This window comes from Aquila chrysaetos, chromosome 3 (genome assembly GCF_900496995.4).
Source record: "Aquila chrysaetos chrysaetos chromosome 3, bAquChr1.4, whole genome shotgun sequence".
Taxonomy (NCBI): domain Eukaryota; kingdom Metazoa; phylum Chordata; class Aves; order Accipitriformes; family Accipitridae; genus Aquila; species Aquila chrysaetos.
In genome coordinates, this window is record NC_044006.1 from 3,345,189 (window position 1) to 3,466,393 (window position 121,205).

The 121,205-nt window shown below is 43.1% G+C and overlaps 4 protein-coding genes across 13 annotated transcripts; 1 reads left to right on the top strand and 3 right to left on the bottom strand.

Annotated features, from left to right (window-relative positions):
• Positions 1 to 2,310: 2,310 nt before the first annotated feature.
• Positions 2,311 to 8,515, top strand: TCFL5 (transcription factor like 5). 3 transcript variants are annotated; one of them, XM_030008320.2, is made up of 6 exons: positions 2,311 to 3,632; positions 4,338 to 4,524; positions 5,158 to 5,326; positions 5,929 to 6,175; positions 6,608 to 6,749; positions 7,476 to 8,515. In XM_030008320.2, exons 1-6 carry the CDS (start codon positions 2,899 to 2,901, stop codon positions 7,593 to 7,595), a joined length of 1,599 nt encoding a protein of 532 aa, XP_029864180.2. In that variant the 5' UTR covers positions 2,311 to 2,898; the 3' UTR covers positions 7,596 to 8,515. The 3 variants fall into 3 exon arrangements, with proteins under 3 accessions (XP_029864180.2, XP_040978170.1, XP_040978171.1); XM_041122236.1 differs by having other exon boundaries at positions 5,932 to 6,175; XM_041122237.1 differs by having other exon boundaries at positions 5,167 to 5,326.
• A 121-nt stretch (positions 8,516 to 8,636) lies between these two features.
• COL9A3 (collagen type IX alpha 3 chain) lies at positions 8,637 to 50,030 on the bottom strand. The gene is made up of 33 exons (XM_030008318.2): positions 48,629 to 50,030; positions 48,006 to 48,507; positions 46,657 to 46,725; positions 42,066 to 42,101; positions 41,547 to 41,618; positions 40,692 to 40,745; positions 36,160 to 36,195; positions 35,536 to 35,559; positions 34,990 to 35,043; positions 34,260 to 34,313; positions 33,464 to 33,505; positions 32,038 to 32,094; positions 30,286 to 30,339; positions 29,752 to 29,805; positions 29,184 to 29,237; positions 28,383 to 28,436; positions 27,185 to 27,238; positions 26,681 to 26,734; positions 26,321 to 26,374; positions 25,636 to 25,689; positions 24,832 to 24,876; positions 23,794 to 23,847; positions 23,306 to 23,359; positions 20,374 to 20,427; positions 19,864 to 19,935; positions 16,278 to 16,313; positions 14,824 to 14,868; positions 14,237 to 14,269; positions 13,703 to 13,849; positions 12,993 to 13,047; positions 11,961 to 12,143; positions 11,611 to 11,688; positions 8,637 to 9,666 (listed from the first exon to the last, which is right to left on the bottom strand). The coding sequence occupies exons 2-33, from the start codon at positions 48,069 to 48,071 to the stop codon at positions 9,491 to 9,493; spliced, it is 2,028 nt and encodes a 675-aa protein (XP_029864178.1). The 5' UTR covers positions 48,072 to 48,507; positions 48,629 to 50,030; the 3' UTR covers positions 8,637 to 9,490.
• Positions 50,031 to 50,135: 105 nt separating this feature from the next.
• OGFR (opioid growth factor receptor) lies at positions 50,136 to 62,319 on the bottom strand. 8 transcript variants are annotated; one of them, XM_041122231.1, is made up of 10 exons: positions 62,039 to 62,319; positions 60,228 to 60,299; positions 59,874 to 59,927; positions 57,346 to 57,390; positions 56,547 to 56,609; positions 56,144 to 56,228; positions 55,674 to 55,752; positions 55,119 to 55,185; positions 54,662 to 54,810; positions 50,136 to 53,553 (listed from the first exon to the last, which is right to left on the bottom strand). In XM_041122231.1, the coding sequence occupies exons 1-10, from the start codon at positions 62,264 to 62,266 to the stop codon at positions 52,167 to 52,169; spliced, it is 2,229 nt and encodes a 742-aa protein (XP_040978165.1). In that variant the 5' UTR covers positions 62,267 to 62,319; the 3' UTR covers positions 50,136 to 52,166. The 8 variants fall into 8 exon arrangements, with proteins under 8 accessions (XP_040978165.1, XP_040978166.1, XP_040978169.1 ...); XM_041122232.1 differs by having other exon boundaries at positions 60,228 to 60,275; positions 62,039 to 62,313; XM_041122235.1 differs by lacking the exon at positions 62,039 to 62,319 and adding an exon at positions 61,556 to 61,994 and having other exon boundaries at positions 60,228 to 60,280.
• Positions 62,320 to 64,022: 1,703 nt separating this feature from the next.
• LOC115339827 (MRG domain binding protein) lies at positions 64,023 to 70,192 on the bottom strand. Its single transcript, XM_030010336.2, has 5 exons — positions 69,963 to 70,192; positions 69,223 to 69,344; positions 68,587 to 68,668; positions 66,548 to 66,622; positions 64,023 to 65,472 (listed from the first exon to the last, which is right to left on the bottom strand). Exons 1-5 carry the CDS (start codon positions 70,183 to 70,185, stop codon positions 65,282 to 65,284), a joined length of 693 nt encoding a protein of 230 aa, XP_029866196.1. The 5' UTR covers positions 70,186 to 70,192; the 3' UTR covers positions 64,023 to 65,281.
• Positions 70,193 to 121,205: the final 51,013 nt, after the last annotated feature.

Consider the following 121,205-nt stretch of genomic DNA (forward strand, 5'->3'; position numbering starts at 1 on the left):
TTATTCTGAACGTTTTTTTTTATTTGAATTAGGAAGTTTGTAGATTTTACACCAAAAAAAATCTAAAGACAAGAGAAAATATTAATTAATTTAGGTCACCTTTGAACTTAAGAAAAACTCAGTTCACACCACTTATGAATTCCTTGACTTCACATTGTTACGAAATAGATGTGCAGCTTTTCATCTTCTAGGAAACGCTCCTTTATCACAGATCAGTTTGGGGAATCTGGTCATGATTTAGGAGCAGTAAATGCATCCTCCCACAGAGGTTGTGGCAAAAAAAACCAACAGCAAACAGACAGACGCTAATGACTTACTTATTTTTTTAAACCACAGCTTTATATAGTTTATTATGACCTGGACTTGGATTTTGTAGCAAGGTTCCTGTGTTCTACACTGCAGCAGACAGTAAAAGCTAAGCTGAAAAGATCATAACAATTTAAATCCATTTAGAGACTAAAAACGGTACTGAATTGTTATCATGCATTGCAAGAAAGAGAAAAATAAACAATTCTCTGGCTTTGTTCAAACTTCTGATTAACATGAAACAACCTACTATTTTGAGCATTTATCTATGTTTGTACTAAGCTAAATTAACTTTCTAATTTTTTTATGTAAAAGCCTCTGAAAGGTCTAGAACAATATAAGCAGAAAGAATATTACATCTATAAAAGACTGTAATGTTCCTTTTTGCATTCCGAAGGAGAGCATGCAGAAGGATTAGAGGAGGAGGGAAGTGTGTATTGAGTCCAGTGTGCACAAACCCGCTTTTAAAATTTCTGCTTTTGTTTCTACAGGAAAGTCACCAGCGTAACTTCCAGCCTTTGGCTACACCTCTTATAATATGGCACACTTCGACACGGAAAATGCCTGTGCATGCTACCTTGAGTGAACATGCACGTCATTAAAGAATGCAGTAAACAGATTTTATTTTTTTAACCTCCTGAAGGGAATGAAGATTTCATAAAGTATTGATTTTTTTTTTTTTATTGTATTCTGTTTATGAGCTAGAGTAGCATTTTTGGGCCTTTCGCGCTCTGGCTTGTTTCTAGAATGCATCTTCGTAATAGGCATCTGTTTTTAATACTAAAATGCATAACCAGTAGCAGATACGTAATAGAGACCTACAAACAAACTGCTCATGATCGTGAGATGCCTGTTTGTGGAGAGAGTGATTCTGTGTGGATGCATTCAGATGGTCTCTGAGCGGAAGACCTAGCATCCAAGCTCATTTTCATGAAAATGTGATAATACCACTTTACAAGTCCAGAAAAACTGAACTTTTTTAAGGGGCTTTGGATTAACTTTCTATCAAAGTACAGGTTTGAAACACTGGCAAACTACTAAAGTGTTTATAATTTAGTAGCTTAATCTTACAATAGGAAACCCAGGGCTACAGACTCCACTGTAGCTGTGTGTTGGATGTACCCTCCTGCCTCCAGTGCTTCACATCAGCATTCTTGGTGGGGAAAAAAAAAAACCAAAAAGGGAGAAGCCTTTATCCTGCAACACTGAAACAAAACAGAGGTGTTAATTTCAAACCATTGTGGCTTTTTTTTTCTGTCTTACAATTTTCCTTTGTACTATCTGTGCTATTGGTGGCTGGTAACAACTAGTAGGTGAAAGTACCAAACGGTACCTGGATCACAGCAAAACCGGGACGGGCATGAGGTGTCATCTGTCGGGACTTGAGAGTCCTGTCCGAAGTGGTTTTGGGGAGGATTTTCAAAATACTAGGAGTGATTTAGACCACACGCCCGCTGCCATTCACCAGGCTCTGTGCTCCTGAACGGCTGAGCTCTACTGCCCTGCTGTTGAGGTAACTCGTAGTAAAGACAAGACGACAACTTGTAGTAAAGACAGCCTGGGGGGGGACCTGTTCCTAAGCCTTGTGTTGGCGAAAAGAATTCCTGTCGTGTTCGCTTTCATCGAGCCGCGTTCCTCTTTAACGGCTGGGCGTGAAAAAAACCTCGCTGCGTTCACATTTAACGGGGAGGCTTCGCCCGAGGATGGGAGATGGCGAGTTTCCCCGCTCTTGGCAGTTCCCCCCGGACGTTTCCTCACGGACCGGGCTCCGCCACCCCACCTCGCCGGTCTTCCACAGCCCCAACGGGACACAATACAAAAACCCTCAACGGAAGGAGGGCTGGGTACCTATCACGACATGACGGCGATCTCTTTCCCCGGGGGACTCGCCGCCGCCGCCGCCGCCTCAGGGGAAGGGCGGGGCGGGGAAGGGCGCAGGCGCGCGGCCGTTGGGCGGGCGGCGGTTGCGCGCGGCGGTTGGCGGAGGCGCGCGGGGAGCCGAGCGGGTCCGGTCGGGCCGGGGGAAGGTTTGGCCGCTGTGCCCCAGCGTTAGGGCGGCCTGAGGGGGGGTCGTGGTGGTGGGTTCCCCTCCTCTTCCTCGTCCTCCTTCGCCTCCCCTTGGCGGCCGAGGGCATCCTCTGCCCGCGGGCTCGCTGTGGGCAGGGGTGGGCTGGTCGTGTCCGTGTCCCCCCCCCCCCCCCCCCTCCATTCTCTTCAGCCGGGGCTCGTCCCTCCGCCTTCGGCCCATGGGGGCTCCTCTGAGGGAGTCTTAGGCAGCAGAGTACCTAGAGCTTCCCTCCCGAGGCCGGGTGTTGGCAGGTGAAACCCCTTTTTTGTGAGCAGCTGCGTCGGAGTGGGAGGGAGGGTGTTACTGGGGCTCGGAGCGGGGGGAGACATGGTTAGACTGTCTGGTACCTCGCTATCAGGAGCTTGCTCCTTGCTTTGTTACCTCACGGTGGTACAGAGTCAGTATTAAGTGCCATTTTTTGCCTTTTTTTTTTTTTTTTTAATTGGGTAGTACCGATAATTCTTGAAGGTGTTGCGGTTTACTGTTGAAAGAGACATTGGTAACTGATTAGGTTTACTGTAGTCATGTCAGGATCAGCCCCAGAGGAGCCTCAGACCTCCATTCCTCAAAGCACAGCTAGTGTTCCTGATCCTGCTCCGGTTGCTGTTGGACCTGGAGGCTCAAGTGAAGTTTCCTTTGGTGAGCAAAATCTTAGCTTCACCACCACGGACGTCAGCCTGGTGGAGATGATGGAAATTGAGTATACCCAGCTGCAGCACATACTTTACTCACATACGGAGGCACAAGCTAGTGAAGGTGAAGTGGAAGCTAGGCTCAATTCTTTCTCCTCGCCTGGTAATTCTGCAGACCCCCCTCTGCACCAAACCTCACTGTACACCAGTCAGGAGGGGTGTTCATCAAACTGCTCTAGGAACCAGTCGGTTTACCCAGTTACCTGTCAGTCAGGGTTACCTTCTGACAGCAGTTCGCTAAGTTCAAACCCACATTTGGGCTACGCTGACTTTCAGGAGCTCAGAATGATGTTACTTAGCGAGTCTAACCTCCCTTTGAACCAAACAGATAAAACGCCTAACAGTAGCTCTGTAGAAGTCCCAGGATGCAGTTTAGTAAAAGTTAAATATGGTGAAAATTTTGCTGGGATGAATAAAGAAAACATACTTGTTGAAAATTCGGCACTGGCACCAGAGCCTAGATCTAAATCTGCAGTCAGAGTTCGGTTGGAAGACAGATTCAACAGCATCCAGACAGAAAACCCCAGATGTCAAGAACCCCAAGAATCTGGAGTAACTCTTAACAAGTGTGTTGCAATTAATTTTAGTTTATATTGTTAAATTATGTATCATCTTATAGTTCAAAACTGATTTTCTAAAGGAAGGGTCAGAACAGTACTTTTTTTTAATAGATGAGAATGAGGGGTTGGGATTTTTTTTGAACGTGGCTGCAACTCCACTGACCTCAGATTAGGCCCCTCTGTATAGTGCATAAATGGTACAGCATGTAGTTAAAAAATTAATTACTTTACAACTTTATTCTTGATAACGTGATGTAAATAAAGGTGAGAAGAACATTACCTAGTTTTAACATGCAACTTGCTAAAAGCAAAGTAGACTTTTGATTGATCATAATAAAATACTAAGAGCAATTGATTAGTGTTATAATGTGGAGGCCTGACTATGGGGAAAACTTTGGGCAAAAATACTGTTTTACAGTCCAGCCCTGTAACTATTAGTGTGCTGATAAAACATTTTATTGAGGCGTAAAGCTGAACTGTTACTGCACAGAATAAAATGCCTTCTCAGCTGATCTTTTTTTTTGTCCCTGAAGTAGGCGATATGGCAATAACAATGATTTCCATTTACAGTAAATGAAAGTGGTTTCTTGGTGATAGTTACTAGAAGTATGTGTAGCTGTAAATTTTTCTGCACTCATTTTCAAGTAGTCAGTCTGGTATGTTTTCTGTGCTGTTTTTTTGTTGTTTTTGTTTGTTTGTTTGTTTTTTAAGTTTAGTAACGTTGATTCGACAGCCGTCAGAACTGATAGGTGTTCCTCTTCATCAGCAAGAAAACAAGTGTGCTGCATTAGGGAAAAATAAGCCTGCACCTGCCCCGCCTTCTTTACAGTTCACATACCCGTTATTTACTATGAATGCATGTTCTACTGCTGGAAGTGCTAATCCTTCACAAGCACAGGTAGGTAATGTATTCACCGCTAGTTGTACTCGGCTAATTTCAAATGCTAATAATGTTCACCTCTTAGGTGTAGTATAATTTTAAGGGCTTGCATTAAAGCATGACTTGGTTTGGATGGGGATGATCAGAATGATCTGTAATGCAATTTATTCTTAATCTTTAAGACCATCAAAAATACTCAAATCAGTTGTGTGGCATTTGTAATAATGTGCAGGTAATAATCCAGGTAATGATCAGTAGGCCATTGGATTTCTTACTAGAAAGATTTTTTTTCCTTGAGATTTTCAGTGTATCATCAGCTTCATCTATGCAAGACAAGAAGGAGACACTTAGTACCATTTTCTATGGTTCCTTTTTTCCTAATTCATTTTGATGAAGAAGATTCCCCCCCCACCCCCAACTTGCAGTAACCTCTGAAGCAAGAGTGATAGCATGGCACTTGGAAATGTTAGAGGTATCCCCAAAAGATTCATCAGTCTGTCAAAATCCCATGGTTGTGTGCAGAAGTAATTGGGATTTATTGTGATACAGCACATTGAATCACAGGGCTAAAACTTAGGAAGTTAACGTGAAGATACCAAAATAGTCTATTTTTTTTTTATGTATATAGTCCTCTAAGTGTTTCCTTTTTAGTTTTCACAGACCTCCGGAACGTCTTGCACTGTTTTGGAAGCTGCCAAACATCAAGACCTTGGGATACCCAAGACGTTGTCTTTCTGTTATCAGGAAATTGAATCCACAAAACAGACAGTAGGTACTATGAATAAAGCTTTGCCTGAGGAAGTTTGGATTAAAGTTGGAGGTAAACCTTTTATCTTCTTTTTACTTAGCTTTCTCTTGGCCTTCAAATCCTGCAATTTTTTTCTGAATGTGTGTGTTTTCTAGAATGAATGTAATTTTAGTGAATCACATGAGGTGTGTTTTTTATGTCTGAGATATGGGACTAGATTTCTTCAAAAAAATTCAACACCTATGAGTTTAGCTGTACTTTCAAAATTGTTTAGCACTTCTAGCTTGAAATGAGAAAACCTGAGGTTGCAAAGTATCTTTGAAAATGTGGGCTTAGAGTAAGAACTGGTTTCTCTACTTTTTGACCCCAAAGTTGATATAGCAGATCCAGTCAGTATCAAACTGAAGAATATTTTAAAGGGCTCCCTCAAATGCTTATCAAAAGGCAGGCATGATCTCAATGGGTTCTCTGAGAAAATAGAAGCTAGGTGGATTTTGTAACAGTCAACAGTGCCTTAGGGCTTCCAAAGGACATGCATTGCTATGGTTGGCAATAAAGCTTCAAAGATTATTCCACATAAAGAAAGCAACAAAAAAAATTTTCCATGATCAGTATTTGCAGTGATTAGTGGGAGGTTATAAAAAGGTTCTTCTTTTCTTCTTTGTTTTTCCAAGAAGATACCTTATGCAAGCAAGCGATAAACAGAAGAAGTTGCAGCCGAGTAAGCCCACTGGATCCAAACACAGATCGCAAGCCTCTTGGTGAAATTCAAAATATGCGTGATGATAGCCAGTGTACTGCATCTGCTCAGGGTCGCTGGCAGTCAGCACAGTCAAATTCAAGTATGCAGGTGCAAAGTGGTACACAGGATGGAATTGCTCAGCGAAGAGAAAGACATAACCGCATGGAGAGAGACAGAAGGTAATTTCTATGAAGAGGGGCAATAGAAAGCTTTTGAAGCCTAAAATACTGATACTGTAATGCTCCTGTCATTATCCAGAGTAAAAAGTAAATTTGACATATTTTGTTTTACCTACAAGAAAAAGGTAGTGAGGGTGGTGAGGGTTTGGTGTTTGTTAGAGGCAAAAAATATGTATGTTTCATTGTGGTCATCTTTGTTGTTTTTTTACTCTATAAACAAACAAAAAGAGATTTCAAAACGTGTAACTAATTCTATAAAGATAAGGTAACTTGTGTATAACATGAACAATATACAAATACAAAGCTTGTAGCAAACAAAAAGAAGTCCCCAAAGTCCATGGCTTGTAGCGCATGTGAGTAGGCTTCCTTTTTAAATTTTTTTTCCTTCCTTCTTGCCCACCGGTTGAGATAACCTTTTGTATTTGCCTCTAGGCGCAGAATCCGGATTTGTTGTGATGAGCTGAATCTTCTGGTTCCATTCTGTACTGTTGATACTGATAAGGCAACAACTTTACAATGGACAACTGCGTTTCTGAAGTACATTCGGGAAAGGCATGGTGATTCTCTGAAACAGGTTTTAAATCTAATTTCATTTTTGTTCTTGATAAAAATGTGAAATGTTTTAAAGCTATCATAACATAGCTAAAAGTATAAGGAATGCTTCTGCGTGATGCTGTTTGTGAAGGACTGCTGCACCATTGGAACTTCCTTTAAACTTATTTATTTTTTTTTAATAGCTGGTTCAGTTCAGTAATATGAAATTATAGGCTGTCCTCAGTCAAGGTTTTCAAATCAGATTTTAATCTTTTTTTTTTTTTTTTTTTAAGTTAGTATCATGGTCAGGAATTGGGCTATGTGGACAATGTAGAATTGCCGCCGCCTTCAATCATTCCTCCCTTTAGCCTTAATTTTCTCTATTTCCCACCTGTTTCACAGAGTTGTCTGCTAGTTAGTTTTCACAAACTAGTAGTTAAGTGATGGGATTGACAGCTACCTGCCCACACTATCTCAAAGTGCATGAGAGTAGTAAAGGGTTGTGTGCCCTATGAGCAGCTCCTGTGCTACCACACCAGTAGTTGCAGCCCCAGAGTAATTCTGGCTGTGCTAAGTATTTTAAGATAGTAGATGGAATGTGTATAGGAAAACCTGCTTGTCTAGATACTGGTATGGCCCCTCAGCACTTCTGTTAAAGGTTTGGGTTTTTTTCCCCCCAAGACACTAGTGAAACAAAAACATACATCTTGAGTGAATATCTACGTTAAACATAATTGTTATTTGTTTTTTGTATTTTGATTTTTAGGAGTTTGAGAGTGTGTTCTGTGGTAAAACAGGCAGGAGACTAAAAATAGCAAGATCAGACTCATTTGTAACATGCCCAGTGCAGGAAAACACGCATGGCTATGGAGACCAAGTAGTCTGAACTGACCGCCTTGAATTGTATGACAAGTGTGGCTAACAATGGCCCAAACTATTTTATTTTCTCCATTTATATGCTGAATATGAATTGCAAAATATAACTTGTAGAAATATATAAATAGAGCTTTAAAGAAAACATTCTTTATTCAAAATGGAAATGAAAGTTAACTACCAGCAATAGAAATCAGTGCTCTGTTGAAGTGGCTTTGGGACCAGAAGCTACAAGAAAATGTCATGACAGCTAAGTAATTTTTCCCCTTTAGTTATAAAAAATCTGTTCTTTTTCTGTTTGTTGTTCTGCTTTGGGGTTTTTTTTTTTGTTGTGCTGTTTTGGGGGTTTTGGTTTTTTTTCTTTTTGTTTTTAAAGATGATCCAGTACAGTTAGGAATAGTTGTAGAACATCAGTCTGTCCTGTTACTTTAATGACTAGATGCAAATGTACTCTTTAAGTGTAAAAAGAAATTACAGTTACCATATTATAATGCCCATTTTTTCCATTAAAAATTTAAAGGTTATATTGGTTAATTGAGTAAGTGCATAGTTTCTAAACTGTGCTGATATTATGTTTACATTTGCCATACATATTTTAACATACTTGGCCCCAAAGAGGAATACTGTGGTGTTAGCACTTTTTTTTAAATACAGTACTATTGTTAATGCCTAGCACACAACTGTCCAACAGGTTCTTGTATTGTTACTCCAGTCTAAGACTGGCATATTGTAAACAGATTATTTAAATGCATAAACTATTTTCCTATTTAAAGATAAATATGATTCCTTTGTTCATAGGCTTTAGCATATAGGGCAGAAATCGAATAGTGTGTGAGCTGAGAATGGTTTTAATAATTTTTTAAAATAGATGATGCTAGCAGGTTTTAAAGTATAAAAAGGTCTCCCAAAATAAATACTGTTTTAAATCACGGATATGGACAATTTTGCAGCAATTTATTTCCAAACAATCCTGGTACAACCAGTTCTGGAAAATGGAGTTCAGCTGAGTTAATTTGATGTGTGTAATGACACTTATGACATCACAAAGAAAAGGTTAAAAAAAAATCTCCTTTTATTTTTACAACAGTTCATACAGGTGTTTTTGGCTGGACTTTAGAAGAGCATCCTTTCTTATTTGGGGTTTCATTCACAATTACTGTGCAAATAGCTTAAGTAGAGGTCGTGAAAATGCTGTTACTTAATTTCCTTTATTATCATATGGAAATATACAAAAATTCTCCCCTGTATATTAAAATATATACATTACACCTTTTGCAGAATTTGATTGCAAGAGGATTACTATTTACTAGTCTTGGCAAATATTTGAGGTGCAATCTGAAAATTGGTAACTGACAGCATTGTACATACGCTATGGTCTTTTCTTAGGCCAGAATCTTAAGATATTAAAGTACAGGATATTTAAATGCCTAATTTCCACTGATGGAAGTAGCAGTTAGGTGCCTGAATATCTTAACAACATATATCTTAGTGCACAAACCTGCATAACTGAAGTCAGTGGGAGCAGCACCAAGGAATTCAACTGGCAAGGCTCAAATGTTTATACAGAAAAGTTGTGATCTTTAGTACACGGTTGGGGTGGGGAGGTGATGGTAAAAAGGAACAATGCTTCCTCTTGCAGGTCTCTTGAACAAAGGGAGATAGAGAAGGTGAGGTTGTTTAGTAGTAAAAATTCTGGAAAATAATTGGGGGGAGGAGAAAATACTCATAAAGCATCTTTTAATTAAAGTTTTCATCTGATGCTTTCTTTTTCATAGAACTGTGTCAAAGTCTCCACTTAATACAATAGAAGGAACATCTGTCCATTTATCACTAGGAGGATTCTGTCTGTTCTCTTACAATGCACTGTTTATTTAAATATTCAGTCACTTCTCCACTTCTTGTACTGTTTTATGATTTTTTGGAAATTGATGCTCCAACAGCTCCCATGCAAGCCGACGTGTCACATATTCCTGGAGTTCCCTGAGCCCCAATAGCACCAGGAGTACCAGGATCCCCTGGAAGACCAGGTTCACCCTGAGCACCATCACGACCATTTTTAGTAATTCCAGGTACACCAGGTAGTCCTAAACAAGAAGGGGAAAAAGATTACATGAATTATTTCCTTCCCTTTTTTTTTTTTCATATATGTATATATATATGTGTTACTTTTAGAGTTCTTAAAATACTTTGAGTTGTCTGTACATCAGACTTGTTGTGGCCTGTTGAGTACAAGGTGTTGAATAAATTTAGCCTGAATCTGGAATATGTGCATTGGATTTTTTAGAGTACCTTTGCCTTTACTGGAATTACCTCGGTATAGTCGAAGGAGGATGTTTAGTATTGTGCTTTTGTTACCGCATGTGTCTGGTTTGACTTTTGCTGACCGCTGTAGAACTGGATTCCATCTCAGTACTGCCTCAGTTAGTGTATGACTCCATGAATAACAACAAGTAATTTGTAACCAGAAATATTTTATGTCATCCCTGAATAGTTTGCTCAAGGCATGTCCTGGATGTGTGAGCTCACAGCTTACTTATTGTGACAATAGGAGTGCTTACAACTGTCCCGCCTTAGTGGGAGGCTGTGGCCTTCAGCTGCTTCAATTCATTGCACCTCCGTAAGTCTAGTTGTAATTGAGATTCTGAGTAAGGGGAGTAGTGAGAATGATGATACAGAACATCTCCCTGACATTACAGATAAGGAGTTTCCTTTATACCTGTGTCCAATTTCAAAAATTTGCTCACGATGAAATACATATTTTGTTTATTGGCAAAAATAATTTCTGCTATTATGTTTCTTTTTTCCTTCAGATGCCAAAAATAACCACAAAACACTAATTTCTGTAACAGCAAGCTGCTGAAGCTTTCTGAAATACTGTACAATATGATTCTGTCTCCCTGAGGGACAGCTATATCAGGTGGTCTATAAGCCTGCATTTTTGTCTTAATTATGATAGAGAGAGAGATGGTGCCTGATCCTTTTTATTCATGTAACTAAGTGATGAAGTGCATCTACTGTTGATCTCCTCACATTTCATGAGTAGGACAAATGCTCTCAATATCTAGTATGTGAAACATAGCCTCTTTTTACGTGCTTTGGAAAAGATGACATTTATGGATTAATGCAATTAGATTCTTCCATAAAATAAGACAACTGGGTATAAATATTCTTGGTTTATGAAATTACATGGATGCAGAGCCTGCTTTTGATGCCTGTAGCTTATACATTGTACACACGTAATCACTATGAGAAAAGCTGCTTTAACAGGTGAGAAAATAAAAGAATATTCTTCCAAGTTTCTAATAGATATTCATTAATTTGCATAAATTAATGTTTGAATCTTTTGATAAAGGATTCATGACTTCAGAAACTGGGATTATAGCCAGGTACAGAGCAATAACACCACTATCTTTCAAAATCATTACACTAGGACGTTATGTTTGTTTCTGGTAAAATTAAATATTGTCCCCGATTTCCCGTGTTTGATCCAGAAACATGAACTGAATGTTGGAGGACTACAGCTGGTCATCCAGGCTGTAGCTTTCACTGAGGGCATTCCTTAAGCAGAGCACCAAAAAGACAGTACCACTACAAGTAGGTACACTACTTGTTAATTAACTAGTTACTGCATATGAAGTCCCACTGAAAAGAACAACTTTCTGACACTGGCAACCCCGTGGGAGTAGCCACGAAGAGTTCTAACTTCCCCATCTAGAAAAGCTCCCGACCTCTCACAGCCATTAGTGGAAGAAACCAAGAACAAATGAAGAGCCTGGCTGTCCCAGCAGGCTTTTCCCAGAAACATTCTCCAAACCGTTCAGGACTAGACAGGAGTGCTGTGAAGAGGGGACGTGCTGAGTTCTGCTGTTCAAACTGTCTGCACCTGCTGTACCCACAGGAAGACAACCCTACTGTAACGATTACAGCGACAAAGTGATTATAACATACTGCCAACATTATGCTGAGCTGTCCCTCTTAAACCTTTACTTTTTTAGTCATGGTTTATTAAATTATTTGCACAGCCTTACCTTGAAGTCCTTGATCACCATCAGGCCCATCGATACCTTGACCAACAGGTCCTTTATCTCCCTTTTCGCCAGTGTCACCTTAAATCATAAACAGACAATTTCAACAATGAGTTGTGCACTGCAGCTGGATCCAAGGACAGGAAGGAGAAAGACCAAGAGAAGCTCAACATCCTCAGGACATTCCTAGGATCTTTGCTTACACTGCATCCCTAAAGATGCAAAACTGCCCTCCAGAACTCCACCTGCTGCCCAAGGCCTGATCTTGTCTCCTCCACCGCTGAAATTAGTACAAGTTTGCGATTTATTTCGGTGGGAACAAAAGAGGAGCAGGTTGGATTAGTCTTACGTACCTCTGGGACCAGGATCACCAAGTTCTCCTGTTGGCCCTCTGTATCCAGGGGGACCACGAGGACCAGGATGCCCAACACTTCCCATAGCTCCAGGAGGACCTGGGGGACCAGCTGGGCCAGGACGACCCGTCATTCCAGGAGACAAGGGCTTTCTCAGATTAGCAGCTAACTGTGCAATTTGATCTGAAAAGAACAATTAAAAACAGCACATCCACCATTTTCACTCTTTGCTTGGCTGTTTGTTGTCTGCCACCAAGCGTGGAGTGGTTGAAAACTCTGACAGTAAAGCAGAGCTGCATGCTTGGGCAGATCCTGCTCCCTGCTGCTCCTACACACAACTGCTTCTGGCATAGGAAACATTGTCCTCTCAGCTCATCTGTGGAGATTTTTTTTTTTTTTTTTTAACATCTCCACAGAGGGAGATTTTGGTCAGAAATCTGCAGGTTTTTAAGCCGTTGATATCTCCTGTTTCCCAAACCACTTTAAAAGATGTCAAGTATTCTAGAAAATGATACTTAGATAATCAAAACAAGTTTTCTGAAATAAGCTTTCAGAGTTTAACTTCATCCCAAATGGTGAAGATAACCTCTAAATACAGAGCAGTAGCCTCAAAGAAAGAAGAACACTCCTTGGGAGCGGGTGCCTGCCCCGAGCCCTGCTCCAGGGCGATGGGGTGTGCTGTGGAGAGGAGAGAAGGTGGGAGCTGAAGTTCAAAATGACACAGGTCAGGGCAGACACTTCTACCAGCCAGCTCTTGCCAGCGTGCGCGCATGACACTTGGGTCAAAGCTGCTTTCAGCACACTTTGTATGTTGCCATGATGAATCATTTAAAAATACTAGTTTTAGAAAAATGAAAGACATCTCAGACAATGAGGTGACCTCCCGAATAATTTCCTTACATTAAAGGTCAATTTATTTTTTCTTATTAAGACAGAAAAATAAGAAATCTCAGGAGCCATCTTATGTTCAGGATCTACTCATCTTCAGCTAAATATGGTAATTAAAGTCAGTTTTCTCTCAGTAATACTCACCATTTATCATTTCCCCACAGAGTTCTCTTATATGTTGTTCACTGGCCTCTTTGCCCTGCAATTAACAGAAGAATCTGTCCTTATACAAAGCACATTATCGATAATCATCCCTGACAGAAGCTTCAGGACACGAAACATTTCCAGCAGCTCAGTAAGCAGTGTAGGATCCCACATGAAGAGGGAGTGGAGAGGAGTGGCTTTTTTTCCCCTCTTCAAAAGATGATGGCTTCAGTTCAGAAGCTCTTTCATACTAATGGCAGAGAGCAATTTTAATGTTAAGCGAGATATTTAATCTGGAGTTTATTTGGCCTTCCCTGAATGATGAAACATCAGCTCTGGACCAAGACAGAGGTCTAACATTTGAAGTGGTGAATAGGAGCTATACTTTCAAATGAGCAACTTCTAACTTGCTTTTGTAATGAGAACAGGGACTTACACCCCCTTCCAATAGATGCAGATCATCTGTTCCTGTATCATTGTGAGAGAAGATTAATTCTCCCAGGGATGCATTCTGGGGGACTTTAATTCTGAAGCTTGCAAACTGTTAAAACTTTTTGCACTGGTAAACTCTTGATGCAAGACTGTTAGCTTACATACACTGTTACCTACTTTTGCCTGCTCAAACGCACGACCTTATTTTCTGACTACACATCCGAAATCCACGATTCATTTAGTCACTTGACTGTGCCCCAGAAGCAGATAATACTTACAGGTGGCCCAGGTTTTCCCGTGATGCCAGGAATGCCTTGCTCTCCCTGATGGCCCATGGGCCCTGGATGTCCTGGGATCCCTGGTGCTCCCGCTGTCCCATTAGGTCCTTGGACACCCTTTGGACCAAGTTCTCCTCTTTTTCCTGGCTGTAACGAAGCAAAAAACCCCAACAAAACCCACTTAAAACAGAAGACACGGGCCATTCTTTTCTTACGGGGATTAGTTAAGCCTTTCTTCAGGTTTCCCTCACTGGTCTGGCTGACCATACACATTTCTTATATCGTATGGGTGATTTTACATATATAGGTCATGATAATAGGAGTCCTTGCTGCAGCAAAATTATCACATTTGAATGTTTTGAATGCCACAAAAAATTGTCATTGTCATAGATTTTATAGCATGACCATGAAGGAAACATGCTTCTAGGAAACGATGCCAGAACATAGTTTACAGACATACGTCATCAAAAGATGTGATAAGCATGTTTACTCCCAAACTTTTCGGGGCACGAGCCCACAATATCTAACACGTACCTCTCCTTTTTGGCCGGGGGGACCAAAGGGACCCTGTTAGAAAGAAAAGAGAAATAAGAAAGCATGATCCATTCAGAAAATGCAGATCTCAAGTCAAATCTCCTAAGCTCCGGGAAGCCGCGATGACACGTACGTGGGCTTTTCTAGCAAAGGGGCCAGGAATGATTAAGAGGATGCTGGAGACCAGATTCAGCCCTGGCACAACAGGGAGAGGACTCTGACGCCGAGACTTGCCCCGGGTACCAATGCTGAACACAGGTCCAGGCAACCTGGCTGCTTCTTGAGATGGACCAAATCCCCCAGACAGAGCAATGTCGACCGCTCTGAGGAGCAAAATGACAAATAAGGGCTGATACACCACAGTTCTGCCAAGGCCACGCCGGCTATCCGGCGCTTCCTGAAGACGAGAGCTGATGCACACCGTGAATTCGGTGGCGGAAAGGCTTGCGTTGCCTTCTTTTCGCAGCTAGCAGGGTTGGAGCTCTTGGATGGTTAATTCTGACTGACCACATTAGTTCTTGATACGTGGTTCTCTAGACCCATCTGTTATCTGAGGAGTCAAGTCTACTGAATTTAAGGACACCTACCAGTTCTCCTTTGTCGCCTGGGAGGCCGTCCGCTCCAGCAATGCCCTGAAATTGAGATACCAGAATTAACACTGCACCTATTGGTACACAAAGATTATTGACAATAAGGCTCACTGACACTTGGACAACCTCAGCTCCTAAGGGAGACGGGGCCACTTAGCAGCTTACAGAGCTGCTCCAGCAAGAGGAACTTCTCTCTTCCCAAAGCTGGACTCTACAGTAGCTGTTCCCCTGCTGACAATGGCACTCGTGGTGCAAGGCAGCTTGCACGAGGACTAGGTGCCCTTTGCAACAAGCTGGTACTTGGATGGAAGGCTGAATTCATACAGATGAGAACCCTGATGAGGTGGCCATGAAAGACATCCACAGGCTGGCACGGGCATTCCTCGTACAGGGAATCTAGATTTCAGGTTCCCCGGCTCTGGGTCTCATAGAAAACGTGGGTTTGCAATGACAGCTAAACGTTCAGTGTCTGGTGTAACTGTGTCCTCTAGGCTTCCTCAGTAGAGTCATCTGCGGAACAGCTTCATCCCACGCTTAAACAGAAGCGATCCATCACTTGGTGAGGACCATCCCTCTCCACTCTGTCTGGGGACCGTAAGAGTGGCTAAAGCTCTGGTGACATTAATTTTACTAGCCACGACAAGGAGCATCAATTTGCTGATCACCTCCATTAAGCCAACAGCAGTGTCTGCAATTCCAGCATCGCTGCAATGTGCCGTCACCGGCTGCACGGGCAGCGCTTCCCGTGCCGAACGCTCTGCAGCAGATCTGGCTTATTGCACGGCAATTAGAGCAGATAATGAACATCGTTATGGTGACTCTATGGCTTTAGAGAGGAAGTTATTTCAAGACAAACGGAGATTAGGTTGATCTTTCCCTTAGCAACAAAACAGAGACCACGCAGACACTGACATTGGTAAACAAAATAAGCAACGCTTGCTGGAAAAGCACTCGTTTTCTGCAAAAACACAGTCATGTATTAATCAAAGTCATATTTGATGAAAACTGGCTCAAAAGCTCGTTGCTGAGATTAATCCAACTATGGAAGTTAAGCAGCAAAAAGTAAAAGATTAAATTAGTCTATTAGTGTGCTAAGCTTTGAGGCTAGGACAAATCCTCTTCATCAGGCATATCAAGTTCAGTGAAAAGCTGTGATTCTAAACTTAACTCGGGAGGAATATGATGTGAGGAGCTCATATATGGCACGCCTCGTGGTTACAAAATACACAGCAAGAGTAGCATTTTTATCACAGCATTTTCATGTGTCTCCATTAAAACAGACTACATCTCTTTTACCAACATATTAAAAACAGGACCAAAGAGGGTTTTGTCGGTGCCTGCTCCGGAATATTTTCATTTGATGGAGGAAAAGCAGTTTGTGCTGTCAAAGGCTGCACCTATGGTACAGTTTAAATGCCTCTGCTGACTATAGCATGAAAGTTTTCACTTACCTGGTTACCTTTGGGACCAGGAACACCAGTAGGACCCTGAAAATATGTAAAAGAAAGAAGGAAAATGAGCTCAAACTGTTATTTTCCTGTGAATTCCTGGTGCGGTCAGACATCCACTCACTCAGCAAGGGGTTGGGAATTAAGTCTCCCAACTGCCAAGTAGGAGGGTCCAAATCTCATTCATACTTCTTAGAAATAAGAAGAGATTTTAAGCATCCTTGCTAGCTTTGTAGCACTCTGTACAGTCACCGGTTTGTGTTGTAGGACAGTTTCTCAAACCTCTTGCCATGCCAGCGACAGCAGAGAGCAGCTGCCAGACCAGGCAGGACCTCCCAGTTCAAGCCTGGTCATCTTCTGCCCACCAAGTCCGCATCCAACAGGACCAGAGAGACTTTCTTGACATGGCTCAGTGACGTGCTGCTCCCCACCTGCCTGGCACGGTTATCTACACTGGCCTTCTTCATACCATCCTCCTCAATTTCCTAAATAAAACTAAAATGAATTCTGTGCTTTTAATCCTCGTCTTTTAAAACTGTTTCACAAAAGTCATCTTTCACATCCATCCCAGGGGCAGGAACTCTGTTTTGCTTCTGCCCCTCTGCTTTTCATTATTGTCATCTCACTATCGTGACCGAAACAGCGATTTTACAAATTCACAAATTAAAGGAAAAGGTCTGGGATGAAACTGGTGGGCGATTGATCTCTGCCTTTCACAGCTGAAGATGTGAGAAGGAGACTGAATTTACTCATGGTGTAAAATGGACAAGAACATTATTGTACCGCAAGGGCAAAAAGTCAGGATGGTTTTTCAAGGCTTTATTAGACTGTCAGTTTTTCTGGGGATTTAGAGTTAGGTGCTCCTGACTTTGAGATTCACAGAAAAACATGGCCACAGGAATAAAATACATTTAGACAATAAACTGATTGTCACCCTAGGAATAAGTCAGGCAACTTGAGAAATCCTTCCAACTTTATCTACCTGGCATTCACAGAGAGGACATGAGACATTTTCAGCCCTATTTGTGACTTTGGGTCCATATAGCAGAGCCAACAAGGAGTTCAGGAGAACCCCAGATTTTTTTCTCTACTGCAAAATCTACATGGGAAATTCAGCCATTATACCCTTCAAACAGGACTTCTACAGCACATTCATCAGTCTTGCATCTGCAAACTGATCTTTGTTTAATAACCAGATCTGGAGATGGCTCAGCGGAACAAATCTTCAAGGAGGACAAACACATGTCATTTCACTCAAGTCAAACACTGAATAAGTTAAAAAAAGGGGGGGATTTCTATTAAAGAAAAAATAATTCTCAGTAAAACAGACAATGGAATGTGGAAATGCAAGAATGGCTACAGCTATTTATAACTCCCATTTTATGTTTGCCAATGGCAAAGGCAATATATTCTTTTCTGAACATTATTATCTAGATTTATACCTCTGACTTCACGGAGTCCCAAAGCTCCATAAAAGTTTATGGCAATAAAACACAGCTTAGTCAACAAAGACTCTGTCCTGCGAGGAATGCTCCCTTAAAGAAAAGCTTAGCCAAAAAGACTTTGATTCAAAACTGTAATTTCCAGCAGTAGTAATTCCCAGCATGCAGCAGGAACAAGTGACAGGACTTTAGGGCCACCAGCTCGATATCCACCAGCCATCCTCACGTTGTATCACCCTATCAGTTAAACACAACCAACATTTTTGGCTAAGCATCTGGTGATGCCAGTACGGAGCTGAGAGAGACATTGCCCCAGACGGCTGCCGGCATCCAGAATCCTCAGGAATTTGATCATAATAAATATGCTTCGGAAAAATATTTGCCTATTGCTACCTCAGTCAAATCCTTCCCCTCCCCAATATCCCACTCCAACAAGATGGTTTATATATCATCTCAATGCTATTTTATATCTTACAGTCAAATGCACTAAACCTCTTGTATTTTTCATGCCAGCAAATACACTTACTGATATGCTGGTTTATTTTCCTGGCCACAGTCAGTCCAAGGACTGTGAAAAAGCATATCAGTACCTGTTAACTCAGGCTTGCAGGAATTTTTTTTTTTTTTCCAAAAAAAACCCCAAAAGCCACAATTGATTTCAGAAGAGCGTGATGGGTTAGCTGCAGCTGGGACGGTGTAATTGGGTTGATCCTGTACTTGCATTTCTTCTCTTTATACACATCAGGACCAGCAGGCTGGGTTGGCAGTAAAGCAAACCCAGGGCAGTATCTGCTGTGCTCTTCGTCCGCCGCCCGGCAGATGCCATCACCCGCAGCAGCAAAGGCTGTTTGTTTAAGCTATAAGGACACGGTCTGAAGTTTTAGGGTCTTCCCAGCCCTAATCTTGTGCCTAGTAACAAGTGTGGAAATTCGCAGGGCTGATTGCTGGCGCAGCCCTCGCTGCTGCCCGCGCGGAGGACTGTGGGCACACGTGGCTGTCACCGACACCAGTGGGACTGGGTGGGCAGATGGAAGTTCCTCTGAGTACCAGTTGCATATGTGGAGGTGGAAAGTCTCCAGCACTACCCAAACCTGCTACAGCATGCTTTCCTGGGGAAAGCTGTTAACGAGCTGTGGTGCTAAGAAACAATCAACAATTACATCTTAGAGTAACTACACTTAACTTCAGAGCCAGAAATAAAATCTAGATTTTTTTTTTTTTTTTAAGTATAACATTTTCCCTCCCTCTGCTTGGAGCAGCTCTCTGGATACCAGGCTGCTCTGTGCAGGGGCCTCTTCCCCTCTGAACATACATTTTTCACCGCAGCAAAGCCCTGACTGCAGTCAGAACCCCACAGCTCCACAATAACCCTCCTGTTTCACACTTCCAGGCTCACAGTCCCTCCAAGAGGCTTTTTTAAACCTGCCTGGAACCAGCACAGAAGGGCCATTGTGAAACCCCCGTGGTGCCGCTGCGATTGCTTACACAGAAACTTCACCTTAAAGCTGGAGCCGAGGGACCCGGCGAACACATGGCTACTGTTCTCCTGCAAGCCCTGAGCAAATGTCGTTCACTTTGCCCTGCTGGCTTCTTTTAAATGAGAATGAATTCATTTAAATAAAAAGTCACATTTATTCTGAGGTGTGGGGCCCAGGTGTGTTGCTGTTCAAAAAGAAAATCACTGAGCAAACTGTAATTTAAAAAAATCCAGAGAACCTAATCAAGCATCTGAGTATCAAAAATGCATGAATCAGCTCTCCTGTGCGCACGGGAAGCAAGGGTTTGGTGAAATCAGCATACAGAGCAGGGAAAAAACCCAAACCAATCATCTATTCTGGCCAGGACAGGATCCCAAAGTCTCTTTTAAACACTCCACCCTGTCTAAAAATAGTGGGAGTTCCCGAACTGAAACAGAAACAAGGACAGGAACAGAAGAGACAGGATGCACGAATCCTGCTACCTGCCGTAGGGTCCGTCTTGAGCACGCAGCAGCCTCAGAGGGCGGACTGGGACCCAATGTACCCACCTTCTACCAAGGCTGCCTGTGTTTGCTGCGCTGACATCAGCCACACCGTGTTCAGGGGCCCCGTTCCACTCTGATTTCACATCTCCCAAACAGGAATTAGTTACAGATGTCTTCTCCTTACCCTGTCACCTAACTCTCCACGAATTCCAGTCGGACCAGGAAGGCCAGGTTCACCACTGGCACCTTTGGGACCCTGTTAGGAGAACAAAAAAGAAAAAACAAGCTACAGCTTACAGTGCCAGGAAACCCTGCCTGTCTTGACACCCCCGAAGTTCACCAGTCTCCATAACATGTTCAAAAAGGTCATTTGTCTTAGATCTCCTCTCTCCTTTTTTCCCCCAGGACCATACAGGCTGAGGGCGTCCAGGTCGAGGAGAAATTAAGGTGTCTTTATGTAGGTCAAACTCAAACCCTTCTTTTGCAAACAAATACTAAATATAAATTGTTCCAGCAGGCAGCTTATCTGGCCTTGCGCTCTTTCTACTGTACTGTGTTAATAAAGGTGTCAAACGGAAAGATGCTTCTTCCTATCACTTGTTGCCATCATGCAATTGTCTTGCCAGCGGTTTGCAGAAAGCAGTGGCCTGCCAAAACACGATGCACATTAAATTACCCTTGTCGGCATACCAACCTGGAAACCTCTGACACCAGGGACTCCCATCGGGCCTTGAAGACCAAGCGGTCCCTGAAAAGAGAAAGATAAGCTTTGGTAAGGAGAAAATTCAGGGCCAGGTAAGGCGCTTGTTCACACAAATTGAAATTGGCTCACTTCTAACAGAGAGAGATCACACAGTTCTGTACCGCAGCACACTTTGCCCGGTGGCATTGCTGATGAACCTGACGAGCCACTGTAAAGTGGCGCTTGGTGATTACTGAGCTTTGTTAATATTATTAACAGAAATGCTTATTTCTATATATTGATGCTTAAGAACATACCATACTCATGAGCAGTAAAGATCAATGACAGCAAAAAGTGGTAGCATGATAGCGCATAGACAATACACATTAAAGGGGATCTGCTTTCCCTGTATTATGCTTTTAATTGATCCAATTCTGCAAGAAACTACTGTAAAACATGCTGCACGCACTTGAAAATGAGAAATGGCAATTGCATCCACTTGATTGGACGTACGCGGTGCCAGCAATATAGAAAAAGGCAGTGTCTGACGCTGTTAGTGCGGGTGCTTTTAAGAGCCTGGCTCACTAGACAGGACAGGAACATTACCGTTAGGAGTCTCTATTGCTTTCTATTGAGCAAAATGCGATAAAGATCTCGAGTGAAAAAACCCCTACGTAATTTAGGCATCTAAATCCCATTTTGTAAAGCGCTTTCTTGAAACAGATGCCTTAGGCAAACTTCTGTCACAAGGTGGGACTTCAGCTTTGTCTCCTTTCACAGCCGTCTCTGCTGGGTGTAGCGTTAAGGGACACAAATAAAGTTCAAACTGGCTGCCCCAGACAAAGGATCAGTCAGCACGGACTGTCCAAAGTACCAAGACACCAGCTGTCTACTGGACTGCAGTGCAGGTGTGCCCTGTGTTAAAATGGCACCTGTATTTTTTCTTGAAGTATTTTTTCCCTAATTGTTAGCCCTACAAATTCTCCCTGGTATCTGAACACCCACTGTCTCCTGTAATTTTTTCTGGTTGTTAGGAAAAGGAAATCCTCGTGTGATGTGTGACTCAATGTATGATCTAAACCAGTTGCCCTTATCCCTGCCTGGCTCTGAAGATCAGCACGGCCGTAACCTTGTGCAGAAACCAGCGTCTGCCCAAAGAAAGGAGCCAATCCGCTGAAATAAAGCAGCATCGCCTTCAAAAGGCTCAGGTATTTTTGTGGTTACTGTTTCCACTCCTGTTTTCTGCTTGTAATTCAGTAAGGAACTTTGAGAGTTATAAATACAGAGGTCTAGGAAAGTTACATTAAATTGCATCAAAAATGACTCGGCTGTGCTGGTGCCTCTAAAAGTGCTGGGACCTGATAGAACCTGACAGCGTGGCAATGGGAAGAAACGCTTGATATGCTATGCTAAATAAAGGCAGATTGTTTTGAGCCAAACAGCCTTAACACTAGACAAATCCTGCAACTCTCTTAGAATAGCCCAGGCTTAACTATAATTCATATAAATTAGGACTCTAATAACACAAATCAGAAATTAGAAACCTAGGTTAGAAAAAAATATGGGTTCAGCTGCTATTGCACCCACATCAGAAGTCAGCACCAATGCAATTAGCTCGACTGCATTTGATTTTTGGCTATAATAATATGATAACTTCTGTGGGGCCAGCTATTTTGATGAAAAATTGCGAACATAAAAGCAAACATTATTCATTTAGTTTATTTCTAAGGGTGATTTCCCTCTCCTTGGAAGTTTAAAGAGCAGCTGCTCACGAACAATAAATCATCATACAGTTCAATTTTTTCCAAGTGGCACATACCAGAAATCACGTTAGACTTGCTGTAGGATTCTAGATTTCAAAATGAGATTAAGAGGGGAAAAAAAGAAAAGAAAAAAAGCCCAGCAAAAACACTGGAAGGTCAGGTCCAACCACAATGGCAGCACTAGTTGGGGAATGACAAAATAAAAGGCATCCTAGCATTTTTAGTAGTGTGAACAAAATCAGGTTTTTATCACCCTGATATCATTTATTATTATCTCGGCTATTCAGCAGGGACATAATAGGTCCATGCAGTTATTTTCAGGTTTGCATTGCAACTCCAATTTATTTCTCAGGCTCTGCGATGATGCAGGGAACGCAATGAAAGCAGGAACAAGATGCTCTACTGATGACCTCAGCGGCTTCTAACCCAGAAGTTTCATAAAGTTGTCAATTCGCAGAGTAAAAGTGAGAACTGCTAGAGCTGTGTATGGGGTTTTGTTCCCTAGGGGCTCATACCTACAAGCTCCCAGCAGGATAATGCTGCTGCAGTACTGGGTGGGAGAAGGAATCTGTTTCAAGCAGCTGGGAAAAGCATGCAACCATGTGTGAGAAAGGCAAGTGATTCCCAACAGGTCTACCAACTTTTTAACACTTTTCAAGCCCCTGTCATTCACCATGACAATGTGCAGGCTTTCCAGTTTTGTTGCTTGTACGGCTTCAGGTTTTGCAGTGAACCTCTACTGCTCCAGGGAGAGCGATACAGGAATGGGAAGGATTTCGTGTTTCATGTGCTGGTGGCAATGTACCTTCCAATGCCTTAACAGGAGTTTTGCTTCATTAATGTCTCACATGTGGCGGAAGCTGAACCTTATTATTACTGTGTAATGAGGGAATTGCTGACTGTCCAGTCTCTCCTGTCTGACTGTAGCAGCTCTACAAACCTCTTTGGCAAAGAAAGCTGTAGTTGTGCAACGAAATGGGAGGAATCACTTTGCATTTGCACGGAGCTGTCGGTGAGAGCAGGATCTGACCCACTTATGGGGGAGTAATTCCTCTGCTGCCAAAACTCCCCAGAGACAGTATCAAGAGAGAATGAGGCCTTTTACTTTAGCCAGAGAGTAATCCCCATGTACTGAACTCCGGTTTGGTATCTATTTGATTTACAGGCAGCGCTGTACTTACAGTTGCTCCTCTGGGTCCCGGCAGACCTCTCTCACCAGGAATACCAACTTCACCCTGGCAATAACACCAAAGTCAGCCGTGCCATTTAGGAGCCGCGAATCCACCCTTCCCGACCCACTGCAGAGCCAGAACGTATTCCCGAATCCCAGACTATTTCAATCCCAAACTCCCTGCCCTGTTGGTCCATCCACTAGGTCGCACCGTCTGCCTCGGTGGGCTTTGACCTGCGCTGCAGTACAATATCCGTGCACGGAGGTGCCCACCCGGCCGGCTCGCATCGCGCTTGCTCGGTAGTTCCACGCAAGCGTGGGGCTGCCTGGGAGCGCTCGTCACTGCGCGCTTGCATGCCTTGCAGGCAGCACAGCACCTATCGCGTTACTGAAAGGTTTATTTGTGCAGGGAAGCAGCACGCGAGCTCCAGCTTCGCGGTTTGGTTTAAAACACACTCAGCAGAGCTCATGGTAAGTGTAAATGATGGGGATACCTACAGGGATGCCTGGCTCTCCAGAGGGACCTGCCTCTCCCATCTCTCCAGGACTGCCCTGCGGAGGAGAAAGCAAACACTCAGTTAGGGCGTAACTTCACAGAGTCATTTCTCTCCTACGTAGAGCAACAAACAGAGGAGGGAGTTAAAACCCGGATCAGGAAATAAAAACGGCTTTAAGCTTTTACAGTTTTAAGACCAAGGTGACAAAACTCTCAACAACAGACATTTAAAGAACAGGTGAGGTGTACATCCCGTCCTGGGAGCAGTGACTAGGGAGGGCTGCCAGCCCCAGGGCAGTGCCACCACATCCCATCTCGGACAGTGGACCAGTGAGACCGGGATGCTCTTTTGGAGGCATGCTCAGGACACCCCATTTCATTCATTCCGCATCACCTTTCTGCAGGGAGAAATGCCTTCCTGCAGCGTGCTCTCACGCATGAGGATTAGCAAGAATAATGATGCAGGTGAAGAGGGGGAAATTCAGAAAGGAAGGGGAGGGACAGGAAAAAAAAAAGACGCTTTCCAGAACAGCTATGTGCTGGACTGCTTTGGTCTGTCTGAGATTTTCTTTTATCTCACAGGTTGGTGCCAATCTAAAGCTCTGCGGAAGCTTTTCTCCTGAGGTAGAGGGAAAGTCTTCCAAAGGCAAGATGAGATAATCTTGCTCCTGCTTGCAGATGCTCAGCCTTTTGATTCCCAAAGATGAAGCCTGCTCTTGGGACTTTGACAAAAGGGTGACTGCTCCCTTCTGAGGTTTACTGAACAACTGACGGCTCTCCCGTGCATCTGCTGTGTCTTCACTGAACGAGGCGCAAGAGCTGTCTCAGCAAGAGCAGGGCCAGCTCAGTCATTCTACCTAATGCCTGCTCCTCACTGCCAGGGGAACCCAGCCCGGGCAGGAACGCTGACACCATCACTTCGGGGTAAGTGTTCCCAGGGTCTACTTGTGGGCACACCAGTCCCCAAAAGCCGAAAAGCCTTGCCGTGACAAGTTTAGCAGCTTCTGCACCAGAACCCATCATTAGAGAGACTCACTTACTGGTTCACCCTTTGAGCCTTTAACACCTGCTCTTCCAGGCAGTCCCTGAAAAAAAAATAAAATTAAAGCAATGTCAGAAGCAGAGTTATTAAATTTGTTATTCTGGTCTGATTGGATTTACAAGGAGCAACATTGCTTGAAGAAATGGAGGATTTGCATTTCTGCAGCTTTCACCATGAAAATTATGGCTTCAGTTTCCCTCTTGCTCACCGCACTAGCAGCTCTATATACACTAATCCTTGACAATTACAGCAAAGAGGAGGAACATACAAATAGAGCAGCAGCAGCAACATTTTGCACAGCAGAAACCTCTCTCTAGGGGTGTTCAAAATATTCTGTAAGACAGGAAGAAAGGAACACTTTACCTCTATTTAAACAGTTGGAAGACTGGAAAGAGGGAACATTTTGCCAATGAACACCAGTAAGCAAGGGACAGAGCTCAGGCTACTGCTGAATTATCACCATTTGTATCCCAGATCTTACCTCCTTGCATAAGGGATGCATGTCACTGGGATGCGAATGAGAAAATCCCTCTCACATTTAAATTTTAAACAGAGCCAGAGTGGCCAAAAGCCAGGGTATTACTGTACTAGTATTTGGTGCTACTCCAGATGTTTTCCGTTCCATCTTGTACACTGCTCCCCTGTTTGTATGGTGGGAAAAGTGCATTTCCTCTTGGCTTAAATGGGGCCCCTTGTGAGACAATGCACAAAACGAACCTCCCCTCTCCCCAGGAAGGATCTCTGTACGCAGGCCAAGCTGCTGTAGCACCCCGAAGGTGACTGGTCCTGTTGCCATACTCACAGGCAGTCCGTTTGGTCCTTTCTCTCCAGGAGCACCCACGCGAGCTGCATCACCCTGTGGATATCGAGAGGTTAGGAGGGACCCTCTGGTACTGGAAAATGGTCTGACACAGGTAGGGGACCCATTCCCAAACAGGCATTTGTAATCTTCTCCCTCCCCATATGAGCAGGACCAAGAACCTGTTGTGTCTACAGGGGATGGGTACCCCCTGGACACTGGGTGCCCAGAGCTCCCAGGTGTTTCCCTACTCCCCTTGCAGCTCCCAGCCTTTCCTGGCAGCACACGGTCCCTGTTCCTGCGGGATCACCGTTCAAAAACCAGGCAACTAGCACCTGACAGCACTTTGTCTACAGGCAATTAAAATAAACAGATGTCTCTGTCGACAGCTCTGAAAAGGCATCTCTGAGGGCCTAGAGTCAGCCAATAGGAACCACTAAGTATAAGGACACAGTTGAGTTTAGATCCTATGTGCGTGGCCCGTATGTGCATCTTCTTTCTTTAGAGAATTTCCTTGGGATTAATTAATAGAAGGAGCTTCACCCTTCCTCACTTGTTATACTATTGGAAAACTTTTCAGAAGCAAAAGCTTTCCAGCCATGCTCTTGACAAGCATCAGTAGCTTTACAAAACTCAAGGGACAATAACAGAAATCTTTCCTGCAGTGTTTAAGTAGGACTTTACAAACCTTCTCACCATCGAGTCCAGGAGCTCCATCCCGTCCATCCTTGCCAGGCATGCCCTGCAACCATGCACAATGCAGGTTAAGGTTATGAGACAGATACCGGAGTTTGCAAAATACATTCACATCAAAGAACCTTTTGGCAACGGGTCCAACTCCAGTTGTACTGGGAGACGGGGAGATTTTTCATCAACAGCAGTACAACTGGGTTTGGTCCAACCAGGATTACACTGAAGGCTACACAGACCCACAGAGCAGAAGTTTGATGGCAAAGACCGTAAGGTGCAAGTTTTCTCCTATCGTGTTTTATCTCATCATCTGCAAGCAAGAGAACAGCGAGACGTGCATCCTACTTAATTGACTTACAGGTTCTCCTATGAGTCCACGAGCCCCTGGGTTTCCTTTTGGTCCAGGTCTACCCTAGAAATGAACAATAAATCCTGTGTTATCCAGGACACAACCCTTAAGAACAACCAGTCAGCAAAGAGAATATTCAAACTCTGTAGGGACATTTCATTCAGTTTGTGCTGGCTCCCACCCTGTTCATGTAGGTATAGCGGTTCTCTTTGGACACACCAGAAAACCGGCCCAATGCTGGCGGCAGCATCTGGGAAAATTCTTGATTGTTTCAAGGGATGGAGATGTAACATCTGATCCCTGTGCTCTGGACTGTAAGCAGCACTTAGGCACCTTATTACTCAGGCATCTTTAATAAGACTCAAACATCTCATTTTTGAGAGGAATACTTTCATCCCTTTCACCTCCCTTTCAAATAAACCGAGGGGGGACAAGCCATAATAAACGTGTGAAACAGACTCCTTTGAATGTCACGTCCAAAATTTGAGCAGACGGGTGTTTTACTGCACTTACAGTATCGCCTTTGGGCCCCCTGAATCCTTGAGGTCCTTTGTTTCCTTGATCTCCCTATGACAGAGGAAGAAAAACCCATTAAGCATCTTCATCACACAATGACAAAGACTAATGGTTCGAGGGTGCAAATGATGAAGGGTTTTTTTGTGCTGTTTTCTGGCATTAGCAGAGGTGTGAGCGTACACATTCCCCTAGGAACTCGGCTGTACTTTCTCAGTTACGCTCTGTAATTCCTGACATACAGATGAATTGCAGCAGGGACTCTGCCAACAATCTCTCGGGGCAGAGACCACCTTCCCCTTCATTTAATGAAGCATTTTCTTTAACCAGAAATAGAGTGGGAGAAAAACTTTAATATTTACTGTCTAGATCCTGCTTGGGGTAATTAAATGTTTGGTGGACAATAAGCACCTCCTTTTATTTTATTTCGGATGAATTTCTTCTATAATTGCAAAGACTAGGGAGGGGTCCCCAGAGGGGGGTACTGCCTCGGGGTCAATGCAGGCTGCAGTGTGTTGGCTGGTGCAGGCGGGTGCCTGCTATAAAGCAGATGTCATATTATCCACACTGAGAAGAGACTAGGTGGAAAATGCTTTTATAGAGAGGCCATAATGCTGCAGACGCAGCTCAGGTCTCACATTTGGGCACAGTAAGGAGGGTACGGGAGTCTGTCCACAGGTAAGCGTGCAGGTTCCGTGTTCTACATTTCACCCCAGAGCTCTGCAAAAGGATGAGGACTGCATCTTTAATACACAACCATTTCTGCTCGTAGCAAAAGTTCATGCGAGCTGTGGGCACTTGGGAATAGACCAGGTTCAAAGGATGAAAGCTCAGGATAGTGCTTGCTGATTCCTTCTCAAAACTCTCCTTCCCAAGAATGCCACCACAGATGCCCCTCTCAAGTGCTTGCCCACAGCTGCTGATGCTCAGGGAAGAGCAGCGAAGAACAGAGCAATGGAAATGTGGTGAACATATTCTGGCATGGGGCACGACCGAGGGAAAGGCATCATGAGGTCTGGGTCGGGTGAAATAACGTTGCTCTAACTGGAGTGAAAAAGGCAAAGGGAATAATCCGATGGAGGTGGTCAGCACACCCCTCCTGTTTACTGGCAGCAAAGAGTTTAGCGCAGGAGGAATAAACTTTAGGCTTTGGTTGTGGAAGGCAGGGCCATAGAGATGCTGAGAAGTAGGTACATACAGCTTTCCCTGGAGGTCCTGGGATTCCAGGTGGCCCTCTGAAACCAATGTCACCCTGCAAAGAATAATACATCATTGTAGTGCTGTGGTTGGCAGAGGGTCAAGTAACAGTATCCCTACCTTATATCACAACCTACGAAAACACAAAGGCCCTGGAAAGACACCCCATATTTCTTGCTAGTTTGCAATAGAGTCTTGCAAAAGATCCCCCTCTGAACAAGCAGGTTTTTACTCTGGATCTCCCCATCACTATCTCTGTGATACACTGATATCATTCGTGGCCTTGCTATCTTGGTAACACACTTGTTCCTAAATAAATGCATGACTTCATCAAATTCAAAACTATTCAGCCTCTAGGCTGATGGTCAGGGGACCTTGGCAAAAGTCCAAAGCCACGATGAGCTAAAGATTGACCCTGTTCTCACTGAGGAGACTTTTCACGTCCTGAAAATCTTTGTCCACCAGAAATTCTTTGGCTTTTTCTTGTAAAAAGAGACAGAACAGAAAGTGAAATGTTCATGAAACGTTTCCCAGTTTTTTGCAAGATTCTTTAGCATTGTCAGTCCTGCAGGGACAGCACTTTGCTTAGAGCAGGCTGGGCCTGATCCTGTCAATCCCTCAGGTTTGCAGGCTCCTGCTGCCTTTGGAAGATTGTTCTGCTAGGGGCGTGCGGGAAAGAGCCTGCACTTTATATCTCTACAAGTTCTCCAGTGGTCTTCAGTAAGGACAAGTGCCACCTGGACCTCGCATGAGACAAACTGGGGGGTCCGGGGGAAAAAAATTAAAAGAAGGTGTTTCTTACTCTGTCACCAGCCGGACCCATTGGTCCAGGGAGGCCTCTTAGTCCTCTTGGGCCCTAATTAAGAAAACAAATCAGTTAAAACCCAATCACTGTTAAACATAAAATGGCAGAACAGCACGACGTAGCAACTCAACACAGAAAACATTAAGAAACCGTGAAAAGCGGCAAAAAGCTCAGCCTTCTGATGCACAAACGAGACATTTTCCCCTTCGGTGATGACCTCTGAGCAAGCGACACTGTGAAGACACCCCACGCAGACATGCGTTCAGAGCGCTGCCCTCTCCAGCCCGCCTGTCAAGCCAGCCCAGAGCTCAGCCTCAGATCCACCCAAAAGGTGTCCAGGGCTCTACTATTGCTTGGATGTCTCATCCAAGGTGAGGTGCCAAAAGCAGGACCTGAATTAAAGCTCAGCGAAACCAGCACGATTTGGGTTTTTTCACCAGCACCAGCTTTCACATTTATTATTCTGCAGAGGCGAGAGCTGTTTGTGTGATGCAAGATGACTGATGGCACCATTGAGTTGCACAGTAAAAGGGTCGCGGGAACCGCTCTGAAGAGTAGGTGTTACCTGCAGGCCAACACCGCCGGGGATTCCTGGAGGACCGGGAGGGCCAGGGTTACCCTGAGAGAGAAAAATTAATTAGACAAGAGGCGAGACAGCATGAGCCTGCCAACACAAAACCAGGGACCTTCCCATCTTATTTCTCCGCGAGTGAGCTCCCACCCAGATCTCCGCTTCAGAATTTGCTTCTACGTTACAGGCAATTTATTCTATGTGCCAGAACACTTGATCAGTCAGGAATTTACCCAAGTGATTAATGCAGGGCTTTTTCCTGAGCTGACATCCCTGCATGTGAGACAACAGGCGTTAACTTATCAAACTGATCTTAACGTTGCGATCATTGGGAAGATGAATTTTCTTGAAGTATTAGCACACGGTCATACATGCAGAGCAATGGAAGCCAATGCACTTCAGTCATAGTAACTTCTCCTTGTTGTTCAGCCAATTGCCTCATTTCTCCCTGTCTTCTTGAAGAAATCATTTGTTATGGTGCTTTTAAAGAGAAAAATCCTCCCCTACCCCCTTTACATTGAAGTTTACCTTCTCTCCTTCTTTTCCTATTTCACCAGGTTCTCCTTTGTGACCAGTGTGTCCCTAGAAACAAGAGCTCCAATTATTCACATTCCAGTACAGTCTTGTTTCAAAATTTACATTTTGTGAGATAGCTGTAAGACCTAAACCCACACAACACAAACAACTTACTGGGAAAATAATGTACACATGTGCTGTAACCGTGTGAATGGAGGTCACTTCTGGGGTTAATTAGCCATGCACCGTTCCTGTGTTCGGTATCCCTGTGTCAGAATTGATCTAGTTTCAGGAAACGCCCAGATTTGGTTTTCAAGAGTGACTTGCGGTGAGACTAGGCTACAGGTCTCCGGACGCAATTCTCAATTACAGGTCAGGGACCAGAACTCAGTTCCCATCACTTTTGAAAATGGGGCCGAGAGCTCCTGAAAACCCCTTTCTGCATCTTTAACCTCCCCTTTTGTTTAAGTCATCTTTAATGTCTGCATCATCAAGCTTGCAAAGAAATCCATGTCCCACTGAAATCTTTTCTATAAACTCAGATTCAGTTTGCTTCTTGGCTCCCTTCCTAGTACTGTGGGAGAGACCCAGACTAATTTCAGCCATGGCAGATGTTATTCCTCACCATGCAAAAGGTCCTGTGCATCATTTGCATCATAATTGGAGACCTTCATAGGTTTTTCCATTTCATAAGCTATGAATTTTGAATAGTTATACCCCAAATATTGTGTATTTCTAATGATATTTATGACTCAGCTCAGAGACCAAAGAGACCTGCAAAAGGTCAGTTCATGAGGAATTGAGAGCATTTCCCAGGAGATGTTCCCCCCATTGCCAACTTCTGTTAAATCCTGCTAAAAAAAACTTGAGTCACTTATTACTTCAGCTTACTGCTGGAGTGTAACCCACTGCACACAATTCATGTGAATCATAGAGGGGACAGAGAAGGAGATGTTTAACTGCTGAGGGAGGTTTCCTGAGGGTTGCAACCTAGAATTTATGCACCAGAATCAAACAACATCAACAGAAAGCTGCCTGGTGCTACACTGGGTATAAAATGACAATTAAATCGTATTTAATCACGTAAGTTATGCCTTGCTACAGTAAAATGTGTACCTCTGTGTTTACAGGGTCTGTGAGCACAATTTAAGAACTGGTGAGATTTTTACAGCTCTCTGAAGTCTGAAAAGGCAGCACATCATTCTTGAGGCAGCCCTGAACCGCTGCTCTCTGCTTGCTCCTGTTCATCAGTTGTGTCCTACAAGGCTTGCATGATGTTTTAATCTTTGTGCTCGCCCTATGAAAAGGGTTCAATTTCATTTGTAAGAATAAACGGCTGGAGTTAAATCTTCCATCTAACAAAGGTTGCAATCCTGCAAAGGATGGAGCCACAAAGCTACGTGCCCGCGAGCGCAGGCAGGTACTCGCAGGATGGATGCAGAGCCTCTGGCTGAAGGTGAAGGGAGAGCGCTCACACTTTGCAGGATTGAGCTCAGTGGCAGAGCAGCTATTGCTACGAGTGGGCGAACAGCCTGCAAAGAGGGCAGGATCAGGTCCTTCATCCTCCTCTTGTCTCATAATTTGGCTGCTTTAGGGGTTTTCTGTTTCGACAGCATAAACCCAGGCAAATGCATGGCTGGTTTGGAGAGCTGTGGAGCCCACAGGAGATGTGTACTGTATACAAAACAGTTTAATCCCAGGGGTTCATAGTGGTATTTATTTTGGGAGACAGACCCTTGTATCTGTAGCTTGTATTTTTCTTACCTTGAACCCCGGCATTCCTGGGGGACCTGGAGGACCCGGTGGGCACAGAGCTGGGCACTGCAAGGAACAGAAACACTCTTTGGTTTATCAAGCTCGCACAGCGCATCCAGGGAAGCTGGGTTCATTACTAGGGAGAGGCGAAAAGGTCATGTGGGGTTTGGCTCTAAATCCACTAAATCTAATTCATTCATAGCATCATGTACTCACTGGCATTTCCCTACGTCAGAGGGTCCTAAACAGGTCCTCAGGCCCCCAGTAACCCACAAAATAATGATTTATGAATGGTTTGCTTCACTTTGAACATGGGCTGTGAGAAATTCTGAAGGCTGACAGTGGTCCACAGTCCAAAATGCTGGAGAACCACAGCTCCCCAGTGAAGCTGGATGGGTATCTTGTAAATCATTAGGAACGTATTTAAATCTATGCATTCGTTGACCCCTACTGATTTCCATTAGGTGACTCACCTAACTGAAACAAGGACAAACATTAGAGTTTATCAGAAGGGGACCTATTAAAAACTCATCCAAATACCAATAAGCTGGTATCTGCAGACGTCTAGGGGTGGGTGAGTTTGGGAACAAATCAGAACGTGCATGGATATTTAATGGGGACTTAAAAGGCCATACTCTAAAAACTATAAATAGGGAACAAGATTTTCTTCTGCAGCTTTTCTTTTATTTGTTTGTTTTTTCTCTCAATAAAACCTCAGGCAACACCTCTGTAGCAGAAATTTAATTTTCTAGTATATTCCACGGGGTAACTTAAATTAAACTTGCAGAAATAGTATCATTTTCTATTAACTTCCACATGACTTGCCATAAGGCAATCTAAACTGACTCTGAGCTTTTTTGGGGCACGCCAATTAGAAAACCAAAGATGCTGTCACAACAACAGCTGTGAAATCTGGAAATGTCACTTCCATCGTTCATGGACTTAACACTCCTTTCATTCCCTTGAAAGAAAGGAGTCAAGACTTTCTCATAAAGAAGGAAGTCTAAACAAAGCATATGCCCATAGGAACCCAGTGCCACCATCCATGGAAATAAACAGTGCAACACACATGACCTTTTCTCTTGCAAAGCAGGACTGGAAACAGATGCATGAAAAGCTGTTGTCATTTACCAAATGCTAAAGTTGTTTTGTAAATGAAGAATGTATGCAAAACCTGCATTTTGGAAAGCAAACTGGAAAGCAAAGATCAAGGAAAAAATTAGCACTAGCACATCTACCTCCTTGAAAGAACATTTCAGTCTTGTAAATACACACACAACACTTATGCATTCAGTGATAAGGCAGTTTAGACCCATGTCTGCAAATCCAGACAGTGCATGTTAAATGGTCTGACAGACACCCAAGTATGCCAATGAAAAGCCACATCAGGGATTAAACCAAAAAATATTTTCATGCTACGTGAAGAAAAACCTACCTGAAGGTCCCCAACGCCATCAGGAAAGGAGCCTGGAAGACCCTGCAATTCATGACACGTGGTCTTTTTAAATATATCAAGACAAACACCGGGAGAAAATACAATTTCTGGAAAACACGCTTTACAGACCCAGCTCAGTTGGATCAGCATGAGGCAGATACCCAGCCCCACAGCATAAAATGCAGCTCCTGAGCCCAGAGCATTATGAGCAGCACCAGTCCTCAAAACAGACATGTCAGGGGTGTAATTAGCTTCTGGAGATGCACAGCTGAACTTGGGGAAGAGCCTTGAGCCTTAGGTGATGAAGGCAGCAGTTTGAGAAGAGCAGCTGTGCCTGGCTCTCCTTCGGGCCAGGGAAGTTCCTTGGGAAACACGTCCCTACCCCTCCAACCCTTCAGAGATACCGCAGCAAACCCAAAACAGAGACTTGCTGGTTTCAAGCCCCCTTTGCTGGCCCCTACAAGAACACATCGTGATCCAAGCAATCACACGAACCTGGAGAGAACAGAAAGCCCATCCTGCGATCTGCCTATGCCATAAAGCCTGGATGTCATTGGGTTCCTCAACCCCCACAGCACAGACGATAAACAGGAGATAATCAACACACCAAAGTGCAGCCAGTGAAAAGTCACTGCTCTCCTTGGGGCACGGTGTTTACGGCCTGCTGAAACCTAGCCCGGAAAGGCAGCGCTCAAAGCAATGGCAGCAAATAAAACGCGTACGTTCTGGCAGCAAGAAGAAAATTCTGGACTCCCCACGGGAATTTTCTCACATTTATTTGCAAGTCTCAACTTACGGGAGGTCCGGGTGGTCCAGGTGGCCCTGGGAATCCTGGCAGACCAAAGGGACCCTAAAAAGAGTGAAAAATAATAAAAATTCCCCTTCTTAACCATTTAAATGAAAATGCGAAAGGAAAGGAAGGGTGGCTACCAAATACCATTGCGTATTTGTGAATATGGGGCAAGATATCTCTAATGGGACTAAACTGCACCTTTCCTTCTGCAGAGGCTTCTATGACTGCAAAGAGAAGAGCAGATGCATATGCAAGCATAGGGATTAGGACAGAAGAACATATCCCTGCACCTACATCCCTGTTCCACTGGCTCTGTACCTCTCCCTCCGGTGGAGCTGTGGGCACCCAAAAATGATGGTATGCTTCTGCAGAATGGGCTTGCTCAGATCAGACCCATCCTGTTCAGTAGCTTCTTTTGAGGATGCTGAAAGTACACGTCAGCTGGTAACTGACCCCTGTTCTTGTGACATCGGCTGCTCTTTTGTCCTTACCCATAGTCGGTAAAGGAAGATACGGCTGCAAGCAGTTGCACACCTTTGGCATTGCACTGGTTGACTGGGGTGATCCTACACAAGCTGATACAAGGAATAGCATTGCCCACAGGCGTTTGTAGAGCTTGCAGTGTCTTACGCATCACGCTTCCAGAATGGGGTAAGAGACCAGAAATGAACCTCATTCTTCTGTGGTTGTGGCACAATCAGTAAATGAGGATCAAATTGTAGGAGAAACTCACAGGAGGACCCCGAAATCCATTTCCACCTGGGAGCCCACTGGGTCCTGGAGGCCCCTGTTGAACAGAGAGAAGATCCTTACACCCGTGGCGACCTCCCATAGCTGCCAAAGCCCAGGGGCAAACAAACAGTCTGGCTGTCTTCAGTTGTCTAACCCCCCCCGAGGAGCTCAATGCTGCACCCAGACAATCACTTTACCAACACACATCTTTCTTTTTGCTCCACCTTCCCACAGAGCACGCTCTCGTCAATGTTTTGTGTTGCCAAAATCTGTCCCATCTGACACAGGGCAGCTCTGAGATACCCCAGGAACCCACCAAACAAAAGCTGCCCCAGAACTGGTGGTTTCCAGCAATTACAAGGCTGCTGTGCCTTGAATTTACACCAGCGCCAGCTTCCCTGGGGTCACGGTAAGCATAAAAATGCACAAAGCTGCCGACGCAGGAGAGGGACCCAAGGCCTGGGGTGGGTTTGTAACACTCAGAATATCCAATAAAGCTAGTATACTAATTTAAACCTCTTTTTCAAAAAAGAGCCTCATTACTTACTGGAGGTCCTGGTAGTCCTTTGCCCTGGAAACAACATTTGAAACAGTAAAAGATCACTTTGAAACTGAACATACAGGAAGAAAGCAAACCTCAGAAACTGCTGCTTAATTTTTTTTAAGTTACCTTAGCACTCCCCTGTCCCCAATTATTGTAATTTGCAATCAGAGCAGTGCTGGAGTCTTAATGAATCCTTTTGTTGCCTCTAATAATTTGTATTCCCTTTACATCGCTGTTACCTACGAGACATCTCTAAGTAAAGCCACATACGGTGATGTGACAATGGGGCACAGACATTTATGAAGACAACATTCTAGTTTATCTACTTTTCCTTTTTTTTTTCCTTTTATTAGACATTATCTAAATGTCTAATAATCTTGATAGCATTTGATATATGCTAGTCTTTATCCCAAGCTGGCTTGCTTTTAACAACTCAGAGACTAAGAACAGGCCCTGTGTTACCAGAACAGGTCATACATACATATTTAAACACTTCAAACAATATTTTCACTCATTCAGGCTTTGATCCCTTTGTTTGGGATACAAGGCTTCCCGTCTTCTCTTGGTGATTGTTTTAGCATAATATTACAAACCATCTTTACATATGCCCTTCTAGGGGTTACTTACAGCTGGTCCAGGTGGCCCGGCAGGTCCTAATGCACCCTGCAGGAAAAAAACAGAGTGCAAATTAGCAGGGATAAACCAGAAACTCCCACATGGGTAGACACCAATGCTTGCTCTTCTTGACACCAGTCTTTGTTTGAAAACTCCAGCAGTGTCTTACAGTAACAGCACACAGCTGGAGATGCTCAGCTGAATTCACAAATATAAGGACAAAAGCTTATGGATAATGACTCTGTCATTCCTGATTAATTACTTGATTAAAGAGCATTTTAAGATAGTAGGGATGGATGTTCAGAACTGGCCCCAGTAACTTTCTTCACCATTTGCTGGTCAAGAGAGGAGAGACTAAAACATGAGCTGTCCTAAAAGACAAATAGATACTTCTGCAAGTCACAGCTGGCCTCAGATTAGTCTCCATGAATATCTAAAGGTTCATAAATTGAATTTCATCCATTTGAAATATTCTCATTCATAATACATTCATATTGTAGATCCAATGACTAAATTATCTGAAGCTATTTACAAGATTTGGACTCATTCTAGCGAATTTATTAATTCATACATTTTCCCTTCAAGCAAAGACAAAGATTTGGCAGCTTCTGCCTCTTCACTAGCTTCCTTGGCAAATACCCAATCTCCTTTTCCCAGTTTGCGTTCTTACTCTTAAGCTTAACTAGAGTTTGGTGAGCTCTTATGTCTTAGAATAGAATTAAGTTATTCTTGAAGTTGTTACATTCCTGCTTAACTGAAGACAGTAAGACAGACAGACCTTCTTAATCCCTTTGCTGCATTGCAAAGATGCCACCATTGGCTGGTAGACTGTAAAATTAATTATAGGTAGTAATTCTGAAACAGAAAGTAAATGCAAATATAAAAATGAACAAAAAACCCCAGTGTGGTGGGTTGACCTTGGCCAGCAGCCATTAAGATATCTCCAAGAGATACCGGGTGTGCGTTGCTGCCTGATGCTCTCGGGTCTGAGAGCCTCCTCAGAAAACAGCTGTTGCTGCGACAGGGAAAGAAAAGCAGAGGCAGGCAGCTGATCAGAGTAGACCGATTTTGTCACTCCTTTTAAAAAGCCAAAAGAAAAAAGAAAAGGGGAAAAAAAAAAAAGTGCAGAATTGCCAGTGTAATTTGCGATGGATGATAAATAAAATAATAGTTTGCTCAACAGCACTGATGCAGCTGTCACGGTGAGTTTCTCTAAGCTGTGCTGACACTCAGGCGCTGCAGAAGAGCCGTGTTGTTCTCAAGGCCCTGCCGCAGACAGCTCTTTGCTTGCATTTGGGTTGTTTTCAGCTGATGTTGCTCTCTGATAAAGGCAGAACTTAAAATAGTAAGTGAGAAGGTGACAGATTTAAACACAGAACAAACCATGTTGTTACTCATGGACTGCATTAAACTAGTGCCAGCAAAATCCTCATCTCTTTGTGCAGGGGACAAAGAGCAATTACAGCATGAGGCTTCCCCAGCCTCTCACCAGCCAGATTGCCCAAACCTTTTTTCCAAACATTCTCAAAACACTGCACAGAAACATCTCGAGAATGATGTCCGGAGCTGGAATTAAATGGTATCTACCCCTAGGACCACGAGAACAAGGCAGATGGATAGACCTAGGAAATATCCCAATACACTGCTGTTTAACGTGACCCCAGGGATGACGCCAGCCCTTTCCTAATGTTCTGCGTACCAAATGAGATTAGAAATATTTTCACTTGTTAAGCTTAAGGAGAAACATACAGTGGACCCAAGGCCTCATTAAGAGCAGCCTTGTGAGGAGAGGACTATAATCCAATAAAAATCAACTCTGCGGCAAATGTCAGCTCATTCATTTCTCTTGCTGCAGGTTACTCTGCTTTTCTGATGCCAAACTACTGACGGTTGTAAGGGACAAGCTGGGATCTCCTCCTGCAAAGAAAACATTGAATTCCTGGCACCTACTGACTTATACCCTAATCCTGACCCCACCGAAACCAGCCGCATAGCCCCTTTCTGCTTTAGCCAGCATGCCAAAAGGTTAGCAGAGTACCCAAAGTGTCCAGCGTTGGCACTTTACTCTCTTTAATTTTGGTATCTTTGAGGGTTTAAGGTGCAGCACGCAGCAGTGAACATTCCTGGTACAGTAAAAGATCACTGAGTCCCTGAGCAAGCTGACGTGACTCCATTAAGTTCAAAGGAGAGACTCTAATTTACACCTCGATTTTAATAACATTGTCTGACTCAACTCATTCTCCTGGTAACAATGTTCTTTCTCTTTTGATTAGAAAAGAATCTCACCATAATTTTTCACTTTAAAGTAATATACTTTATGAATATACAACTATGGAGCAAATACTTGATTAATATGACATTCATAAATAAATATGAATAATTATGTTTTCCTCATTGCTTATTGAGTAAAGCACCAAACTTCAAAATGGCCTTTGAAAACTTTCCAGTGAAGGACACCAGTATCTAGCACTGAGTTCAGAACCCAGCTCATTCCTGGCTAAAAATAAAGGATTTTTTTTTTAATTGGAAAAACAAGTAGGCTTGATCTAATCAGTTTGTAAGCAGGACCATGAGAAGAGCTAATGGATGCTGACAGCAACAGGAGATATTTAAGATAAAAACCATTTTGGTATGCTGCCTTCACAGTACTGGTCAGACATGAATCACTGTTGGACTGATGAAGCATGGCATATAGAGGAAAAGAAACGTTTAGCAATAATGTATTACTAAAAACTGTCTTCCATGAGCCCACTTCCATATGCTAAACACCTTCGCTTTCAGACACTCCAGAAAAATATGCTTATTTAGAAGAAGTCATAGTGTTAAGCATGAATTCAATCCCACAACAGTAAGTAGACACCTGTTTATTTCAGTGATTCCTGGGAGACTGAAATATGTTCTACGAGTTGGGGAGAAGAAAGAAAGCTGGGATAACAATGCTGTCTTTTCAGAGTGCTAAAACTTTTAGAGGTTTTCCTTTTCTGGGCTTTTATTAGACCAATTAAAACAATTATCCAGATGGACCACTGACCTTGAAAAGCTCCCATAAATGACAACAGGTCCCAAGTTTGCCCCATGCTGACAGATTGAGTTACAAGACATGGGAAAGCACATCAAATCAGAGCATGTAGTTACAGTAACTGTGTTTGTGTGCTTCTACTAAACAGCTGAAGAGGAAGTTCTTGTGCCCAGAAATTATCTGCTCAATTACCCTGCAAACTAGGAGCTTGTGTGCTAAAGTGGGCATGGGCAAATACTACCACTGAACATAAAAAAGGGGCACAAAACGGCTCACAGTCTTCTGCGTGTGGTCCTGAACTTTTCTATTTTAAAAACCAGGGCTCAGTTCCCAGAAGGTGCTGGACTCTTGCCACAGACTGTCTGAGAGTGGTCAGGATTTTACAGCCCTGGATCTCTGGGGAGAAAGATGGGCACGAGGAAAAGCAAAGGAGATGGTTTTTAGTGCAGTGCCGATGGACGGAGGCTTGGAGCTGTGAACAAGACGCTTGGGTCCTGCCACTCAAATTCCCCAGTGGCCAAGCGAACTTTGCCTTGCACATGGGAAAGGAAGAAGAGCGTATCAAAGATACATGGCTCTATCACTCAACCCTTTAACTAAATGAGACAACTCACAGAGTTTTGAGCTCTGGGTAACTAGTTGAGGCAACAAATGGATTATTGGGATATACCGAACATGTTAGAAAAGTCCACCTTTTTTAACCTCTGCCCGCTGTGATGTGTGTTCAGCCCATCACTGCAGCCTCGAGTTCAAGAGACCAGTAAATCAGCTCTGGATACAAGCCTTATCTTCCCATGCTGGGAGACAGGAAAATAGTCATGCTGGATAAACATCTGTGCTGAATGGCTCACTAATGTTTAGTTCTTAATGTCACAAGGAGGCCCAAGTGCCTTTCTGGCCCCGTTGTAGATGATCTGAAGGACATCTGTAACATCTCAGGGAATCATTTCTCTGTCCCTGTGGTGCCCCTTAGCAGAGCTGTAATATGCAAGAAGCAAGAAAAACCCTCTTATTTCTTGCTATGCTGGCAGGAGAAGTTTATGCCAAAGCAACTAATAATGTCAACCATATGGACAGCCCCAGAATTTACAAAAGGCAAAAGTTTAAACAGTTAACACACAGTAGCAGTAATCATAAACATAACAGAGCTGGGTACTCAGACTGCACATAAAAGCCAAAATAGCTTCACTTTGATAAACTTCGTAATTAAGTCTATCGACTGCTTCAAGGAACTTCTTAGATACTCAAAATATCACCAGAGCTGTTCTGCACTGGCACTCCCACCACTGAGGCTATCCAAGCCCATTCAAAGCCATGTGAAAGAAAGATGGATCTCACACCCTGCCTAACGAAAAGCCATCTGGGGCTTCATTTCAAGGGTCCAAGTATTCTGCAAGGGTGTATGGATAAATACGCCATAGTAATCAACGCTTGAATGTCACCAATTTACAAAGGAATGAGAAATCATCAATCAATCAGTGACAAAGCTCATTTAAAGGGACTTAGAATCTAATGTGGTACTCACACGGTCTCCTGGAGGCCCATTTGGGCCAGGTGGGCCATCAGTTCCTGTTAAACCCTGTAAAAAACAAAAAACCAAAAAAACCTAAGTGTGAAAACAGAGAAATACAGTAAGAAGAGCTACAGCAAGTCCCTGTCACTGTCATCAGCACAAATCATCTGGATGCCAAGCTCTCAGGAAAGCCTAACTATTTTATTTCTCTCTGTAATTAATCACAAAGGAAAGGACCAGAAACAAATTATCAGTACTGTGCCCTGTGCATTTAAGTGTGGATGAACAGCACCAAGTAGTCTTGTTACTGGTGTTTACTGAGTTGCAGCTTAGCTGTGGAAGCTGACTGAACGCTTCCTCTCGGCTGGTGCAGAAGAAAATGTGCTGGCTAAAACTTTACCCCTGCTCAGCTACCGTGGCAGTAAGTTGGTAAGCTGGGAAAACTTGACCGTGGGCAGTCACTTGTCCAGGGCTGTAGGGCAAATCCCAGGCCAGCGACCAGCAAGCCTCAGCTAGTAAGTGCGGCTGGATTTCTGAATTGACGCTCAATGGGTTTGCTCCAGAAATGTCAGCTGCTGCCTGTATTTCTGCAGACTTGCCCAGCGCACCTCTGAAGAACTGCCATGTTTCATTGTAAGAGTGCTGTCCTATCAGTTACGCATCTCAAAATTGTTCTTATAGTCCTTAGTTCAATCAAGGGATGCTTTCAACTCTAAATTTCTCCTGAAACGCAAAACATACATGTAGATCCAGGACCTAGTTTGCTTCTCCAGTAGACATAGAGAAAGTTGATGAGAGACTTCAGGAAAACACCCACACCTATGTGAAATATTTAAAAGATCTAAGAGAAGATGACAAAATACTCACATCCACTCCAGGAAGGCCAGGCAACCCGGCTTCACCAGCTGCTCCAGGCTTCCCTGGTGCACCTTTTGGCCCCTAAATCAGATAAACAGGCAATTATTTTTAACATACTAACAAGAGAAACGTGGCGTGTGCTGCTACAGGCTACAAGATGGAAGTTAATTTGTTTATGCGTTAATCTTACACCGTGCAACACGGAAGAATTCCTGCAGAGAGATGAAACTTGCCATGAATCCATATCCAAATCCTAATTAATTAATTTCAGTGCTTTGGCTCAGTTCCACACACAGTTACTCATAAGCTGTTCCTAGTAGAGGGGTAGAAAGGGATGGGGTAAGTAGCCCAAACCAAATTGCTGTACCACCTGGTACAATTTTGAGCACCCCTTGGCAGACTGAGGAGCTGAAGCAGACTCAGACCAATGCTGCAAATCAAGAGGAAAGTGAGCCAGTAAGTCTTAGCTCTTACAACGTGACCTTCTCAAAAGGATGAGCAAGTCAACGTCAACGAGAAAATACTCACTGGTGGGCCTGGCAAACCAGGAGGGCCCGGCTCTCCCTAAATGAAAGAGAAAAGACATCAGTGTTAGTGCTGAACCTCTTTCTGTTGACTTTTTGCAACAACAGTGTTCCCAACTGTCATAGCACTCAAGTCTCCCTTCATGCCCACTCCAAGCTTTACCACCCTCAGTCTTATGAAGCTGATGCTCTAGATCCTGCTACCCCCTAAAGCAGGATGAACTTGGGTGGCCTTTTCCACCTCTACAATAGCAGATTTGGTGAAACCCACATCCTCAGCCTCCCAAAGAGAACCAGTGCTTCTCAGTGGTGCCCAGCACCTCCAACTTTTTCCAGGTATACTTAGAAATTATTTTCACTTGGGCTTGTCTGCAAGTGGGGCAGAGAGGAAGCTGGATGGCCATCGAGGCTTTCAAACATCTTCCTGATGAAACAGAGGGACACAATGATAAGCTTCCAGGTATCCAGGACACAGTATGAAACTGTGCTACTACCAGGAGTTGGGGACCATCAGAAAGTGAAGAATGAACAAACTGCCTACAATGATTTCCTTCATATGACTAAACTTTGACAGGAAAAGCAAATGAACAAAGCCCCCAGCTGATTTCCACCCAACTCAATTGCACAATCTGGATTTAACCCAATTTTTATAAAATATTTCAAAAGTGCTCATTTTTTCCTATCCTAATGGAAAGCAACTTTTAAGAACAGCATTAAAGGTGTTTGGAAGACAATATGTAAGAAGTCTTTGAATCACTCCTTCTAGCTCAGCCAGCTGTAACATCATTCAGGAGCTTGCATGGACCCCAGACAACAAGATATTTGTGTTTTATTGTTAGCCCCCAAAAGAAGCAATCATCTGTGACTAGCAGGAGCTTGACTGGAGCTTGGTTTCCCATCTCATCCCACAGAAAATCACTTTGTGTCCCAGTTTCAGATGTCTGCATGGTACCCTCCTCTCCTGGCTTTAGGATAAGTACACTAAATATTGTGAGAGGTTCAGGTATTGTGGGCGAGCAGAGGGGAAGGGGCATGTTGATACCCTGGAAGAAAAAACATCCATATGGAAAAAGGGTGGTTATTAACAGAGCAAGGCTAGAAATAACACCATCCCCACCGTGGGCCTCATAATTAGGCGTTAGAAGGCAGTAAGAAAAGTTGTGGAATTTATAGCACGTTTCTATATTTACTGCGTCGGCAACTGTGAAGTCTGTGGGCAAAACTCTCGCGACTGGCTGCCTTGATTTGCTCAGGCAAGGATTTATGTACTGCACTGGTGACCGATCAATGCACAGACCAGAGGGTCATTGAACAGAGGGATCTTTATGCTCTGTCTTGCTGAAGCTGTCCTTTGCCCACAGATTTTCCATAAATAGTTATCATTATCATAGGTGGGGAAGGTCCCCTGCCAAGGAAATGAAAGGAGCAGTTCTTTTGCAATGAATGGTTTGAAAAGGCAGCTAGAAATGGCAGTAGAAGTGGTTTACTCTCTTCTCCATTGCTGGAGATTGCCAGCCCCTTGCATTTTTTCTTGCCTGTGTGGCGGTAATCCATACAGCAAGGTCACGGCGTCAGCAAAGGCTGTTTGGGACCATCTGAAACCTTGATCCTGCCATCGTGGACCCCTGCAGGACTCTGCAGGAGCACCAGAACTTCAGTCAGCTGAATCAAAAGCCTAATCAGTGTTTATACCCCTAATGCCAGATCACTGGGAATTAGAGGCAAAAGCTGTCAGCAAAAGGAAATGCTCTCCTGGTGCTACGCGAGAGGGAAGGAAGTTTACTCTTTCTTAGCAAGTCAAGCCAGGAGACGGAAAGTGGGGGGAAAAAAAAAAAGCTTGATTTTTGAGAAGTGACAATTGCTTATTAGCAATTTGGGGAATTACATCCCCAGAAATAATTCACAGGAACTTGTCACTAATTCTTTTGATCATAACATGCTGTTTCTATTCTTGGGAGGGAGAGATTTTGCTTGTTACCGAGTATAAAACGTGAAGCATGTAAAAGGCTATAATTATAAAATATTTCAGAGGGACTTAATGTTGCAGCTCCCACCGAAAGGCAGGAACAAAAGCAGGAGCTTCTAGAAATTGTGCTTATGGGGTTCATCCAAGGTTTGTTCAGAGATATCCTGAATAATTCAGCTGTATGTTATGCATCGCTCACTGCTCACAGCCAACGGTAAGGGACTGCTGAACACCTCGGCAGCACTCATCCAGCTCAAAAAGCGTTCAGCGACTCTTCCCACACAGCCTTCATCCAATGCCGTCTGTGAAGACGACCCAGCTGGAGTGGCTTACAGAGTTCAGGGAACTTGCATAGGTACGGTCCAGAAAAGTTCTGATTGTGCTTTAAAAAGAAGTCTCATCACTAAAGAAAAAAAAAAAATAGAATAATGGTTTCATTCTTTGCAGTGGTAGAATTGACACTACCACTCAGGCTCCACACCATCCTCTCCATGCAGCACTATGAAAATGTAGAGCAGTGTTGGATTTTATATGCCATAATTTTTTAGAAGGTACTGCCAGAAAAACAGTAGCCCTTAAACCGGGAAGCTGTATGACCATGCCTAACACAAGCCACAGCTCTGAATCTCTTCTCCTATGCAATTCCTTAAAGGACTAAATGTCCTGTTGAATAGCAGAAACCATCCTGGAGCCTGTCCCTGAACGGCTGGACCACCTCGTATGAACCGGGCACCCGACAACCTATATCCATAGAAGGGATGTAGATAAAGTCTGTTCAAATGAGAGACTATTTCTGCATAGCCAAAACTCCAGCCTCAAGCTGGGACTGCAAGACTCGACACCTTAAATACTTTACTCAGCTGTTTGATTTATTAGGACTAAGTTCTTCATATTAATTAGATGTTGCTATTTGGTCCTGTCCCACAGGGAGCCTTCCGAAGTTTTTAGCAGTGGATTAAAGGGCGCAGGTTCACGTGACCAACATCTCCCCGGGCTCCTGTTTCCAAGAGCAATCAGAAGTGATGCTGGTACTGTTCCAGAATTAAGGGGTGAAATATCCTGTAGAAAGCAGGAACTGAACGACACAATTACAGGGATTTGTTTCTTTCCGATTGCCTGTATGCAGAAGTTGGTTATGACTTGAAGCCTGAAGGGCTTCGTCCCTCCCAAATTCTTCTTTTTCACTCTGTACAGAAAACACAGCCACCCCTTCCTGAAGCCCGCTGGCCACGCTGATGTCCTGGTGCAGTGACTCCACAGGCTCACTGCTGCGAACGTGAACATGTGTCCTTTCTCCTCTTCCAGGGTGTCCCCTCAAGCCTTTCATCACACCATGAAAAACAGCGGAGAGAAACCGTCGAGGTACCAGCTCTGAACTTTTCACGCTAAAAAGCCAGAGCGAGATTTTCAATAAACAGCCTCCATTAGTCGAAAGGACACTTTAGAGGAACGAGCTGCAAATCAATGAGGTTCTCTCTTCACACCAGCCTTACTCACAGAGCCACTATGAAAGCTCACCACTGAAGACAAAAAAGCTCCTTGTTCACCATATACCAGGGAACTCATATATCTTTTTTACCTTCTTATCCAAAAGAAAGTGACCTGCATGGAATGAATAATTTTTTTCAAGGTTGCTTAAAGGCCCAGTTCCAATAAACTTACTGCAGACAAACTTTAAAAGGCCCTGCCCTATTCCATAAGCAGCTTAGAGACAAGCGCTACTCAAACTGAGTATTGAAGCAGGAATCCAGCCTTCTGCGTTTGATGTGGTCGTGTTGAAGGTCCATCTGATGCTCTTTTTATCCATTGCCAACCACAGGACGCAATTCAGTCCTTATCCAACAGATGCACAGAAGCAAAATTTTTCATTTCTATGGAAACATCAATTAAAAGTTATAGGACAAGTTTTTTTTCTCCTCCAGTAAGTCCTGTGGTACATAGTCTTCTACCTCTGCAGGAGGTGTACGTATAAGGAACTGCCTGCTGAAATAAAGGGTGCCCATTTCATTTGCCTCTTGTGCCACTACAGGCAACTCATGTCTGGCAACACCCGAGCCAGATTCTGACCTCTCGCATGCCAACGTAAGTTAGGGATAGCCATACTGCCAATGTTGAAATAAAACCAATATAAGTAAGAGCAGTGTCCAGTGCTGCATATTTGAGTTTCTTGGAGCCTCTCTAGGAACATGGATGCTCTGAAGTGTCACATAAACCTCTCTCTGAACTACAGAACGTGTAATGACTCTGGCACACGTCGTACCCATGCACTCAACCTTACCTATTACATTCTCCTTCCTCCCTAGACACCAAAAGAGAAATACCCTGCTTTGCAAACAGGGTCACGAATCCCTGTGCATACACCAGTTTTGTCCTGAACTCTCTCTTGAGAGAGGGGACTGATCCTGCAAAGAACCTGAGGCCACTCAGCACCTCCACTCGCTGTTGTGACTCTTGCGGAAGGAGGTCTCTTGCGAGTAGGCTGGTTCTCCAGGTCCATCCGCCTCTGAAGGATGTCCCAAAGGCTGGGTCTCTGGAGAACAAGAGCAGCTTCTCTGCTCGGTTGGCTCTGCCTCTCCTCCACCCCTCGCCCTCCCTTGGCCGAGCCTGCCCTCTGCCGTAAGGCACTCACGTCGATGCCGTCCTTGCCAGATGGTCCAGGGGGTCCTCGTGGTCCAGGGGGGCCTTGTGGTCCTACTCTCTGAAAGGATTGGGGGAAAAAGAGAGAGAAGAGGGTTTTTTTGCATCAGAAAAAACATACGGGCTAAATCAGAAAGCAATGGCCAAGTCCTACAAGCTTATCCCTAAATCTGCACTAACCCTCCATCCCCCAGAGCCCCCCAGCATCCTGGGTGGACTCAGAGGAGCTCAGGAGCGGTGCAAGGCTCTTTGGAAAATGCTTTTGACTGAGCACATCCTCGGGGCTCCCAACTTGTTTAACTGGTGGCTTATGCTAGGAATCGGAGCTGGCCACTGGGCAGCAAATGGGTTTTGGTTGTATAGGAAACAGTTCTCACTGCCTACAGGCACATTTCATCTGGGGCAGAGGAGGAAATGCAAAGCCCACGGACAATAGGTGCCAAGTGCTTGGCATTAAAAATCAATTTATAGTCCCGGTCTGATGGGGTGATAGAAGAGCCAGGCAGACACCATTGCAGACAGAAGGAGAAAGGAAAAGTCTCCTCTCTGAGCAGGATACCATTTGAAAATCTGGGATTTTGGAGGAGGTCTGAGGTGGGGGGAAGGAAAGAAAGGTCCAATAAATGACTTCTGTATGGAGAGGGCTCCAGAGAGCAACTTGCTGTAGCTTCAGTGAACAAAGGTTTCATTGTAGAAGCAGCTCTGCTCGCAGCAGATGAGGGCAGCTCTGAATTCCCAAGCCAGACTGCAAAAATTCCTCACTAACACAATGAAAAACCTCACTGAGGAGTTACTTCCCCAGGCAATAATATTAACACCGTACAGGGAAGTTTAATGTAGCTTCACATCTGAAGTAAACATGGGTTAAATATGCTACAAGTGTAAAATCTGAAAATTGATTGAGGGAAGGAATAAGAAATTCTGATTCAGATGAAGACCCGTATCAGGAGATCAGTCTCATTGGCAACCATTACTCGATTGTAAAAGAAAACCGTTTCTCTCACATCAATAGATCAACAGGTCTCCCCTTTCCCAAGGCTTCCTCTCTTGTAACTGCAGTCCTGAATGGGAAGACAATACTTTTATGGAAAGGATAAAGCAGCAGTTTCTACACAGGAGGATACGATCTAAAAGCCTACCTACACAGGTACAAAACCAGATGCGCTTGTTAGGCACTCTCTGCATAACAGCACAAGCAACACACACGTTTTTAATAAACTTTAGACTCTAACAACTTGCCTATTGCCACATTTCATCCTGCAGGTAGAACACACGCAGATCACTACCTTTTTCCCTTACGGACTTTTTTCTTGAGCACAAGACATAAATGAGGCTTCTTACCTGAGCTGGTGTTGTGGCTAATAGCTGACATAGGAAGAGAAGCCCAAGAGCGGAGAATCCAGCCATGGTGCCCAGGCTCTGCCTCTCTTCGTTCCTCCTGGGCAGCTAAACCCTTTCTCCTCCGGGGTCCAGCAGATCCCTCCTCCTCCTCCTGGGTCTCAGCTTACAAACCAGAGACTCCTCGCCTCCAGATAAACCTGCGGCTCCAGCTGGAGGGGCAGAGCTCAGGAGCACAGGCAACGAGGGGCTGAGCTGGGAGGAGAGAGGAGGTTTGGGAAGGAGGTGGGAGAAGGAGGGGGAGCAGCAGTCAGTCGGGAAGAGAAGCTCTCATTCATGCCCCGCCGGGTAGCCCCAGCCTTGAGCAAACAGGGAGGGAGCCTAAGGAAGGGCCAGACTTGCAGACACACCGCAGGAGCAAAATTCGGCTGCTCCAGCCGGAGATACAAAGATGTTCCTTAGGTCTCATCCAGGCCATTTCTCAAAGCCCTTCACCACCTCAGTGCTGGACAGATAAAAAGCAACACAGAGCGAGAGTTATTCAGTGCCTGAGGCTACTTAACTTCACTAGAGAAATTAATATACCTGTAACGAGTGCAAGATGCACTACAGAGAAATGCACTTACTGCTTTGTGAGATGATTTAACAACTCTGGAAGTGTATTCACATCTGGGTTTTTTTTTTTTTGTCAGGGAGATCTAAAGAACGCCATCTGATTTCTTGAGAAAGAGATGAATCTTGACCAGAGAACAGATGATTGCAGACAGATACAAGGAGGAAGAAAAAAAGGAGAAACATTCCCAGAGACACAAAAAAAAAAAAAAAGGAAGAATTGCCTTTGAAATATTTGCAAGGAATGAACAGGATGACAGTTCCCAGCTAGGTGATCCCAAATGGCAATATATTCATGAAGAAACATCATCTGCAAATAGCTTCACGCTTCCCTTTATCGATTAAAGACAACTTCATCGAAAGCAGGGCTTGGAAGCAGAGAGGAACAGTGGCAAGATTCATCAGGAATGAAATAACACAGCTCATTGGGTTAGCAAGAGGAGAGCAGAAGTGGAAAAGCAAAGCTTAAAAAAATGAAATACCAGCTTTCAGTTTGGCATCCTTACGCCAGGAGGTTTATATGAGCACACAGTGCGTGCCTGTCCAGCTCCCCGGCAGCCAGTATTGCACCAACCTTGAACAGAGGGATAAAGGGCTCAAAGATTTACTAAGTTCCCACAAGATTTTGTGGAACAGGCAGCTGGGGCCAGAAAGGGAGCATGTGTCTGTATGCCTTCGGATGGCTTCAAAGTAAACTGAACGCTTTATTAGACACCACAAACCCCGCAGGAGAGCAGCGCAGTCGCAGGAACTGCTTTGCACAGAGCTTATACTTCTCTCCTTCACACTGAGGCCAACCGATGGCAAGAGAGAAGGCAAAGCGGATCCAAATTCCTCAGCCACACATGGCTCCTAGCGAGCCAGGGCTTGGAGGGCTGCTGCAAGCTGAGCTTGCTTATGACCAGCAAGGGAAGAGCCCTGTGAGTATTCAGCTTGAAGCCCACCCCGCAGAACAAGAGGAGGACCGCTCCTCCTCTCCTTCCACATCCCCAGGCAGAGGGAGCACAGCTGAAGGGACGCAGCGACTTACAGAAGTCATCACCACCAAGACAACCCTGCGTCCTGAAGGAAAAGGCCCGCAAGACTAAAGCCCCCATCTGCAGGCCAGGCAGCTGCCCTCCTGCCTGCTACTCAAAAGCAAAGTCCTTGTTCGCCCTACAAAGCATCACAACGCACGCTTGGGAGGATGGCAGCACAGAGCCGAGACAGGACATACTGAAATATTTCAAATTACATCATTAAACAAGCAGCAGGTGTCGGGGGGGTGTCTCTTCCCCACAAACATTCACTGGCCACGTTTTACAGCGGTGGAGGAAGACTTGATCGTCATCTCCACAAGGAACAAGCAGCAGGTTTATCTCAAGGTTCCTCTGCTTGGGAACGCTGGACAGCCCCGTGCACCCGCTCATTGGAGGTGCCCAAGCAACAGCAGATGGCTACAGGGGGTGGTGGTGGTGGGGCAGATTTATGGTCATGTCCTGCCCTCAGAGATGAAAAAAAACCCATAAGTGGAAACTGGTATGCATTGAAGTCATGCTTTAATAGGTGACATTAATATAACAGACTCTGTGATACAGCTCTGAGTGCTGGAAAACATCGTGTGAACTTACTGCAAACACCTACAGCCAAAACTCTAAACGTGATCATGATAGGGAATGGTTTGGTTTGAGCACTCCAGACTAGAGCTCACAGTGAAATCCCATTAAACACAAAAATCACAGATCACCATAACAAGATTTATGATCTATGCCCCAACTGAGCACATATTCACAACGAAAACTTCTTAAATAAAAAAATTACTATAAATCTGTACAAAAGCCACAATTAACAATTGCTTATGAATCTTCTATGAAAGAATTTTCACTCAACATCTTCAAGTATTTATATCTGTAGTTAAGTGTATTCTTATTGGCTGTTTAACTCCACTTGTTCATAAGAAAAAAAAAAAAAAGTATTTTAAAAACATTAAAGCCTTTTTCCAGCACATGTGACCACGAACATTAGATGTTAAGCTTGCAGACTTTTATTCCCACACACATGTATGTGGCATGCTGGATCAGGACCTACAGTCCAGGAAGGCAAGTCACTGATCAAATTCCTTGAAAGATGAAGCTTCTTAAAAGCTGTAGCAGAGAGAGGAAAAACATTAATGTTGCACAGGCTACTGCATCTGCTCTCTGGCAAGGCGGGCAAGCCTCTAGCCATCTCCTACACAAAACAAAGAGCACCTAAAAACCCCAAAACTAAAACAAACAATCTGAGCAAACAACAAGTTCAGACCTTTTGGCTGTTGGAAACGGTTTCCTCTGCTTCATGAAACAGCTCCTCTGTTGTAAATCTCTAGGAGCAAAAGTGCTAAATTGTTTAAAGCTCCTTCAGACTCGGTTGAATACTGTGTAAGTCAGGCAGAATAGCTAACAGGGAGGTCAGGAACATTAAGGCAGACAAATAGCTGGCAAGGTCTGAAAGTAAATTCTTGAGGGCTGTAAATAAACGAACCAGACAAGCGTACCTCCTCCAATTAAAGTTTCAATTAACTGCCCCACAAAGCCCAGTGGTTTCCAGACATGCTGCACTCGAATGTGCCCTCACTGTCTGACACGCTGATCATTAATGGTAAAACAATCCTGCGCTAACTAGGAAGTCGCTTAAATCTGACACATCTAACTTCATGCAATGCGCCTGCAGAAAACATAGCCCCACAGGCCACTGCAAATTAACAGCAAAGTCTGAAAAAATGCAATGACAAATATTTGTTCTGTTTTGGCAGTTGAGGAAGGAAGGCATTTGAACCAGTAGTGGACCTAAATATCTGTGGAAGACTATCAAGGGTCTGGAAGTGGTGGAAGAACCTGGGGAAGAAGAGCTCTAGACAGCTTTATGCAAAGTCTGAAGGTATATCTCTTAGAAACCAATAGACGATTCACATCCTTAACAACTCCAACAAGCACTACAAAGCAACTTCTGTGGGGAATAAAGGGAACAAATTACTCAGTACCTTGCACCCTAGAGAACAGTAGCTTTCAGGCAAACAGCACCTTTGCCAGGAATAAGTCTGCTGGGAAGGTACAGCCTTTCAAAATAGCAAATAGAAGTTACATGGTAATAGAAAGGCCTGGCAAATTAGGTCATGCTCTCTTACATTAAAAATCATGTATTTAATAAATACTTGACTAGTTCAAACAAGAAAACAGATCAGTTTTCCTCTTCTCTTTAAGAAGGGACATACCATAATCAAAGCAAAGTGCAAAAATCCCTGTTGCTCCAAGACAGTCCTGAACATCAGATAAAAAACAGGAACAGGACACAGCCTGTCCGTGAAGATAACTAAGTTAGTTTTCCTCTTTAGGGTAACCAAGGGCTGGGTCTCAGTGAAGTTACTACAGATGATTAAAAAAGTGTGGAAGAATGAAAGTCAGACAGGTGCTAGCCTGGAGCAGCCCAAAGGAAGTTTCTTCTTCCGTATACTTCTGCTATCAAAATCACCAGAGCTGGCTCCTAGCAGTTAGGGCAGCGTCATCTCCACTTGCTCGAGTGCTTGCCGTGCTGGTCTCATTCTGCTGCTACCTGTTCTTTATCAGGTTCTGCTGCATGCTCAGAACTTTCAGGTTTTTGCGTTACAACCTCAGCGCTGTCTTCTTCAGGACAAATGGATGCCATGCTCTGCTCAAGACTCTCTGGAACTTGTTTCTTGCCTGTGACTTCTGCTTGCCCTTTTTCACTTGCATTTTCTGCCTTTTTATGCTGTTCTACCCCATCCACCTCACTTTTGCTTGCCAGGAGTGTGCTGTTGCAGTGGTACTGATAACTCCTTGCTGTGACTTGATCTTTACTCGACTCCAAGCCATCATTTATTGGAGAAGTCCAGCCAGTCTCGGGGAACCTGGAACCCACCGGGGGTCTCACAGCCCCACCATTTGCATCACCACCACCCTTCTCAGTTGTCACTTCCACAGTTGCGTCGTTCTCACTGACGTTCTCTTTTTCAGCCTCGGCATTTGGAACAGATGGATTTAACTTGGCACTAGAGACAGAGGGCCTGATGTTCACGTTTATGTTCAGGTTTATGGCCAAGTTGAACGTTCTGGTTCTCGATGTTCTTTTATCAACTTTCCTCCGTTTTACAGCTGCATCAGCGGTCTCCAGCACTGCTGAGCCTTTGGTGCCTGCATTGTCTTCTTTCAGTGTTTCCTGGTCCTCTTCTGCTTGCAAGAGCGGAACTGAGGAGGGGATTTCTGCATCAATTGCACATTCTCCCAGATTACGGGAAATGTTTTCAATATCAGTAGGGCTTTTCAATGGTCCACTCTTTTTAGCATCTGCCATATTTGCATCCAGTTTTCTCTTCTTGCTCTCCTTTGTGCAGTCATTCTCTGCTGTACCCTGCACTTCTTCAGCCTCACTGTTTAAATCCTTCTGCTCCTGCTGGGTAAATGAAGCCTCTTTCTCCTCTTCACCATCTCCTCCTTTCAAAACACATTCACTTATCTTCTCTTTTACATCTTCATCATTCACTTTAGGCTGTGAGTCTGCAGCATCTCCAGCTTTCTGTTCTTCCTCTAGAGACTGGTATTCATCCTTTTCCACAGAATCATCAGATTTTTCAGCAGGGGCTTCCTGTTTATCTTCAGCCTTTTGGTGCAGCTGTGACTTGGCAGAGCGGGGTCTGTACTTCAAGAGTTTGTCATGCGGCCCCCACACAAAGCTGCCTCGAGGCTTGAAGTGTCGCCAAGCGTAGTGGACTAGTTCTCTTCTCTTCCATTTGCTTCTGATGGTGAACAGGAAGTAATCCAAGGCACTTCTCTTGACATTTGGTAATGTCTCCTTAACAAGAGTTTCTGTTAGGAAAAACTTTACCAAGTGCACTTGATAGTGTTCATATCCCATCTCACCCAGGCACTTCAGGATGCGAGTAATCCGCAAATTGTTGTGGCTGAACCTAAACGAAACAGATAAGCAAAGCTGCTAAGTGGAATTCTTCCTAGTCACTACGAACCTCCGGGATATCTGCAAAATGTTTTGTGCATTGTTGACTGTGATCTATTAAAAGACTATTTGACAATGCAGATGGGAGTACAGGTGGGCTTACTTTTAAAGCACCCATTGCTGCTATTTGCCTTCAGCAGTACCTTCCTAGCCCTTCTTGGACTGCTGGATTAATCATCTCACCTGCTCAGAAAGATTCGGGCTTGCTGCATCACCCACCAGTAGATAACAGCCATCATATTGGGTCAGACACACAAGTCCATGCAGCCCTATACCCTGTCCCTGACAGCAACCCTGCAGGGTAAGCCCATAGAAAAGTATAAGAATACAGGCATGTAAGGATGCTGCTAGAAATTCATGACTTAGGGACTTAAGCTAGACACAGAAAGATTTATTTATTTTTTAATACTTGACAGTCTTCAAGTTGGTTTTTCTTTTGTGAGTATGCACAGGCCTTTTGGAGCCCTTGTTAATATCATTAGGGGTACTATCACTGTCTCTGTGATAAGACCTGCAATAATATAAAAACATTACCATCAGTTTGCAGAGCACTTTTCAACCAAGGATTCAAAGCATTTTACACATGTTAAGGCAGCTTTATAAACAATCAGGGAAGCATATGGAAACACTCCTATTTTGTAGGTTAACAGAATACTACAAAGGCAATTTGGCGACCTGTGAAAATGTTTCAGTGATTCCTGCTTAAAATACGGTTTTAAACACAAGCTCTGCTACAGCAAATATTAACATCACCAAGTCTGTATTTCGTAATTCAGGAGACCAACATGAAGAATACCTACCGTTAACAGTTGCACTGCATACAAAAGAAAACCAGTCTCAGCTGGTTTACTTATTATACTTGTCACTTGTTAAAGTCACAGAGTGTGATGACCTACAGTCAGAGGCTGAGCCAAGTTAAAAATACTTTAGCTAGCTAACTTTTTCATCAACAAAAGCCTCCATTCCTCAAGGCCTGAGGATTTTCTCAACTTTCACTTTTTTTTCTTCTCAAAGAAGTGCCTGACTTTAATAAATGACCAGCAGTATAAGCAGAGACTCACCGGTTCAAGTTTTGAAATCGTTCAGCCCAATTCTCTGCTCTCTTAAGTTCTCCGGTTTCCTCATTGACCAGAACGATTCCATAAAATCTCAGCATGAGCTGATAAGCACGTATAAACCTTTGCATAACTTCCTTGGACTTCCTAAAGGCCTGAAAACAAGAAAGACCAATGAGTACAAGGTGCAACTCCCTAATTACCTGCACCAGTTTAAGTGGCACCTGAACTATAAACAAGGCTTGATTATATCACTAAGCATTTCATTTGCTGGTGTAGCTACTGGCAGACACAAGACAGATAAATGCTTAACAGTGCTTGAGTGAGCTCCATTCACACTAGGGTCCCAAGGAAGCAATGTAAAAAAACCTAGTCTTCAAATATAAGGCATTTAGGGAAAATCCTAACATCGTTCAGACCTCAAAGAAAAAGAAAAAAGAAAGAAGACAAAAGCTTTCAATACCTGGATTTCTTGACACGTGAGTGGTTTGGCACGCCAATTCATCCCATGTTCACGTAAGGGGAACAGCCTGAAGGGAAAGAAATTTTCAGCCCAGGTGAGCAAAGACAACATCCGACCCAGGGTACCCATTTTGTTAAAACTAAAAGATTCCAAAAACTGTGGTATCACAGGCATCTCTTGGAGACCTCACATCCTCATGGAGACTGTATGACAAATAAATCCTTCCCATAAAAGCACTGTCTACACCAATGATTACAACATACTTTGCTTATCTGGATCTCTCTCATTGCCCTAACACTCTGCTCTGCAGTATGCTGTAAGACCAAGCATGACTGAGATCTATTGCCACGGCTGCACTGGAAACCCGCGTCTTCAGGATTTTCACTTTATTGTTTCCAGAAGAATATAACTCAATAAAAACAAAGTGGACAGAGGTTTCACTCAAGAGTAATTATGGGCCTTTTGGGAAGCTGAATTCAAGAATACAGATACAGCTGACTCTTTTAAGAGGCACAACTAAAGAAGATAGGCAGTATATTCATGCAGACAGTTTACCACTGTATGTAAGAATGGTTTTCTTCCAGAACTTCATAGTTGTCCCACCAAGATTCAAGCAGAGTTTCAATATGCAAACCTGAAAAGAAGAGTCAGAAGTCAGGCAAGAAGTAATGACACCAAATAAAAATTAAATTAGCCAGTCACCCAAGGTGGCTCATTATCCAGGTGTTTGTATACAGGCATTAGCTTCTCTAACTAGACAACCATCCTGGTAAGCCAGAAAAAACCCTTAGTTTTCTACCACCAAACAAAAAATTAAGGAACATACAGCAGGGACAAGGACATTTTAAAATGGAAATTCTTGGTGGTTTTTTCGTTTGTTTTGGGTTTTTTTTTGTGTTGGTAGTGTGTGTGTTTGTTTGGTTTGGTTTTTTTAATAATTGTCCCACATGGATCAAGCTAGTCTTTCACCAGTTCAAGCAGCTGCAGCACAGTTGCATCAAATAGTCATCAAACAAGGTACTCACCCTGGGGCATAAAACGAATCTCATTTTTATAAAAGCTTAAGTTCCACATCTCTTCTTCCTCCTCATTTTCTGATTCTATCAGACCCTGGAGATGAGAACAAGAAATCAACAAGCAGCAATCTCTTAAAAGGCAGTATTCACTTCAACACTTCTCCTTGCTTTCCCTCATGTTTCCTAAACATTTCAAGCTAAATCCTTGAAATGTGTTTTGGGAAGTAACAGCTTGTTTCTGATGCGCCCACATGCACATCATCCTCTCCCCCTCACAAACAAATCCTTTAAAGGTTCTGAGCCTGTCAATGTAAAGACAAAAGGGTGCCCTCAAATCTAGAAAGTGTTCCTAAACTTAGTATGCAAATGAGGAAGAGCCACACGAGTATGTGCATCATCATTTAATCCATACCGGGTAACGATGTCTGTATCTCTGCAAGTCTTTTGCTGCATTCCAGTTGCGCCTGCCTGAGAACTGGAGAAAAGAGACAGATCAGAGATCCAGAATAAAGTTGCCTTCTGCCACAAAGAAAAAAAAAATAATCCACTGGCTGAATTCATCATCTCTCACACGTGTTCCCCTGCCTAGCACTCTCCTGTGCCCTCCACTCTGCACTCCCAGCACTCCCAACACCAGAGTTTGTTACTGGAGTTGTTTTTCTGCATTCCTTAAGACAACTTTGGACTAAAAGAGGTTTACACCATCTCCTTTAACCAAAACATTTCTTTTTCTTTCTAGTCTTATTAATCAAGTTCTTCATGTTTTATGCATATCTTTTATCCCAGTTCGGTCTTCGTACAGAAATGGTCAGAACTAGCTGGAAATCCCAAATAGTAAAATGTCATTTTCTTCCTTAACTCAAAGGTTTTAAAACAAGACAAACTAAGTCCTGCCTGTCTGTGTCTCTCAGTTACTATAGACCCTAGTCAAGACAGAGATCAGACTTTAAAATTGCTGAATTTAAGATGCAGAAATACCCCTTAAATTCAAGATTCTCATTCCCTGTAGACATTATTGAAATAAAGTTTTCTTCATCTCTGCTTTCTGCTCGAGAGCAGCCTTGCTGATTTAGCATCATGCTGATCTACACAAAGGACAATAATAAAGCCACATGGTCACATTAGATATTTGTTTTATTGGACTTCCATTCCAATCATCTTCTTCACTATTGCTCATCTTTCCAAGTAACCAAACTTTATGCCAAGCCTACCTGAAAACCCCTCTGAGACAGTGGTGACAAATTTGATCTTTGCTCCTACAAATAAAAGGCATACAGTTGAAACACTTTGAAACCAAACTTCACTAATAAAATAAAAAATAATGCAAAATAAGAATACCCACAGCAGTGACTCACATGATCCCTATTAGTTGCTAAGTGACAGATTTACCTAGTTACAGCTGAATTCACTGATTTTATTCATAATTCAAATTGCTATAGAGAAAAACCCGTGGTGCAATGTCCACCTGACAATTGGGTGACAGGTTCTTCTCGCTACACAGATGTGCTAGATTCATTCCAAATGTAGCATTTAGACAGAAATTACAAAAAACAGCTTCATTTCTTCCTCTTAACTTCATGGAAATAAAAGTTGAAAGTATGACAATTTAAAATGCATTTTAACTGAATTATATACATAGATACTTTTATTAATAGTGGATTACTTCAATGGTAAGAGATTTTGTTACACTTCACAAGCAACACAGGCAGGTTTAATCTTGCTGAGTGCTGAACCATCTTGTCTAAAAGCGTTCTGTCAAGGCAGAACCACCAAAATTAAGACAACTGCTCATGATTAAAAGGACCCACCCAATGCGAAGCACAGTGCAGTTAAGAGCGTCCAACGCCAGCTCACAGCAAGAGCAGGATCTTTGTGAAACAAGAGATAAGATGGGCAGACTCTTGCAAAATAAGCATTTTAAGAAACTTAGAAGAAAGAAGCAGCAAATGCTCTCCCGAGTTATTTAACTTCATTTGATAGTTCCTAACCTCATTTGCCCACAGAAAAATAAAAGCAAACCCACTTTCTAGTGAATCCAGATCACTGGTTCCTTAATTATTAAGGCAGGAACTGGAGCGGATTTTTTAACACCTTGTAATGAAGTCATCCATTCAGCAGCCCTGCTGATTGTTAATACTTAAAAATTATGAAGCATGCACAGCATTTGGGAGATCAAAGCTTTATCCACAGAGGGAGGTCAACAATGCAGAAGTTTTCAAAATTACATTTTAAATATACATTTACACACTTTGATCCTCCCATACTTTGGTGACAGGAATTAAATAAAGCTCAAGTTGTTTTTTAAATGTAGTAACTTGTGATGACCTAAAGTAATGCCTGTCTACATTGCAACACATTTCCATTTTATACATTGCAACATAGACCAAAATAGGCGGCAGAACTTCCCACAGCCACATGGCCCATACAGGATTAGAAGTCCAAGTGCTGGTGTCCATCCCCAGAATCTACCCAGACTGCAGAAATACACACAACTATAAAAAAAAACAAAACAAAACAAAAAAAACCCCAACTTTGCTACACAGCTAACATTTGGAAAAAAAGTAAGTGGCTGCAAACACAAGACTAAGAAATATGTTCAGCCAGAATAGATAAGTATTATTCTTTTGTTCAAGACATAAGCACAGACTGGGATTTAACACTTTGAAATTCATCGATGCTTTTGACTATGACTTTGGAACTACAAGGATGAAATTCTGATACATGTAGAATTAATGAAAATTTTATTTCCAATTACAGAAGAATCAATTTCCAGATATTCTTTACACTTAAGGTTCTAAAATAACATCCTTTAACACACTCAGGTGCGACAGGCTAACAGTAGACTGGCTCCATTTTGAAAAAGAACTGGTTTGCTGCAGAGTCAGTGCAGATACAGACAGATCCACCATGCCATGGTGCAAGGTGCTGTAAGGCTTGTCTAGAAATAAACTAGATCCAGGAGAAAGGCACTCTGGAGCACAACATTAAAGAGAACAAGATGAGGAAGCAAAGAGAGCAAAACTCAGCCCTCCCTCCAAGCAGGTGTTGTTCCTGGGTCGCTATAAACTTCTATTTAAGCCACAGAAACCTTTCTTTCAAGGTTAGAAAGACAAACTAAGCTGCAAGACTGAAACTCGCATGCATAAATCAAACCCCCTTATTTCTCACAACACTGATAGGAAATCTAAGTGGGCAGAAGCCCTCCAAACCTGCAACACATCAGTCAGAATGTGCATCGCTTTGCAAAGAGCGTGAGTAAAGCAGAGAACAAAGCTAGGAGAGGGTAACACAAACAATATTTGGCTGAAAACTGAAAACCAGCTGTGACCAAAACGGATGAAGGAACTTGCAGATTGTGAACAAGACACAGGAATGGGAAAAACGACAGAATCCTAGAAGAGTGATCGAAACCTTTTTGTTGATGAAGAGTTAGGAGAGGGCAGAACTACAGGGCTTGTTCTTAAAACATGGCTCTAAGCAGCGGAACATGAACCCCATGCATTACAGCAGACTAAGAGGTAACCTTTTTAAAATGAGCACAAACCCCACGATTTTCAGCACTCGCTCTTAAAAGCCAAAAGCACCGAAATGCAAAAGAGCTGAAAAGACACAACTGCAGGAATTTCAAACCATGAATGTGGAGTATTTGCAGAGGTACAAGTGAAACACAAAGATAAAAGTAGAATTTTTAGTTGGTTTTGAAAATGCATAGTGAAAATAATAATAAAAAAACTCTAACCTCAGTATTGAATAAAAACATTAGCAGCTTCAGCCATAAAGTATACCATCTAGGCTGAGGGGAGAAGAATGAGAATTAGTGCGCATAGGCAGAAGTAGCAACTAGTTTTGGAAACTGATTCATGCCTTTGGCAGGTTGTAAAGGCATAAATGGACAGCAGAAGATTCACTGTTTCTTTTTGTATTCATTCTCACTGCTCTCAAAAATTCTGCAGGCACTGTCAGACAGAGGTGACTACACATTCATCATTGAAGGAAGAACTCCTCTTTAAAGATGCAGGACAATATTCCAGGGGCCACAAGTCTCAGGGACAACATACTCCTTTGCAAGGCAAAGTTCAAAAAGTCCACTCACTGGAATGAAAAAATGGTCGTTGCTTTTACAGTTGTCACAATCCAGAAGTTGCTCTAAGAAAAAAAAAAAAATCTGAAGAACAAACACATACAAAAAGAACAATCTGAATGCTCTGCAGGCATTAAAACTTGTGAACAAAACCAGAACTCCAGCCACGTACAAAAGAAAATTGACAGTGTGCCCTCAAACAATGCAAAACGTTTTAAAAGAAATCCCTGCCTCTTCCTTTAAGTATTACAGCTATTCCACCTAAAATACCCATGACCTTTCACAGATCTACCTGCACAGCTAAGGCCTAACAACATTCCCTGCAGTAAACTCCGTGGAGATGCAGAGACATGCATGGGCATATCCATCTGCTGTATTTCAACTTTGATTTTGTTTGCAAAGTATAGAGTGTGTATTTTTGTGAGAAGTCATGAGTGTTTGGAACACTATGTTGCACAGAATTTTTTTTTTTTTTTAAAGGGAGGTTATTTTAATATCTTAATGCTTATAAAAACCCTTAAAGCTTAGTATTAAACTCCTCTAAAAGTGTATTAATTAGAAAACTTTATCTGCCTATTTATATTCTAAGAATATGGATGAGTTGCTGAAATGAAACTCAAGTGAAGGATTAGTTTCCCTTTCCTCAAAATGGGAGGAGTTAAATTGAAGAACTGTAGTGTGTTTTGACTGACCCAGGAAATACTGAAAAAGAGAGACACGGTTTTGTGTTTGCCAAAGCAATGCTGTAGAATAAATTACTGATGCTCAATGTCAAACTCAAAACCGGTGATGCTAAAGATAGGAACCTCAGATAAGACTAACAAGCTCCTTTTATTTCAAATCAACATCATTTTAAGGCACCAGACACAAATGTCCACATTTTGCAGCACTACCTCACTCATTGTAACTGCACACACACCTGCAGTTTTTAGAACATCAGTGGGTATTTTTTTGTTTTCAGAGTTGCTCTAAATACGCTCCCTAGAAAAAAAAACATGTCTAAAAGAAGTAAAAAGTTACAGCTCATTTTTAAAAGTGAGCAGATGTTATGTGAAGGCTTCTATCGATGGCATGAAAGAGCATACAAAAGGCCACCGTACAAAGATGAGGATACCAATAAAAGACTTAAAAGCAAGGAGCTGCTGAAGAACATCAACGTCATAACATCAAATCCAGTGGCCACCAGGATGCAGTGAACAGGCAGGTGCCATACAGAAAACAGAACTTGTAGTTATGGGATCAAGTATCCAGATCACAGGGAATGGTGGAGGAAAAAACCCATTAAAACCCATCTCATGGCAGTCTAGTGGAACTTAAGGGGTCATAAAGTCACAGCACACCTCTGCCTTCGCCACCCCCAGAGCTCATTTCTGAGCGTCGTCTCTTCTCCTTCGGGGTGTGCTTCATCAAGACGAGGACAAAACTATACGCTAGCGACCGCTGCCAGGACAAAAACCCTTTGGCTTCTTGTAAGTATTTTAAGCCGCTCCAGTTCCCGATAGTAAATCAGGATACCGGAGAGACGAGGCCCAAATACACTAACGGCATACAAAGCGGGTGGCCTGGGAAGATCCACGCGTACACATCAGCCGCAGACGCCGAAGTGTCCGAAATAAACCCGAGGGCTACGCTAACCGCCAGGGCACCGACCCAGCCATTCGGTACCCGAACGGCAAACGCCGGAGAACTGCAGGGAAGGACGCGGGGCGCGGAGCCGGCTGAGGAGCTCGGGGCGGGCAGGGAAGGGGCTTCCTCCCCCCGTCCCACCTCGGAGGCTCTGCTCCGTGCCCCCCGCATCCCCCCCCCCCCCCCCCGGCACCCACCTGGGCCTGCCGGCAGCCCTGCGCCCAGCTCGGCACCGGCTGCTCCTCCGGCTCCTCCCCGGCTGCCGCCTCCGCTCCCTCCGGCTCGCCTTCATCATCATCATCATCGCCGCCGCCATCCTCCTCCTCCTCCTCCTCTTCCTCCTCCCAGGTGGAGTCGTACCTCCAGAAGCAAGCCTCGTCCTCCGCCTCGTCCTCCTCCGCCCTGAAGCCGAGCCAGGCCGCCATGGGGAGCGAAAGGGAAACCGAAAGGGGCGGCGGGGCACAAAGCCCGACCACGTGGGGGGGGGGGGGGGGAAGTGGGGAGGGAAGGAAGAGCGGGTACGCCCCGCCCCTTTCCTGCGGCGCCGCGCCCCATTGGCCGTCGCCCGGCTCTTGCCGCGCGGTCCCTGCGCCCGCCCGCACCTTTCCCTCTGCCCCTTCACTTACGCAGCCGGGCGCCGCGGTGGGATGCAGGGATTCTTCCTTCCCTTCGGAGGGCTGCAGGGATTCTTCCTTCCCTTCGCCGTGACCACCTGAGGGGGGGAAAAAAAAAAAAAAAAAAAAAAAAAAAAAAAAGAGGGAAACATAATTCTGCTCTTTTCCATCCACCCCGGCGCTGGGAGGCTATGCCTCCCCCCTCCCCGAGCGCACAAATTGATCGGAAGTAAGATACCGGAGGTAAGGGGAGCTTTCCTCTTTCCTTCAGAGCAAAGAATTCAGCAAGAGTTGTGTATTTAACCTCTTCGCACGTTAAAAACGTGCTCCGTCCGTAGGATGGGGTAATATTCCTCCAACAGGAAAATGAATAAAAGAACAATCTTCCCAAAAAGCTAGGACTTGGTGAAAGGGAAGGGAGGAAGAGAGCTGCAGCAACCCAGGTCTTTTAACACATTTACATTTTCCAAATATCTAACTTCGCAACCAACGCATTCCTAAAAAATCCGTGTTGCTGGATTGACCGTGAAATCCCAAATGGACTCTCCCTGCTTCTAAGCATGGTGTTGAGAGATGGCACCAGTACATGTTAATGTTGACGCATTTCTACTTTAAGCTGTAAAAAACGTTTCATTGGTACAGCAAAAAAATTTAGACTACAATCCCTTGGATGAAAAGGATTTACCCACAAGGCTGTGAGACTTGAAAGTCACAAAGTCTGCACTTTATGGCCAAGATCTATGTAGCTCACAACAAAGTAACCAGCACTTTAATTCTTAAGGAAACAGCAAAACTGAACAGAGGCATTCGTCAGTCAGCACTCACTCCGATGATAGATCTGTAAGTGACATGTAATTACAACTTCTAGGAAGTTGACCATTCCAAATAAATTGTTTTTCTTAAACATCAAAATTAAACCCAGGAGCTTCCTCCCATAAGGTCATAAAAGTTCAATTTCTACCCACCCATAAAACCTCTGAGACTCCTGCAGCATCTCTCCCACAAACTAGAGCTCCACGGAGCTCTCCAGCTGGCAGGTATCTCACAGACATTTTGCAAGGCTTATCGGAGCACAGCACTAAACTCTCCATAAACTAAACTAAACTTTTCATACCTTCTAGTTTGGAATTTGTTTACGCCCAGCTATCTCAGACCCTAAAACAGTGAGTTTGCCATCCCAGCAGAGTTCTGACCTTCTAGAGGTCACCAGTGTATACAAGAGGGTGCACAGGTGAGCTTCCAAAAGACTGTGACAAAAACTTCACCTTCTCAACTCGGTACTTCACAATTGCATTATGCTAGTCAGAACAGAGAAAATCCTCTAGTTTGGAAGCTTACAGCAACCTGCCTACTGAGTTCAGCTGCCCAGGATTTCTTATCAAGTATCTTACAGAAATAACAGGGTAGTAGTTTTGTAAGATCCAGGCAAAGTTAGTAAAAAAAACCAAAACCCCAAACCCCAGGTAGGCACTTTTGACCACTTTCACTAAAGGCACAAGATACCTAAATAACTTTCAGAATAAGTTGGGCCAAATTTTAATCAAGTTACACAACAATTACCATTTAGTAAAATAAAAACAAGTCAAATTTATTCTTGCTATAAAACAATTGAAGCAAATAAGGCAGACAAGAACTTGGCTACGTACGTAGAATAAAAGCAAAAACTAGTAGATTCCTAAATTCCTCACCTTGAAGGCAATACTGACAGATTAAGAAGTAATTCTTCTTTTTATTAACCGATAGTTAATACGGTGAAACAAATCCAGTAACATTTCAGCCTACTTCATTCACCATTTAACATGTGTTTGTTGATTGCGGTCCATCTTTCCACAACACAAAAATAGTTAACTTCATAAAATCTTAATATTCTAGCATATTAAAGGTAAGCATTACAATGTCAGTAAGATTCTTAAGTTGTAGAACAAAATTAACATTTTGGAATACCAATTCCATTAAGGTCTACTAAAACTGCGTTAAAAAAATAAATAATGAAGTACAAAACCCACTGTTATATACTACTATATTACAAATGGATGAGGCAACACCTCCAGGTTCATGCACGGCTCAGCTGATCCCTTACAAAATCATGTGACATCACTGGATATTTTATTTAGGACACTTATTAATTATTCTGTCTAGGGGCATTGTCATTTTCACTTCACTTACAGTATATACACTTAAAAAGACTGGAAAATGTTACGTCACTAAGGGTGAAAGAAGTAAAGGTTCCTCCAGCAAACAGAGCGAAAGAACACTTCAACTCAGTAGTTATCTGTATTTAAAAGAATTTTAGTTTTACTGAACCAACGAATTCAGACATTTGATACAAATGCTATGTTTGCAGTAAGTCAAATGGCCAAACAACATTACCCACAGAGGGTCTGTAATACTCAAAGACAGCAACAAAGCAAAGGCTGTAAAAACAATCCAAAATTTACAGAAATAACCTATGCTTTTCGTGAACTGAGGCTCCGTGTTTCACTGAGCACTTGTTTCATGAACTATGCTGAGACAGAGTGTGTTACTTGTTTGAAATGCAACCACCAGAGTTGTTACACACGCATAAACTCTTAAAGCTGCCAGCTTTCTCCCCCAGTGCCCTGAGAAGGCAGCCATCGCTCAGCTACTCGCTGCTGACTAGAAAACACATCAGGAAAGACAGACAAAGTCTTGCATGTATAAAGCCAATGTGCAGATTCTTCAATACCTGGCTCAGATATCTTTTCCCCTTCTCAAAAAGTTTATGTAGCGACTATCCTGCTACTCGTTTTTACTGTTCCCTCCTCACGTTCCAGAGTTTATTACTTCTCTCTTTCACAGCTTGCTTTATGTTCTGCGTCGTTTTGCAGCACTTGGACTGGAAGGATTACTGTTTGCGTTTAAGACCTTTTCAGTAACTCTGTTGCGCTTCCTCTTATCAGATCCTTCTTTGGACCCAGAATCTGATGAAGTTTTCTCTTTCTCTTTGCTGCTTGGCTTTTCAGTTGTTTTTCCTAAACTTCCAGAGGGTGCAAAAACTGAAATAGGATCAAAGTAATGATTCCAGATCAGAGTCATACACATAGGCAAACAAGAAGTGATAACAAGTTTCTTTATATTACATAAAACTTTTCAAACCAATCAATTCTCAGCATATTTAATGACTATTTAAGTATTACTTTCACTTTTAAAGGAAAAATCTTCTGTAAGAAAGGCACATCTTGCTTTTATTATTTGGTTTAAAGACAGGCATGTATTTTGACAGGCTAAAAGTGAAATTCATTAAGTGGAATTAAACAGCACTTAAAATTAAAATACTTAATAGGAACACTTACAGAACATAGGACCAATCTATGAAACTTATTATCAGCAACAGTCATTCCATTTGGTATTATAGATAGATTTTAAAACTGAACACCCAAAATATGAAATTTAATATATTTTAAAAATACATTTTTTAGATCTTTTATTACACTCAATCTTAAACCACCACTTATTCTGTGATATAAATATTATGAAATTATATAGTTTACAGTTGGCTCGGTCTGTTAAGGTAAATAGCAGAATCCCTACTGTTCACATTTGACTTTGTTCTACAGCAAAGTGTTAGGAAAATAAGCCTTATATTTAAAAGAAGAAAGATAATGCAAATAAAATAAAATAAAAAACCACTCTGCCCGCCTTCCCATTTAAGCATACAATCTTACAATCATTTTTGATTTATAGGCCCTGTTTTCCCCCGTGACTACAAAGATCCTAACACAGAGTATTTAGGTTCGCTAAAACTGGACTCAACTTTCTTTCAGAGATTCTTAGATTACTTCAGACTCCCAGGGTTTTGTCAAGTACATATTAAAACCAAAAAACTCCAAAGCTATACAACTTTGTACACATGAATTAGGAGCAAAGGAAAAATCTTTTGAAGTATCAGAAATTGGCAACTGCTTACCCTGTGCATTCTTAAATTACTCTAGTTCTTGGCATGAGCATATGCTAAGTCTGAATACAAATCACAACGTACACCAGATTTGGGATTTACATTTTAACATTAATTTATCAGAGTTACAGTTGTTTTTTAATCTTGTATCACACAGTAGAGAGTTACAAATTTACCTTCTTCTGGACCTGCATGCGTTTCCATCTCTTCTTTTATTTCCTCTTTCACTTCTTCTTCTATCATTACTTTTCCTACAGAAAGGATTGTTAGGCAACGGTTAGATGGGTTTAAAGAACCAGATGTATTTTTTCCAGATTAGTAGCCTCAGCATATGTGCATAATGCTAACAAATACTCAGTGCAACGTTCAGCAGTAAAGGTTCCTTAGCACTGTGATAGAGAAACGTAGCTAACACTCCAGGCATACTGTGAGCATAATGTAGGGTAAATGCACTGAACAAGATGATGTCACATGTCAAAAAGTTCCACTGAAGTTACTAACAGGAGGAAAGTGAAATGGTAAAAAGGCAAAACATATTGCAATGTCCTACCTATATTACAGTTTTATACTGAATTTTTAGCGTAAAGTTTAGTGTACCTAGTAATCATAGAATCATAGAATCGTTTAGGTTGGAAAAGACCTTTAAGAGCATCGAGGCCAACCGTCAACCATGCCCACTAAACCATGTCCTGAAGTGCCTTGTCTACGCGCTTTTTGAATACCTCCAGGGATGGTGACTCAACCACTTCCCTGGGCAGCCTGTTCCAATGCCCGACAACCCTTTCAGTAAAGAAATTTTTCCTAATATCCAATCTAAACTTCCCCTGCCGCAACTTGAGGCCATTTCCTCTCGTCCTATCACTGAGAAGCATTCCACTGTAGTTTAAAATATCCCAAGAACTCCTTTGGCAGATGCTCGAACTTCCTAGCTCCTACCTTGGATAACAGTACTAAGTAACACACATATAGCTCAACTTTGAAAATCCAGCTCTCACTGCTCAACCTAAGATTTCTGCCAAACTGCTGCGTATTTCTCTGAGATTAGACAATACAGACAGGCTTATCATGAATGAGAGAGATTGAAAGAACTAGGTAGTTGAATCCCAAGAAGGTAAAAACACAAAGAGCTGATTTCACAGTGCAGTGAAACCACCGTGAATCTATACAAACGCCTCCAAACCTTTTTTGTTTTCAATCAATTTTAACAGAACTACAGAAAAAAACCTCATGAAAAATCTATCATCAGACATTAAAAAACAGTAATCCTTTTAAAAATAAGACATATGAACCATATTAAAAATAGTAATAGCCCAAAAATGAGATGGTTATATCAGCATAAGGTGCAAGTCCATGGCCAAAAAGCAAGTTTCTCCACCTATTAAACTGCAGCTATTCAGTAAGTATATTCCTGGTGTACGTTTTTAAACATCAGCTGAATTGCTATTTAACTGCCTTATATCATCATTCATACAGAAAATTTTATCACAGAAATATTATTATATCCAAATTATATGCAGAAAATGTTATTTTCATCATCTCCATAGCTCCTACTCTTTAGAAAAACATGATCTCGCTACAAAATGAACCACATTCAAGTGTGCAGATCATCTATTTTAGCAAAAATTATGGTCTGATGTAATATTACTGCCGTCTCAACAAAGTGCAAAAAACCCACAATAAACTACTGATCACCTTGCAAAGAACCACATTTTGCCTTTCACTCTGCAAACTAGTATCAGTGAAGCACATGGAGCTTTTGCGTATACCCAGAAGGAGAAGATGAATCTAAACTATTATGATGATAGATGAATAGATGAATCTACTATAAATGGAACCTCTTTGTGCTATATTAGTGTCCTATCTACATTACATTTAAGAATATGAGAAATGCTGCGTGGAATCTGACCAACGGTCTATCTCTCCCACTAGCCTGTCTCCTACAGCGGTCAATCACACAGGCTGATAGTGAGAGTATGAACAGCACAAGCAGTGTGATCCTCTCCGTGACCGTTTCCTTCAGTCAGCTGATTAAAAATTCATGAGATAAACTCGTATCTGCTTAACACTTCCTTTTCCTGATACACCTAACACACCAGCCTGAAAGAACGGCCTTGGACTACCATGTTACATTCTTTTTTGGAGAGAGTTTTGTTAACCATCCATTCTGAGATGACATTAGAGCTACCAAGAATAAGAGACTGCTATCACATCTTACCTTCTCTCACTTCTTGAATCATTTCATCAGGAAGAGCAAAATTCTTCTCTATATTAGGGAACGGAAGAATCTCGGACTCGTGCTTAGAAAGAAAAGAAAGATGTCTATGAATGACCTTGGTAAAAACTTTGATTTGGATTTAGAAGTGCAATCTCAACTTCTATTTTACATGCAATTAGTAGCTAGATAATTCTTAACAAGACACTTCAGACATTAGAGAATCAGGAGGATCCTGATGTCAAACTCATTACTAAGCTCAAGATATTTTGAGATCATGACTCGTGACTATTTGAGATCACTTCTGGAACCCAACTATGGCAAATTCTTATGTAAATACACTATAACCTCCTTATTTGACACTTAAGTACCTATGTAAACATTTGCTGGATCAGCATTTAGGCAACTTTAATAAACAAAGTCAGAACACAGTATGGGAAAAAAAACAAAACCAAAGCACTGCAGGTTTTTTTATCTCCCACCTGATGTATTTCACAGAGGGAAAACCCCATTAACTCACTGGACCGACACAAAACTCTAAGTAACATGAAAGGTATGACAGGCCCAGTGATTTTGGCCTGTCAAAACTCCTGAACTCTAAGAAATAAGAACGTGGCTGCATCAACCCTTTATACTCACAAGAGCTTGCATATCATACATGGTGCTTAGATGGTCCCAAATCACTTTGGATGAAATCTGCCGTCCAATATTCTGGCTGAATTTATCTCGGATACAAATCATGTGGAAATGGCGATTCACACCTGGGGGAAGAACTCAATGCAATTAATGCTACTAACAGTTTTGTTTATGCCACACAATTAAAAGAACCCCCATCCTACCGTTACAAGCAAATCATACGTTACAGGAGAAACACATGACGATCTGGGCAGCCCTGCCTGGCTGTTACTTCACCCTACATTACAGCTGCTGTTCTGGAGAGGAGCTAAGGGTGCCCCACTGGGGAATGCTGACATGTGGCCGCAGCCAAAGCTTTTTGAGAGGCCGCGTGAAAAACAACCGAAGGAAAGTGTAAGGCAGCGAGCCAGGAAAGGGGGCGGCACGGGGGAGAGAGGCGGGCGGGCTCCGTGTCCCCGGGAAGGGCGGCTGAGGAGGCCGGGAGGGCACGGCGCCTCCTCCCCCGCAGGCCCCGCCACGCTCGGGAGAAGCCCCGGGGTCTCTCGGCCGGCTGCCGCGGCGGGAGCGGGCCCGGGAGGCCGCTAGGGGCAGCACCGCAGCGCGGCCGGGCCGCTAGCCCCCCCCCCCGGCCCCGGGGGAGGGCCCCCGCCCGGAGCTTGCCGCTCCGGGGCCCAGCGCCTGGTTCTCCTCCCCGGCCAACGCCGCTACTCGAGGCCGCGGCTCGGCCGCGGCCTTGCTCTCACCTACGGGCTTGTGGCCCAGCATGGCGTGGAAAAGGCAAACCTCCACTTCAGGGCTCCACACCACCACCGCCTCCTCCGCCGGCGCGCCGGGCTCCGGAGCGGCGGCCGCTGCCGCCGCGGCGGCCGCGACGGCAGCGGCGACGGCCGCGACGGCCCCCGGCCCGGCCGCGGGCAGCGGCGGCTTCTCCACAGCGGCCGCCGAGCCGCCCTCCGCCTCGCCCATCGCCGCGCCGCCTGCCGCCGCCTGCCGCCGCCTGCCGCCGCCCGCAGCGGCTCCTGCCGGCCGGGAGGAGGGGGTGGCGGGCCGCGGGGCGAGGCCGGCGAGGGGGAAGGCCCTTTGTGGCCTTGGTCCTGGGGCAGGGGGAGGTTTTTTTGGGGGGGGGTTTACCTCAGGTTTGGGTCGAACGGCGCTCGTAGCGCCGGGGAGGGAGCCCGTCCCCTCAGGGCCGGGAGGAGGCCGCCGGGTGCCTCCGAGAAGCTTCTTACCGAGCGTCGCCAAGCGTTGGGGTTTCTGGGGCGAGTCATGGAGGCAGGGCAACGCCGCCATCCCAGACGGCCTCCCTAGGGCTGTTCTTCTGCATTGGGGATCCCCGGAGGGTTGGGAAGGCGGCACTGCGGAGGGCAGAGCGGGGCCGGGGGAAGAAGCCTCGGCCACCTCGGGGTTCGCCCTCCCGCCCCGTCCTCCTCTGGCACAAGGAGCTGCCAAGATGGGAGATGGCGCTGGGGAAAGGTCCCGAGCGCTGCAAAAGCCCCCAAACCGCTCGTCCTTGTCACAACAGGATCGTCTTATATCAACCTGGCGTTGGCGCTTAACAGATAACTACGCCTGGCACGTTTAAAAAATGCAGAACCCACCAGCTTTGCCCATCATTTAAGGCATAAAAAAACCATTCCGTTTGGGAAGAAAGAGACTGTATCATTCCCTGGGTGACGGGTTTTTTTGCCTTGTTAGGTATAATTAGACACACAGGCATGAAACAGGACTTCTGTTGCTTAGGTGATAAGGTTTTCCTATTGCTCACTCCTCACTTGAAATTTTAATCCTTTTTGTGAAATTAAAATTATTTCAATAGCAAATAACAATGACATCATGCGCAAAGAGTGACTGTTCTGAGTGAATAATAAAGCAGTGGGGGCAAAAACGCACCGGGAAAGAGACATTATTTTAATGCAAATTATCCAAATAATAAAAAGCAGGAAGGGAAAGATGCAATTTTCTGAAATGGAAAACTTTCTGTACCTTCGATACCCAGAGAATTAGCCTGACTCGTATCATTCTTTGGGGCTTGATGTAAGGCTTATACCCGAAACAGATTAATCTAACATTAAGTAAACACTTGAAATGAGTTAAACCCAAAACCTCACGTGTGAAGCCTTGGGAAGTGTGGTGGTGCGGGTCCTGGATGTGGATGCCTGGGTACAAATCCTCCTTTCCAGCGGGGTTTAGGCTAGCCTCTTGACATGGGAAGGGGTGTTTCACTCCAGTCTTGTTTAGATGCTGTTGAGATTTTCCAGGAATAACTGTTCCTGTGCGAGCTCCATTCAGACTGACGGAGGTCTTGCTGGAATGACTTTTCTGCATCAAGACTACATGAATCTCCAGAAATATTTATTCTGCCTACTGTCACCTCTGTACCTATGTCCTGGTTGTGCCGAACCTGCCTTTACACAGTTCAGGCTTCACGCTACTTTCCCCATTTTGAGCCAAAATTATCTATCAACAAGATTTTGCCGATCTCGAATACAAGTCTGCGTGCTTTTCCAGTTAAATCCAGCCCTAAATCCAGTATGGGTCTCAGACCTGTTTAGTCATCCAATGTTTATTTGATCTATGCTGCTACCTAGTCTTAAGCTGCTGCCGAAAGAGAGGGTTATGATTTCCTGTGATGACTACACAGCAGCAGTAAATGAGTTCCTGAACAACTAAATTCCTGTTTTCATACACATGTTTCTAGGCGTAGGAAAATGAAGGAAGAAAGCAAAGCAAATAAATTACAGAGTATAAAAATTGTTCCCCCATTTTCAAAGTTTTGCAGGAATAATTTTTTTTTTATTATTATTTTTAAGTCTGTTTGAAACACTGAGCTTCAGCACTCTCATCTGTCACATTATGCTTCTACTTAAAGACTATCATCAAGAGGGAATAACCGTGTCAAGTCAGATAGCAATTTTTATGTCATTAAGTTCTGATGACTAAAAAAAGTAGCATGTGAAACAGAATGTGAACAAACATATGGCTACCTCTGAAAGTACAATAGCATATGAAAAGAATTCAGTAGAATAATGTTAATTCAACAGGAAGAGTATATGCATAAACTGCCTGCTATTTTGTTTCAATCACAAATAATTACATTTCCCTGTGTCTAAATTGCCTTGTCTCTTTCAATGCCTCTAGGAAACATATGGGAGCCTATAATAATGCCACATACAGCCTCTACCTGGATTCAGACCAGACTTAAATTCTTCTTCCTTTACATTTTAGATGTTTTTGTTCCCCCTCACTGAACAGATTTTTCAGATTCTGAAAAATTTACCCTCCTCTTGTTCAAGTTTAAATCTTACTTTGCGTTTTAAGCAGGTAGCAGCTGTGTAAGACATGCACAATTTAGTTCCCCTCTTTTTCTTCCCACTCTTTAGGTTGCTTTCAGCCTTAGAAACCTGGCTGCCTATTGTATTAACTAAGGGCGCTCAGCCCTTTCTTTGCTGGGTCAGGTCGTGTCCCCCTGGAGAGACAATCTGATATTTCATAAGGCATTGCGACAACTGAGAAATACGCCTAGCATTTGGCATTCTCTCTAGAAGCGTTGGATTTCTGGGATAAGCAATATGGCTACAACTATTTCTGTCATTATTTCAGAACACCATGTGTTAGTGCCCTTAACAAAGTAAAAACTTCATTCCCGATCCTGGATAATTTTTGGTATTCCACATGAGCATTTGTAAAAGAATATCATCTGCACACTTTTGCATTAAAACCAGTCACTTAACCTTTGCTGGGGTTTTTTAGTACATCTTTGATATAGACTCTAACAGAATTTTTCTTACATGGGTGAATGAAACCTGCTGAGACCCCCGGAGAGCGTTACCAGCTTTATCCTACAGAAATTGAGAAAGAGAAGTGCTGCAGTTTGCTGGAGACCATGGATGGGGATCCCAGCTAAAACTGATGAATGTGCTCAGCAGTCACTGCTGTCTGATGCTGAGTGTTTGTCGCTAGCCATAGCTGGGTTTAATTTTTGACAAACCGGATAATTAGCTACTGTATTATGCCATTTTCATTGCATACAGGTTTTTTACATGCAGCAGTACATACATTTGGGGCCTAGTCCTATATCAAATTACTCTCAGGTCCATAAATCCTCCTACAAGTAATCTCAGAGCCTTGGCATATTTCAGTATTTCCAAATATAATACCCTTTCTGACCGATGAGGACCTCCTGAAAAGAGGAGTTCTGATCTGATTTGTAAGCTTTTGTTGTACTTTCAAAATCTGTCTTTCAGTGTGAAATCTGTGGGAAGTTTTGCTTTAAAAGAGCTGCATAGGGAGTTGTCCAAAAGTTGGAGCTTGGTCATTTTGCATATCTTTTTAATAAATCAATGAAGGTAGTTTGATATAGACATGCTTTTCTCCCCATTAAACTTGTCAAGGAGGAAGAACCAAAAAGATACACCTGTTTGTTGTTAAGAGTCTTATCGCACAGCCTTTTAGAGCAGCATTGCCTCTTTCAGTGGTTGGCAAGGAGATACTTCCCAGGTTTCTTCCAATTACCTAAGTTCTTAGCAAAAAGGTGTGTTTGAATATTTTGAGCAAGAACTTTGAACGGGGAGTTCACTCTCAGAGCTGGCCTGTATGGTTTCTTACAGGGGCAAAAATATGGAATTTAATTCAAAATAAGGAGGGGCAGGGGGGCTGTGAAGCAGCAAAGAAGAGGGAAGCAGCTGTCAGACCAAGGATACATTCTGTTTGCTGAGACATATGTTCCTGAACTGAACTTTTCCCTTGCGATCGGTTGTGCTCATTCTCCCAGCAGAGAGAGGCTACATACCAGGTGGGCATCAGATGGCAAGCCTTTAGAAAGATAGATTGAAAACAGTGCAAATAATCATCTCTCAGCACGCACAGAGGCGTTCATTACTGCTGCTGTTATGCTTTAAAATCTCCCAGTGCAGAGTGGGGATTGGAGAAGGAAAAGCCATCTTACTGATTTCTCAGTTTAATAAATCCATCATATCCCAGGCTTACAGAGAAGTATAAAGAAGAACCAGTGGATTTAGAATGAACCAGTTTAAGGTGAGCACAAGAATCAGTTCGTGAATCCCTGGCTATCCCAAGCCCACATCAGAATGCCGTAGCATGTTTTACTGGAGGTGATTTTTATTGATAGTGCCTAAAGTGCCTGCCAAGCTAAACTCACACTAGCCCATCTGGTCAATATAAATCTAGAAGGGATTCCCTTCCTTGACAGTTTCAGTGTTGTGATTGGGATTGTTCAGATCATAATTTTCTTCTCTGGGGCATTTTTTAAATCTCATTTTTCAAAACAAAAATACTACTTTTTAAAATAAAAAAGAGCCAGCATCAACAGAAAGGATCTTCGGAAGGAAAGGACACAAGCACTAAACCTGACTAGCTGACATTAAAATGACAACCACACTCAGCCTTTCGCTGTGGCGGAGGGTGGCAGCAGATTTTCATAAAGTACGTGTACTCCTTTAAGCACATACAAACCTTGACAGACCTCTGCAAGTCAGGGGGTTGGGAGATTCTGTTAGGGCCCTTTTTTTGCATTTCAACTTTGAACACCTGTGGGTATTCAGAAGTACGCTTCAGCATCATCATCCTTTAGGCTACAACATCTGGGTGATGTTTAAGATTGCTTCCTAAGATAGACCCTATGCATTGGCAAACAATAATGTGTTAGGAACAAACTGCAGCTGCAGCCAGCCAGGCAATGCTGCTGTTACAGAAAGCTGTGAAAACAAAAGGTTAGTTTGAAATTTGGCTTGCAATGATGATAAGGCAATAGCACCATCCATGCCTAAGCCAAGTAATTTGTCAAAGAACGTCTGAACTTCTCTGATTTGTAGAAATATGTCTCTAGATTCAGCATGTATCTGAAACAAGAGAGTCCACAAAGTGCTACTAACAGGACCTTTCTTCCTCATTAGTCATGGAAAACAGGCCTGTCCTGTCTTCTGTTCTGTTTTACAAACACTTCTGTTTTGATTCCAGAATTTCAAGCCTGCATTTGATTTACAGAACCAAACCAGAGCTGTATAATTCCGGGTTTATCTTCATGTGCAAAGAATATAATTACTCACAGTAGGGAATGCTTGATCAACCAATGTCTCTGATGATGGAGCTTTATCTGTTGAGCCAAATTCCTCACTGGATGTGGAGTGAAGTCCATCACATGGAAAAGAAATTGGATTCTCAGAAATTATCAGTATATTTGCAGTGGTTATATTGGTAGGAGGTGCTCTTAACATGGGTCAGAGTTTGCCTTCAACCAGACAGATGCTACTGTCCTGGATCAGGAGCAACTTCAACTGGTGTTGCCTAAAGTCTCTGAGTTTTGTCCTTCACCATTTTCAATGAATCCACCACTATCTTTAATAATCCTAAAACAGACCGACTGAAAAAAAAAAAAAAAAAAAAAAAAGTTGTCTTATGCTTAAGTGTTAATCAAAGGGGAAAAAATCCGTTTATTTCAGTGAGGCTGGAATTTCATATAGACTGTATTCTTGTTTCTATTTATTTGGCAGTTTAGGAGACACCTGTAAGAGGAGACAGGAGATGGTTATTGTATTTCAGACCCGTGACTCTTACTTTTTTTGCTGTAATTTACAGCACATATTTCAAAGCCTTTTCCTTCTAAAACAGCACAAAAATGCCAAAGGAACTATGTCGGTAATTTAAAGTATTTGGATTAGAACAGAAGCATGGAAGCGTTTCCATCTTCATAGCCAACGAAATGTCAGTTTTCACCATGTGCATGCCTAGGGCGTCTCAGGAGGAAAAAAAACCCCTCAAATAAATAAACAGGTTTAAAGAAAGGCTGCAGACGACACTGTCATGACTGACATCACTATATAAAAATATAAATACATATATATATATAAATCTGTTCCTATAAAAAGGAACAGATACAGCTAACAATATTACCAAGGTAATACGTGCAATTCTTTTTGTTATGGGCTGATACACTTAGCCACTTTTTGTTTTCTGATTCAGCAGGCAGAACTTTATTTCAGCGCATTGCTGCTTGTATACCATAACTCAGTGATTTTATAAACTGTACAGAGATGATATAAGTTCATGTAAAAGTCAATGATGCCAATGAGCTATTGCTTAAGAAGTTCAGCAAATTATGTGTCTTACCTTCATGAGAGACTTAATTGCATAAACCTGCCCACTGGATCAGCAGTTCTCTGCACTCCAAAATTCTAATTACCGCCTTCTGCACTGTTTTCTACTAGGAGCACCACATAATTAAACTCTGGTGTTGGAGGAATTTATAGTGGATTGATATAGGCTGACTTGGCCAATGTGCTCTACTAGTTTGCTAAGATCACTGTCCATCTTTAAATTACTGGTCCTGCTTTATCCCTTATTTATTTTGCTCAGTAGCCTCTACCCCAAAGTTGCTATTTCAGGCCAGCAGAAGTGAGCGTTCACTCCAAACTCCAACTCAGATTCCTGTCAGAATGCACTCTTTGCTGGGTCAGGTCTGCAAGCAATTTTACATATACATCATAATTCCCATCTGAACACATATGTTGGAGTATTCTGAGGCCAGATGTGATATACAGACCTCTTATTTAGAATAGCCTCAGTTTTTTCTGGAATGGAAGTAACTGAAAACTTGCACATTTAAATAGATTTTATCTCTTTGCATTTTTTGAATAATTTTCCTGCCTTTGCATAATGGATAGCAGTCTTAACACTTCCCATTTCTTCAACTGCATCAGTTGCTTAGAGTAAGGATCTCATTTTCACATGAATCCTATGGCAAGGCAATCTGACGGACCTAAATTCAATGAAAATTACATAAAATTGAAAGAGAGCAGATGCCATTGTAAGTGATGGCAGGGCAGCGCTATTACTATCATCTACTTTGCATAATCATGTTAGCGACAAAGCCTGTTAGCACTTTTCACAGCTTTTCCCAGCAAGCTGCGACTGTAAGCTTTTTGGAAAGAGACAGAGCTTCTCCTCCTATTCAGGATTTCTCAATTGCTTCAGCCATTCATGCTGGTTTTATGCTCCTTGAGACAATATCAGAGGTAAAGTATCAAATTTAAGCAATTTTCTAAATGGTAGGAAGGCCCCAATTTCTTTCATAATAGATAACTTCATCATTTAACTGTGTGAGAAACTAATAAATGGGGAATAAAAAAGAGGAGTTTATTGTGCACACTCCTGCAGGGCTACGATCTTATTGGCATCACGGAGACGTGGTGGGATGGCTCCTATGACTGGGGTGTTGGAATGGAAGGATACAGGCTCTTTGGGAAGGAGAGGCAGGGCAGACGAGGATGGGGTGTCACCCTCTATGTCAATGACCAGCTGAAGTGCATGGAGCTCCGTCTGGGAAGGGATGAGGAGCTGACCAAGAGCTTATGGGTCAGGATTTAAGGGAGGACAGGGACAGGAGACATTAGAAGCAAGGACAGGTAGCCTGGGAGGAATACAGAGAAATTGTCTGAGCAGGCAGGGAACAGGTTAGAAAAGCTAAAGCCTTGACAGAATTAAATCTGGCCAGGGATGTCAAGAGCAACAAGAAAAGCTTCTATAGGTACGTCGTTGTTAAAAGGAAGACTAGGGAAAATGCGGGCCCTCTCCAGAAGGAAACCTGGTTACCCGGGACTTGGAGAAAGCTGAGGTACTCAATGACTTTTTTGCCTCAGTCTTCACCGGCAAGGGCTCCAGCCACACCGCCCATGTTGCAGAAGGCAAAGGCAGGGACTGGGAGAATGAAGAACCACCCACTGTAGGAGAAGATCAGGTTCGAGACCATCTAAGGAACCTGAAGGCACACAAGTCCATGGGACCTGATGAGGTGCATCCGCGGGTCCTGAGGGAACTGGCAGATTAAGTGGCTAAGCCACTCTCTATCATATTTGAGAAGTTGTGGCAGTCTGGGGAAGTTCCCATTGACAGGAGAAGGGGAAACATAACCCCTGTTTTTATAAGGGGAAAAAAGGAAGACCCAGGGAACTACAGGCCAGTCAGTCTCACCTCTGTGCCTGGCAAGATCATGGAGCAGATCCACCTGGAAATTATGCTAAGGCATATGGAAAGTAAGGAGGTGATTGGACATGTGCAAAGCGCTTGACACTGTCCCACATGGCATCCTTGTCTCTAAACTGGAGAGACATGGATTTGATGGATGGACTACTCGGTGGATAAGCAATTGGCTGGGTGGTCGCACTCAAAGAGTTGGAGCCAATGGCTCAAAGTCTGAGTTGAGAGCAGTGGCGAGTGGCATTCCTCGGGGGTTGGTATTGGGACTGGCACTGTTTAACATCTTTGTTGGCAACATGGACAGTGGGATTAAGTGCACCCTCGGCAAATTTGCCGACGACACCAAGCTGTGTGATGCTGTTGACACATTGGAGGGAAGGGATGCCATCCAGAGGGACCTTGACAGGCTTGAGAGGTGGGCCTGTGCGAACCTCATGAAGTTCAGCAAGGCCAAGTGCAAGGTCCTGCCCATGGGTCGGGGCAATCCCAGGCACAAATACAGGCTGGGTGGAGAATGGATTGAGAGCAGCCCTGAGGAGAAGGACCTGGGGGTGTTCGTTGACAAGAAGCTCAACATGACCTGGCAATGTGTGCTTGCAGCCCAGAAAGCCAACCGTATGCTGGGCTGCATCAAGAGAAGCGTGACCAGCAGGTCGAGGGGCGTGATTCTCTCCCTCTACTCCGCTCTCGTGAGACCCCACGTGCAGTACTGCATTCAGCTCTGGGGCCCCCACCATGAGAAGGACATGGACCTGTTGGAGCGAGTCCAGAGGAGGCACACCAGGGTGATCAGAGGGCTGGAGCACCTCTCCTGTGAGGGCAGGCTGAGAGAGTTGGGGTTGTTCAGCCTGGAGAAGAGAAGGCTCCGGGGAGACCTTCTAGCAGCCTGCCAGTACCTAAAGGGGGCCTGCAGGAAAGCCGGAGAGGGACTTTTTACAAGGGCATGTAGAGGTAGGACAAGGGGTAATGGCTTTAAACTGAAAGAGGGTAGATTTAGATTAGATGTAAGGAAGAAGCTCTTCACTGTGAGGGTGGTGAGGCCCTGGAAGAGGTTGCCCAGAGAGGCTGTGGATGCCCCATTCCTGGAATTGTTCAAGGCCAGGCTGGATGGGGCTTTGAGCAACCTGGTCTAGTGGAAGGTGTCCCTGCCCAGGGCAGGGGGGTTGGAGCTGGATGATCTTTAAGGTCCCTTCCAACCCAAACCATTCTATGATTCTATGATTTTATCCTGTGTGTTGGGGGGCATACTTTTAAAAGCTTGGTAACTATTTCTTTACAGATTGTAACAGGAAGGTGAGGCATGAGAGACTGATACTCAGGTGCACATGATGCTTTGGCTGCCTTTGGATCCCACTACACATCCTGGTGCTACTGAGTCATCCTCCAGTCCATGTAAGAGTGATCGAGTATCTCTTGCTCCTATCCCATTCTTAAAACCATCTCTGCTGATGATCTGAATTACTCACACTTTTCTTACATTCCTATTAGAAAAGGACCTCCACTGTCCAAAGGAAATGCTGATACAGAATGTGCCTATGTCTGTGGGGGTCTTTCTCCCGGCTTCAGAAGACTTTAGATCAGCCTGTAGGAAGCCATTAGGAGGTGTGTGGGGGGTAGAGAAGTTGCATTTGCTACAGGTTGTCCTCTTGGAGTTGGAGAAGTAATTTAAGAATATCCTAGGGAATGTCAGAGCTCTGTGATTCCCCAGCCACTTTATACCTATCTGTGAATCTTAGGCCCTGGAGGTCCTTTAGCACACTAGAGATGCTACTGCATGGTCAAAAGGATTAGGGAGGATAAAAATCCTCCTTTTTTCTAACCTTCCTTCACTGACTAGTTTTCAGATTTGCCAAAGTGTCTTGATCTGGCTGGATGGGATAGAGGCAAAGCTGACCCGTCTTTCACACAAAATCAGTGCATTTGTTAACTACTAATGTCTTCCTGGTTGAGGGATGATTTGTTAACTCACATGCCTCAAATCAGGTATCTTTGTATTTTAGGGACTGTATATATGTGAAGGAAAAATTGATGTCTTTAATTTATATTTGCCAAACTTACTATACCTCGGACGTAACTCCAAGTATTTCAGAACACAGCTCTTTTCCCAGCTTTCTTTGCTGCTGTGAGATATCAAAACCTAAAAAAATAGAAAATTCTTTTTTACAGCAACTTCAGAGACACTAAATTAGGCCCTAGGTTCACTAGGAGTCCTAAGATAGGAATTATTCAATCACATTGTATTTCTGACTTTCAAGTCTTTCTTTTTTTATTCACCGTTAGAAGCAGATGAAAGTTCATTTGGAATCCATACACATCTTGCCATATAATAGAGTAAAATGTACTTTAAGAAAATAATAAGAATAAAAAAAAAATCTGGTTTGCCTTAACTGTAGGAAATTTGGGGCTCAGGTGAACTGTAATGGGTCCTATTAACATTGCACACCAGAATTCTGAATACCTCATGCGATGATAATAAATATTTACAAGATTAAAAGGATGGCTTTATTCCCAGTGTTTTATTTCCCCTCCCTGGAAGTTATTACCTGAAGTGCTCTCTACTTTTGGTGATGTTAAACATAATCACCACAATTTTTCATTTGAATGACTAAGTCTTCACTAGAAAAAATTTACAATTGTGGTAAGTTTAGAAGAGAACTTGCATCTACCATGTTTTGTGTGATGCTTTTAAAGGAAGAGTCATATGACCTAGAAGAACCACCTGACCTTGGTCAGAGGACAAAATCATCCAGCTCCGTTGTGTGCAAGAACCTTCCACCAAATCTACTTATCAGCTGAGTTTCTCAGAAATTCCCTTTCCTGCTGGCCTTTCTCATACTGTCATTTTTTCCCTATATCTGGTTCTGCTGTCCTCCCTTTTATTTCTTAGCCTGAAGACCAAATGCTCAATAGATGAAGTGGAGAAAGACCTAGAATGAGAGGTGGAAAAAATAACGTTTGCAGCAAATTAAAAGTCCTGGGTCATTCACTGCCTTTGTTAAATGTTCCCCTTTAAACTATTCTTGTAATTGCTTTTTTCTTTTTTTTATGGGAAGGATTTTCATCAGTGAAACTGATAGAAACACAGATGTAGAGTTAGCCCTGGGTCTAACGTAACTGCTGTCCTTACACAGCTGCCAAACTTTCATCCTCAGAGGTGATTTCGATGGTATTCTCATTTCAGAAGCTCTACTCTTGCACAGGACAACATTTAATCTGCCATTGCCTTTCTGAGTGCCCAGCTGTGATATCTGTGGTGGTTTTCATACATGGGCACAGCAAGGAAAGTGGCAGTTTCTCCCCATTTTGTGTATAGCAGTTTCTAAAGCTGTTTTTTAAAGAGTCTTGCTACTACATTCATTTAACTTCTCTCCATTGAAGTGGAGTCTGATTGATTCCGTCTGAATATTTTCCATGATCAAAGGTGAGATGAAATGGGAATCTTTCCACCCTTAGAAAATAGCTTCACATGTAAGGTGTGTAGCTGTTTATGTACACATGTGCAGAAGTGTAATTTATCTTCAACACAGATGGGGAAGTTAGGGATAGCTGATGAATTTTCTGCTATATCTACAGTCTGTTCTGGAAGAGGAACCCAAGAACATAATAAGCTGCATTCACCACTTTGAATTTTTTAAGTTATTCTTGGATCAACTTAGTCGAGTTGTTAAGAAAAATAATCTTATCTCATTTTCCACTTCATCTTTTATTGCTGCAATTGGTATCTCTATATTACCTTATCTCTGTGCCCTGATGGGATTGTTTCTAATTTGTTCAAATTCAGAACAGTTTCTATTTGCTCTCACTATAATCAAGGCGGGCTCAGTCAAAACTGTGCTCTTCTAATCAGTTTTATTAGATAGGATTGCTGATTAGGTGTCTTTATACTTGTCTTCCAGACCAATTTCTAAAATGAATTCTGACAACGGCTATTTGAAGCTCCCGATTCTAATACAGGTAATATTCAGGTTCATAACAGGAAGTTTGTTGGTAAACATATTTCTAGAAAATGAAAATCACAAACTTACTGGAACAATGAATACACAATATGTGCTGCTCCATTTACTCTTTAGTTACAAACAGATAGTACTTTAAACAACAGGCAATTAAACATGATGATGATCACTTGTTTTATGACACTGGACTAAATCTACCAAGTTCAGTCACTGGAAATACTCCTGATTCACAGTGGTGCAAACAGGAGATGCTGTGTCTATATGGCAGTACAATTCATACCACATAGCTACTTCTTTTACATGATGCTTTTTTTGTTTATCCTCTATTTATTCATTACAGGTGGATCTAATTCAGACCCTCAGACTTAGATATTTGCTCTCTTGGGCACTTTCATGTCCAAGTCCACCCTTCCACGTGCATGAGAGGTGGAAACCTCCCAGGTGAACAGCACTGGGAGCAGTTTCGTTTCTGTGGATTCACAATAGGGCAAGGGTTGTCCAAGAGGTTTAAATCACCGTATTCCTCAAACATCTAAGAAGACAAGACAATAAAATTTTTAAAAATCCCATTAAGATATAGTGTTAATATCTATGATATGTCCTAATACAAGAAAATTCTGTCACTAAACCCTATGTTTTAATTTTAAGTTTGGGAAAACAATTGCTATTTACATTGCCAAAAATGACCGATCATTGAATATAATGTAATTTTAAAACTTTGTGACCTATTATAACAAGAGAGCAGCTGAGGGAAAAAGCTTTTCATAATGACTATTAACTGCATTGTGAGTCTGAATTTTTTCTTCAATTTACTGTTCAATTGAGTCTTCTGCCAAGAGATGCTATATTAAAATTGTTTTTCTCTTTAGACAGTTGATGAAAGGTTATAATTAAGGTAAGTGGGATCAAGCATCAGATCTCAAATTGACGTTTGGTGGAAGCAGCTGTCTTTTTGCTGCTTTATAAGCTCTGTTGGTGTCAACCACTGGAAACCTGAATGTTCTTCAGAATCATCATTAGTTTTTTGTGCATTTGCATTCAGACTCAAAATGAAAACTCTGTGTAATTCTTGTGGCTTGACCCAGTGGTTACATAGACTTCAGAGCTCACATAACTTACAAATTCAGGTCACCTTAGGGAATGGCAGGAACCAAAAATTAATGCAGGCTAATTGCTTGGCTTCTTGGTACACTCTGACAGTTTCTTCCTTTCAAAATTCAGTGTAACTTTACAAGTAATTAAACATAGCTTTGACTTTGTAATGCAAAACTGGTTTTCTTTTAAGAACGGTCAAGCAGTTAAGTGCAGCCCTGCTGATGATACTGGGTGGTTGGATACCTGCATTACACCCCGTGAAATTCAGTGCATTTTGAGGTTCTCACAGCATTTCTTTCCTTTCCTTCTGTGACGCCATTTCTTGTGGCTGAGGAATTAGCACTAACAGCAATTACATATCTTTGAATTTATTTGTACTTGTCCCTTCTGTGATATTATTGTACATGATAGAGCAGAAGAATAATGGTCTCTAGCCTGAATGTTTTAGTTCTCTAATCTTTTCACAGGTTACCACTTGCCCACTCTGAGGACCATGAACTGTTAAATCAATCCAGACTGAAGATTTTTTTTTAGTATACCCTGTTATGTGACTTCAGTCTCCATCCACGGTGACTGCCTTAGATTCAGCAAATACAATTGTTTACTGATTTTAAGGGATGAGACTGAAGTGCAGAAGGTAATCTGGGATACAGATTTTCTGTGGTTTTCTTCTCACCATAATACCCCAGGCCTCCGACACCTGATGTATAACTTTTCCTATATAATTAATCCCACATATCCTTAAATGTAACTCTGTGACTAAGTTTGTCAGAATTTTTTGTCTGAATACTCTTGTGTTTCTCTGAGCTGCATGTGGAGGGACACAGCAAGATGAAGAGAAGTAGCCAAGTCACGCTGGAGGTGGGATCCTGCCTAGTTTCTGCAGGAGAACAGGCTATTCAGGGAACCATTTAGTGTAAATAATTTCCAGCAACCCATTGGACATCAGGCTTTACTGAGACTATCCTATTCACTTCTAGTCTGTGTCAGCAGCACGGTAAGATCCTTTAGGAAATGCCATTATGGGCTGTAATTATAAGTGGAAAATATTTGGTTTCACAGCATTTAAGTGGAACTGCCTATGATTACTGTTTTACATGCAAACCACTTATTTTTAGTCCCTTCTGTTGCATTAGCAGTCATTTGGAAACATCCCTTAGAGGTGCCTTTGTTTCTGTAGCAGCAGGCTGTCCAGTTCTCAGTGCTCCCTGCCTCCAGACTGGCTCCTCACACCTTGCCCTGGCTGATGGATACAGCTCTTGTGAATTTGGAGATGGCTGTTGCCCCCTCCTTTTCCTGCATGATGTGTGGGGGGCAGCAGGTATTTGCTGTGTTCCCACCATTGCTATGTGATACCTTATTAAAAGGGCATCAGAATTTCTTGTAACTGGTTTGTCCGAGAGCTGCAAGGGTTTTCCAAATGAATGCCCACGAGAGGTGACAAACCTGCTTGGAGGAGACTTGCTTTAGGAGCAGCTCTGCTGGGAAGAGCAGGGTCTGGATTCTGAGTTGTTATTGCCAATTATTCCATGGCAATGGATTGTGTTCCTGGTCCTGCTGGACTGTTACTGGCAGAAGCCTGTTCTAAAGCACCATATTCAGTTTTTACTACAAACAGGTTGTAGAGAACAAAGCCTCCTTACAGGATTTTAAAATAATTTTTAATAATTAAAAATTCCTACCAACAGACTAATAGAGGAGCTTCAAAGGCTTCACAGATAAGAACACCCCAGTCTTTCACAAATGAACTAACAGAAGAAAACCCATAACTGCCCTTTTTAACACCACACTAAATATCCAAGTGGGGCAGGATTCAGGTATTCCCACAGCTCCATTTTCTTTCTTATCTCTCCTCCATTCCTCTGCCCAGAACATGGTGTTTCTGTTTCAGTTATAAAGCCCTCCTAGACACTGATTTTGCATTCGTTGTTCCTTTAACAAACAACACACCAGCATTCATGTGAATCAGACATACAAACAGCACTGTGATAACAACAGTTTAGTGTACAGAGGGAAATGACAAAGTGCCGTGAGTGGCTGTGTTGTGAAAATAACGGGCTTTAACGATAGCAACTTTGCACTGGAATCAAGTCACTTGGCAAATCCGAAGCCCTGGCGTGGCAACAGCAGTTCTGCGTTTGCTTTACATGGCTGGCTGGATGGCACTGGGTGGCATCAGTGACAGCAGCTCTGTGATGCCTGCGGTGTGTTTGTGGTCCTGGTGGGCAGCAAGAAGGAGAACAGGGAAAATGTTTCTATTTTAGGTGCCGGGAGATAAAAATGAGGAGGAGGCTTTGCTCAGGCCTGGCACCTGGCCTCAGATAGCAACAACAGTCGAAATCATCGAATCCAAATCTACTTTATTATTCCCTTAATTGGGAAGATAACTACTGCTCATCAGGCTTAATGGGCAGTTAATATCACTTGTTTTTATTGTGTAGTCTGAGACTGGTGGTTGTTATCTGCATTCACATTGCCATCAGGGCTGGTCCAGAAGTGCTGGGGATGCTTTGTGACATTAGACAGCTACTCTGGGTATGAGCTCAACGTGCCAAGTTCCAGAAAGAGCCACATCCAAGCTTGGGATTTAGTGAAATTGGTGAAGACTTTCCACAGACGTTTGTGGACTGTTGATGAGGCTGTTTACAAGGAAGGTGTCTGCAGATTAGGTGATTTTATTTCCAGCCAGAAGGCATTAGGTATTTTTGCATAGCTTTCTGTAAGCAGGCACAGAATGATCCCTGCTAAGCCATCAACCAGAGACGCCACAAGTAACAGGGGGGATTACTTCTTAAGTGGCAAAGCAAAAGGAGAGGGGGAATTTGAGCTGTAGAGCCTCCCACCTGAGCAAAAAAGGATGGACCTCTCTGTCCCATGAATGACTTGGGCTTTTCCCTTCAGAAAGTCCTGCTAGTTCTGGCCCTAATGGTTCCTGTGATGGGTGGGAGATGTGGCACCGAGCAGGAGGAATCCAAATAAATCTAGACAGTGGGCAGGGGAATTTGATTCTTGGTCATTTCCTTCTTTTTTCATGCCCTGTAGGTAGAGGGAAAAACAATGTTTTGTAGATATTTTAAGTACACAGCTCCCTTGAGGCCAGATGGTTTGAAAATAAACTAAAGGTTACCTGTTACCTGGCTGGTACTTCACTGAGCAGGCCAGGGACCTGCTGGCAGAAAACATTAGATGGGAAGACTCTGTTTTTCAAAAGCAAATCAAAGCCTGTAAACATGGCAGTAGCCTCCATTATATCTTCTGGGGTTGTACTTAATAATTTATCCTTCAAGTCTGGATGTTTTGCAAAGCAGCTGTTTATTAGGGTATTAGAGGCATAGATGTGTAATTTTTTGGGCAGTAAAACTTGGCAAGAATTTTAATCTCAAAAGAAAATATCTAAGCAAAAATTGCCAGTCACTGTTCCCGTTCTGCTTCCATAGTGAGTCTAATCTCATGTTTCATTACATATTCACATGGGGGCTTGAATCATTGTATAGAGTACCTGAATAGGAATTTAATCACACTGCCAATTAATTTGCAAATAAACTTATTGAAAAATGATGCTAAGTGCAAGAAGTTTTGGAAATGTAATATAGAAGCTCACCGAGTGTCCATTTTTTAAATCCAAAGGACTCTAATGTAATCTGATAAATTGATTCTGTAATGAAGTTGCCGTGCTGAATTTCAAGGCCTTCGGCAATGAAGAAAGCTATAATCTTTTGTTTCATTAGACCACTGAGGTAGGATATATTTGCAAAACTGAAGTAAACAGACTAAAAAGCTCTAGTCAAATGGTCTGGCAGGAGCTAGAAAATTGGGTATTAGGATACATATACATGTATCTATAGCTCTGCTTCCCCAACAGCAGTATGATGACTCACCACATCTGCCTCTGACACACAGGAGACAGTGATTTAACACTGGCTCTGTCAGCTCTCCTAAAGCTTTCCTTATTGCTGTTTGTCCTGGGTCCTTCTAATCATGCTCAACTACCTTGCAAGCTGTGGTTCTGGGATTCTGCTCTGGATGACCAGCGTCTTTTTCCCACCTGTGTATCATAAACTTGGAAATATCCTTGTTCTTTCTGCTAGTGATGAGATTTGTCCTGCCCTGAGTCCCAGCAAATACAATCAGCTTTAGGAAACAACATTTCTATTCAATAAATCCCTTTTAATCAAGCAATGTTAAGTGAAGAAGAAATAGTAACATCTAAAATAAAAAATAAAACTGCCATCAAAGCTAAGGTTTTACCCCAATGTGCAAGAAATACAAAGAATTAACCGAGGTTTTTATTCACTCTCAGTTTTTATGTGGGAAGTGTTCCAGTACTATGCTGATGAGGTGTGATAGAAAATGGTTGCATGATATCAGAGGGTTTAAAGAGAAGGGTGTATAAGACCAGTACAGAGATGCATGACTTCTGGGGAAATTCAGAGTTAGAAGAATCTTGTATAAGTCCAATCTCACCAGAAATTCAGACTGTCAGCAAAACTTTTCTTTCTCTTCAGAAAAAAGTTTGAGCAGACCATGATCTTAAATACTGTGAGCATCCACACTGTTAATTTTTGCAAGGATGATCACTTAGGAGGAAGAGAATTAGAAAAAGACTTTAATTTAATTTGTTATTCGACTGCAGTAGTTTATCAGGATAGACAGATGAAAATTTCTGTGTTTCTGGGCACGCAATAAGCCTTTGCCTTAGTCCTTTCTGTTGCTGAGATAGCTGCTAAATGTATTTTTAAGTAGGAAGTTGTGTGAGACAAGAACTGAGATGCATCTGAGTGAGGAGAAGCTGATGCAACAGACCTGAAGCTGCCATTCAATGGAAGACTCAGGAACCCTATTTTTTTGCTAAAGGAGTGAAACAACTCCTAGAAAAGCTGTCTCACAGTCATGGAAAACACAAACATTTATATTAGGGCAGAAAACCAGCTGGAAGGATAGGAAAATGCAGATAATAAGGCAGATGAGGGCCTTGCCCAAACCTCCCAGATCTGAGGGCATTGCTCAGCTTGCAGTACTCAAGGGGTTTTTTTTTTCACTTTCTTCCAAAGCATCTGGTGCTGCCACTGTCAGAGAAGGCAAGTGGAGTAAATGGACCCTGGGGATGATCCAACCTGGCAATTTCCACCTTTTGGAGAGATACAGCATCAGTCCTTAGGTGTCAGGGAAAGGGCTGTGTTGCTGTATCTAGGTCTTTAATGTGTACACACACTTGGCCGGGTTTCGTGCATCCAGAAGGCCAGACCAGGGTGGGTACCACACATGACCAACAAAACTGCAGATGATGTGCGGTGTGAACTCCATGGAAACCCGTCATCCTTGGGAAAAGCGTACAGCTGCATCCCCTATATCACTCTCATCCCCAGCTTTTGAGGCTTTAGACTATGTCCCTCTACTTCTCCCTCCTCTGCAGGAGACAGAAAAGATGCTTCTTCTGCATTTATTGCTCACTGTGCCAAGATCCTAAAGTGTCTGGTGTGCTAAAAACACTTAATAGCACAGAGCGGAGCTGGCTGCTTTCCATTCTTTCAATGTGCTGACAGCTCACTTCTGAAAGTTTTAACTGTAGAGAGGAAGCAATTTGTCTGCAATTTCTGATTATTATTTTTATTATTCAGCCTTAACGGGGGAATCACAGTAAAAAGTGGTAGATTTAGCGGCTCAGGAGGAAACAGGTATTTCCTGTGAACTTATAAAAGCATATATGTCTTTTGTTGAGTTGATATCGTTGCTCGGCTGACCCCACTGGGATGGCTGGTCCCAGGGGACAAGGTGGTAGTACAATAGCAACCTGCTGGTCTCCTTGCCAGAGGGCCAGCAATGAATTCACAGTTAGCAGAGATAACACTGGGCAAATTGCAAACAGGACATGCCAGGGCAGAGAGAAATTGCGGGCAGAGGCTCCCAGGTCCCCTCTGTTGAATCTGAGGCACCCAAGATGCTGCTTGGCAGGTGGTTGGCAGCATCCTCTCTTTCTCAGAAACTGCATCTCCCTGTTTTTACCTGAGATTCCAGCAACACGTTTCAATTTGAATTTGTAAAAAACATCACGCTGGTGGATATACAGCCCTGGAAAGTGGCCAGTATGCGCGGTGCTGCCTGCATGGGGGAATGCACTTGGCAGTGGCCAGTCAGTGTGAAACAAGTATGAGTTTAAATCTGAGGAGTTTTTTTTAAATTGGTAGCTGCCCATTTTGCTATGGTGATGCAGGTTGAAACACCTGCCATTCCTCCTTCCCGGAGTCTCTCCTGTAGAACTACAATGGCACATTGTTTTACAATTCACTAGGAAAGATTCGGAGATCAGTGTGGAAGGTTTAGGCGTAGGGAGCATGGGTCTAGGGAGGATGGGGTAACCTGGGTATGGTCTTCAGTGAAGTGTCTTGTCCTCCCCAGTCTGGGGTGAACCGTGGCCTGGTCAGAGATGACCCCGTAGATGAACTCTTCATTGCCTTGTTATTCAGACCTCGAGCTCCTATTGATTGCAGAACATTTGAAGATCAGGTCTCCAAGAGCAGATGGATTGGTGCTGTAGCATCATTTGGGATGTGCAGAGGGAGGTTGCTATTCCAGAGCATTTCCCACAGCAGCTGCTGCAGGCTGGAGTACAAAAAGATGGATTTTTTTGGGTGCTTCGAGCCACTTTCCCCTCCTGCTCCCGCCTACCTTCCCACACAGTTGTCAAGTGGTTAGTTTGTACAGAGAGTTTTTGTTCCTGCAGTTCAATTCGTCACAACAGTCATGTCAGGAGGAGACTGTTTGCTTTTTTTTTTTTTTTTTTTTTTAACCAGGCACATTTCAAGTGTAGTTTTCAGGGAGTCAGCCCAGAGAATGGCACCTGCAAAATGAATGGAGGATGTTCAGATGACTGGGAGCCCTTCTGAGGTGGTGGTAGCCTCTTTGAGTGAGTGTTTTGCTCCTAATCGGAGTCTATGAGCCATCTGACTACTGGATACAAATTTGGGGACTACAAAGTTTGTTTGTGAACTGGCTCATGCCCCTGTCCATCTGTAAACGGACCCATCTTTGGCTTTTATTTTGTTATTTAATGTGATTTGCAGCCTAGCAATAATCTGCCCCTCTCTTTGCTATGTATCCTGGCAAACCTGAGGGGCAGTCCCCATGCAGAAGGAGCTCAGAGTAACACTGAGCTGGGTGGCTGATGCTCACAGTCACGAGAAGGGATGGAAGTACTTGGGAGGGCAGGTATGGTTGCTGCCCCATCCCCTGAAAGCTCAGGTTAAGATAAAATAACCTGGCACACCTCTACATGATACAGTAGAGGCTGAACAGCCCTGTATGGGGGCTGACCCCTGGCAACAACCCTTTCTCATAGTAAGAGCCTGTAAAATGACAGGATTAGCAAAACCCGTGGCTAAACCCATGACTTCGAACTCAAGATGTGGATTTGTGCATGGGGCTGGGAACTGTGCTAGGGGCTGGAGTTGAATGATGACTTGAGCTGAGTTTTCAGTTCAGTCCTGGTTTCCCAGCACCTTTCTCAGGGTCTGGACCCTCTTTTCTGTGTTTCAAACTACTATAAATTACAGATTTTGTGGTTTTCCTTTCCTGGAGAGATAAAAGGTTCTCTTTTAGCTCAGTGTCTGATCCCTGGGCTTGTGAGAGACCTTTTATATTGTGTGACAAATTTGATCAATATGATGTTCTTTCTACCTACCGCATTTCTGTTTCCCCTGCCTCTGCTCTAGTGCCATTGATATTTGGGGCAGATTTTGCGGAGAGCTGAAAATACCCTCTTCCCCATATATTTTTCATCCTTCTGCTTTCACCAACCCCACAAAATACTCTGCTGATGTTTCTGCCTTCTTTTTTGCCATTAACAACTATGTTTTGTGACAAGAGCTATAGTTGCAGTCAGCATGCAAAATTTGCTGTTATTTTAAATAACCATCTGCTCTCCCCACAGTCTGCTACCTCATCCTTAATTTCTTTATTTTTTGGATGTTTATTTTGATTAGCCTTGTCACATGGTGCTATAAGGAAATCTTGCTTCACTTCACACGCTACTGCCATGTTGATACAGAAAACTGGCTTACAACCAAAAAGATGTTATTTTTTTCCATCTCCCCCTTCGTCCCTTTTTTTTTCCCAGAAAAAGTTTTATGTAACAAAGTGTTGTGTAAGGAGGAGAACAGCAGGGTGCATGAGGACTCATGGATTTTCTTTTCATCTCTGTCACAAATCCACTATGACACATTGAGCAAGTCGGTACAGTCCAAATCTTCTTAGTGGGATCGATGCAATAGCTGTTGAAGTCGCTTAAGTAGATCCATAGTCACACCTGTGTAATGAAGATTAAACTCTAACCTAGAGCAAAAAGAAAATCTTGGAAGAACCATCTGTATCAGGGAAGAGCTGGTGTGCTGAAGTAGGTCATCTTTGTTTATTTGCATTAAAATTACTGGTACATACAGATCCTGAATTTCAGACTAACATTCAGATTTGCATGCCAGGTTTGCATGTTTAATATTTATAATATAAATGCTGTTTCTCCATTAGATGAGTAACTGGCCTGTGCACACAAGGTTGTGGTAACTAAACGGCCACAATTCTAGGTGGGGCTTTTGTGCATGTGATGGAAATGTGACATACATTAATAAGCCTCTCTTTGAGGAGCAAAAAATCATGAAGAAATTGGTACTCATTTTGCAAATGCAAATTTAACTAGTCTGGGTGGAATAAAGAAACGTTCTTTGGCTTCCTGTGAGAAACATTTTCAGAGGAAATATGGTCCCACCGAGTGCTTTGCATACATTACAATTCTTGCATACCCATGGGGAACAAACTGAAGTAGGGTAGTATTAAAACTGTTGCTGTGTTGCATTTCAGTTATACTGTACTTTTCCTTAGGACTTATCTTAAAGTTGGCTTTAGGGGTATAAAATGAACTCTGCTGACCCTGCCTATGCTGGTGTAGAGGCAGGGAGGTGAGACTGGAATCAGGCCCCTGTGAACAAGCCACAATTCGCTTAATGAGTCTTTGGAGAGTGGTAGTGCACAGCCTGGGTTTATTTATTCTCATCTCTTTTATCAGTATAAACTGTGAGTAGTTCTACTATTAAAAATGAAAGGAGAATAAGGTCTTTTGGTTCTGTCAGGGATTCCAGAAGTTCACTTAAGGTGTAATTTTTATGTTACAAAACACAAGGGATTCCTCCAGAAGCTTTAAAAAGATATCTTCGACTGTTTTAACACCACACGCGGCTTTCAGTGGTGTGTGTGAAGAGTAACTCTTCTGAAATCAAAACAGTTCTTAACTTTCTTCCTGAATTAATGATACACTGATCTCATTATGTAGTAGTTTGTAGATAAATTTGAATACATTTATCTTACCTTTTCTGGGGCTAGGCTAACTCATATTATTATACAATTTCTGCAAACTGAATACCAGCATGGGTAGTTAGCAAGTTTACTCCATGTGTGTCTGAGCCCAAAAATGTTATGTGACCAATGAAAAGGGCAGCAGGAGTGTCCTCAGGATGGATTTTCCTTTATCCTTCCCTTTACTTGTCCTAAAGTCCATTCCGTACTGCCTTCTGCCAGTATTTATTCCACCTGCCCACTCTCTTAGGTTTTTCTGGACAAAAAAACCAAACCAACCAACAAACCCAACCAACAACAAACCTCAAAAAGACCCCAGACCAGAAAAAAACCCTAAACCAGAGCTGCTGCAGTGATGTGCTAACACTTACTGCTGTTGGCCTGCAGAAAAGAAAATCTTCATTACTGTTGACAGATAAATAAGCAATACTTATGTTATCTACACAGCGCAGCCATGGATTCAACACAAGAAATATCCTTTTCCATATCGTAGCCCATTCGCTAGGCTGCCGTTGACTACCCTTGAATTCCTATGGGAATTCATTGAGTTTGTCTGGTGAATTAACACCGTGAAGGACTATAAAGTACATTATTTCTTACAGCACAAGGATACACACTGCTGTTGCTCACGTTACTCTGTGAAAAGCCATGATGGATGATTAAAGGAGGTTCCCCTGTCCAAAACAAATGAAAGCCACATAAATCTTGTTAATGCAGAGCCACAGACAGGGAAGCTGAAAACACTGGTCTGCAAAGGATGAATTGAGAGATGTCCTGGGGAAAGGTTCCTGAGCTCATTTGCAGAATGCTCTATTCTGATTATTGTTAACCTGAGGCAATACCAGGCAATTTTCAAACAACCAGAAAAAGAGAAACTTTCCAAAATCTTTAAGTGGTTTTATTTTTTAAGGGGGTGGTGGTGGGGAGTAGCCAATAAAGTGTTTATTAATTTAAAAAATAAAAAGGTCATAAGTACCAATTCTGTTTTGCCCCAGCTACACTCAAAATGATCTTTTGCCTTATCCTGTGACTGAAAAGACACGGATTTTTGTTCAACGTCCAGGTGTTTTTCTTCTTCATATGACTGTGATACTAGCAAGAAAATCCAGTAAGAATCCCTTTGCATCAGGCATTTGTAGATGTATCTTACAAAAACAGACTCTGCCCCAAGTGCTTATAGTCTGTAACTACTGAAAGAAAAAGGGTGGATAAAGCCAGGTGTTACAGCAAGCCATGGCTGCCCTACTAGACTTGAAATCCTTAGGTAAGATCCTAATCCTGAAAAGTAAGAAAGAAAGAAAGGCTGACTTTCAGGGGATCAGAGATATTTCACATCTTTCAGCTTTTAACTCATTTTCTGTAGGAATTCTTGTGTAAACAAACTCTGAGTTTTTGTCCCAAATGGTCTGTTTTATTCATTATTATATATTTCATTTCATAGGCCAGGAGAGTTCCTGAAGAAATGAACGTCTGACAAACCTCCTAGCAGAAGGAAGCCTGGCAAGGGGGGTGGACTTTGTTAGTGTTCTTATTGGGGAATGGTTCCAGTATGAGCACAGCTCTAAGTAGACATCAGAGAAGACACACAAGAAGGAGTCCTTATGAATATTGCAATCTTTGGGGAAGACTTCAGACAAAAAAAATACGCCTTAATAAATACTAGAGAATCCAGCCACAAAACACCAGTTTGTAGGCTACCAGGCTTCATTGCTCACAGAACAATGTGCTTATGAATATCCCGGGAGCATCCAGTTTTCTTCTCCCCAGCTGTTATCCCATGCCTTGTCCCGTAAGTGCTTTGATTTTGCAAGTGAACTCCTCAGGGCAGAGACATTAGACGGTGGAAGCAGAAAGCAGGCACAGTTAGACAAGTTTTCTAAGTACAGGCTTCCCAGCTGACCTTGGAAGGCAAACAGTGCCCTTCTGCTTCTTTATAGACTACAATAAAATCCACTGTGCGATATTTCTTGCTGGAAAAATCTTTAATTATGAAGCAGGCATCTTATTGAACATGGGAACATGGCACGTCTTTGTCATCTGCATCTTGCTGGCTGTGATTATTCTGCCTGATGAACAGCAAAAGAAACTTGCCTTTTCTCCCTGCTCCTCCAGGATCTGCCGCAGGGCTCTCTAACCTGGGAACATCCCCCCAGCTGTAATCCATGGCCCTGGTTTCAGACCTTTTCCCAGAGCTGGCATCTTTCAGGCTTTCTGGCTGGACAGAGCCGTATTACAAACCTCTCGGCATCGCTCCTGAGTCAGCCAAGGTGAAAGCTGTTAGATGATGTGAATTAACCCCTTTAGCCCCTTTGGTTAGTGCTGGGCACGTGTCCCTGAATCTCCTGCCCCAGAGAACAGAGCACAAGAGCCATCAATCAAGGCAAAGCCGCTCGCAAAGCAGGGCAGGCAACTCTCCAAAGACGGTGCACGGCAATTACAAGAAGGCTACGGCAAATTGCAAAGGTTGGGGCAATGCTATTTAGTTCAGTGCTTTATCTCCTTTTCTATCCTGAGACGGCACCTACCAACCAGCATTTGTCTTCAGAACAGGAATATACTAAGGACAGCCTCCAGAACCCATGAATTTAGTTAGCTACAGTAGAACTGGCAACACTTGAAAGGTAAACGCTGGATGAACTGGAGTATGAAAATTCACCGCACTGCAGAGCTGAACGCATAACAGAGAGCAAACAGCAAGTGTGAAGGAGAGATTAAAGAACTGGCTGACATGAACTGCCCTCTTCTTATACAGAATGGGTTTAACTGATACCTGTGTTTAAATCATACCTACCAGCTGGCATCTTTTCCTAATTATGTGTAATTATATTTAGACTATGAAAATTGTCAGGTCACACACTTCTACCCAGATTACTTTTTAACTAGCTAAATCAGGAGTAATTGGAAGCATTGCCCCAATATATAATTTACTTGACAGCTGCAATGCGTACTTAATTTCCACAGGGGGTTTCCCAGCCCCCGTTCAGTTCTGTAGTGCTCATGGTACTTGAGTGGTTTAAAGCCACCTCAAGCCTATTTACAGCCACAGTTACAAATGGGACCTACCCTCAGTGGTAAGTGCAACAGCTCAGATCCGTCCGTCTGTCTGTCCATCCATCCTTCTGTCCATCCATCCCTCCGTCCATCCAACCATCTGTCTGCAGAGCGATCTGCCTTTTCTCTGTCTCCTGTGTTTGAACAGTGTTGGTCAGAGTATTGCTTGGGGAACAAGGAATTCTGATTCTGATTGAGAAATTCTGTAATTCTGATCAATTAGAATACCTGCGGGTGACTGAGTGCTACTTGGGGCTACAGCTGTAGGGAGATTTTTGGTGGTAGTGCTCAGCGCTTCCACTTACAGTTTAATCAAACTCCTACCAACCTTACAACATCCCAACACTTTCTGAAAGTTGGTGGCACCAGTTTTTGCCAGAACAATAGCACGGAATTTTTATTATTGTCTAATCAGTGATCAAATGTATTTATTCATGAGATGGCACTGTAGGCACCTGTGATACAAGAGAACTTGAGAAATGTTTTTAGAGGCAAAGGCGGCAGCTCTCTTCATTGGAAATCCCCCACCCACTGAGATACTAGTAAAGGGTGGCCAAACTTTCTGCTCTAGTGGTCACACAGCAGAAGGTACAAGGGGCTGAGAGTCGTGAGAGCGGTGTGACAGGGCTCCGAGAACTGAGTCCTGGTTTGCAGTCACAGGGTGACAACAGCTCTGAAGGGCCCCCGTTCCCTTAAGTGACAAGGTTAGTTGTGTTGACCGTGTTGCTGATGGACGTCGTCCTACAGCCTGCAGACCTGGGTTGGCTGGCAGTCCCCATCGCACAGCCCAAGCCTGGGACTGTACGTCACCCAGCATGACCTATTAGTAGGTTACTCACGGACAGAAAGATGGTGAGGTGAGAGAGTTTCTAGCTAGAATTGCAATGCACGTGGGCAATAAAATATTCTAAAAACTCTTTGGTCTGTCTGAGCTACCGTCAGCACAGGATCCAGGGCTGGAGAAGGGTAGGTAGCCTTAATGCTACTAGAATATGTTTCCAGAGGTTGCTTTGCCCATGGCCTTACAGATGTTCTGGCACTGGGTGTCGCTGGGTGTCACGGAGTCTGCCCTGGCTCTGGGTGAATATCCTCACACACAGAAAACGAGTTAGATTTGCTGGTGTTTTAGTCTGTGCAGAGCAGCGGTTTGCTAAGCCATATTTGAGGATTCAGCCTATTCGTTTTTATTAGCAACTTCAATTTTTGGTTGTTGCTCTCCTCTCCCATTCAGAGATCCTTTAGTTCTCTTTGGAGAATATTTAAAATAAAGGCACATCTGATTTAGCTGGAACAGCCCTCTTTCCCTAACAACTTGATAAATTATCTGCTGCCGTCATTTCTGATTACATAATTTTAGCATTTCATAACCTTAATCCTAAACTGGGGCTGGACATAAGAACAACATAAGAAGTTTACATGCACTCTGATTTGAGGTCTGCCTCAAATCTGCTCTGGTTTCTAGCCACATGCTTCTCTGGGGTAACAGAAATTTTCACTTAGCACATAATTTGTTCCCAGGTTTGGAAGACTTTTGATTTCTGCTGAAACAGATCCCAGTACTGATTTTTTGTACAAGTAAAGAATGAGGCTGCAAGCTCCAACAGAATAAAAATATTTCCAAATCCAACTTTTTTTTTTTTTTAAATGTGTTTACGTGGCTCAGTCTCAGTAGGTAAATGGATATGATGACTTCAATAGTTGTAATTTTCTTCTGCTTCCATTATATAGCGAATACTCAGGAAAGACTGTAGAAAAATAGAAAATAACCTATGGTCAGATAGTTAATTCTGGCCATTTCCTTAAACACTGTAAGAGAGATTCCTGCAGGTCCTGCCAAACTCAATTATCCACCTTACTCACATAGTATTTAATCTGTATGTGGCCTGCACTTCTCACCCTGTGTGAAAATAGTGGAGACCAGGTACCTGCTTTCCACTTATTTATTTATTTTTGGTGAAGGTACAGCTATGAAATATTTCAACCTTTTTCCATTTCATCTATAATTTGCTCTTCTTTTGCAGTAAGTAACAGATCCACACTTCTCTGTGCTTGGCTATCCCATATGGCTAGTGTTCTTCATGATAAAGAATGGAGTATTTTCAAATAATTAAATGCAAGAGTGAAAATGTATAACCGAAGTCTATGGGAACCAACACTTGATGCCTCTGAAAATTTTTCCTAACACTTTATCCTTATGTATATATAAAGTGTATATATATATATATATGCATAAAGTATACTTTATTATTTCTTCAAATAATCATTTCTCAGTAACAGTCAGGAAAACAGCAGCACATTAATAATTTAATAAGGCAGTGCCTCTGATGGCAGCATTATGTCTCTTCATCTGCATGTCAGTCCCTGCTGCTGCTGAAGGAGATCACAAACCGTGGCGAAGAGGCCTGAGCACAGCACGGGCAGGGTGACGGCGCTTTGCCTTTTACAGGCTGCGGAGACTTGGGGATACATTCGCTTTAGGCATCTGCAAACAGCCCGTCAGTTAGAAGGCTAAAGTTAAGTCCCCATATAGTCAGCTGAGAGAAACGGAGAGGTTTTTCCAAGGGGTAGCTTAGGTCAGGCTTCTCCTCTGACTTGTCTTCTGGAGGGGCTTAGCTCTTCCCTGGCAGGCAGGCAGCCCTACCCCTTCTACCTACCTTCTGGCTGGGGAGTACACTGCAGTGATGAAGTCTCTGCAGAGTTGTTACAGCGTATTGCGTTCAAGGAACATAAATTACAGTACTTAGGGGGATAGTATTGAGAGCAAAATTTTGAGCTCATTTTCTGATGGTCTTTAATCATCTCTTTCAAAAAAAATGCAATGCTAAACAGGCTTCCCACGCTAGGAGTTTGAAGGTGCATGGCAAATTTAAAGACTCAGAGCTCTTGCCCTGCATTACCTACCGGTGAACTATTTTGTTGTTACCTCGTTTGTTTTGCACTGTTTAGTGGGATGCTGACCAAGCTGCGCAGGGAAACTATCATTAATTATTAAGAAATTGTCTAATCCATCAGGACATCAGTACTGCTATAATGTTTCCCCTGAGGAGACAAAAAGAGCCTTGAGTAAGGAATTGGAGGTGTTCCAGTGAGAACACGCAGCCCCAAAAAACAGTCTTACTTCTTAAGTTTGTTAAATGAAATTTCCAGATGTTTCCTTCCTTCTCAGCATTGCACACCAAGAAGGTACAGCAGTTAGTTTTTAGAAAATGAAATTAGTTTTCCAGAAAAGAAATATTGCTGAAGGGACTAAGAGACAGACTGAAGTCCTCTGTCAAGACAAATTCCCCACGTCCTTTGGGCACCACTGTGGTATTACATGAAATAATATAAAAGCTCTGACCGAGGACTACTTTATAGTCATAGTACTGCAGTACAACTCTATTGAGCTTAAAGCCAGAAGGGACATCAAATCCTATAGTTTTACTTCAGATATGTTACAGACATGAAATTTCACCCATTTACCTTGCATTTGACCCACTTACATGTGACTGATACACGGCTAGGAAGACACCCAGTATTGATCTGAAGATAACAAGATCTTATTTACTCTGTTGCAGTGTCTGACTTCAACTTTTAGGTGCTGGGTCTTGTTGTGCCTCTGGGACAGCAACCCAGAACCAAGTATGCATCAGGTATCGGAGGTGGCAGAGATGGCTCACCGTGGTCACCCTCAAAGAGGGTTTTGGGCAATTCCACTCTTCCTCTGCCAGTAATTCCCTATTGCGTGGCAAAAGAAGACAAGAAAAGTGCGGCAGAGGAGGTTCTGTAGCCGGGTATGAACAAGTACTAAATCTGTGTCTCCCAATTCTCAATCCTTACACTCTGGGAGAAAGCTTCCATCTTCTGTCTGATACTGCCCACTGGCATTTTACTTGACAGGCGGAAGCAGAAAAAACCTCGGTAAAATGTTACCTATTAATCACTTGAATTTAAGAAGTGATTTTCATTTTATCTCCCATTTCCAACCCTTCTTCTCCCCTCTTCTATTAAAGTCCTGAACTAGGAGTGAAAGGCTCATGAGCTTCTGTCTGGAGTAATAAACCCGTCTTCTGGCAGCTGATAAAAAGGTTTCTTTTCTAACCACGAGAGCAAGGATGCAAGCCTGCAGCAGGGCTCTTCATGCTTAAATCTGGTAGTTTCACTCTCTCTCTTTGCCAGTTGCAGGTGGCCGTGATTCATCTTTAAACTCTCGAATAGCCAGGGCATTTCAGGGTGCTCTGCATCTGGCTGACAGATAGAGCTGCAGATGATTTTTTCTCTTGCGGCGAATGCTGTGCATCCCCTCCCTTCTTTAAATATGTTTGGGACATGATTTGGAGCAGGAGCTGATCAGAAACATTTTTTGTGGAAAAAGTAGGTTCTTTAGAAAGTAATCCTTCACAGGAGCAGAAAAAAACAGTTTGTATAAAAGTTTTATCAGAGATTCGTTCTAGTGTTCTGAAAAATTAAATTTCTGGTTGAAATGAAAAAGCATCTAAGTAAGCCTCACTGTCCCTTCATGATCTTCAGAACAGCCTGGGATGATATTAGTCTCCCTCAGGGTTTAATTTATATCCCAGACTTTCAGGAAAATACTGTTTCTATTCATCATGGCATCAGCATTTGTTAAATAAGTTGGCAAATAATACACTAATCCTTGTCTACATTAAAGACTGTACTAATCCAGGGTGAGAAGTTTGAACATGGCAAATATTATCCTGACTCACGAAAACAGCTTTCCAAGGAAAAATGATTTCTGAAGGGGTTTTGACTGCTCTGTGCTTGAGTATCTGGTAAGTTTACCAATAATTAAATACACTGGAATTTAACGAATTGTTTGATTAGGGGCAATTCTCTAGACATTATGTGTCAGTTTTTCAATGACAGGGCTGACAGCTTAGTCTCCTATTTTTCTTTTGCTATAAATCACAGAGTATGACTTGCTAGCAAACCTGAAGTATGGAAATGAGATACAATGAAATGCACAACCGCGCAGGGACTGTGGTGTTTACATTTTATTCTAAGCAATAAAGCAAAGGAAAATAGCTAAGGCATAGAGAGTCTTTGTGTGCAAATGGATCCCTTACAAGCAAAATCAAGCCTTGCACAATTACGCTGAGGCACAATTATGTGGAATAAACATAGAAATTTACATTTGTTTGTATGTGTTCAGTCAAAACACATTTTATTTCACCAAGAATTCATAATAATGAAGTGAGAGCAAAAGGAGTGAAGGTAAAAGAGGTTATATATATATGAGGGTGAAGGAAATGGATGTGAACAGAACAGCTATAACATACCAGAGGGAATGGGCCTGAATTTCACATATTTCTAGCATGAGAATGTCCTCAAGGATCTCTCATGCAGAAAACAGGTTCATACAAGAAGAAATGGCTACTACTATTTTATTAAGTCATTTATTATCAAGCCATAAACCATGTCAGTGGAAGCTGATGATTGTTGTGTTGTTTGGTAAGGTGCCATCCAACTTTGCACGAGTCTGAGACACAGCCTGGGAAATGTTTTTTTTTTTTTTTTTAAATATCAAAAAAATATTTTCAAAAATTTTAATCTGAACTTTTCTATCAGGGCAATCAATAGCTAATGGGGACAACCCCACCCCACCTCTGTGAGATCCTCAGAGAGGGAGCACAGGGAATGGATGATTTCTTGGCAGAGTTTTAAGCAAATCCTTCCACGCTACACGCACGGGTTGAAGCACAGCCCCCCGCCAGATCTCAGCAGAGCCCTGCGATCTGATTAACGCCCACCTGATGCACGAAGCTGGGCTTCTTTAACTAACGGTGTGATTTAAACATGGCTCGGTGAAAGCGGGGCGTGCATGGACATCCATACAAAGCTTTCTGTGGGTGTAGTTTGTGCCTCTAATTTTGTGCGGAGAGCAAAACCCACTACAAACTAGATTAAAGACGGTATATCTGCATTCTGAACTCTTGCGGTGAAACTATTTTTGAAAGTGACTGAGATCAGTCCAGCTCTACTTCTGTGCCTGGATGGGCTCCATTGCACAAACGGTCCCATACTCCAGGCCATGCCATCGCAGCCGGTGTTCAGATTTCTCTCCTGGCTTCCACCCCCAAAAGTTGGCTGCGGAGCATGGACGGCTCTTTGGTAAAGAAAACAGTGCTTGCTCAGTGCTCCTTGCTCCCTCCTCAGCAAATCCTAAAGCAACACAGAGCCTTCAGCAAGGGGCAGGAGAAAGACGGTGGTGGGAATTTGCTGCTCACCCATGTCAGGGTAGGGGTGAGCTCTCCCTTGCCTGTGGATATGAAGGACGTAATGGGGTTCCCTGTTAGGAGACAGGAAAGAAGAGGTCCATCTTTCAGTCCCGTTGTCCGTGGTAAGATTTTGGGTCTCCTGTTTCAGGTAGATCATTGTCTCTGCTTTTGTGAGCAGTGCTACATAATCTGGCTTAAAAAAAAAATGCAAAGGCCTTTGCTAGTGAAAAAAACTCTTTCAAGAACTGTTCCCATTTTCGCCAGGGCAATCTGACACTGTCTTTGTCTAAGACCCTGGCCTTTTTTGTGTTTCCATCAGTCAGCCTTCTTTCTCCATGAAAGCCTGCCCTGTAGCTCCAGATCCACTTCTTTTCATGGATGTCAATGCATTTGCCAGTGCCTCGATGGCTTTCAGTTCTTGGAATTTCACCGTTTCCTTTGTCCTTGCATCTGAAGCAGTTTAGATGCAGATCTGCTCTTTAAAGAGAACTGGAGCATCAGTCAAGTGGATTACAGCAAAGCTGGCAGGTTCCAAAAGCTGTATGAAAAATACGCTCCTTTTTGGCAGACAAATTGTCCCTTGAAAAGGGAGTTCCATCAAAGCCAAACTTGTCTGGATCTGAGTTTCAGATTATTTGTGGAAGTCATACATGCTTCATTTTGCCCACAACATGGATGCCTCTGATGAAAAGAAATTATTTCTCTTTACCATTCTTTTAATGGCCCATAAATTAGGAAAGAGCACCAAATAAAATAAGAGTCCATTATCACTTATTATTCCATAACCTTTCCATTCAGACACAGTCTTTGAAAAACTAATTAAGGAACTAGCGGTGGCTAATGCATGCACTCAAAATAATGCACATTCATACTCTATTTTCAGCAAGAGCAGCCGAGGTTCATTAACATTATACACTAGCAAATGAATTCAGTTTGGGATAATGCCATCCGATTAAACTTTCCACAGCCCACTTAACTGGAGCTTTGGTGTGTGTTTGACAGACACTTTAAACTCCCTTGAGATCCTCTGCTTTCCCATTTTCATTCCATCCCCTTGTAAAGGCCAGATTCTGTCTGCTCTCAAGTTGATTAGTGACTTGCTCTTTCCATAGAGTTCCCAGGGTTTAAGTGAGATGAATTGCAGAGCTAAATGTTGTCCCGCGTGGGGAAAGGTAACAGAATGGGATCCAAAATGATGAAGTTAACAAAAGGGTAGTTTTTCAGTTATCCCTTCACAACCACAGCTCAGAAAATGGGTTTCAGGTAAGACCCTGGGCTAGGATTCAAGAAATGGGTTAGGGTTAAACTTAATTTTTAAACGTGAGTCAGACTGTAGACCCTGTTTCCCTACCTCAGTTGTCCACTCACAAAATTAAGGTAATGACTCTTCCCAGCTACCACCTCCCTTTAGCTTGCAATGTATTTTCAGCAGGTCCTGCCTCTCAGCAAAAGTTTGTGCCGTGGCTGTTACTCTGGGACTCATATGGGGAATGCAGCAAAGATGCAAATTGACCCAGTTGCCCAAATTCGTGCTGTGAGAAGCAGAAGAATGGAGAACCGAGTCTTGGAGCCTCAGACAGATGGGGATGGCAGGATGGGACCATCCTCATCTCACAGAGATGACAAGTTATAAAAACCCAGTCAAGCAGCCAGCCAAGAATCCTGCAGATGAAGCTGTTGCAACCACCAGCAGATGTTTAGAAGTGGAACCAGCTTCAGTGGCTGCCAGACACCCCCATTCAGCAGGACAGGTATCCCCCTGCACATCGTGTGGGTTTTATTGAAATGAGATTCAAACAAGGACTTTATTTCTTATCGGTGGCAGCTCTATGCACATTAAAAAGTGAGTGTCAATAAACACACGCTTAGGGATTGCCTTTATCATGCATTTTGATTTTTATCTTAGTGTTTTGCTGTGTTTCCTCAGAAAAGTGAAGAAACAAAGACTGTGTTAATAATTAATGGCTTGGCTAATTGAATTGTTGCCCTTTTCACTTCTGTGATTAGCCAATATTCACAGCTTTTTAGAGTTCTTTCCACTAGGATGAGAAGCGGGTGATGTCCGACTTGTATCTTCTTTCACATTAATTTATGAAGAATATACACGAATTTCCAGTGAACATCGCAGAAACACAGCAGGCACCTCCCTTGATGAGAAAATCCTTGTCTGGACCTCCTGTGTGTGCTCTCTCCGGTGAGATCTGCCTTTCTGCCTACTATTGAGAAATCACAGAAACCCAAGGAGTCTGAGAGCACCCTGCTTCATACAGTGACCCTGTACAATATGAAAACGAGGTGTGAAGTAGCAGTAGCAAGAGGTTTTTTGAGATAGGGTTTGTTAAACTGCTTTCTGACAAGCACAGGGTGCTACTTCTGGCAAAACATTATCATGTTTAAAAGCAGAGAGACTCCTTAAGCCCCTCAGACTCTCTGAATTGCCATGTACCCTAGGTAATCTGTTTGTTATCTGTAGCCATCTGAGCTATCTGAAAGGTCTTGATTGCACCATTCATGAAGCCCTGTGGTACAGGAGCTTCAACAACTCCAAATACAGTATAGAATAGTCCCCTGAGTAAAGGGAAAGGCATTTGGGGAGGCTGGATCGGTTGGGAAAATGCTTTCTATTACTCTATTTTTTTTTCTCTCTAATATGTGTACTGTACAGTATTTCCTCATAATCCAATCAACTTTAATGTAGTGCTCTGTTTTCTGCTCAAGTTGTTTGCATGGCTGTACTCCAACACACCCACAAACACCCACGTATGTGCACGTGCGTGTTTGTGTGTAAATTTACATACATATGTATGTGTGTAAACAAAGCGGAATAAAATTCTTTGATTTTTTCAGTGCCCACAACTGGACAGGACCAGAATGACAGTTTCACTTTGGAGGTGTATAATAGGGTCACCCGGGTTTTGAGATGTCCTCTTTTACTTCTCAGTGAGGATGTGCTTCCTGGCACCAAGATAATGTGCCCAGTGTCCTGAGCTGGGCATGGGTGTATGTGGCAGTGAATTAATTTGGCCCGAGACAGCTCAGATGGCAAAAATCCTTGACTTATCTGCCAGGAAAACTGAAAATGCGCTTCAGCTGAGATCTGTCAACATGAGAGGAGCAGAGGGTTGCCCAGTCAGCCAGAAGATGAATTTGTGCTTGTTCTATCAACTGCTGGAGATTGGAATGTCAATATAGAACCTAATAAACTTCTAGTTTCTAAAGCATTAGCCGCACTAAGATCGTGTTTAATAACAATCTGGTTTACCTGAGGTCGTGCAGCCGTCTGCAGCGTTGTCTCCAGGCTGGTAGCGTTGCCAGTCCTCTGGCTTATCAGGTCTGCTTAGGTGCATGATCCACCCAAATTAAATTTTGGCCCCCGGCGGCTTCACTTCTCAAACCTTCCATGTGCAAAGCAAAGGAGATAATTAAAAAGAAAAGCTAGGGACTGGAGACTGAGAGATTAATACATTTCATTAGATTGCTTCGGAGAAACTGAAGCAGAGGCTGGGTATTGAACGCACACGAGCAAATATCCCCAAAAGAAGGGTATGACACCCCAAATTTGATGGAGGTCAGCCCTTACCAAAGGGCTGATAAAATCTTTGTGACTAATCAGGCTTTTAAAAGACTAGAACCTAAAAGTCTGACATCCGTGAAAGGGCGCGAATACACCCTCTTTGGTGCAGACGCGTTTTTCCCATCCCAGCGCGGCTTGCAAGGCAGTTGGAAGGGAAGGGCAGGGAGTACAGATGGATGTCTGGGTACCAAAATGCCTTATTATGCTGCCTTCCCCAAAGTTCACTTTTGTGGGATAGACAAAGTGGAAAGAAAATATTGAATGCAGAGATTTCTTTCCTTTGTTTTTGTCTTGGCTGGATTAGTTAAAGATGTCATTGATCCTGACAGGACTGCCTTGGGGTGATATAGCTGATGCTGTGCTTGCTACAAATAGCTGGTGATGAGGGTAGACGCAGTGATCTTTTTGTGCTGTATTATTCCATTCGAGTCCACTTGAGTTCCTTTTGAACAACATTTCTTTCTAGAATTATTACATTCTCCCTCTATTTATTGATAATGTATGGCAACTTATTCCATGACACTGGAAATGAAATTGATTGTTGGTGACTGCAGGGTTTTCATCTGAATATTCTTTAAATGCAAAGCAGTAATTTAGACAGAATTAAAGAGAAGACAGGAGACATTTCCCACCCTGCTACACTGATATCTGAGCACTGTTGGATTAGAATAGTGCTCATCTTGCAGCTATGACAAAGCAGGTCCCTAAATATTTCTCATCAAAGCTGAGATTCAGTTGTCAAATTCTGGCAGGTTGGAGCTTGCAAAGATGGGGAAGGATGGAATAAATGCATTTGTGGGCAGAGGGCGGGTGACGGGGTCAGAAGCATATGACAGATCCATTTCTCCCACCGCCCTGCGATTTGTTGTGTGACTGTCACTTCCATTTATAGGGTATGGATTGACTTGGTGACCCATAGGTGAGTGATGGGCCAAAGCACGAAGCATCTGTCTTGGTTCTAATAAGGCTGTAGTCATGGCATTACTTGGGTGCCTTAGGGTCATGAATGCATTCATCACTGTAATAGCCTTTGGAGGTTAGGCAACAATATTAAGATTTTTCTTATTTTATTTATTTTGGAGACAGCAGGAGAATAAATGAGATGTTAAAGGTCAGAGAGAACATTTCTTGCAGAGCCAGGAACTAAAGCATATTCTTCTAACTTGCAGTTTAATACCTTGACCACAAGACTCACTTGTCAGGTGGCATCCTAAAAACCTGTTCTATTTAATCTGTTCCTCTGGGGTCTTCTGAATATATACATGTTGAAAATATATCTGTAGAAGACATAATTTAAGAAGTTTTTCACTGCTTCTCCAAGAGTGAGATCACTTTAAAATCAGCCGTGTCCTGTTTTCAGTATTTTAAGTTATTATCTCTGACAGAAAAATATTAATTGTACATTGGCTTCTACTCCACGTCCATTTATTCTTGATGTCTCTCTAAATAAGTGATGACTAAATTACAGGTGACTCATAGACAGCAATCCAGTGCTAAATCAAGTTTTAATCCTTTGATGAGAAGCCTGGAAGACAGAAATAAGGTGGCTGAAACTTCAGATCTTTCCCAAGAAAGACCTTGATCTTCTGTCCTGGTTTCAGCAGGGATAGTTAATTTTCTTTCTAGTAGCTGGTATAGTGTTGTGTTTTGGGTTTAGTATGAGAATAGTGTTGATAACACACTGATGTTTTCAGTTGTTGCTCAGTAGTGTTTAGACTAAGTCAAGGATTTTTCAGCTTCTCATGCCCAGCCTGCAAGAAGGCTGGAGGGGCACAAGAAGTTGGGAAGGGACACAGCCAGGGCAGCTGACCCAAACTGGCCAAAGGGGTATTCCGTACTGTGTGACATCATGCCCAGTATATAAACTGGGGGGAGCTGGCTGAGGACAGGGGCAGATTGCTGCTGGGGAACTAACTAGGCATCAGTCAGCAAGTCATGAGCAATTGCATTGTGCATAATTTGTTTTGTATATTCCAATTCTTTTATTATTATTATTGTCATTTTATCATTATTATAATTAGTATTTCTTCCTTTCTGTCTTTATCTCAACCCACAAGTTTTGGTTTTTTTTCCCCCCCTGATTCTCTCCCCCATCCCGCTGGGTGGGTGGAAGCGAGTGAGCGGCTGCATGGTGCTTAGTTGCTGGCTGGGGTTAAATCATGAGCATCTTCCTATAAACCCAATAAATGCTTGTCTGTTATCAGGAACAGAGCTCCTAAATGAGGCTATTTCCAAAAAAGCCTCTCCATGAATAGTTATTTACTTGGTGGCATATAGTTTCAGAAAAAAAAGTAGGAACCTTCCTAATTTAAACAGAAGAAAAGTTGTCCACCCGGTCTTAACTTCTGTGGCAATACTTCTTTTCCCCTCCCATTCTGAATTCCCTTAATTGCTCCCTTCTTGCCATGTTCAGGCTGTGCATGCCACTCCCTGAACCCCTCTAACAAGAGCTAGGAAATGTAATTATTCCCACTCCCTCTGTTTTCATTATGTCTGTATTAATAGTCTTCCTTTTTACACCAACCTTTGCTGACAGCAAACCATTATCACATGATGCACACACACTGAGTACAAATTCAAGTTAATACACCACGATGCCGTGTAATACACTGTCCTGCTGCTGAGCTTAATCTAATACAATGTGATGTAGGAGGCACCACGCCACAACTCAGTATTTTATACCAGGATGCATTATCTTGCAAAATTTTGCAGAGGGCTTACTTAAAAGCTCTCATTCTCCACCAAAATCTCCCAAGGCAATGTATAGAGGCTGTCTATTGCCTGTAGACCTGATATAGGCACCAGCTGGTGCTTGCTTCTGTGCCACTCTGTCCTTTCTTGACCATCTATGAGAAAGGCAGCAAGGGAAGAAGGGCTGTCAGAGGGGAATCCTCAAAATGCCACCAATCCATCCCCCTGCCAGTGAGCTCAATAGCTTTACTCTTTACAGCTTTTCTGTGAAAATGGTCTGGCTGGGTCAGAGGGAGTAGAGGGCACGGAGGATGCCAGCAGAGGATAGGGAGAAAAGGGGATCCTGCGGCTGTATGCAACCACCCAAAAAAGATTAAATTAAAGGTGTGAACACAGTGCCTTCATGGCTGCTGCCAAGAAGCTTAATTAAAGTCACTTGCTGTAGCAGAGTGACCCACTTTCACTCCCAGCTATCACATCAGATGTGATGTTTTATGAGATGGGCTACAACAGCAGAACAGCATTTCTATCTTTCTGTCTTTTTTTTCTTTCTTTCCTAAGCAAAGGAAATGACAAAGTTGCATTGCAGGCAAGGAGAGGAAGATAAACTTTCTATGTTGCAGTCACAGTAAAAAACACTGACATATCACATGGTTCTTCTGGATCCCAAGCTCTGTCAATAGCTCTTTCAATCCCATATTCTCTTTTTCTCTAGGGATAAAGTTTAGGTGGAGAGACAACTCCATCCGGAAAATTGGAGTGCTTTGGCCTTGCCTCTGTCTTCCATCCCCACATGTCCCAGTGAATTTAGAATTGCAGAGTCTGGATTGCTCATCAATACGCAGTCCCCGCAGCATCTCTCTGTCTGGGACAGACTCTGCATTTCCCCTGTCTCCCCAGGGTGCTCACAGTAAAAGATCCCTAGGTTTTGGCAACTTTCTGCTCCCTATCTTGCAGGTCACTGCGACTTATTACTGCTATGGCACCATTACATTCCTCTACAATGGGGGAATTTCCCCCGTCTGCCTTGTGTCTGCTGACAGAGAAACCAATGCAAAATGATGTACTATGTCTGGGAAATTGTTCCAAGCATTCTCCTAAAGTCATACAGACTGTTGTCTTTCATCCTGTTATTTCTCCTAAGAATAAAGACATACCATGAGCCAGAAGAAACAGCAAGGTGGAAATAATTTGGCTGATTATGCTTTGATTGTAATAGAGGATTTGTATCCTCTCAGCAATGCAGTTACACCTGTTTAATTCATTGGACCTCAGTGTAACTCCATTTGACATACTGTACGCTGGTCTGAGACCCAGATCTACCATCTGCAAATCAGCAGCAAACTCCACTTTTCCTTCCACAGAGAGACAGATTTATGACAGCTGCTGCCATCTATTCATTTTTATAGCAGACTGTTAATTTAGACTTTTCATTCAACTCAAATCCAGAGAAAATGCCAGTCCACAGCAGCACTGACAATCATTCCTTTTCTAGAAGCAATAATACTGACTAAACAATAGAATCTTTATCATGAAGACTCAATAAAAGTTATGCTGATGCTTGAGGAAAAAAAAATTGACTTATCTTCAAGCCACAGAAGGATAAAATTCACCCACCTGTCGCAGTGATGAGCCCAAAATGAAACTTTTGATCTGATGCTCCTGGATCTCTAGGTCTTGGGAAAATGAAAACCAAATGCAGGCAAGGGACCGTCCAAGTTAGAGCAACATCAAACCCAGAGGCACTCTGGCTTTGCTGTTGTCTCTAAGTGTTATAGTAAACTAAATAATACTTGTGAGGAGCAGCTTCTACCAGCAGGTAGATGTCCATAGCATCAACATTTTTCCAGCTTTTCTCATTAACTGGGTGTGCCAGAATAGAGACATCATATGTCCACGGCTCATAGGCATTTCACTTCTCTGCTTCCCAAAGGCACCAGTAGTGTTTCCACCTCCAAGGCAGACACCAGTTTGACACTGAACAGAGCCAGTACAAACCCCAGCAAATAGCCCACTACCAGAAAAAACACCCTCTCCAGGAGTGGGGAAGAAGAAACAGCGCCAGGAGACCTGGCTATTTAGCCAAAAGTTTCAAGCAAAGAAAGATGCTGAGAAAAGATATAACAACTCAGAGAGATTTCATTTCTTCCAAAGAATGCTTTGGCTTGACCTCCTTTCCCATTTATATCATTTCACACACTTCTACCCTTGCTGTATATCATACATCCTGTCATTGTTGAAAAGAGAAGCTGAAAAGACAGAAAAACAACCAAAAAAACCCCCAAAACATCCCAACTCACCATTACCCTCCAGTCCTTCCTCCCAAAAGAGAGCAAGAAGAAGGATGCTCATTCAATGAAGCACTCCTTCCAGCTGCTTCCACACAGCTGCTTGAGATTAAATGGTTTCATCCTTGTAGCTGGTCGATTGCTAATTGCTTCCGTGCCCTCCACCCTCCCCCAGGATTGCCCAGTGCATCCAATTCACATCAGAAGGAGCAAGTGAATGGCAGAAAGCTCAAGGGTTCAGCAGCCCCTGCTCTGGATGTCACTACAAATCTGGGAGAGGCAAGAACACGAGGAGACAAGCCTGATAGATGATCGAAATTGCAAAGGGCAGCCCATTGCCCTAACACAATCTGGGCACTATGGGCCAACCTGCATCTTTATAATTACATCTAGGGATCTTCCCGAGATGAAGGAAGAGCCTGTCACTGTGCTGAGCAATCGATTAACTCCTTTTGCTTTGTGCCTGTGTTGTTTAATCAATATAATTAAAGCTGAAGTAGTTACAGGTGCCTTTGATATAATAATAGTTGGTAATCACATACCTAACATTAGTATCTATAATTTGCAATAAGTCCCTATGGATATTAGCATGAACTTTACATTTTGCTCTCATATTTGAAGCCTGATCTCTGGGACAGATACAATGGGAGAACTGCTTTCAAAGGCTTGCGAAACAGACTTTGGTAAGTCTGAGGGCTCTGCTCACGTGGTTCTGCATGAGAGATTAATAACACTAAGAGAAGTTTTATCACAGTCAGATTATCAACAAGACATGACAGAAACAGAGTAAATATTAGGGACTGCCTTTTCTAACTAGGATCCAGAGAATTTAACACATGAAATTCCTTGCACAATATTCTTGGCCAAACCCAGATCCTCTGGTGTTGAGTGCCGGGGGTTTTATGCATACATTTATTTCTATGAATGATCATCCCAGCATGAAAAAGCGTAAGTGCAGATTAGTGATACACAAACTAAGATGAGAGCCTCTTGGCAGTAGAAGGCTTGATCCCTCCTGTACCAAAGCTGTGACATTTTGTTCCTAATAAAACAGCAGCAGCCGAGGAACTGTTTGAATGTCCAATGTGTAGAAGAACTGAAATAACCAACCTCTGGCTTTGGCAGAGCATGAGGGAAGAGCAGTGTCAGGAGAGTCTTGTCAAGATGCTCTCAACGTGTAGGAGTCTCTGATTATCAAGTCAGCCAAGCCCACGTATATTATAGCACAGCTGACAACCTTCTCTTGCGTGGCCAAGATGAACATCTCATCTGTGCCAATCAGGTTGTGCAAATGCTTGGTCAGTTTTCCAAGGGCTGAGCAGGAACCAGATTTCAACTGAACAAAAAAATCTCTGACAGGACACTTCTGTAAATAAAACAAGGGCTAATTTCATGCTGGGGTTATCTGTTCCCATCTACCTGAGCTTGCTTTGGAACAGGTTTTATCTCTTCCTTCAGCAGGTAATTACTCTAACATACTAGGAGTTATGTCATTTTCTGTTATTTCCTGCTGCTTTTTCTTAAACAAACAAACAAAGTGAACTTATTTTGTCATTTTCCTTTAAACATACGGCTTTTGATATATATAAATCAATACACTTAATAGAAAATATGCTTCCTGAAGGAATTTAAAGAAGTAGAAAGACCCATCACAAAACATGCACAGAGCATCTGTAATAGAATTATATCATGTGAGTTATTCGAAAACAATTTGTCATCTTGGGACAAAGCTATAGCTAGAAAGGAATATTACATGAGAGCTTTCTCTTTGCACAACATATTGCTGCTAGCCTGACTGGAAACCAACGAACTAAGAAACCTTTTAGTTTATTTAAGTGCCAGATTCCTGATTTAAGGCAAATTGGGCCTGATCCCAAAACCTATCAGAGATGATAGGAAATCATCCTTTGAATTCAGTTGGCTCTGACCCAAAATTACAAGCTGCTCTCTTGCAGTAACATTCTTACCACATTCAGTGTCACTGACCAAGAGTATTTACGTATTACAAATGCTCTCCTTACATTCTGGATTTGAAGTTTAGACTGTGCGTACTAACACTTACTGGAACTAATAAATAAAGACTTCTTGTGTATTTGGCCTTGGTTTTCAGTATGAACTTGTGGCAGTAGTGCTATTTTGAGGCTTCTACTCCTGAATTAATATGCTTGGAACGGTGCGGGAAAAGGAGCTCATTATGAAATTTTGTGTTACAAAATCACGTTGTCACTATCATTTGGTCCCATCCTGTGATGGGAACTTCAGAAAGTGGGTTGTAAGGACACAGAGAGAGAAAAACTCAAAACAATTGGACAGTGTATAGGCAGCCAGACTAAGGGATTATGTAATGGAGCTGAGTGATAAATAGCAAAGAAAAAGCAGATCTGTAGGCAAAACTGGGTAAACAAAATAGGTGATCACTTCCTCAGGCTGACTTTTCAGTAACGGATCCTTTCCTCATGTTTTTAAATCCTCACTGTACTATACCCTGATGTTAGGACATGCTCTTCTTCCAGCCACATCAACATTTATTTAATGTGGCTATAACATGGCAGCTTTTTAACTGGCTAGACATTTTTGTCCGGCTTCATTTAAGCTGCCCTCTGGCATCCCAGGAGCCACCGATGCTGCCCTGAAAACTGGTGCTTCAGTATTTCAGAGACAGCTGAAATAGCAGGGAAGACTAATGTGTGTTCTTATGTGTGCATCTGGAGTCTGATGAAGAGAATGAACAGAGCTGATAAAGGATGCTCACAATTAAATCCAGGCCACATAATAAAATCGAGTGAAGAACAGACCTTTGCCCTGAAGCTTTAATACTTATTGGCAAAGAAAAGAGAGCATTAATGCAATTTCATGTACTGCTACCTTAACTAACTTCTCTTCTTCACCAACAAATCCACTTCTGTATTTGTGCACATCAAAGTTAAGATTCTGGCAAAAGTAATTCAAAATACTTGTTCCCCTTCTGCATAAATTCTAACTTTGAGAGTCTGGCTTTACATCGGAGCTCGCTGAGGGTCGCTTCAGCTCGTTGTTATGGCAGTATCTACATCTCAAAGAAATTCTAGCAAAACTGAGAGAAGGGAGAAATAGGCAAGATCCCATCAAAGTTAATTTTTCAAAGAGTGAGAGGTGGGAGGGGGGAAGACCTCTCTTTCACTGTGGATGCAAAACAAAGCCGCACTGGTTTTGTTGCCATCAGTTTGTATCTTCGTTGTCACCATCATCCAGTGGTGATGGTTGCAGGTTGGGCTGCTTCTAGGGATATTATCGTAGACACTGGGATATGCTTGCTAACTGGTATTTGTCCGTGATGGTAGAAGTTAATGTATTATTGTCCTTGATTGCATAGCACACATCGTCTCATCAGCCACCTTCCTGGAGCTTGCTCATCCAAACCCCTCGATTAGTAAGTGCTCATTGAATTATCCCTCCTCTGGTCCTTCTGCTGCCAATAGTTTCTGCATCAGTTTGTGGATGTGGTATATTCGTGTTAACGCTATCGTTTCTTCTCTTTCTGCTTCTGCTTATGCCAAGGTATCTTTCTGGTGAAAGACATCATGTTGCAGCTGAAAAATGAGCATTGAGAATAGTAATCACTCCAGCACAGGAATACAAACTTCTACTAATCCAAACAAGGAAACTGTGCCCAAACACTCGGGTAAACGCAGCTCCACTGCGTATGGTATTTAGCAGAAAATTAATCAGACATATTCTCTATCCAAAGGTGTAGACTTTGATGTACTCCTTTTACTTGATAGAAGGCCATCGACATCGGCTCCTCCTGATTTTAAAATGCTGCCAAGGATTTGCATACATCTAAGCTAGGCTGCAGCTCTGCTTCATATAGTGTGGTCAGGGGTAATTTTAGCTGTTTGGGGTCTACAGGTGGAGGCAGAAAGAGTCTGTGGCTGGTGACTGCCACTAGAAGTGCATATCGTAGCACAAAAGGGGTTTTTTTTCCTGTACAAATTGCCTCAGTTCCACTTTCCTAAGTAAACAACCAGCTATAGAATTAGCTACAGTGCTAAATGAAAAAAGGAGTTGAAAGAGAGTAATGTAGAATAATTGAACAGGAAGAAAGGAAATATGCATGTAGCAGACCTGAAAAAGAGACAGAGAGCTAATTAAATGTAGTACAATTAATTTCACACAATGCCTTTCACATGCAGCATCATAAAATGTTTTGCTGAATGAGCACGCCTAGAATCAGCTGCGCTTTCAGGAACTTTTTACATCTGTTTTGCTTTGGCTTATTGCTGTCATCCTGATGCAGAGAGCTGTCGTGAGGAGAAAACATCATAGCTCACCAGTCCTTTCTGAGACCAAGGTGAAATTTCACCATCTCAAGCAAAGAATGGTAAAGTGGGCAGCACAAAGAGACCGAAGTCCTGGCATGGGCAACAAGTCAGAAAGCCAATCTACTGCATGCATTTGCAAGAATCCATGCATATTTTTTGAAGTATGCATGTAACCCTTACCATGGTCTCACAAAACGCGTGCCTCTATGTCTATACAACACGGGGCATGTTCCAGTGTGTGCACGTATGGAAGTGTCTGATGGTCTTTTTGGCCCTTCGTGCCATGGGTTGTAGGAGTGATTTCTGTGTTCCCTTTTCCAAATGTAATCCTTCTGTTGTTGCGTTTTGGCTGTGCTAAGCCAAGGAGTAGATCTGAGAGCTGGCTGTAGGCCCCTTAATCATTTCTTGCTTTCAAATGACAGCAGCACACTCGCTGTATCAGTTTCCAAGAGTGCTATTTAGAATGTGCAGCAAATTGAAAGATAATGAAAATAGCATAAATTTCATTATTGTTGGAGGAAAAATATTACGAGTGGAGCAAACTGAGAGTCACTGGAGAATGATGAGGCTGAAAGGAAGAAATGAAGTATGTGAGCATTCTTTTAGGATACTGATATCTCTGCACCGGTGATTTTGTGCAAAAAGCAGAACTCAGGAGTGATATTGCTTCCTGCTCTGGCTCTAATCTTCACCAAACTGCCAGTTTTTCTTCTAACAAAATGTGCAGCCATTCTTTCCCGTGCTTGTAGCATGAATTGCAGAGACACTCCTGGGAGTCACTGTGCAGCCAAGTGCCTGACCGACACATGCAACCGGACACATAACTCAAGCACGTGTGGAGCTGGTTCCTCTGCTCTCAAGCCTTCCACGTTCCAACCTGCTACGTCTCCTGTCCTTTTGATCCACAGCGAGTGATGCCCATCTCAGAGAGGCAGATGTTGTAGGCAGAAGTTTTCCCTTTGGCTTTGGATAACTTTTCAGCAACCGATTCCTTTGAGTCTCACAAATGAAGGCAGTCTTTTTCTTGGCCATGGGAGAAGATTCCCTTGTTGGCATTATCCAATAGTTAACTGCCCATCTCCAGGAATAAATTAGAATGACAAGGTAGAGCAAGCCATTTTGTTCATTCCCCATCTTAGCAGGATGTCCCTCAGAAGGGAGATACACTCCAGTGTGGTTTTGCTCCTATCCTAATTTCTTCTTTGTTGTCCATAAGGGGACTAACCGAACCATAAGATGCTTTGGACGTCAGTGCTAACCTCCTGGGTCATCCTCTTTACGTGGGATGTAATGAGGGCAAGTAGAGCTCTAGCTGCTTACGTTATAGCCTGTGACTTCGCAAGCTATCCCTTCGCTCATCAGTGAGCTTGAGGTTGCTACACTATATAGTTTTCATGACGGAAAAAAAAGCGCAATTATTATAAGGCACTGTTATCTCCTGTCACATTCAGTAAAATCAGTTTGGCGTTCTGGAGTCCTATGAGGAAGGCACTGGGATGAAAATTCATGAGCGCAGACTAAGAGACATTGGCAAATAAGACCTTCTGTCAGTCATTACTCCGCAGATCCTTTTTCTAGGGAAGGAATGAGTAAGCTGGGGTTAGGAGACCTTGCTGTGTGATTTGCCAAGCTTTTCAAAATGTCGCCTCTACGTGTAATGACCAGTGATGAATGCAAGTTGTATTAGTGAGCTTTGCACTGCAGCAAGCTGGGTTATAACAGTGCAGCTCTGTCTGATGGTGGCTGTTGACTTTGATCACCAGGCCACGGTGGCTCCTTGCAGAGGAGGAGTGGCTCTCATGAAGGGGGAAACCTTTTAAAAGGCTTCATGGCATAAGATCTCTCATGGATTCACATGTGAACAAGGATGAGTGGGCAGCAACCTCCGAGGTGAGCATCCCTGGACAAACACTAAGTAAAAAAGAGCTTCTAAGGCCATTGGAGGGAGAGAAGGGGCCTCCTTTGCTTGGGCTGAGATTACTTCACTGAGGTGAGATCTCCCTTGTGGGCCAAGGAATGCCAGTGGCTTCTTTCTGTTGTTGCTGTTAGCAGGATCTCCACAGCTAATATTATTACTTTCCTAAGGAGGAGCAACTCAGAGTGTTGTTGCTGCTGTCACACCTGGAAGTACTATTGTCCTTCATGTCCCTTCATTAGGAGAAATTAAAATGGTGACTTGATTTCTCTTGACATCAAAGGATTTGAGTCCGTCATTTTAAATACTGAGAAACCAAACTGTTTGACACCCCTGTGGCCAGTTGACCATGTTTGCTGATGTTACCCAGCTGTTCGTTATCAAGCTTTACCCTGTTTGTGAGAAGACTCCCTGGGAAAGGGGTGAACGGGTGTTGCATTTCAGAGTGCAGCCTGTCCTGGGAGCAGCTTGGAAATGCAGCGTAACCAGAGAGCCAGTGTGATATGTTTCCCAAAGCTGCAGAGCTGAAGAAGAGCTGATGCTCTTGGTGTCTGATCTGTACATGGAACATTAAACCCAGGCTGCTTCTACCTGGGTCTGCAGGGTTCAGATCTCATGGGTTTTTTTTGAAGTGCAAGTGACAAAGAACAAGTTGCTTCTCTGGAAAAGCTTTCCTGTCTCAGGAAAAGCTTTACCGTACAAAGCGTTGGCAGCTCTCCACCCTTACTGACTTCAGGGTACAGGGGGAAACTTGCTTAGTATCTTGCAGAGCAAAGCTCGTCAGGGAATTTTAAAACATTAAGGTGCCTGTGATTCATAGACACTGCAGCAGTAATATAATGCACATTTATTTTGCATGGAGGTTTTGTAAATGTAGCTGAATAATAACATTGTTTGCCCATCTTGCTTTTTCTGTTATGAGCTGTTTAGGATCTTTGATGCAGATTCCCAGCAATATGTGTGTTTAAATTCAAACTTGACCCTGGAAGGGGCAGAACCCATCTTTTGCTCTTGTGCCAAGCCTGTCTGATGATGAATTGGCAGGACCTGCCTTTCTGACATAGATATTTTCACTTAGATCCTTTTAAGTATGTGACAGAAAATGAAATTCTGAAGCCAAATGACCGATCTTAATAGGCTAGTCCTTGTCCTTGCTTTGCTAAGCATCAGACTGAAATAGCTTTTATCTTTCTGAGACACTTTGTTAGCATCTTATGGGAAAATGGGAGCAAAAGACAGCAATCGACCCTTCTGCAGCATTGTTCCAAACAGTATGGGCAGCAGGGTGGTTGATGCGTGGTCCCACAAAGTGTGCAAACAGGGGGACTGTGGCCACGTTACCCCATTAAGCTGATGAAGACCTCAGCACAGTCCCTGTTCAAACAAGAGGGCTGTGACACCAGGGAGGCAAAGCAGCTTTAGCTCACTTGCCCTGTGGCAGCACGCAGAAGTTACTACAAAGGAGTGGGGAGAACTGAGGAACTTCTTCAAAGAAGTTGGGCACTTTTGAGTAGGAATTTTTTTTTTTTAATTGGTTTCCACCTGTCAGACTTGTCAGTGGTAAAACTGGATGTTTGCAAAGCGAAAAAAATCCTTCCCCCTCACCCACTCCCACACCTCCTCCCTTCCCACTGGCCTGTCTCCAGGCTCCAATGTGACATCTGAGCAAATTTATTTCAGCATCCGCTGTCAGCAGGAGTGGAGGAGTTTGTGAGAAGAGGCATCCCACGGCTCTGGTTCCTAGTGGATATTTTGTGTCTGATCTGTGTTTGGGAATCATTTCCTTTGGATGCTGTTGAGAATCTGTTGTGATCCATGCCCTAGCCTTTAGGGTCAAGTAGCTTCTGAGATGCTCTAGTGCTTTAACAACGGCTTTGCAGGTCTGCAGAGGCAGGGTGAGATGATCGGGATGATCTGTCCATCTTCAGAAAGTCCCAGGTACCACGATACTGATCTGGGAGGGATAGTCATCAGCTAGAAAAGAGAACCAGCCAAGGTGCTTACCACAATAATGAATACCCACTGCGTGTGTACATATTTTTTGCTTTTTTTTTCCATTTCATCCAATGACAAGATAATGACTTCAGCTAGGGGCAACAAGGGGAAATAGGAAAACTGATGTAACAACCGAAGCTGTTCCCAGCAGTGAAGATAATAAGGCAACAGCTCTAGTACACAGAGCTTTTGTCCTCTCCTCGGTACTCCAGAAGCAAGTGTATGCTCATCTCTACTGGTGAGTAGAATTACCAAGCAAAGGTTTCAAGACAGAGGTCTGAAAGTAAAGAGGATTCTCTCTTCCCTGTCTGTTTTCCTTCATTTAAAGGAATATGCATTTAAATAAAGGCTCCTAGTGCTAAATGGAGCTATTCAGCCCAAGAAGAAAAAGAAGATACTGAGATGGATCCAGAGAGATGAGTAAGGCAAAGGACTTGTTTTCTGAAGACACCCAGCAACTCAACACCCAGCATTTGTTACCTCCAGCCTTCCCTCAGAGACCCAACTTGACAGCTCCAAGTGTTTGAACGTGGCCCTTACAGCAAAGCTGCCTTTCTGGAGGTGGTTGAAGATGACACCATGTGAATCTCAGCGAGTTCAACGCTGCATCCTGCAGCAGCTGTGTTAACCATCATCTCTTTGCACCACAGGTCTCTCTCTGGTGGAAGGATATAGCAGACAAGTGGGAAACTTTTCATGGCAGGGTAAAATCAAATTAAATCACAGGAGGACACAGGAAAGGAAGAGCTGAGCCTCCCTCTCCCTGAGGGATCGTATCTTCAAGGTCTTGGAGGCTTGCTGAGGCTCCTGGAAAGTTCTTCTTATACTTTCTGGACCACAAAAGCATGGAGCACAGGTGGCTGTGGTGGGACTGCAGCTTACGTACAAGGGGACCACCTGGCAGGGGCTGTGTGGGAGTATTTGGAAACTTGAACTGGGACTACTCAGAGAGGAAGGTCCCTGGCACAAGCCCTGCTTCTTCTCATGGGAAGGCGCAAGTGAAAACATCTGTGAGTGGGGATTTTGCCATTTGAGTATCAGGGATAATTAGGGGAGAAAGGAAAAAATTCTCTTCTGCTGGCGGTAGAAGACAGAGGCAGAGGAGTAAACATCCCCGCCACAGCCACATTGTCTAACTGTACTCCAAAGTCTACCCTGCAGATGACTTCCCTGCTCATATCTCTTCCCTTACTGGAGCTATAATATAGGAAAGACTTAGGTGGTGAAACCAAAGTGAAAGGTAACCACAACTTTAAGTTATGGGGAAAGAGATTTTGTAAAAAAAAAAAAGAAAAAAAAAAAGGGAAAAAGGAAAGAAATTCCCCTTGTACACAGTTGTCACCCGAGAGATCTCCGCTTCCACAAAATTCACAAAATTGCCTGAACTAGTGAGATAGAATGTATCGGTCCAGCTTTGTGCCGACAGACAACTGAGATGACAACATTATTAGTGTTCTCAGGTCAAACCTGTCATGTTGAATTAACAATTCAAAAGGCACAAGAAGTACTGTTCCCTCATGTGAATCAGAACTGAGGCATCACCTGCACAAATAATCGTATTAGTTTTGAATCAACAATGAAAACAAAGAATAAACAATTATCTACTTAAGTTCTTCATCCTTTTTGGTAACATCATTGTGCAGAGTAATTGAATTACCTTTGTCTTCCCATTTGTCGTGGGGTTTATAAGACACCCTTTCTTCCTTTCCCCCCTCCCCATGCAGTTGTGCGCACGAACATTCTTAGCAAATAGCCTAACGTGCCTCCGTCTTTGCAGCTAAGGATGGGAGCGTTGGCTCAAGATCTCTCAGTCCCAGCTGCCTGCTTCCTGGGGATGTCAAACTGCAAACTCCTGGTGTGTTTTAAAAGCGACGGTGCTGCCAGCCGAGTGGATGGGAGCAGAGAGGAGAAAATAGAAAGTTCATGCATCAGGACCCTAGATCACCTCTTGAAGTTTGACAGGGCTGAGATACAGAGCTCGACTTGGCCTTTTCTAGTTATTTTTCCATCACTCGGGCTGCACGCAGACAGGGTTGGCACTCCTGCCCGCACCACAGGGCTGAGATACAGAGCTCGACTTGGCCTTTTCTAGTTATTTTTCCATCACTCGGGCTGCACGCAGACAGGGTTGGCACTCCTGCCCGCACCACACCTCCCCGCCGTCAGACGGCATTAAGAGAGCAAGCGGGGATGCTCCAGGGATGCCGCAGGGGATGTGAGCTTGTGCTGCCCTCGGCCACAGACGTTCCACACGGGCAATAATAGCTCATGGTTTCCAGCAGTGGAGGTCTGGTTCGGCCTTGGGTATGCTGGCCGAAAACCTGGCTGTTTGCGGCTTAGTCCCCTTTTCTGCAAAGAAGCTGGTGGTAAAAGTAATGTTTGCAAGGTTGGCCCTTGTTTATCGACAGTGCTGAAACTCTTGTTTCATACAGTACATCTGGACTGCTCACACACACCGTGTGAACATTTACTGTCAACTTCTCTTTTGCTTGTCAGAAATCTCTGATGCATCTTTCCCGGCTTTCTATGACCCTTATATTCTCTATTACAGTTACTTTTAAGGAGGAGTTGT

What these genes read in the sequence shown, in the direction of transcription:
- TCFL5 (XM_030008320.2), top strand. Translation starts at nt 2,899, where the DNA reads ATGTCAGGATCAGCCCCAGAGGAGCCTCAGACCTCCATTCCTCAAAGC. An exon ending in TCTGGAGTAACTCTTAACAA is followed by an intron (nt 3,633 to 4,337) that starts GTGTGTTGCAAT and finishes TTGTTTTTTAAG; the next exon opens with TTTAGTAACGTTGATTCGAC. An exon ending in ATGGTGATTCTCTGAAACAG is followed by an intron (nt 6,750 to 7,475) that starts GTTTTAAATCTA and finishes TTTGATTTTTAG; the next exon opens with GAGTTTGAGAGTGTGTTCTG.
- COL9A3 (XM_030008318.2), bottom strand. Translation starts at nt 48,071, where the DNA reads ATGGCTGGATTCTCCGCTCTTGGGCTTCTCTTCCTATGTCAGCTATTA. An exon ending in CAGGACCTCCAGGGAAAGCT is followed by an intron (nt 27,239 to 28,382) that starts GTATGTACCTAC and finishes CCTCTGTCATAG; the next exon opens with GGAGATCAAGGAAACAAAGG. An exon ending in CTGTGGGGAAATGATAAATG is followed by an intron (nt 12,144 to 12,992) that starts GTGAGTATTACT and finishes TGTTCTTTTCAG; the next exon opens with ATCAAATTGCACAGTTAGCT.
- OGFR (XM_041122231.1), bottom strand. Translation starts at nt 62,266, where the DNA reads ATGGCGGCCTGGCTCGGCTTCAGGGCGGAGGAGGACGAGGCGGAGGAC. An exon ending in ACGACCATTTTTTCATTCCA is followed by an intron (nt 59,928 to 60,227) that starts GTGAGTGGACTT and finishes TTCTCCCCTCAG; the next exon opens with CCTAGATGGTATACTTTATG. An exon ending in GATACAGACATCGTTACCCG is followed by an intron (nt 56,229 to 56,546) that starts GTATGGATTAAA and finishes TCTCATCTCCAG; the next exon opens with GGTCTGATAGAATCAGAAAA.
- LOC115339827 (XM_030010336.2), bottom strand. Translation starts at nt 70,185, where the DNA reads ATGGGCGAGGCGGAGGGCGGCTCGGCGGCCGCTGTGGAGAAGCCGCCG. An exon ending in GCTGGGCCACAAGCCCGTAG is followed by an intron (nt 69,345 to 69,962) that starts GTGAGAGCAAGG and finishes TTCTTCCCCCAG; the next exon opens with GTGTGAATCGCCATTTCCAC. An exon ending in GCATGCAGGTCCAGAAGAAG is followed by an intron (nt 65,473 to 66,547) that starts GTAAATTTGTAA and finishes ATCCTATTTCAG; the next exon opens with TTTTTGCACCCTCTGGAAGT.